At 49.1% G+C, this 127500-nt stretch overlaps 2 protein-coding genes across 2 annotated transcripts; one reads left to right on the top strand and one right to left on the bottom strand.

Moving 5' to 3' along the window:
- The first annotated feature begins 44953 nt into the window (after positions 1 to 44953).
- LOC137313775 (synaptonemal complex protein 3-like) lies at positions 44954 to 78835 on the top strand. Its single transcript, XM_067979567.1, has 8 exons — positions 44954 to 45086; positions 50272 to 50359; positions 57044 to 57078; positions 65789 to 65906; positions 73401 to 73500; positions 74972 to 75070; positions 76579 to 76683; positions 78618 to 78835. The coding sequence occupies exons 1-8, from the start codon at positions 44954 to 44956 to the stop codon at positions 78669 to 78671; spliced, it is 732 nt and encodes a 243-aa protein (XP_067835668.1). The 3' UTR covers positions 78672 to 78835.
- Positions 78836 to 79770: 935 nt separating this feature from the next.
- On the bottom strand, positions 79771 to 121490 carry LOC137313776 (choline/ethanolaminephosphotransferase 1-like). The gene is made up of 6 exons (XM_067979568.1): positions 121249 to 121490; positions 119294 to 119378; positions 93211 to 93342; positions 92168 to 92326; positions 91152 to 91277; positions 79771 to 83509 (listed from the first exon to the last, which is right to left on the bottom strand). Exons 1-6 carry the CDS (start codon positions 121488 to 121490, stop codon positions 83372 to 83374), a joined length of 882 nt encoding a protein of 293 aa, XP_067835669.1. The 3' UTR covers positions 79771 to 83371.
- Positions 121491 to 127500: the final 6010 nt, after the last annotated feature.

The raw sequence follows: 127500 nt of genomic DNA, 5'->3' as shown, positions 1-127500 counted from the left end.
GGGGGAGAGAGAGAGAGAGAGAGTGAGGTACAGCGGGGCGAGAGAGAGAGAGAGAGAGGTACAGGTACAGTGGGGGGAGAGAGAGAGAGTGAGGAACAGCGGGGGGAGAGAGAGAGACAGAGAGAGTGAGGTACAGCGGGGGAGAGAGAAGAGAGACAGAGAGAGAGTGAGGTACAGCGGGGAGAGAGAGAGAGAGAGAGTGAGGTACAGCGGGGGGAGAGAGTGAGAGAGTGAGGTGCAGCGGGGGGAGAGAGTGAGAGAGAGAGTGAGGTACAGCGGGGGGAGAGAGAGAGAGAGTGAGGTACAGCGGGGGGAGAGAGAGAGAGAGTGAGGTACAGCGGGGGGAGAGAGAGAGAGAGTGAGGTACAGCGGGGGGAGAGAGAGAGAGAGTGAGGTACAGCGGGGGGGAGAGAGAGAGAGAGTGAGGTACAGCGGGGGGAGAGAGAGAGAGTGAGGTACAGCGGGGGGAGAGAGAGAGAGTGAGGTACAGCGGGGGGAGAGAGAGAGAGTGAGGTACAGCGGGGGGGAGAGAGAGAGAGAGAGGTACAGCGGGGGGAGAGAGAGAGAGTGAGGTACAGCGGGGGGAGAGAGAGAGAGAGAGAGTGAGGTACAGCGGGGGGAGAGAGAGAGTGAGGTACAGCGGGGGGAGAGAGAGAGTGAGGTACAGCGGGGGGAGAGAGAGAGAGAGAGTGAGGTACAGCGGGGGGAGAGAGAGAGTGAGGTACAGCGGGGGGAGAGAGAGAGAGAGAGAGAGAGTGAGGTACAGCGGGGGGAGAGAGAGAGAGAGAGAGAGAGAGTGAGGTGCAGCGGGGGGAGAGAGAGAGAGAGAGAGAGAGGTACAGCGGGGGAGAGAGAGAGATGTACAGCGGGGGAGAGAGAGAGAGAGAGAGAGGGAGGTACAGCGGGGGGAGAGATGGAGAGAGTGAGGTACAGCGGGGGGAGAGAGAGAGAGAGGTACAGGTGCAGCGGGGGGAGAGAGAGGGAGAGGTACAGCGGGGGGGAGAGAGAGAGAGAGTGAGGTACAGCGGGGGGAGAGAGAGAGAGAGAGAGTGAGGTACAGCGGGGGGAGAGAGAGAGTGAGGTACAGCGGGGGGGGGAGAGAGAGAGAGAGAGTGAGGTACAGCGGGGGGAGAGAGAGAGTGAGGTACAGCGGGGGGGGGAGAGAGAGAGAGAGAGTGAGGTACAGCGGGGGGAGAGAGAGAGAGAGTGAGGTACAGCGGGGGGAGAGAGAGAGTGAGGTACAGCGGGGGGAGAGAGAGAGAGAGAGAGAGAGAGTGAGGTACAGCGGGGGGAGAGAGAGAGAGAGAGAGAGAGAGTGAGGTACAGCGGGGGGAGAGAGAGAGAGAGAGTGAGGTACAGCGGGGGGAGAGAGAGAGAGAGAGAGAGAGAGTGAGGTACAGCGGGGGGAGAGAGAGAGAGAGTGAGGTACAGCGGGGGGAGAGAGAGAGAGAGAGAGTGAGGTACAGCGGGGGGAGAGAGAGAGAGGTACAGCGGGGGGGGAGAGAGAGAGAGAGAGAGGTACAGCGGGGGGAGAGAGAGAGAGAGAGTGAGGTACAGCGGTGGGAGAGAGAGAGAGTGAGAGAGGTACAGGTACAGTGGGGGGAGAGAGAGAGAGTGAGGTACAGCGGGGGGAGAGAGAGAGAGAGAGTGAGGTACAGCGGGGGGAGAGAGAGAGAGAGAGTGAGGTACAGCGGTGGGAGAGAGAGAGAGTGAGAGAGGTACAGGTACAGTGGGGGAGAGAGAGAGAGTGAGGTACAGCGGGGGGAGAGAGAGAGAGAGAGTGAGGTACAGCGGGGGGAGAGAGAGAGAGGTACAGCGGGGGGGGAGAGAGAGAGAGAGAGAGTGAGGTACAGCGGGGGAGAGAGAGAGAGAGAGAGTGAGGTACAGCGGGGGGAGAGAGAGAGAGAGAGTGAGGTACAGCGGGGGGAGAGAGAGAGTGAGGTACAGCGGGGGGAGAGAGAGAGAGAGAGAGAGTGAGGTACAGCGGGGGGAGAGAGAGAGAGAGAGTGTGAGGTGCAGCGGGGGGAGAGAGAGAGAGAGAGTGAGGTACAGCGGGGGGAGAGAGAGAGAGTGAGAGAGGTACAGGTACAGTGGGGGGAGAGAGAGAGAGTGAGGTACAGCGGGGGGAGAGAGAGAGAGAGAGTGAGGTACAGCGGGGGGGAGAGAGAGAGAGGTACAGCGGGGGGGGAGAGAGAGAGAGAGAGAGTGAGGTACAGCGGGGGGAGAGAGAGAGAGAGAGAGTGAGGTACAGCGGGGGGAGAGAGAGAGAGAGGTACAGCGGGGGGAGAGAGAGAGAGAGAGAGAGTGAGGTACAGCGGGGGGAGAGAGAGAGAGAGAGTGTGAGGTGCAGCGGGGGGAGAGAGAGAGAGAGAGAGGTACAGCGGGGGGAGAGAGAGAGATGTACAGCGGGGGGAGAGAGAGAGAGAGAGAGAGGGAGGTACAGCGGGGGGAGAGAGGGAGAGAGTGAGGTACAGCGGGGGGAGAGAGAGAGAGAGAGGTACAGGTACAGCGGGGGGAGAGAGAGAGAGAGAGGTACAGCGGGGGGGAGAGAGAGATAGTGAGGTACAGCGGGGGGGGAGAGAGAGAGAGTGAGGTACAGCGGGGGGAGAGAGAGAGAGAGAGTGAGGTACAGCGGGGGGAGAGAGAGAGAGAGAGAGTGAGGTACAGCGGGGGGAGAGAGAGAGTGAGGTACAGCGGGGGGGGAGAGAGAGAGAGAGAGAGAGAGGTCCAGCGGGGGGAGAGAGAGAGAGAGTGAGGTGCAGCGGGGGGAGAGAGAGAGAGAGTGAGGTGCAGCGGGGGAGAGAGAGAGAGAGAGAGAGTGAGGTACAGCGGGGGGAGAGAGAGAGAGAGAGAGTGAGGTACAGCGGGGGGAGAGAGAGAGAGAGAGTGAGGTACAGCGGGGGGAGAGAGAGAGAGAGAGAGTGAGGTACAGCGGGGGGAGAGAGAGAGAGAGAGAGAGAGTGAGGTACAGCGGGGGGAGAGAGAGAGAGAGCGAGGTACAGCTGGGGGAGAGAGAGAGAGAGAGAGAGTGAGGTACAGCGGGGGGAGAGAGAGAGAGAGAGTGAGGTACAGCGGGGGTAGAGAGAGAGAGGTACAGCGGGGGGGGAGAGAGAGAGAGAGAGAGGTACAGCGGGGGGAGAGAGAGAGAGAGAGAGAGAGTGAGGTACAGCGGGGGGAGAGAGAGAGAGAGAGTGAGGTACAGCGGGGGAGAGAGAGAGAGAGAGAGAGGTACAGGTACAGTGGGGGGAGAGAGAGAGAGCGAGGTACAGCGGGGGGAGAGAGAGAGAGAGAGTGAGGTACAGCGGGGGGAGAGAGAGAGAGGTACAGCGGGGGGGGGAGAGAGAGAGAGAGAGAGGTACAGCGGGGGGAGAGAGAGAGAGAGAGAGAGAGTGAGGTACAGCGGGGGGAGAGAGAGAGAGAGAGAGTGAGGTACAGCGGGGGAGAGAGAGAGAGAGAGAGGTACAGGTACAGTGGGGGGAGAGAGAGAGAGTGAGGAACAGCGGGGGGAGAGAGAGAGACAGAGAGAGTGAGGTACAGCGGGGGGAGAGAGAGAGAGAGACAGAGAGAGAGTGAGGTACAGCGGGGAGAGAGAGAGAGAGAGAGAGTGAGGTACAGCGGGGGGGAGAGAGTGAGAGAGTGAGGTGCAGCGGGGGGAGAGAGTGAGAGAGAGAGTGAGGTACAGCGGGGGGAGAGAGAGAGAGAGTGAGGTACAGCGGGGGGAGAGAGAGAGAGAGTGAGGTACAGCGGGGGGAGAGAGAGAGAGAGTGAGGTACAGCGGGGGAGAGAGAGAGAGTGAGGTACAGCGGGGGGAGAGAGAGAGAGTGAGGTACAGCGGGGGAGAGAGAGAGAGTGAGGTACAGCGGGGGAGAGAGAGAGAGAGAGGTACAGCGGGGGGAGAGAGAGAGAGTGAGGTACAGCGGGGGGAGAGAGAGAGAGAGAGAGTGAGGTACAGCGGGGGGAGAGAGAGAGTGAGGTACAGCGGGGGGAGAGAGAGAGTGAGGTACAGCGGGGGGAGAGAGAGAGTGAGGTACAGCGGGGGGAGAGAGAGAGAGAGAGTGAGGTACAGCGGGGGGAGAGAGAGAGTGAGGTACAGCGGGGGGAGAGAGAGAGAGAGAGAGTGAGGTACAGCGGGGGGAGAGAGAGAGAGAGAGAGAGAGTGAGGTGCAGCGGGGGGAGAGAGAGAGAGAGAGAGAGAGAGGTACAGCGGGGGGAGAGAGAGAGATGTACAGCGGGGGGAGAGAGAGAGAGAGAGAGAGGGAGGTACAGCGGGGGGAGAGATGGAGAGAGTGAGGTACAGCGGGGGGAGAGAGAGAGAGAGGTACAGGTGCAGCGGGGGGAGAGAGAGGGAGAGGTACAGCGGGGGGGAGAGAGAGAGAGAGTGAGGTACAGCGGGGGGAGAGAGAGAGAGAGAGAGTGAGGTACAGCGGGGGGAGAGAGAGAGTGAGGTACAGCGGGGGGGGGAGAGAGAGAGAGAGAGTGAGGTACAGCGGGGGGAGAGAGAGAGTGAGGTACAGCGGGGGGGGAGAGAGAGAGAGAGAGTGAGGTACAGCGGGGGGAGAGAGAGAGAGAGTGAGGTACAGCGGGGGGAGAGAGAGAGTGAGGTACAGCGGGGGGAGAGAGAGAGTGAGGTACAGCGGGGGGAGAGAGAGAGAGAGAGAGAGAGTGAGGTACAGCGGGGGAGAGAGAGAGAGAGAGAGAGAGTGAGGTACAGCGGGGGGAGAGAGAGAGAGAGAGTGAGGTACAGCGGGGGGAGAGAGAGAGAGAGAGAGAGAGAGTGTGAGGTACAGCGGGGGGAGAGAGAGAGAGAGTGAGGTACAGCGGGGGGAGAGAGAGAGAGTGAGGTACAGCGGGGGGAGAGAGAGAGAGGTACAGCGGGGGGAGAGAGAGAGAGGTACAGCGGGGGGGGAGAGAGAGAGAGAGAGAGGTACAGCGGGGGGGGAGAGAGAGAGAGAGAGAGGTACAGCGGGGGGAGAGAGAGAGAGAGAGAGAGAGTGAGGTACAGCGGGGGGAGAGAGAGAGAGAGAGAGAGAGAGTGAGGTACAGCGGGGGGAGAGAGAGAGAGAGAGTGAGGTACAGCGGGGGAGAGAGAGAGAGAGAGTGAGGTACAGCGGGGGGAGAGAGAGAGAGTGAGAGAGGTACAGGTACAGTGGGGGGAGAGAGAGAGAGTGAGGTACAGCGGGGGGAGAGAGAGAGAGAGAGAGTGAGGTACAGCGGGGGGAGAGAGAGAGTGAGGTACAGCGGGAGGGGGAGAGAGAGAGAGAGAGAGAGAGGTCCAGCGGGGGGAGAGAGAGAGAGAGTGAGGTGCAGCGGGGGGGAGAGAGAGAGAGAGTGAGGTACAGCGGGGGGAGAGAGAGAGAGAGAGAGAGTGAGGTACAGCGGGGGGAGAGAGAGAGAGAGAGAGTGAGGTACAGCGGGGGGAGAGAGAGAGAGAGAGTGAGGTACAGCGGGGGGAGAGAGAGAGAGAGAGAGAGTGAGGTACAGCGGGGGGAGAGAGAGAGAGAGAGAGAGAGAGTGAGGTACAGCGGGGGGAGAGAGAGAGAGAGCGAGGTACAGCTGGGGGAGAGAGAGAGAGAGAGAGAGTGAGGTACAGCGGGGGGAGAGAGAGAGAGAGAGAGTGAGGTACAGCGGGGGTAGAGAGAGAGAGGTACAGCGGGGGGGGAGAGAGAGAGAGAGAGAGGTACAGCGGGGGGAGAGAGAGAGAGAGAGAGAGAGTGAGGTACAGCGGGGGGAGAGAGAGAGAGAGAGTGAGGTACAGCGGGGGGAGAGAGAGAGAGAGAGAGAGGTACAGGTACAGTGGGGGGAGAGAGAGAGAGCGAGGTACAGCGGGGGAGAGAGAGAGAGAGAGTGAGGTACAGCGGGGGGAGAGAGAGAGAGGTACAGCGGGGGGGGGAGAGAGAGAGAGAGAGAGGTACAGCGGGGGGAGAGAGAGAGAGAGAGAGAGAGTGAGGTACAGCGGGGGGAGAGAGAGAGAGAGAGAGTGAGGTACAGCGGGGGGAGAGAGAGAGAGAGAGAGGTACAGGTACAGTGGGGGGAGAGAGAGAGAGTGAGGAACAGCGGGGGGAGAGAGAGAGACAGAGAGAGTGAGGTACAGCGGGGGGAGAGAGAGAGAGAGACAGAGAGAGAGTGAGGTACAGCGGGGAGAGAGAGAGAGAGAGAGAGTGAGGTACAGCGGGGGGAGAGAGTGAGAGAGTGAGGTGCAGCGGGGGGAGAGAGTGAGAGAGAGAGTGAGGTACAGCGGGGGGAGAGAGAGAGAGAGTGAGGTACAGCGGGGGGAGAGAGAGAGAGAGTGAGGTACAGCGGGGGGAGAGAGAGAGAGAGTGAGGTACAGCGGGGGGAGAGAGAGAGAGTGAGGTACAGCGGGGGGAGAGAGAGAGAGTGAGGTACAGCGGGGGGAGAGAGAGAGAGTGAGGTACAGCGGGGGGAGAGAGAGAGAGAGAGAGAGGTACAGCGGGGGGAGAGAGAGAGAGTGAGGTACAGCGGGGGGAGAGAGAGAGAGAGAGAGAGTGAGGTACAGCGGGGGGGAGAGAGAGAGTGAGGTACAGCGGGGGGAGAGAGAGAGTGAGGTACAGCGGGGGGAGAGAGAGAGTGAGGTACAGCGGGGGGAGAGAGAGAGTGAGGTACAGCGGGGGGAGAGAGAGAGAGAGAGTGAGGTACAGCGGGGGGAGAGAGAGAGTGAGGTACAGCGGGGGGAGAGAGAGAGAGAGAGAGAGAGTGAGGTACAGCGGGGGGAGAGAGAGAGAGAGAGAGAGAGAGAGTGAGGTGCAGCGGGGGGAGAGAGAGAGAGAGAGAGAGAGAGGTACAGCGGGGGGAGAGAGAGAGAGAGAGAGAGGGAGGTACAGCGGGGGAGAGATGGAGAGAGTGAGGTACAGCGGGGGGAGAGAGAGAGAGAGGTACAGGTGCAGCGGGGGGAGAGAGAGGGAGAGGTACAGCGGGGGGGAGAGAGAGAGAGAGTGAGGTACAGCGGGGGGAGAGAGAGAGAGAGAGAGTGAGGTACAGCGGGGGGAGAGAGAGAGTGAGGTACAGCGGGGGGGGGAGAGAGAGAGAGAGAGTGAGGTACAGCGGGGGGAGAGAGAGAGTGAGGTACAGCGGGGGGGGAGAGAGAGAGAGAGAGTGAGGTACAGCGGGGGGAGAGAGAGAGAGAGTGAGGTACAGCGGGGGGAGAGAGAGAGTGAGGTACAGCGGGGGGAGAGAGAGAGAGAGAGAGAGAGTGAGGTACAGCGGGGGGAGAGAGAGAGAGAGAGTGAGGTACAGCGGGGGGAGAGAGAGAGAGAGAGTGAGGTACAGCGGGGGGAGAGAGAGAGAGAGAGAGAGTGAGGTACAGCGGGGGGAGAGAGAGAGAGAGTGAGGTACAGCGGGGGGAGAGAGAGAGAGTGAGGTACAGCGGGGGGAGAGAGAGAGAGGTACAGCGGGGGAGAGAGAGAGAGGTACAGCGGGGGGGGAGAGAGAGAGAGAGAGAGGTACAGCGGGGGGAGAGAGAGAGAGAGAGAGAGAGTGAGGTACAGCGGGGGGAGAGAGAGAGAGAGAGAGAGAGAGAGAGTGAGGTACAGCGGGGGGAGAGAGAGAGAGAGAGTGAGGTACAGCGGGGGAGAGAGAGAGAGAGAGTGAGGTACAGCGGGGGGAGAGAGAGAGAGTGAGAGAGGTACAGGTACAGTGGGGGGAGAGAGAGAGAGTGAGGTACAGCGGGGGGAGAGAGAGAGAGAGAGTGAGGTACAGCGGGGGAGAGAGAGAGAGGTACAGCGGGGGGGGAGAGAGAGAGAGTGGTACAGCGGGGGGAGAGAGAGAGAGAGAGTGAGGTACAGCGGGGGGAGAGAGAGAGAGAGAGAGAGTGAGGTACAGCGGGGGGAGAGAGAGAGAGAGAGAGGTACAGGTACAGCGGGGGGAGATAGAGAGAGTGAGGTACAGCGTGGAGAGAGAGAGAGAGAGATGTCCATCGGGGGGAGAGAGAGAGAGAGAGAGAGAGTGAGGTACAGCGGGGGGAGAGAGAGAGAGAGTGAGGTACAGCGGGGGGAGAGAGAGAGAGAGAGAGTGAGGTACAGCGGGGGGAGAGAGAGAGAGGTACAGCGGGGGGGGAGAGAGAGAGAGAGAGAGGTACAGCGGGGGGGGGAGAGAGAGAGAGAGAGAGAGGTACAGCGGGGGGAGAGAGAGAGAGAGAGAGAGAGTGAGGTACAGCGGGGGGAGAGAGAGAGAGAGAGAGAGAGTGAGGTACAGCGGGGGGAGAGAGAGAGAGAGAGAGTGAGGTACAGCGGGGGGAGAGAGAGAGAGAGAGAGAGAGAGGTACAGGTACAGTGGGGGGAGAGAGAGAGAGTGAGGTACAGCGGGGGGAGAGAGAGAGAGAGAGTGAGGTACAGCGGGGGGAGAGAGAGAGAGGTACAGCGGGGGGGGAGAGAGAGAGAGAGAGGTACAGCGGGGGGAGAGAGAGAGAGAGAGAGAGTGAGGTACAGCGGGGGGAGAGAGAGAGAGTGAGGTACAGCGGGGGGAGAGAGAGAGAGAGAGAGGTACAGGTACAGCGGGGGGAGATAGAGAGAGTGAGGTACAGCGTGGAGAGAGAGAGAGAGAGATGTCCATCGGGGGGAGAGAGAGAGAGAGAGAGAGTGAGGTGCAGCGGGGAGAGAGAGAGAGAGAGAGAGTGAGGTACAGCGGGGGGAGAGAGAGAGAGAGAGAGTGAGGTACAGCGGGGGGAGAGAGAGAGAGTGAGGTACAGCGGGGGGGAGAGAGTGAGGTACAGCGGGGGGAGAGAGTGAGGTACAGCGGGGGGAGAGAGTGAGGTACAGCGGGGGGAGAGAGAGAGAGTGAGGTACAGCGGGGGAGAGAGAGAGAGTGAGGTACAGCGGGGGGAGAGAGAGAGAGAGAGAGAGTGAGGTACAGCGGGGGGAGAGAGAGAGAGAGAGAGTGAGGTACAGCGGGGGGAGAGAGAGAGTGAGGTACAGCGGGGGGAGAGAGAGAGAGAGTGAGGTACAGCGGGGGGAGAGAGAGAGTGAGGTACAGCGGGGGGAGAGAGAGAGAGAGAGTGAGGTACAGCGGGGGGAGAGAGAGAGAGAGAGAGAGGTACAGGTACAGTGGGGGGAGAGAGAGAGAGTGAGGTACAGCGGGGGGAGAGAGAGAGAGAGAGTGAGGTACAGCGGGGGAGAGAGAGAGAGGAACAGCGGGGGGGGGAGAGAGAGAGAGAGAGAGGTACAGCGGGGGGAGAGAGAGAGAGAGAGAGAGAGTGAGGTACAGCGGGGGGAGAGAGAGAGAGAGAGAGAGAGTGAGGTACAGCGGGGGGAGAGAGAGAGAGAGAGGTACAGGTACAGCGGGGGGAGATAGAGAGAGTGAGGTACAGCGTGGAGAGAGAGAGAGAGAGATGTCCATCGGGGGGAGAGAGAGAGAGAGAGAGAGTGAGGTGCAGCGGGGAGAGAGAGAGAGAGAGAGAGTGAGGTACAGCGGGGGGAGAGAGAGAGAGAGAGTGAGGTACAGCGGGGGGAGAGAGAGAGAGAGTGAGGTACAGCGGGGGGAGAGAGTGAGGTACAGCGGGGGGAGAGAGTGAGGTACAGCGGGGGGAGAGAGTGAGGTACAGCGGGGGGAGAGAGAGAGAGTGAGGTACAGCGGGGGGAGAGAGAGAGAGTGAGGTACAGCGGGGGGAGAGAGAGAGAGAGAGAGTGAGGTACAGCGGGGGGAGAGAGAGAGAGAGAGTGAGGTGCAGCGGGGGGAGAGAGAGAGTGAGGTACAGCGGGGGGAGAGAGAGAGAGAGTGAGGTACAGCGGGGGGAGAGAGAGAGAGAGTGAGGTACAGCGGGGGGAGAGAGAGAGTGAGGTACAGCGGGGGGAGAGATAGAGAGAGAGAGAGAGAGTGAGGTACAGCGGGGGAGAGAGAGAGAGAGAGAGTGAGGGACAGCGGGGGAGAGAGAGAGAGAGAGAGTGAGGTACAGCGGGGGGAGAGAGAGAGAGAGCGAGAGAGAGTGAGGTACAGCGGGGGGAGAGAGAGAGAGAGCGAGAGAGAGTGAGGTACAGCGGGGGGAGAGAGAGAGAGAGAGAGAGTGAGGTACAGCGGGGGGAGAGAGAGAGAGAGAGAGAGAGAGTGAGGTACAGCGGGGGGAGAGAGAGAGAGAGAGAGAGAGAGTGAGGTACAGCGGGGGGAGAGAGAGAGACGTACAGCGGGGGGAGAGAGAGAGAGGTACAGCGGGGGGAGAGAGAGAGAGTGAGGTACAGCGGGGGGAGAGAGAGAGAGTGAGGTACAGCGGGGGAGAGAGAGAGAGAGAGAGAGTGAGGTACAGCGGGGGGTGAGAGAGAGAGAGAGAGTGAGGTACAGCGGGGGGAGAGAGAGAGACGTACAGCGGGGGGAGAGAGAGAGACGTACAGCGGGGGGAGAGAGAGAGAGAGGTACAGCGGGGGGAGAGAGAGAGAGAGAGGGAGGTACAGCGGGGGGAGAGAGAGAGAGAGGGAGAGAGTGAGGTACAGCGGGGGGAGAGAGAGAGAGAGAGAGGTACAGGTACAGCGGGGGGAGAGAGAGAGAGAGAGAGGTACAGCGGGGGGGAGAGAGAGAGAGAGAGGTACAGCGGGGGGAGAGAGAGAGAGAGAGAGAGAGAGTGAGGTACAGCGGGGGGAGAGAGAGAGAGAGAGAGAGTGAGGTACAGCGGGGGAGAGAGAGAGAGAGAGAGAGAGAGTGAGGTACAGCGGGGGGAGAGAGAGAGAGAGAGAGAGAGTGAGGTACAGCGGGGGGAGAGAGAGAGAGAGAGAGTGAGGTACAGCGGGGGGAGAGTGAGAGAGAGAGAGAGAGTGAGGTACAGCGGGGGTGGAGAGAGAGAGAGAGAGAGAGAGAGTGAGGTACAGCGGGGGGAGAGAGAGAGTGAGGTACAGCGGGGGGAGAGAGAGAGAGAGTGAGGTACAGCGGGGGGAGAGAGAGAGAGAGAGAGAGTGAGGTACAGCGGGGGGAGAGAGAGAGAGTGAGGTACAGCGGGGGGAGAGAGAGAGAGAGAGAGAGTGAGGTACAGCGGGGGAGAGAGAGAGTGAGGTACAGCGGGGGAGAGAGAGAGTGAGGTACAGCGGGGGGAGAGAGAGAGTGAGGTACAGCGGGAGGGATTGAGAGAGTGAGGTCCAGCGGGGGGAGAGAGAGAGAGTGAGGTCCAGCGGGGGGAGAGAGAGAGAGAGTGAGGTACAGCGGGGGGAGAGAGAGAGAGAGAGAGAGAGTGAGGTACAGCGGGGGGAGAGAGAGAGTGAGGTACAGCGGGGGAGAGAGAGAGAGAGAGAGTGAGGTTCAGCGGGGGGAGAGAGAGAGTGAGGTACAGCGGGGGGAGAGAGAGAGAGAGAGTGAGGTACAGCGGGGGGAGAGAGAGAGAGAGAGAGAGAGAGAGTGAGGTACAGCGGGGGAGAGAGAGAGAGAGAGAGAGAGTGAGGTACAGCGGGGGGGAGAGGAGAGAGAGAGAGAGAGTGAGTGAGGTACAGCGGGGGGAGAGAGAGAGAGAGAGAGAGAGAGTGAGGTACAGCGGGGGGAGAGAGAGAGAGAGAGAGAGAGTGAGGTACAGCGGGGGGAGAGACAGAGAGAGAGTGAGGTACAGCGGGGGGAGAGAGAGAGAGAGAGAGTGAGGTACAGCGGGGGAGAGAGAGAGAGAGAGAGAGAGTGAGGTTCAGCGGGGGGAGAGAGAGAGAGAGAGAGTGAGGTACAGCGGGGGAGAGAGAGAGAGAGAGAGAGTGAGGTACAGCGGGGGGAGAGAGAGAGAGAGTGAGGTACAGCGGGGGGAGAGAGAGAGAGAGAGAGAGAGTGAGGTACAGCGGGGAGAGAGAGAGAGAGAGTGAGGTACAGCGGGGGGAGAGAGAGAGAGGTACAGCGGGGGAGAGAGAGAGAGGTACAGCGGGGGGAGAGAGAGAGAGAGAGGTACAGCGGGGGGAGAGAGAGAGAGAGAGAGAGAGAGAGAGGTACAGCGGGGGGAGAGAGAGAGAGAGAGAGAGTGAGGTACAGCGGGGGGAGAGAGAGAGAGAGAGAGAGAGTGAGTTACAGCGGGGGGAGAGAGAGAGAGAGTGAGGTACAGCGGGGGGAGAGAGAGTGAGGTACAGCGGGGGGAGAGAGAGGGGTACAGCGGGGGGAGAGAGAGAGATAGAGGTACAGCGGGGGAGAGAGAGAGAGAGGTACAGCGGGGGGAGAGAGAGAGAGAGGTACAGCGGGGGGGGAGAGAGAGAGAGAGAGAGAGAGAGAGTGAGGTACAGCGGGTGGAGAGAGAGAGAGAGAGAGTGAGGTACAGCGGGGGGAGAGAGAGAGAGTGAGGTACAGCGGGGGGAGAGAGAGAGAGAGTGAGGTACAGCGGGGGAGAGAGAGAGAGAGAGAGTGAGGTACAGCGGGCGGAGAGAGAGAGAGAGAGAGAGAGTGAGGTGCAGCGGGGGGAGAGAGAGAGAGAGTGAAGTACAGCGGGGGGAGAGAGAGAGAGAGAGAGTGAGGTACAGCGGGGGGAGAGAGAGAGAGAGAGAGGTACAGCGGGGGGAGAGAGAGAGAGAGAGAGAGAGCGAGGTACAGCGGGGGGAGAGAGAGCGAGGTACAGCGGGGGGAGAGAGAGAGAGGTACAGCGGGGGGAGAGAGAGAGAGGTACAGCGGGGGGAGAGAGAGAGAGGTACAGCGGGGGGAGAGAGAGAGAGGTACAGCGGGGGGAGAGAGAGAGAGAGAGGGAGGTACAGCGGGGGGAGAGAGAGAGAGAGGGAGAGAGTGAGGTCCAGCGGGGGGAGAGAGAGAGAGAGAGAGAGAGGTACAGGTACAGCGGGGGGAGAGAGAGGTACAGCGGGGGGGAGAGAGAGAGAGTGAGGTACAGCGGGGGGAGAGAGAGAGAGAGAGAGAGAGTGAGGTACAGCGGGGGAGAGAGAGAGAGAGAGAGAGTGTGGTACAGCGGGGGAGAGAGAGAGAGAGAGAGAGTGAGGTACAGCGGGGGGAGAGAGAGAGAGAGAGAGTGAGGTACAGCGGGGGGAGAGAGAGAGAGAGTGAGGTAGAGCGGGGGGAGAGAGAGAGAGAGAGAGAGGTACAGCGGGGGGGGAGAGAGAGAGAGAGAGTGAGGTACAGCGGGGGGAGAGAGAGAGAGAGAGAGAGTGAGGTACAGCGGGGGGAGGGAGAGAGAGAGAGAGTGAGGTACAGCGGGGGGAGAGAGAGAGAGAGAGAGAGGTACAGCGGGGGGAGAGAGAGAGAGGTACAGCGGGGGAGAGAGAGAGGGAGGTACAGCGGGGGAGAGAGAGAGAGAGGGAGAGAGTGAGGTACAGCGGGGGGAGAGAGTGAGAGAGAGAGAGGTACAGGTACAGCGGGGGGAGAGAGAGAGAGAGAGGTACAGCGGGGGGGAGAGAGAGAGAGTGAGGTACAGCGGGGGGAGAGAGAGAGAGAGAGAGAGAGTGAGGTACAGCGGGGGGAGAGAGAGAGAGAGAGAGAGAGTGAGGTACAGCGGGGGGGGGGGGGGGGGAGAGTGAGGGACAGCGGGGGGAGAGAGAGAGAGAGAGAGTGAGGTACAGCGGGGGGAGAGAGAGAGTGAGGTACAGCGGGGGGAGAGAGAGAGTGAGGTACAGCGGGGGGAGAGAGAGAGTGAGGTACAGCGGGGGGAGAGAGAGAGTGAGGTACAGCAGGGGGAGAGAGAGAGTGAGGTACAGCGGGGGGAGAGAGAGAGAGAGTGAGGTACAGCGGGGGGAGAGAGAGAGAGAGTGAGGTACAGCGGGGGAGAGAGAGCGAGAGAGTGAGGTACAGCGGGGGGAGAGAGAGAGAGAGAGAGTGAGGTACAGCGGGGGGAGAGAGAGAGAGAGAGAGAGTGTGGTACAGCGGGGGGAGAGAGAGAGAGAGAGAGAGAGTGAGGTACAGCGGGGGGAGAGAGAGAGAGAGAGAGTGAGGTACAGCGGGGGGAGAGAGAGAGAGAGTGAGGTAGAGCGGGGGGAGAGAGAGAGAGAGAGGTACAGCGGGGGGGGAGAGAGAGAGAGAGAGTGAGGTACAGCGGGGGGAGAGAGAGAGAGAGAGAGTGAGGTACAGCGGGGGGAGGGAGAGAGAGAGAGAGTGAGGTACAGCGGGGGAGGGAGAGAGAGAGAGAGTGAGGTACAGCGGGGGGAGAGAGAGAGAGAGAGAGAGAGAGGTACAGCGGGGGGAGAGAGAGAGAGGTACAGCGGGGGGAGAGAGAGAGGGAGGTACAGCGGGGGGAGAGAGAGAGAGAGGGAGAGAGTGAGGTACAGCGGGGGGAGAGAGTGAGAGAGAGAGAGGTACAGGTACAGCGGGGGGAGAGAGAGAGAGAGAGGTACAGCGGGGGGGGAGAGAGAGAGAGTGAGGTACAGCGGGGGGAGAGAGAGAGAGAGAGAGAGAGTGAGGTACAGCGGGGGGAGAGAGAGAGAGAGAGAGAGAGTGAGGTACAGCGGGGGGGGGGGGGGAGAGTGAGGGACAGCGGGGGGAGAGAGAGAGAGAGAGAGTGAGGTACAGCGGGGGGAGAGAGAGAGTGAGGTACAGCGGGGGGAGAGAGAGAGTGAGGTACAGCGGGGGGAGAGAGAGAGTGAGGTACAGCGGGGGGAGAGAGAGAGTGAGGTACAGCAGGGGAGAGAGAGAGTGAGGTACAGCGGGGGGAGAGAGAGAGAGAGTGAGGTACAGCGGGGGGAGAGAGAGAGAGAGTGAGGTACAGCGGGGGAGAGAGAGCGAGAGAGTGAGGGACAGCGGGGGGAGAGAGAGAGAGTGAGGTACAGCGGGGGGAGAGAGAGAGAGTGAGGTACAGCGGGGGGAGAGAGAGAGAGTGAGGTACAGCGGGGGGAGAGAGAGAGAGTGAGGTACAGCGGGGGGAGAGAGAGAGTGAGGTACAGCGGGGGGAGAGAGAGAGAGAGTGAGGTACAGCGTGGATAGAGAGAGAGAGATGTACAGCGGGGAGAGAGAGAGAGAGATGTACATCGGGGGAGAGAGGGAGAGAGTGAGGTACAGCGGGGGGAGAGAGAGAGAGTTAGGTACAGCGGGGGGAGAGAGAGAGAGAGAGAGTGAGGTACAGCGGGGGGAGAGAGAGAGAGAGTGAGGTACAGCGGGGGGAGAGAGAGAGAGAGTGAGGTACAGCGGGGGGAGAGAGAGAGAGAGAGAGAGAGAGAGTGAGGTACAGCGGGGGGAGAGAGAGAGAGAGAGAGAGAGTGAGGTACAGCGGGGGGAGAGAGAGAGAGTGAGGTACAGCGGGGGGAGAGAGAGAGAGAGAGAGAGTGAGGTACAGCGGGGGGAGAGAGAGAGAGAGAGAGAGTGAGTTACAGCGGGGGAGAGAGAGAGAGAGAGAGTGAGGTACAGCGGGGGGAGAGAGAGAGAGAGAGAGTGAGGTACAGCGGGGGGAGAGAGAGAGAGTGAGGTTCAGCGGGGGGAGAGAGAGAGTGAGGTACAGCGGGGGGAGAGAGAGAGAGTGAGGTACAGCGGGGGGAGAGAGAGAGAGAGAGTGAGTGAGGTACAGCGGGGGGAGAGAGAGAGAGAGAGAGAGAGTGAGGTACAGCGGGGGGAGAGAGAGAGAGAGAGTGAGGTACAGCGGGGGGAGAGAGAGAGAGAGAGTGAGGTACAGCGGGGGAGAGACAGAGAGAGAGTGAGGTACAGCGGGGGGGGGAGAGAGAGAGAGAGAGAGAGTGAGGTACAGCGGGGGGAGAGAGAGAGAGAGAGAGTGAGGTACAGCGGGGGGAGAGAGAGAGAGAGAGAGAGTGAGGTTCAGCGGGGGGAGAGAGAGAGAGAGAGAGTGAGGTACAGCGGGGGGAGAGAGAGAGAGAGAGAGAGAGTGAGGTACAGCGGGGGGAGAGAGAGAGAGAGTGAGGTACAGCGGGGGGAGAGAGAGAGAGAGAGAGAGAGTGAGGTACAGCGGGGAGAGAGAGAGAGAGAGAGAGTGAGGTACAGCGGGGGGAGAGAGAGAGAGAGAGTGAGGTACAGCGGGGGGAGAGAGAGAGAGGTACAGCGGGGGGGGAGAGAGAGAGAGAGAGGTACAGCGGGGGGAGAGAGAGAGAGAGAGGTACAGCGGGGGGAGAGAGAGAGAGAGAGAGAGTGAGCTACAGCGGGGGGAGAGAGAGAGAGAGAGAGAGTGAGTTACAGCGGGGGGAGAGAGAGTGAGGTACAGCGGGGGGAGAGAGAGAGAGGTACAGCGGGGGGAGAGAGAGAGAGAGGTACAGCGGGGGGGGGGAGAGAGAGAGAGAGAGAGAGTGAGGTACAGCGGGGGGGGGGGGAGAGAGAGAGAGAGGTACAGCGGGGGGAGAGAGAGAGAGAGGTACAGCGGGGGGAGAGAGAGAGAGAGGTACAGCGGGGGGGGGAGAGAGAGAGAGAGAGAGAGAGTGAGGTACAGCGGGTGGAGAGAGAGAGAGAGAGAGAGAGTGAGGTCCAGCGGGGGGAGAGAGAGAGAGAGTGAGGTACAGCGGGGGGAGAGAGAGAGAGAGTGAGGTACAGCGGGGGGAGAGAGAGAGAGAGTGAGGTACAGCGGGGGGAGAGAGAGAGAGTGAGGTACAGCGGGGGGAGAGAGAGAGAGAGAGAGAGTGAGGTACAGCGGGGGGGAGAGAGAGAGTGAGGTACAGCGGGGGGAGAGAGAGAGAGAGTGAGGTACAGCGGGGGGGGGGAAGAGAGAGAGAGAGTGAGGTACAGCGGGGGGAGAGAGAGAGAGAGAGAGAGAGTGAGGTACAGCGGGGGGAGAGAGAGAGAGAGAGAGTGAGGTACAGCGGGGGGGGAAGAGAGAGAGAGAGAGTGAGGTACAGCGAGGGCAGAGAGAGAGAGAGAGTGAGGTACAGCGGGGGGAGAGAGAGAGAGTGAGGTACAGCGGGGGGAGAGAGAGAGTGAGGTACAGCGGGGGCAGAGAGAGAGAGAGAGAGAGAGTGAGGTACAGCGGGGGGAGAGAGAGAGAGTGAGGTACAGCGGGGGCAGAGAGAGAGAGTGAGCTACAGCGGGGGGAGTGAGAGAGAGTGAGGTACAGCGGGGGAGAGAGAGAGAGAGTGAGGTACAGCGGGGGGAGAGAGAGAGAGAGTGAGGTACAGCGGGGGGAGAGAGAGAGAGAGAGGTACAGCGGGGGGAGAGAGAGAGAGGTACAGCGGGGGGGAGAGAGAGAGAGGTACAGCGGGGGGAGAGAGAGAGAGGTACAGCGGGGGAGAGAGAGAGAGGTACAGCGGGGGGAGAGAGAGAGAGGTACAGCGGGGGGAGAGAGAGAGAGGTACAGCGGGGGGAGAGAGAGAGAGAGAGAGAGTGAGGTACAGCGGGGGGAGAGAGAGAGAGAGAGAGAGTGAGGTACAGTGGGGGGGAGAGAGAGAGATTGAGGTACAGCGGGGGGAGAGAGAGAGAGTGAGGTACAGCGGGGGGAGAGAGAGAGAGAGAGAGAGAGGTACAGCGGGGGGAGAGAGAGAGAGAGAGTGAAGTACAGCGGGGGGAGAGAGAGAGAGAGAGAGTGAGGTACAGCGGGGGGAGAGAGAGAGAGAGAGTGAGGTACAGCGGGGGGAGAGAGAGAGAGAGAGAGGTACAGGTACAGTGGGGGAGAGAGAGAGAGAGAGAGGTACAGCGGGGGAGAGAGAGAGAGAGAGAGTGAGGTGCAGCGGGGGAGAGAGAGAGAGAGAGAGAGAGAGAGTGAGGTACAGCGGGGGAGAGAGAGAGAGAGAGAGAGTGAGGTACAGCGGGGGGAGAGAGAGAGAGAGAGAGAGTGAGGTACAGCGGGGGGAGAGAGAGAGAGAGTGAGGTACAGGGGGGGCGAAAGAGAGAGAGAGAGAGTGAGGTACAGGGGGTGGAGAGAGGGAGGGAGAGAGGAGAGTGAGGTCCAGGGGGGGAGGGAGAGAGAGAGTGAGGTACAGGGGGGGAGAGAGAGAGAGAGAGAGTGAGGTACAGGAGGGGAGAGAGAGAGAGAGTGTGAGGTACAGGGGCGGGGGGGGGGAGAGAGATAGAGAGAGAGAGGTACAAGCGGGGAGAGAGGGAGAGAGAGAGTGAGGTACAGTGGGGGGAGAGAGAGAGAGAGAGAGAGAGAGAGGTACAGCGGGGGGAGAGAGAGAGAGAGAGAGTGAGGTGCAGCGGGGGGAGAGAGAGAGAGAGAGAGAGTGAGGTACAGCGGGGGGAGAGAGAGAGAGAGAGAGAGAGTGAGGTACAGCGGGGGGAGAGAGAGAGAGAGAGTGAGGTACAGCGGGGGGAGAGAGAGAGAGAGAGAGTGAGGTACAGCGGGGGAGAGAGAGAGAGAGTGAGGTACAGGGGGGGCGAAAGAGAGAGAGAGAGAGTGAGGTACAGGGGGTGGAGAGAGGGAGGGAGAGAGAGAGTGAGGTCCAGGGGGGGAGGGAGAGAGAGAGTGAGGTACAGGGGGGGAGAGAGAGAGAGAGAGAGAGTGAGGTACAGGAGGGGGAGAGAGAGAGAGAGTGTGAGGTACAGGGGCGGGGGGGGGGAGAGAGATAGAGAGAGAGAGGTACAAGCGGGGAGAGAGGGAGGGAGAGAGAGAGTGAGGTACAGGGGGGGTGTGAGAGAGAGAGTGAGGGAGTTCAGGGGGGAGAGAGAGAGAGTGAGGGAGGTTCAAGGGGGGAGAGAGAGAGAGAGAAAGAAAGAGAGAGTGGTACAGTGGGGGGCGGGAGAGAGAGTGGTACAGGGGGGGAGAGATAGTGGTGCAGTGGGGGGGAGAGAGAGAGAGAGAGAGAGAGGCACGGGGGGGGGCGAGAGAGAGAGAGGTGCAGGGGGGGGCGAGAGAGAGAGAGGAACGGTGGGGGGGAGAGAGAGAGAGAGAGAGGTACAGGGGGGGAGAGAGAGGGAGGTGCGGGGGGGGGGGGGAGAGAGAGAGAGGTGCGGGGGGGGGGGGGAGAGAGAGGTTCAGGGGGGGAGAGAGAGAGGTTCAGGGGGGGAGAGAGAGAGGTCCAGGGGGGGGAGAGAGATCCGGGGGGGGGGGGGGGAGAGAGAGAGAGATACAGGGGGGAGAGAGAGGTACAGGGGGGGGAGAGAGAGAGAGGTACAGCGGGGGGAGAGAGAGAGAGAGAGAGAGGTACAGGTACAGTGGGGGGTTAGAGAGAGAGAGAGAGAGGTACAGCGGGGGGAGAGGAGAGAGAGAGTGAGGTACAGCGGGGGGAGAGAGAGAGAGAGAGAGAGTGAGGTACAGCGGGGGGAGAGAGAGAGAGAGAGAGTGAGGGACAGCGGGGGGAGAGAGAGAGAGAGTGAGGGACAGCGGGGGGAGAGAGAGAGAGAGAGTGAGGTACAGCGGGGGGAGAGAGAGAGAGAGAGAGGTACAGGTACAGTGGGGGAGAGAGAGAGAGAGAGAGAGAGTGAGGTGCAGCGGGGGAGAGAGAGAGAGAGAGAGAGTGAGGTACAGCGGGGGGAGAGAGAGAGAGAGTGAGGTACAGCGGGGGGAGAGAGAGAGAGAGTGAGGTACAGCGGGGGGAGAGAGAGAGAGAGAGAGAGAGTGAGGTGCAGCGGGGGAGAGAGAGAGAGAGAGAGAGAGTGAGGTACAGCGGGGGGAGAGAGAGAGAGAGTGTGGTACAGCGGGGGGAGAGAGAGAGAGAGAGAGGTACACGGGGGGGGAGAGAGAGAGAGAGAGGTACAGGGGGGGAGAGAGAGAGAGAGAGAGAGAGGTACAGGGGGGGGGAGAGAGAGAGAGAGAGTGAGGTACAGCGGGGGGAGAGAGAGAGAGAGAGAGAGAGGTACAGGTACAGCGGGGGGAGAGAGAGAGAGAGAGAGAGGTACAGGTACAGTGGGGGGAGAGAGAGAGAGAGAGAAGTACAGCGGGGGGAGAGAGAGAGAGAGAGAGAGTGAGGTACAGCGGGGGGAGAGAGAGAGAGAGAGAGGTACAGCGGGGGGAGAGAGAGAGAGAGAGTGAGGTACAGCGGGGGGAGAGAGAGAGAGAGAGAGAGTGAGGGACAGCGGGGGGAGAGAGAGAGAGAGAGTGAGGTACAGCGGGGGGAGAGAGAGAGAGAGAGAGGTACAGGTACAGTGGGGGGAGAGAGAGAGAGAGAGAGAGGTACAGCGGGGGGAGAGAGAGAGAGAGAGAGTGAGGTACAGCGGGGGGAGAGAGAGAGAGAGAGAGAGTGAGGTACAGCGGGGGGAGAGAGAGAGAGAGTGAGGTACAGCGGGGGGAGAGAGAGTGAGGTACAGCGGGGGAGAGAGAGAGAGAGAGAGAGAGTGAGGTACAGCGGGGGGAGAGAGAGAGAGAGAGAGAGAGTGAGGTACAGCGGGGGGAGAGAGAGTGTGGTACAGCGGGGGGAGAGAGGGAGAGAGAGAGAGAGGTACACGGGGGGGAGAGAGAGAGAGAGAGGTACAGGGGGGGAGAGAGAGAGAGAGAGAGAGAGAGAGGTACAGGGGGGGGGAGAGAGAGAGAGAGAGAGGTACAGGGGGGAGAGAGAGAGAGAGAGAGAGAGAGAGGTATGGGGGGGGGGGGAGAGAGAGAGAGAGAGAGAGAGAGGTACAGGGGGGGAGAGAGAGGTACAGGGGGGGAGAGACGAGAGGTACAGGGGGGAGAGAGAGAGAGAGGTACAGGGGGGAGAGAGAGAGAGAGGTACAGGGGGGGAGAGAGAGAGGGAGGTACTGGGGGGGAGAGAGAGAGAGGTACAGGGGGGGAGAGAGAGAGAGGTACAGGGGGGGAGAGAGAGAGAGGTACGGGGGGGGAGAGAGAGAGAGGTACAGGGGGGGAGAGAGAGAGAGAGAGGTACGGGGGGGGAGAGAGAGAGAGAGAGAGAGGTACAGGGGGGGAGAGTGAGAGAGAGAGAGAGGTGCAGGGGGGGAGAGAGAGAGAGAGAGAGAGGTACAGGGGGGGCGAGAGAGAGAGTGTGAGGTAGAGGGGGCGAGAGAGAGTGAGGTACAGGGGGGGAGAGAGAGAGAGAGAGAGAGAGAGATACAGGGGGGGGGGAGAGAGAGAGAGATACAGGGGGGGAGAGAGAGAGGTACAGGGGGGAGAGAGAGGTACAGGGGGGGAGAGAGAGAGGGAGAGAGGTACAGGGGGGAGAGAGGGAGAGAGAGAGAGGTACAGGGGGGGAGAGAGGGAGAGAGAGAGAGGTACAGGGGGGGAGAGAGGGAGAGAGAGAGAGAGAGGGGTATGGGGGAGAGAGAGTGGTACAGGGGGGGCGGGGGTGAGAGAGAGAGTGAGGTACTGGGGGGGGAGAGAGAGAGAGAGAGAGAGTGAGTGTGAGGTACCGGGGGGGAGAGAGAGAGAGAGAGAGAGAGAGTGTGAGGGTGAGGTACCGGGGGGGGAGGGAGAGAGAGAGAGAGAGTGAGGTACCCGGGTGGAGGGAGAGGGAGAGAGAGAGAGAGTGAGGTACCCGGGTGGAGGGAGAGGGAGAGAGGAGAGCGAGTGAGGTACCCGGGTGGAGGGAGAGGGAGAGAGAGAGAGTGAGGTCCCCGGTGGGGGGGGGGGGAAGAGAGAGAGAGAGTGAGGTACAGGGGGGGAGAGAGAGTGAGGTACAGGGGGGGAGAGAGAGTGAGGTACAGGGGGGGAGAGAGAGTGAGGTACAGGGGGGGAGAGAGAGTGAGGTACAGGGTGGGAGAGAGAGTGAGGTACAGGGTGGGAGAGAGAGTGAGGTGCAGGGTGGGAGAGAGAGTGAGGTGCAGGGGGGAGAGTGAGTGAGGTGCAGGGGGGGAGAGTGAGTGAGGTGCAGGGGGGGAGAGTGAGTGAGGTGCAGGGGGGGAGAGTGAGTGAGGTGCAGGGGGGGAGAGTGAGTGAGGTGCAGGGGGGGAGAGAGAGTGAGGTGCAGGGGGGGAGAGAGAGTGAGGTGCAGGGGGGAGAGAGAGAGAGAGAGTGAGGTGCAGGGGGGGAGAGAGAGAGAGAGAGTGAGGTACAGGGAGGGAGAGAGAGAGAGAGGGAGTGAGGTACAGGGGGGAGAGAGAGAGAGAGAGAGAGAGTGAGGTACAGGGGGGGAGAGAGAGTGAGGTACAGGGGGGGAGAGAGAGTGAGGTGCAGGGTGGGAGAGAGAGTGAGGTGCAGGGGGGGGGAGAGTGAGTGAGGTGCAGGGGGGGAGAGTGAGTGAGGTGCAGGGGGGGAGAGTGAGTGAGTGCAGGGGGGGAGAGTGAGTGAGGTGCAGGGGGGGAGAGAGAGTGAGGTGCAGGGGGGGAGAGAGAGTGAGGTGCAGGGGGGGAGAGAGAGTGAGGTGCAGGGGGGGAGAGAGAGTGAGGTGCAGGGGGGGGAGAGAGAGTGAGGTGCAGGGGGGGAGAGAGAGAGTGAGGTACAGGGGGGGAGAGAGAGAGAGAGGTGCAGGGGGGGAGAGAGAGAGAGAGAGGTACGGGGGGGAGAGAGAGAGAGAGAGGTACAGGGGGGGAGAGTGAGAGAGAGAGAGAGGTGCAGGGGGGAGAGAGAGAGAGAGAGAGAGGTACAGGGGGGGCGAGAGAGAGAGTGTGAGGTAGAGGGGGCGAGAGAGAGTGAGGTACAGGGGGGGAGAGAGAGGGAGAGAGAGAGAGAGAGATACAGGGGGGGGGAGAGAGAGAGAGATACAGGGGGGGAGAGAGAGAGGTACAGGGGGGGAGAGAGAGGTACAGGGGGGGAGAGAGAGAGAGGGAGAGAGGTACAGGGGGAGAGAGAGAGAGAGAGAGAGGTACAGGGGGGAGAGAGGGAGAGAGAGAGAGGTACAGGGGGGGAGAGAGGGAGAGAGAGAGAGGTACAGGGGGGGAGAGAGGGAGAGAGAGAGAGAGAGGGGTATGGGGGAGAGAGAGTGGTACAGGGGGGGCGGGGGTGAGAGAGAGAGTGAGGTACTGGGGGGGGGAGAGAGAGAGAGAGAGAGAGAGAGAGAGTGAGTGTGGTACCGGGGGGGAGAGAGAGAGAGAGAGAGAGAGAGTGTGAGGGTGAGGTACCGGGGGGGGAGGGAGAGAGAGAGAGAGAGAGAGAGAGTGAGGTACCCGGGTGGAGGGAGAGGGAGAGAGAGAGCGAGTGAGGTACCCGGGTGGAGGGAGAGGGAGAGAGAGAGAGTGAGGTCCCCGTGGGGGGGGGGGGGGAAGAGAGAGAGAGAGTGAGGTACCAGGGGGAGAGAGAGAGAGAGAGAGAGAGAGAGAGGTACAGGGGGGGAGAGAGAGTGAGGTACAGGGGGGAGAGAGAGTGAGGTACAGGGGGGGAGAGAGAGTGAGGTACAGGGGGGGAGAGAGAGTGAGGTACAGGGGGGGAGAGAGAGTGAGGTACAGGGGGGGGAGAGAGAGTGAGGTACAGGGGGGGAGAGAGAGTGAGGTACAGGGGGGGAGAGAGAGTGAGGTGCAGGGTGGGAGAGAGAGTGAGGTGCAGGGGGGGGAGAGTGAGTGAGGTGCAGGGGGGGAGAGTGAGTGAGGTGCAGGGGGGGAGAGTGAGTGAGGTGCAGGGGGGGAGAGTGAGTGAGGTGCAGGGGGGGGAGAGAGAGTGAGGTGCAGGGGGGGAGAGAGAGTGAGGTGCAGGGGGGGAGAGAGAGAGAGAGAGTGAGGTACAGGGAGGGAGAGAGAGAGAGAGGGAGTGAGGTACAGGGGGGGAGAGAGAGAGAGAGAGAGAGAGTGAGGTACAGGGGGGGAGAGAGAGTGAGGTACAGGGGGGGAGAGAGAGTGAGGTGCAGGGTGGGAGAGAGAGTGAGGTGCAGGGGGGGGGAGAGTGAGTGAGGTGCAGGGGGGGGAGAGTGAGTGAGGTGCAGGGGGGGAGAGTGAGTGAGGTGCAGGGGGGGAGAGTGAGTGAGGTGCAGGGGGGGAGAGAGAGTGAGGTGCAGGGGGGGAGAGAGAGTGAGGTGCAGGGGGGGAGAGAGAGTGAGGTGCAGGGGGGGAGAGAGAGTGAGGTGCAGGGGGGGGAGAGAGAGTGAGGTGCAGGGGGGGGAGAGAGAGAGTGAGGTACAGGGGGGGAGAGAGAGAGAGAGAGAGGTGCAGGGGGGGAGAGAGAGAGAGAGGTGCAGGGGGGGAGAGAGAGAGAGGTGCAGGGGGGGAGAGAGAGAGAGGTGCAGGGGGGGAGAGAGAGTGAGGTGCAGGGGGGGGGGGAGAGAGAGTGAGGTGCAGGGGGGGGGGGGGGGAGAGAGTGAGGTGCAGGGGGGGGGGGAGAGAGAGTGAGGTGCAGGGGGGGGGGGGGGAGAGAGAGTGAGGTGCAGGGGGGGGGGGGGGAGAGAGAGTGAGGTGCAGGGGGGGGGGGGGAGAGAGAGTGAGGTGCAGGGGGGGGGGGGGAGAGAGAGTGAGGTGCAGGGGGGGGGGAAAGAGAGTGAGGTGCAGGGGGGGGGGGGGAGAGAGTGAGGTGCAGGGGCGGGGGAGAGAGTGAGGTGCAGGGGCGGGGGAGAGAGTGAGGTGCAGGGGGGGGAGAGAGAGAGTGAGGTGCAGGGGGGGAGAGAGAGAGAGAGTGAGGTACAGGGGGGGAGAGTGAGGTACAGGGGGGGAGAGAGAGGTACAGGGGGGGAGAGAGAGAGGTACAGGGGGGGAGAGAGAGAGAGGTGCAGGGGGGGAGAGAGAGAGAGAGAGATACAGGGGGGGAGGGAGAGAGAGGTGCAGGGGAGGAGAGAGAGAGAGAGAGAGAGAGGTATAGTGGGGTAGAGAGAGAGAGGTATAGGGGGGGAGAGAGAGAGAGGTACGGGGGGGAGAGAGAGAGAGGTACGGGGGGGAGGAGAGAGAGGTACGGGGGGGGGGGAGAGAGAGGTACGGGGGGGAGGAGAGAGAGGTACGGGGGGGAGAGAGAGAGAGAGAGAGGTTCAGGGGGGGAAGAGAGAGAGAGAGAGAGAGAGAGGGAGAGGTCCAGGGGGGGAGAGAGGGAGAGGTCCAGGGGGGGAGAGAGAGAGAGGTCCAGTGGGGGAGAGAGAGAGGGGTCCAGGGGGGGAGAGAGGGGGAGAGGTCCAGGGGGGGGAGAGAGAGAGAGGTCCAGGGGGGGGGAGAGAGAGAGAGGTCCAGGGGGGGGGGGGAGAGAGAGAGAGGTCCAGGGGGGGAGAGAGAGAGAGGTCCAGGGGGGGAGAGAGAGAGAGAGAGGGGGAGGGAGGGGAGGGAGGGAGAGAGGGGGGAGAGGGAGAGAGAGAGGGGGAGAGGGAGAGAGAGAGGGGGGAGAGGGAGAGAGAGAGGGGGGAGAGGGAGAGAGAGAGGGGGGAGAGGGAGAGAGAGAGGGGGGAGAGGGAGAGAGAGAGGGGGGAGAGGGAGAGAGAGAGGGGGGAGAGGGAGAGAGAGAGGGGGGAGAGGGAGAGAGAGAGGGGGGGAGAGGGAGAGAGAGAGAGGGGAGAGGGAGAGAGAGAGGGGGGAGAGGGAGAGAGAGGGGGGAGAGGGAGGGAGAGAGAGAGAGGGAGGGAGGGAGAGAGAGAGAGGGAGGGAGAGAGAGAGAGGGGGGGAGGGAGAGAGAGAGAGGGGGGAGGGAGAGAGAGAGAGAGGGGGGAGGGAGGAGAGAGAGAGAGAGGGGGGAGGGAGAGAGAGAGAGAGGGGGGAGGGAGAGAGAGAGAGAGGGGGGGAGGGAGAGAGAGAGGGGGGGAGGGAGAGAGAGAGGGGGGGAGGGAGAGAGAGAGGGGGGGAGGGAGAGAGAGAGGGGGGGAGGGAGAGAGAGGGGGGGAGGGAGAGAGAGGGGGGGAGGGAGAGAGAGGGGGGGAGGGAGAGGGTGGGGAGGGAGGGAGAGAGAGAGAGATGGGGGGAGGGGGAGAGAGAGAGAGGGGGGAGGGGGAGAGAGAGAGAGGGGGGGAGGGGGAGAGAGAGAGAGGGGGGGGAGGGGGAGAGAGAGAGGGGGGGAGGGGGAGAGAGAGAGGGGGGGAGGGGATAGAGAGAGAGGGGGGAGGGGGGAGGGGATAGAGAGGGGAGGGGTGAGAGAGGGGAGGGGGAGAGAGAGGGGGGGGGAAGAGAGTGGAACAGAGGTGGGGGGGGGAGAGAGCGATCGAGAGGGGCTGGGGAGAGAGCCATCGAGAGGGGCTGGGGAGAGAGCCATCGAGAGGGGCTGGGGAGAGAGCGATCGAGAGGGGCTGGGGAGAGAGCGATCGAGAGGGGCTGGGGAGGGAGAGATCGAGAGGGGCTGGGGAGATAGAGATCGAGAGGGGCTGGGGAGAGAGAGATCGAGAGGGGCTGGGGAGAGAGAGATCGAGAGGGGCTGGGGAGAGAGAGATCGAGAGGGGCTGGGGAGAGAGAGATCGAGAGGGGCTGGGGAGAGAGAGATCGAGAGGGGCTGGGGAGAGAGCGATCGAGAGGGGCTGGGGAGAGAGCGATCGAGAGGGGCTGGGGAGAGAGCGATCGAGAGGGGCTGGGGAGAGAGCGATCGAGTGGGGCTGGGGAGAGAGCGATCGAGTGGGGCTGGGGAGAGAGCGATCGAGAGGGGCTGGGGAGGGAGAGATCGAGAGGGGCTGGGGAGAGAGCGATCGAGAGGGGCTGGGGAGAGAGCGATCGAGAGGGGCTGGGGAGAGAGCGATCGAGAGGGGCTGGGGAGAGAGCGATCGAGAGGGGCTGGGGAGAGAGCGATCGAGAGGGGCTGGGGAGAGATAGAGGTACAGAGGTGGGGGGGGGGGGGGAAGAGTGGTACAGAGGTGGTGGGGGGAGTGTGGTACAGAGATGGTGGGGGGAGTGTGGTACAGAGGTGGGGGGGTGGGGGGGAGAGAGAGTGAGGTAGAGAGTGGGGGGGGAGAGAGAGTGAGGTAGAGAGTGGAGGGGGAGGGAGAGTGAGGTAGAGAGGGGGGGAGGGAGAGTGAGGTAGAGAGGGGGGGAGGGAGAGTGAGGTAGAGAGGGGGGGAGGGAGAGTGAGGTAGAGAGGGGGGGAGGGAGAGTGAGGTGGAGGGGGGGGGGGAGAGAGTGAGGTGGAGGGGGGGGGAGAGAGTGAGGTGGAGGGGGGGGGGAGAGAGTGAGGTGGAGGGGGGGGGAGAGAGTGAGGTGGAGGGGGGGGGGAGAGAGTGAGGTGGAGGGGGGGGGGAGAGAGTGAGGTGGAGGGGGGGGAGAGAGTGAGGTGGAGGGGGGGGGAGAGAGTGAGGTGGAGGGGGGGGGAGATAGAGTGAGGTGGAGGGGGGGGGAGAGAGTGAGGTGGAGGGGGGGGGAGAGAGTGAGGTGGAGGGGGGGGGGAGAGAGTGAGGTGGAGGGGGGGGGAGAGAGTGAGGTGGAGGGGGGGGGGAGAGAGTGAGGTGGAGGGGGGGGGAGAGAGTGAGGTGGAGGGGGGGGGAGAGAGTGAGGTGGAGGGGGGGGGAGAGAGTGAGGTGGAGGGGGGGGGAGAGAGTGAGGTGGAGGGGGGGGGAGAGAGTGAGGTGGAGGGGGGGGGAGAGAGTGAGGTGGAGGGGGGGGGAGAGAGTGAGGTGGAGGGGGGGGAAGAGAGTGAGGTGGAGGGGGGGGGAAGAGAGTGAGGTGGAGGGGGGGGGAAGAGAGTGAGGTGGAGGGGGGGGGAAGAGAGTGAGGTGGAGGGGGGGGGAGAGAGTGAGGTGGAGGGGGGGGGGGAGAGAGTGAGGTAGAGGGGGGGGGGGAGAGAGTGAGGTAGAGAGTGGGGGGGAGAGAGTGAGGTAGAGAGTGGGGGGGAGAGAGTGAGGTAGAGAGTGGGGGGGAGAGAGTGAGGTAGAGAGTGGGGAGAGAGTGGGGGGGAGAGAGTGAGGTAGAGAGTGGGGGGGAGAGAGTGAGGTAGAGAGGGGGGGCGAGAGTGAGGGAGGTAGAGAGGGGGGGCGAGAGTGAGGGAGGTAGAGAGGGGGGGGGAGAGTGAGGGAGGTAGAGAGGGGGGGGGAGAGGGAGGGAGGGAGGTAGGGAGAGGGGGGGAGAGGGAGGGAGAGGGGGGGAGAGGGGGGGAGAGGGAGGGAGGTAGGTAGAAGGGGGGAGAGGGAGGGAGGTAGGTAGAGGGGGGGAGAGGGAGGGAGGTAGGTAGAAGGGGGGAGAGGGAGGGAGGTAGGTAGAGGGGGGGAGAGGGAGGGAGGTAGGTAGAGGGGGGGAGAGGGAGGGAGGTAGGTAGAGGGGGGGAGAGGGAGGGAGGTAGGTAGAGGGGGGAGAGGGAGGGAGGTAGGTAGAGGGGGGAGAGGGAGGGAGGGAGGTAGGTAGAGGGGGGAGAGGGAGGGAGGGAGGTAGGTAGAGGGGGGAGAGGGAGGGAGGTAGGTAGAGGGGGGAGAGGGAGGGAGGTAGGTAGAGGGGGGAGATGGAGGGAGGTAGGTCGAGGGGGGAGAGGGAGGGAGGGAGGTAGGTAGAGGGGGGAGAGGGAGGGAGGTAGGTAGAGGGGGGAGAGGGAGGGAGGTAGGTAGGTAGAGGGGAGAGGGAGGGAGGTAGGTAGGTAGAGGGGAGAGGGAGGGAGGGAGGTAGGTAGGTAGAGGGGGGGAGAGAATGAGGTAGAGAGGGAGACAGGGAGGGAGAGGGGGGAGAGAGAGTGAGGTAGAGAGGGAGACAGAGAGTGAGGTAGAGGGGGGGAGAGAGAGGGAGGGAGAGAGAGAGAGTGAGGTCGAGGGGGGTGAGAGGGAGAGGGAGAGTGAGGTGGAGAGGTGCAGTGGTAGAGAGAGAGAGAAGTACAGGTACATGGGGGTGGGGAGAGAGCGAGTGACCCGGGGGGGGGGAAGAGGGAGAGAGCGAGGGACGGTGGGGGGAGAGGGAGAGAGCGAGGGACGGGGGGGGGAGAGGGAGAGAGCGAGGGTCGGGGGGGGGGGGGGGAGAGGGAGAGAGCGAGGGACGGGGGGGAAGAGGGAGAGAGCGAGGGACTGGGGGGAGGGAGACAGCGATGGGGGAGAGACATAGACGGAAAGGGAAAGGGAGAGTGAGGTACAGGGGAGAGGGGAGAAGAAAGAGTGAGGTACGGGGGGGTGATAGTGGTTGAGGTATGGGGGGAGAGAGTGTGGGTGCAGTACAGGGGGGAGGGAGGGAGAGAGAGAGAGGCATACGGGGCCAGGGTGAGGGAGGGAGGGACGTACGGGAGGTGAGATCGAGAGACTGACTTACAGGGGAAGTGAGTTGTGTGGGGGTTTGTCGGAGAGAAACTGAGTTACCTGGGAGAGAGGGAGAGTGAGGAACTCCGGGGAGGGGGAGGGAGTGAGGTTCTGGGAGGGATGGAGTCCAATGCTGGACTATGTGACTTTCAGAGGTACAAGTACTGGGGTGAGAGAGAGAGAGAGTCAATGAGGTACTTCGGCAGGGAGTGTAAGTCAGGTAAGGGGCGGCGGGGTGGGGTTGGGTACGCGGGCAGATTGGTTGGAGGTACTTCGAGAGTCAGTCATGTCCTAGTGGGAGGGATACAATTATCTGAGTGTCAGTGCAGGGGATTGAGACGTGTACCTCCGATGGGTAAGAAACCAGGAGGGATTGGAGGGTGGTGAGAGGAGAAGGCATCGAGTCAAACCTTGGCAGGATGGGCTGAGAGTGCACTTGGGGGACAGACAGTGAATTATTACTTGAGGGATATCAGCAGGTGGGAGAGGAAGAGGTGTTAGTCACTGAGAGGGTAGAGAGGGGTAGATATAAGTCAGGAGAGAGGAATTAGATTCAATTACTTGGGCGTGCAGTGTGGTTTATTATAACTTTTAAATGTGATTCATGGAATAACTCGGAGGGCAAAGTTGATAGTCAATTGGAGATACAACTGCTGATCCTTACTGAGATGGAGGGGATATGACAATGAATGTTATGCAGAAAGTATAATCATTTCTTATATCTGGTTTTCTACACGTGCGGTTGATGGAAAGTCTCAAAGAATGAAGGGTTACAAGGTGCTGGCTGACACATTGCTTTAGTAGGTCTTTTTTTTTCCCCTGCGCCACGACTGGTTAGAAACTGCATTACGAGCATTGGGTGCAGTTGTTTTCTTTCCATTAACTTGACCTGCAGTGCATCAGAATTTTTTTATCCTTTTCTGCATTAGTGTTACTATATTGGGATTTTGCTATACAGAAGATTACTTGAGCACTCTAGTTTAGGAGGCCGAATGGTTGATTTAACAGTGCTGAAGAGAAGCCAATGTATTATCTGCTTTGAAATCCAGCAACTTGCAGATAAACTTTGCTGGTGGGGATAGTTCCAGAGTGTGCCATCACCTCAGAATATTCAGACCCAACTGTTTGATCTTCTACAGGGAGGTGGTAAACTTTTTGACTTAAATTGGAGGAACTGCTTCCTTAAATAGAGACTTAAAGATGCTCCATTCCATATGATCTCATACCTAATTTCTTTGTGAGAATGCGACCAAACTATAATCATTGTTATTGATGGAATTCTATTCCTCATGTGCAATTAATACATGCCAATCTCCATATCAAGGAAACCTGTTCTCCAGTTTTTGACAGCAGTTTGGTAACTATCCTTGGTCTCGAGTCTTTGTGCAGTCAGCTTGATATGCCCCATACCATGTTCCCATCTGGTCCCATCACAAGCAAGAAATTAGGGGCGAACACAGTTACCCATTCTTGAGCGAAATCACACCAGACTAAGACCTAGAACAATTGTGAAAAGCTATCCTGTTGTATTGAGACATATTTGCAAAGAAAATGAATTCAGTACCCCTGTGTCTCAAATCACTGTTTATTGCTATCATGAACATGTCTACTGTTACAAGAGAGACTATTTTCTAGTGCCTATGAAAGCTTGAGGGAGGGGATTGTAGACCCAACAGTTGTACCTGTTTTCTAAGAACAAACGTAAGGTCATCCCACTGGATAGCACCGCATCAATGATGGAAGGAAAGCATTGGCTTACCTTAAAGTGTTTATGTATCCTAATTGATGTCTCCAGAGGATTGTCAATAGTTTTTTTGTGAGCAGGAGGAATGTAGACTTGACCTAGCTGGCCGCTTTCTTTTTTTGGTATTGAAAGAATGCTGCATTGTCGGAGGTGCTATCTTTTGAATGAGACATTAAAAATGAGGTCCTATCTGCTAGCTAAGGTGAATGTGAAAAGTTCCAAGGCACTATTAAAAGAGCAGGGAGGTCTGCCAGTGTCTTGGCCAACATTCTTCTGTTAGCCAACACCATCAAAAATGGATTCAGGTTATCTAGTCCTTCATTTGCTTCTTGAGATCTTGCTGAGTGCAGGTTGGCTGCTGCATTTGCCTTCGTAGTAGCAGTGACTGAAATTCAACAATAATCCCTTGGCTGTGAAGTGCTTTAGAGCGTCCTGAGAATAAAGCATTTTATAAATGCAGCTTTTTCCGAGTTGAAGCCTTTTCAGAACTGAAGTTCCCTTCACATTGCCAACTTGAACTTCTATAAAATGCCTCATTTGCCTTCCTCTTTTGCAAATAGTGTTCATTCTTGTCCTGTTCGTGATGACTGACCAGACCAACTAAATTTGCTGATCCAAGTGACTGAACCTCCTGCACAAGTTAAGGGTTCTTAGGCTTTTAACTCCCACCCAGATCTTTGTAGTTTTGCTGGATCTACCTTTCTCTTCAGAAGAATGGGAATGTCAAGACAATATCCCATTTCTAACTAGGACAATGGCACTAAATACATTATTAGTCTCAAGTGACAGTCTAAAACATGCCTTTAGATTTTGATCCACAAGAGGATGCTAGTTGATCAGTGTTTCCAACAGCAGCCTGAACGTTGGACAAATTACACCATGCCCTTCTCTCCACTTTGCCACCAATGCCTGCAATAACAGTGGTGACAAATACATAATTAAAGACATGTGGAGGAAGGGACTTTTTATAACTTGTTTCCTCAAGGTACTTGTAATTTTCAGACAATATATTTGCAAATAAACTGAATAGATAATGCAAGAATGTTTGATCTGAACAAATGAGGAAGAAAACCCCGAGGGGGCAAAATTGGGCCATGTAGCGCCCGTTTTGTACGCGGACACCTAAGTCCCGAAACTGGCGCCCGAGATGCACTTCCGATGTGAAGTGCGCAGGACGCCATCTTGGTAAAAGGTGCGCATGCACAAACCCCAACGACCACCGGCAATATGAAGAGTAAGGAGATTTACTTCTTTATTCATTCATGGGATATGGGCGTCGCTGGCAAGGCCGGCATTTATTGCCCATCCCTAATTGCCCTTGAGAAGGTGGTGGTGAGCCGCCTTCTTGAACCGCTGCAGTCCGTGTGGTGAAGGTTCTCCCACAGTGCTGTTAGGAAGGGAGTTCCAGGATTTTGACCCAGCGACAATGAAGGAACGGCGATATATTTCCAAGTCGGGATGGTGTGTGACTTGGAGGGGAACGTGCAGGTGGTGTTGTTCCCATGTGCCTGCTGCTCTTTTCCTTCGAGGTGGTAGAGGTCGTGGGTTTGGGAGGTGCTGTCGAAGAAGCCATGGCGAGTTGCTGCAATGCACCCTGTGGATGGTACACACTGCAGCCACGGTGCGCCGGTGAAGGGAGTGAATGTTTAGGGTGGTGGATGGGGTGCAAATCAAGCAGGCTACTTTGTCCTGGATGGTGTCGAGCTTCTTGAGTGTTGTTGGAGCTGCACTCATCCAGGCAAGTGTAGAGTATTCCATCACACTCCTGACTTGTGCCTTGTAGATGGTGGAAAGGCTTTGGGGAGTCAGGAGGTGAGTCACTCGCCGCAGAATACCCAGTCTCTGGCCTGCTCTCGTAGCCACAGAATTGATATGGCTGGTCCAGTTAAGTTTCTGGTGAATGGTGACCCCCAGGATGTTGATGGTGGGGAATTCGGCGATGGTAATGCCGTTGAATGTCAAGGGGAGGTGATTAGACCCTCTCTTGTTGGAGATGGTCATTGCCTGGCACTTGTCTGGCACGAATGTTACTTGCCACTTACGACCCCAAGCCTGGATGTTGTCCAGGTCTTGCTGCATGCAGGCTTGGACTGCTTCATTATCTGAGGGGTTGCAAATGGAACTGAACACTGCAATCATCAGCGAACATCCCCATTTCTGACCTTATGATGGAGGGAAGGTCATTGATGAAGCAGCTGAAGATGGTTGGGCCTAGGACACTGCCCTGAGGAACTCCTGCAGCAATGTCCTGGGGCTGAGATGATTGGCCTCCAACAACCACTACCATCTTCCTTTGTGCTCGGTATGACTCCAGCCACTGGAGTGTTTTCCCCCTGATTCCCATTGACTTCAATTTTACTAGGGCTCCTTGGTGCCACACTCGGTCAAATGCTGCCTTGATGTCAAGGGCAGTCACTCTCACCTCACCTCTGGAATTCAGCTCTTTTGTCCATGTTTGGACCAAGGCTGTAATGAGGTCTGGAGCCGAGTGGTCCTGGTGGAACCCAAACTGAGCATCGGTGAGCAGGTTATTGGTGAGTAAGTGCCACTTGATAGCACTGTCAACGACACCTTCCATCACTTTGCTGATGATTGAGAGCAGACTGATGGGGCGGTAATTTGCCGGATTAGATTTGTCCTGCTTTTTGTGGACAGGACATACCTGGGCAATTTTCCACATTGTCGGGTAGTTGCCAGTGTTGTAGCTGTACTGGAACAGCTTGGCTAGAGGCACAGCTAGTTCTGGAGCACAAGTCTTCAGCACTACAGCCGGGATGTTGTCGGGCCCATAGCCTGTGCTGTATCCAGTGCACTCAGCCGTTTCTTGATATCACGTGGAGTGAATCGAATTGGCTGAAGACTGGCTTCTGTGATGGTGGGGATATCGGGAGGAGACCGAGCTGGATCATCTACTCGGCACTTCTGGCTGAAGACAGTTGCAAACGCTTCAGCCCTGTCTTTTGCACTCACGTGCTGGACTCCGCCATCATTGAGAATGGGGATGTTTGCAGAGCCCCCTCCTCCCGTTAGAACATAAGAACATAAGAAATTGGAGCAGGAGTAGGCCAATCGGCCCCTCGAGACTGCTCCGCCATTCAATAAGATCATGGCTGATCTGATCCCAACCACAAATCTAAAGAACACAAGAAGTCGGAGCAGGACCCGGCCACATAGCCACTGGGCCCTCTCCGCCACCCACAGGGCATTGACCGATCCGAACTCAGCTTCATGTCCAATTTCCTGCCCGCTCCCCATAACCCCTAATTCCCTTTACTTCTCGGAAACTGTCTATTTCTGTTTTAAATTTATCTAATGATGTAGCTTCCACAGCTTCCTGGGGCAGCAAATTCCACAGACCGACCACCCTCTGAGTGAAGAAGTTTCTCCTCATCTCAGTTTTGAAAGAGCAGCCCCTTATTCTAAGATTATGCCCCCTAGTTCTAGTTTCACCCATCTTTGGGAACATCCTTACTGCATCCACCCGATCAAGACCCTTCACAATCTTATATGTTTCAATAAGATCGCCTCTCATTCTTCTGAACTCCAATGAGTAGAGTCCCAATCTACTCAACCTCTCCTCATATGTCCGCCCCCTCATCCCCGGGATTAACCGAGTGAACCTTCTTTGTACTGCCTCGAGAGCAAGTATGTCTTTTCTTAAGTATGGAGACCAAAACTGTATGCAGTATTCCAGGTGCGGTCTCACCAATACCTTATATAACTGCAGCAATACCTCCTTGTTTTTATATTCTATCCCCCTAGCAATAAAAGCCAACATTCCGTTGGCTTTCTTGATCATCTGCTGCACCTGCATACCAACTTTTTGATTTTCTTGCACTAGGACCCCCAGATCCCTTTGTACTGCAGTACTTTCCAGTCTCTCGCCATTAAGAAAATAACTTGCTCTCTGATTTTTCCTGCCAAAGTGCATAACCTCACATTTTCCAATACTATATTGCATCTGCCAAATCTCCGCCCACTCACCCAGCCTGTCTATATCCCCTTGCAGGTTTTTTATGTCCTCCTCACTCTCTACTTTCCCTCCCATCTTTGTATCATCTGCAAATTTTGATATGTTGCGCTCGGTCCCCTCCTCCAAATCGTTAATATAGATTGTAAAGAGTTGGGGACCCAGCACCGACCCCTGTGGAACACCACTGGTTACTGGTTGCCAGTCCGAAAATGAACCATTTATCCCAACTCTCTGCTTCCTGTTCGATAACCAATCCTCCACCCATGCCAGAATATTACCCCCAATCCCGTGATTTTTTATCTTAAGTAATAATCTTTTATGTGGCACCTTGTCGAATGCCTTCTGGAAGTCTAAATACACTACGTCCACTGGTTCCCCTTTATCCACCCTATACGTTATATCCTCGAAGAACTCAAGCAAATTTGTCAGACATGACTTCCCCTTCATAAAGCCATGCTGACTTTGTCCTATTAAATTATGCTTATCTAAATGTTCCGTTACTGTCTCCTTAATAATAGACTCCAAAATTTTACCCACCACAGATGTTAAGCTAACTGGCCTATAATTTCCAGCCTTCTGCCTACTACCCTTTTTAAATAACGGTGTTACATTAGCAGTTTTCCAATCTGCCGGGACCTCTCCTGAGTCCAGGGAATTTTGGAAAACTATCACCAAAGCATCCACAATCCCTACTGCCACTTCCCTCAAGACCCTAGGATGGAAGCCATCAGGTCCAGGGGATTTATCCGCCTTGAGTCCCATTATTTTACTGAGTACCATCTCTTGAGTGATTTTAATCGTATTTAGCTCCTCCCCCCCGAGAGTCCCCTGTTTGTCCAGTGTTGGGATATTCTTAGTGTCCTCTACTGTAAAGACTGAAACAAAATATTTGTTCAGCATTTTTGCCATCTCCATGTTTCCCACCATTAATTTCCCGGTCTCATCCTCTAAGGGACCTATGTTTGCCTTAGCCACCCTTTTTCTTTTTATATAACTATAGAAACTCTTGCTATCTGTTTTTATATTTTTTGCTAATTTCTTTTCATAATCTAACTTCCCTTTCTTAATCAATCCTTTAGTTACTTTTTGCTGTCTTTTGAAGAATTCCCAATCTTCTATCCTCCCACTAAGTTTGGCTACCTTATATGTCCTTGTTTTTAGTCGGATACTATCCTTGATTTCTTTACTTAGCCACGGATGGCTGTCATTTCTTTTACACCCTTTTTTCCTCAGTGGAATATATTTATTTTGAAAGTTGTAAAATAACTCCCTAAATGAACACAACTGCTCATGTACCGTCTTACCCTTTAATCTATTTTCCCAGTCCACTTTAATCAATTCCGCTCTCATACCATCATAGTCTCCTTTATTCAAGCTCAGTACGCTTGTTTGAGAATCAACCTTCTCACCCTCTAATTGGATATGGAATTCAACCATGTTGTGGTCGCTCGTTCCAAGGGGATCCTTAACTAGGACATTATTAATTAATCCTGACTCATTACACAGGACCAGGTCCAAGGTTGCCTGCCCCCTTGTAGGATCAGTTACATACTGCTCAAGAAATCCATCCCTGATGCACTCAATGAACTCGTCCTCAAGGCTGCTCTGCCCAATTTGATTTGTCCAGTTAATATGATAATTAAAATCCCCCATAATTATGGCTGTTCCCTTATTACATGCCCCGACTATCTCCTGATTAATACTTCTTCCAGCAGAGTTGCAACTATTAGGAGGCCTATATACTACGCCCACTAATGTTTTTTTTCCCTTATTATTCCTTATCTCCACCCAAACTGTTTCATTATCTTGATGCTTTGTCCCAATATCATTTCTCTGTATTACAGTGATTCCTTCCTTTATTAACATAGCCACCCCACCTCCCCTTCCTTCCTGCCTGTCCTTCCTGATTGTTAAATACCCTGGCATATTTAATTCCCAGTCGTTGTCACCCTGCAGCCATGTTTCTGTAATGGCCACAAGATCATACCCATACGTAGTTATTTGTGCCGTTAACTCGTCCATTTTATTACGAATGCTACGTGCATTCAGATAAAGAACTTTCAAATCTGTTTTGTGACGCTTAGTTCCTGCTTTTTCCTTTTTTAACACTTTACCTATTACTCCATACCTTCTGTCCCTTCCTGTTACGCTTTCCTCTCTCTCCCTGCTCAGGTTCCCAACCCCCTGCCACTTTAGTTTAAACCCTCCCCAACAGCACCAGCAAACACTGGATTTGTTGTTTAATTGTCCACCACCATTCACAACTGGATGTGGCAGGACTGCAGAGCTTTGATCTGATCCGTTGGTTGTGGAATCGCTTAGCTCTGTCTATTGCATGTTGCTTCCGCTATTTAGCATGCATGTAGTCCTGAGTTGTAGCTTCACCAGGTTGGCACCTCATTTTTAGGTACGCCTGGTGCTGCTCCTGGCATGCTCTTCTACACTCCTCATTGAATCAGGATTGATCCCCTGGCTTGTTGGTAATGGTCGAGTGAGGAATATGCCAGGCCATGAGATTACAGATTGTGCTGGAATACAATTCTGCTGCTGCTGATGGCCCACAGCGTCTCATGGATGCTCAGTTTTGAGCTGCTGGATCTGTTCTGAATCTATCCCATTTAGCACGGTTGTAGTGCCACACAACACATTGGATGGTGTCCTCAATGCGAAGACGGGACTTTGTCTCCACGAGGACTGTGCGGTGGTCACTCCTACCAATACTGTCATGGACAGATGCATTTGCGACAGGTAGGTTGGTGAGGACGTGGTCAAGTAAGTTTTTCCCTTGTGTTGGTTAGCTCACCTCCTGCCGCAGGCCCTGTCTGGCAGCTATGTCCTTCAGGACTCGGCCAGTTTGGTCAATAGTGGTGCTACCGAGCCACTCTTGGTGATGGACATTGAAGTCCCCCACCCAGAATACATTCTGGTCCTCCAAGTTGTGCTCAACATGGAGGAATACTGATTCATCAGCTGAGGGAGGGCAGTAGGTGGTAATCAGCAGGAGGGTTCCTTGCCCATGTTTGACCTGATGCCATGAGATTCATAGTCAATGTTGAGGACTCCCAGGGCCACGCCCTCCTGACTGTATATCACCGTACTGCCACCTCTGGTTGGCCTGTCCTACCGGTGGGACAGGACATTGCCAGGGATGGTGATGGAAGAGTCTGGGATGTTGGCTGAAAGGTATGATTCTGTGAGTATGGCTATGTCAGGCCGTTGCTTGACTCGTCTGTGGGACAGCTCTCCCAATTTTGGCACAAGTCCCCAGATGTTATTGAGGAGGACTTTGCAGGGTCGCCTGGGCTTGGTTTGGCCTTTGTCATGTTCCGGTGCCTCGTGGTCCATCTGGTTTTATTCTTATTGTGACTTTTTTTTGCGAGATTTTACAACTGAGTGGCTTGCTCGGCCGTTTCAGAGGGCAATTAAGAATCAACCACATTGCTGTGGGTCTGGAATCACATATAGGCCAGATTGGGTAAGGACGGCAGGTTTCCTTCCCTGAAGGGCATTAGTGAACCAGATGCGTTTTTACGACAATCCGGTAGTTTCATGGCCACCATTACTGATACTAGTATTTTAATTCCAGATTTTTATTTAATTAATTGAATTTAAATTCCCCAGCTGCCGTGGCGGGATTTGAACTCATGACTCTGGATTACTAGTCCAGTAACATAACCACTATGCTACCATACCCATGATTATTACGTGAATCAGTGCGCAATGCTGATTTGAAGCAGCCGATGAAATTTTGGAACTCTACGCTCCAGCAATGCCCAGTCTTAACCTCGCGCAGCTGAACAGGACTTAAACAACATGAAGGACCCCCCCCCCCCCCCCTCCCCAGCGCTACTTAAAGGGATCATGAAGTACTTACCAGGTTAGTTGCTGCATTTTTTATTCTGGCAGCTGGTGCAATTGTATGTGTTTTTGGAAGTTTACTATACTTGGCTAAAGTTTCAATATTCTATGGAGAGGTGTTGCAGTACTTTTGTGGAATTTAAAATATTGTGCTGAAAAAAGTTGCTTTCAGACATGGTAGCCTGCTCGGGCTCCCTCTGGGAATGAAACATGATTGGGAAAATGAAGAGAAGCCACGCAGAGCAGGACAAGCTGCTGGAAGGTGGGGGGGAGGGGGGGTAGAGGACGAGGGCACTCAGCAGGAGGCCAAATCCAAGGAGGGTCTTCAGGGACCAATTCTCTTACCTCAAGTTCAGCAACAACCGGTCCATCAGACGTCTGCGGCTCAATAAAGAGGTCGTAACTGAAATTTGTCAACTGCTGCAGCCACAACTTCAGCCTCAAAGCAGGGCAAGGACAGCCTTTGTTGAGGTAACTGTGGCGCATAATTTTTATGGCTGTGGCTCCTTTCGGGCTGCTGCTGGCGATATAAGCAACATCTTGCAGTTTGCAGTGCACTGGTGTATAAGGGAGGTCACTGAGGCTCTGTAGGCACTCTGAAACGGATTCATCTCATTCCCTTTTGCGAGAGACAAGCAGCAGGAGTGAGCACGAGGGTTTGCTTGCATTGCAGACTTGTGCAGGGTGCTATTGACTGCACGCATACTGCAATGCATGCTCCACACCTGAACTCGGCCATATTCATGAACAGAAAGGGATTGCACTCTCTCAATGTGCAGCTGGTGTGCGTCCACACGCAGTGCATCATGAAGGTTAATGCCCGCTATCCTGGCAGCAATCATGATTCCTTCATCCTGTGGCAGTCCTCTGTGCCACTTATACTTCAATCAGCACGGCAAGTCAAAGGCTGGCTACTGGGCGACAAGGGTTATCTCCTCATGAAATGGCTCATGACTCTGGTCAGGAATGCATGCACACATGCACAGCAGGCCTATAACGAGAGCCATTCTGCCACATGGAACATCATAGAGCACACCATAGGTGTCTTCAAGCAACACCTCCGCTGCCTGGACCGCTCTGGAGGAGCCCTGCAATACTCAGCTGAGTGGATATCAAGATTTGTCATTGTATGCTCCACAACCTCATCATGAGGAACAGTCCTTGCAGCCGCCTATCAGGTGAGAACCTGAGCAAGAAGAGGAAGAGGAGGAGGAGGAAGTGCAGCAGAAAGTGGAGGAAGAGGCAGAGAGGCTACAAGGTAGACAGGCCCTGTCTGCCAGGGCTCTGCGTGATCAGATGATTAATGAGCGATACCAGTAACCTCAACAACACCTCCCCATTCACCAACAGTTCCATATTCTTTACCTTTCCCCTCCCACATGACAATCATCCTCCATATGATTACACATTGCTTCCTCCCTCAGCTCATCGCAGAAATAAAAAACACCACCAAATGCAAATTCAAATCCACATTAACAAAGATGCAAACAAAATGAGATTATTCACCCTTGTGCATTCCCTTGGAGCCTGTCGTTCGTGTGCCTTTACCTTTCCTGGTGCTCCAACGAGGTGCACCCCCAGTGGCTGGAGCATGGGTGGTGGAAGGCTGCTGACCTTTGATTGAGGAGCGTGCAGTTGGCCTTGGAGGATGGCCTCGAGCAGCTCTGGGCCAGGAGGGCCCGGCTTCAGACTGCACCATCTCGGTCTGGGCTGCAGCAGTCTGGCCTGGCTGGGTGACATAGCAAGGGCACTGGCGGAGTGGCAGGGGTGGGAGCAGGAATGCTGTCACCCTGAAAGAGGACAGCAGGTTCCTGGTCCATGGAGCCACTGCCATTCCCCGGGGACAGCACCTCAGCAATCCTGGTGATCTGCTGGAGAAGAGATTGCTGAACTGCTGTGACTCCCTGGAAGCCCCGTTCCACAGTGGAACTTAGAGCCACGATAGCAGCAGTCTGAGTCTGTAATGCAGCAGTCAGACCTTGGATGGCAGCTGTTTGTGCTGCAATGAAATCTGTGACATCAGTTGTCATGGTGGGTTCCATGGGTGTGCTGATGGAGGTGACCACCCATTCCATGTGGGATAGGATGGGCTTCATACTCTGCGCAAAGCCCTGTGCCAAGTTGGATCTGGACTCCTCCATACCCCTTGACATTGTGCTCAGACTTTCTGGCAGACTTTCCAGTGCACCAAGCAGTTGGCCCACCAACTGGTGTGTGCCCACCAGCTGCCTTCTGTACCTTGGCCCATTGAAGTCATTATCTGACTAGTGAGCGACCTCGGCCTCCGGCGAGCTGGCACCTGCGGTATCTGTTTCGCCCTCCCCTATCCCGGCTCCTGCGCACTTGTGCCAGGCATCTCTCCACGTGCAGATCCCTCCTCTAACCTAGCCTCTAAACTATGTGCAGTGTCAGTACTTGAGCTGATGGCTGCACGTGTAAGATCGAGTGACGGTGTGTCGGCATCATCACTGTCGTCTTCCACTGCCTCATCTGACTGTGCAGGTTCCAGTTCTTGGGTATCTGAAATGACAAAGGTACACTGGTTGAGTTGTGGTGCGGGGAGAGGAGAAAGTAAAATGTGTATGCTTACACCGTCTGTAGCACGTGAGTCCGTAAAGATTGGGGGCTGAGGGAGGAGGAGGATTAGATATGCAGAGACCCTCATCATTGATCCCCCTCCAATGCCGCCAGTGGCCACGGCCTCAGCAATGGCCCGTCCAATGATGGACAGCACTGTCTCCTCCATGGGGGTGAGGACGTGTAGGCGTGCCTGTCCTCCCCCAGTTCTTTCCTGCTACCTAGTGTTGTGCGCCATCTTCTCCTGCAAGAAAGAGGGATGTCTGTCAGTGAGTGTCCTGTAAGATGTTTGGGTGATGTGGCTGTCATGGTTGAATAGCTGCCACTGTCCGTGACCTGTGAGTTGTGGGTGTGTGGATTGCAAGAGTGGTAATGTGAGGGTGAGATGCAGCATCTAATTTGCAGGATTGCATAATGATTGAAAGAGTTTGTTGATAGGTGGGTGATGGGGGCTGTAGTGCTTGGAGCAGTGGATGAGGCTAGCGGTGCAGTTGGTAGGATATGCCATGAGACAGTTGAACTCATTCACCATGACCACTTGTGTCAAATCATTGAACTTCTTCTTGCGCTGCATCCACGTGTGTGGCAATTACCTCGTCCGCCACAGCCTCCCACTGCCTCTTCAGCATATGTCTGGAGGGCCTCCTGCCCCCCTGTGTTTATAGGGTGCTCCTCCGTCTGTCCGCCTCTTCCACCAAGGCCTCTAGTGCACCATCTGAGAACCTTGGTGCACGCTGTCTTGCAGACGCAGCCATTCTTCAATATCTTCCAGCACTTCTCAGAGGACTTCCTGCAGCCACAGTGCACCTCCCCTTTAAGAGGTGCAGGCTGCCTTTAAGTAGAGCTAGCCACTCCCAATATCGGGGCTCCCTGCTGGTGCATGCAGCCAGTCAACAGCGTAGGTAGTGTTGGCTGCACACAACTATCATTGAAATTATCAGGCGGCCCGAATGTTGCCTGCTGCCTGCATCGCAACCAACCATCGCACTGCAATCCCTGTGCCCATTTTCGGGGGTTATCCAATATAACCTCTATAGACTGTTGATCCCGCCATTCACTAAGGTCCCAGATGCCCCGTTTCCCTCGTCATGCCATTACCAACTCGCACTTCCAGCAAGTCATGCTGCAAAAAAAATTTGAGCTGTAGAGTGCAGAAAAATTTCGAACTAACGGCACGCTGTGAGATGCCCCGCTCTAGCAAGATCAGGCCCATTGCCATTAAAACTACAGGGTAGTCATATACATGACATAGATTTTTCCAGTAATCCATCGTAGATTATCTTTTGATAATCTTGCAGTGATGATATTACAGTCATTAATACCACATTTAAATGACTCTCGACATAAAAGATGTGGAGTGCATTGGTGGTTGATATTGACATTAATTCTTTCAGTCTAAAAATACACTCAAAAGAGAAGAAAACCTCCAGCTGATGTGTGTATAAAGCATTGCACTTTGTTCTTGGGATTTATGATGTCTGCTGAGCCCCTTGATTAGGTTAGTACTTTGTAATTATTGTCATGCATCTGTTCATTATAAATGTTATTTCCTCCCTTCTGAAGCCATTGACTCCCTTTCTGTGGTTCTGTGCTTGCTGGTCACACCCTGATCACCCTTTGGATCTTATCCAAGTAGCTACTATGCATGTGTTAACTGTGACGGTGACAGTTACTTGCTATTCTACACACTTCAAAGCTTTTGTTCTACATAGATGGTAGATTGGGAACTGGTTAATAATCCTGATGCTGAGGGACAGGCATGAAATAGACTATCCAATGGATAGCTTCAGAGGCATCGCGACTTTCTGAACCTGCCCTTATCTGATGTCCGTGCTCATGCATTTCAAGCAGGGGTCACTGAACAGTGATCAGGAGTGGCTAGTTCCCTAACCCAGGAGGGTTGATACAATTTCCATACATCAGTTCCAGCTTATTTCAGCCAACTCAGCAGAGATGGGATTGAACCTGGGGCCTTCCTGGTTTATATGGCTTAACTACTCTGCCGTAATCTACCTGAGTCATCAGGGGAGTGCATTATTCTGTATTTAATGTATCTTGAAGTGCGTTACAGCCCTTTACTGAGGAGTTTGTGCAATTATATGAGCTATGGGTGGCCTTGTCAATATGGTCATTATTTGGCACAATATACAACTGTAAAATTCTTCAGACATGTTATTTTTCTCCTGGCATATTTGGTTATTGGTGGCACTGCAGATGAATAACAAGACTTGTGTTCATATAGCGCCCTCATGACTCAAAGCACATATGCAAAAAGCATTGCATTGAGTGTTGTGTATGCAGATATAGTGGCCACATTGCACACAGCAAGATCCCATAATTATGGTGAATGGCGAGTTAATCTGTATTTGGTGGTGGTTTAAGGAAGAACATTGACCAGGGAAGTGGGAAAAAGCCTTGCTCGTCTTTAAATAACATCCACTGGAACATGTAAACTGACCTCCGTTTAATATCTCATCCAAAGTTCAGCAGCTCTGACAATGTTTTCACACAGTAATGCATTGGAGTGTCACCTACATTATGTGCTCAAGTTTCATGAGTAGGGCTTGAACCTGGAATCTTTTGATTCGGGCAAGAGTCAACTGAGCCAAGATAACCCTTTCAGGCTAACTAGGTTGTCAGAAACTTCAGTAGTAGAATAGTTGACTAATGGTGCTGAGATGCCCAGGAGGATTGTGTTCTCCACTTGGACTCACATTCAAATTCCTCTACACTCACGGTGGAGAGTTGCGAGATGGAGCAGTTCATTATCTTAAATGGGGGAAGGAAAATCCGGCAGGCAGATAATATGGCAGGGTACTGATAACCTTTGTCAGCAAGGGAAATGGTAAACACAAGGGGGAAAAAGGGCAGCAGAAATGTGGATACCATATAAAAGTATAATTTATTGATTTGATTTAAACTGAAACAGGAGATAGGTCCCGTTAAAAAGCTGTCCTTTTTGAATTGGTTTTAATGCATTTTAGAGGCGCTTTGTCTAAAATTTCTGGTGAGAAATTCCTTTGTAATTAAGAATTGAAATGATTTTGAAAGTGTCACTATATATGCTGCTTCACTGTAATTTTCCTCCGGTTAGTCCACCAATATTCCTAGGAATAAAATGGCAGTTCATATAATTCTTTTGAGAGTGCATCCCATCTACTGTACCAGCAGGATATGAGTTATAATACTTCATCTACTATCATCCATTGTCTTTGGTCCCCGCCACAAACTCCATCCCTCTCCCTGGCCACTGTCTGAGGCTGAACCAGACCGTTCGTAACCTTGGTGTCCTATTTGACCCTGAAATGAGCTTCCAACCACGTATCCGCTCCATCGCCAAGTCTGTGTACTTCCACCTCCGTAGCATCGCCTGTCTCCGCCCCTGCCTCGGCTCATCTGCTGCTGAAACCCTCATCTATCCTCTAGACACAACTAAACCATTGCTCCCATCTTCCACCCTCCGTAAACTTGAGCTCATCCAAAACTCTGCTGCCTGTATTCTAATTCGCACTAAGTCCCATTCACCCATCACCCCCGTGCTCGCTGACTTATATTGGCTCCCAGTCCGGGAATGCCTCGATTTTAAAATTCTCATCCTTGTTTTCAAATCCCTCCATGGCCTCACCCCTCCCTATCTCTGTAACCTCCTCCAGTCCTACAAGCCTTTGAGATCTCTACGTTCCTCCAATTCTTGCCTCTTGCTTATCCCTGATTTTAATCACTCCACCATTGGCAGCCATGCCTTTAGCTGCCTAGGCCCTAAACTCTGGAATTTGCTCCCTAAACCTCTCCACCTCTCTCTCCTCCTTTTAAGATGCTCCTTAAACCCTACCTCTTTGACCAAGCTTTTGGCCTTATGTGGGTTGGTGTCAAGTTTTGTTTGATAATGCTCCTGTGAGGTGCCTTGGGACGTTTTACTACGTTAAAGGTGCTATATAAATGCAAGTTTTGTTGTTGAATTAGCTGAAGAGCATTCAGAGAAAACTTTCTACTTGAAAATTATGCAAAGCTAATGACTAGTTTATTGTTGTCTGGTGACTCTTGGAACTATTTTTGAAAAGTGCCATTGGTAGTTTGGATTTTCTTTCCCATCCATTGTGGAAGTATTGTAAAAGATTTTGAAAATTATGTTGTATCTTTTTACTTGTTCTTAGGTTTGATTGAAATATGGCTCATAAAGCAACAGGGCGAAGAAATCCTATTAAAAACCAGAAGGAGAAAGCAACCTATGATTCATTATATGCATTCAATGAAGAAAATGAGAAAAAGTTGGGGAGCAGCTATGAGACTGAACAGCTAGGTAATGCACAGTTATGAGCCAACTAGGGCACTTTTTTTTTAGAAAAAGAAGTTTTAATTACATTTGTGTTTAATTTTGTTCCAAGTGAGATGTCCAGCAGCATTCATTACTTCCTGAAGCCACTGAGCACGACAGCGTGATAGTTTGGGCTTTCTCCCAACACCTCTGGTTTGTGTTCATAGCAAAAAGACAGTTTCCATAAGCATACTGAGTGTCCTATAATCAACCTATGCACTTATATGGTGCTGCGCGTGGAATAGAGAACCCAAGATTAACAATTGCTCTCTAATTACGAAGATAAGACGTCAAACCAAGGCCTGGTCTGCTGGGTCAGGTGGATCACAAGGCATATTCCAAAGAAGAGCAGGGAGTTCTCCCAGAGTCCTGACCAATATCCTCCTTTAACCAACCCCACCAATACCAGATTAACTGGCTATCCTGTCACCGTTTGACTGCTAGTTTACCGATATAACGGAAGTGGGAGAGGGGCGGGAGGGTGAGAAAGAGGAGAGGGGACAGGGAAGGAGGGAGGAGGAGAGCAGGGAGTTCAGGTGTGGAGAGGAGAAGGGGAGTGAAGGAGGAGGAAAGGGAGGGGGAAGAGAAGAGGAGTAGGGATATGGAAAGGAGAAAATGTGGATATGGGAAGGAGGAGGGTGGGGATGCAGGATTGGGGAAGAAGTGTGAGGGAAATAGGAGGGTTAGGGGAGCAGGAGAGGAGATTATGGGAAGGGAACAGTGGAAGAGGAGCGTAGGGCATAGGAAGGGAGAGGAGGGTGGAGGAAAGGAAGTGGATAGGAGGGTAGGGAATTGGTGTAGAGGAGGGTGGGGAGAAGGAAAAGAGCAGCAGCGTGGGGGAAGGGAGGGTAGAGGAGGGTGGGGCAGAGTTGGGAAGAGGTAGGGGAGGGAGGGGGAGGATGTAGGGTGGGGCAAAGGAAGGAGGGAAGAAAGGGAGAGGGGGAGGGGAGAGACAGTGGTGGGAAGGAAATGAGGTAGGTGGAGACAGGAGGGAGGGAAGGGAGGAGGAGGAGAGAGGAAGGAAGAGGACGGATGGGATGATGAGCTTGGTGGGGAGGATGGGTTTGTTCATCCAAATGATGCTCATTGGGAGTGTATGGGTTGCTCGGCTGAGGGATGTGAGCTCTGATCACCTGGTTGGTGTGGGAGGGGGGAGGTGTGTGGAATCTGAACCCCTTGGGAGGGGGTATTGCCTGGAGTGTGGGTTCCAAACAACTGAATGATGCTCTGTATGGTGCTTGTAGTGGACTGGTGTCCTGGCCAATATTTATCCCTCAACCAACACCTAAAAGCAGATTATCTTGTCATTATCACATTGATGTTTGGGGAATCATGCTGTGCACAATTTGGCTGCTGTGTTTCCTACATTACAACAGTGACTACGCTTCAAAAGTACTTCATTGTCCGTGAAGCGTTTTGGGACGTTCTGAGGTCTTTTTTCTTTCCTCTGGGCTTCGAAAGCCTCGATATTGCTCAATGGGGGGTGTTGATCACTTCTGTGCAAAGTGGTGGGGGGGTGCTGCCAAGTGAAGGGAGGTTCACTCCACTCATCTTTGTTCAGTGGGGGAAGGAAGGGGACCCAGTTGCGGGGGAGGGTGTAGCACGTATCTACTCAGTGGGGGGAAATACAAAGTGAGTTGAGGTGTGTTCACAATATTTCTGCTCTGGGGAGGGGGCATTCAGTGCTGGGATGTGAAAGGATTTCTTTTACTCTGTCTGCTCAATAACGGGGGAAATCTAGTGGGGAGGGGCTTGGGGTCCAGTTAGGGACCCCATGATCGGGAAGGGGGGTGTTTGTGGCTTTATGGTTCAAACCTGGAACATCTGCTAAGTGTGGTGGGGGTTTGAGGATACAAATGAGCCTTCCGTCCTTTGCCAGAATTTCTGTTCAGTGGGTTTATGGTCCTGGTCTGCAATTAATGCTCATGAGAGCAGCTGGGGGGTTAGATTGATGGGATGTTGATATTTGGTCACATCCCAGCTTTGTGGATGGGGGTCGAGAGGGTGAGGTACCTCGCTTCTTGATCGCTCAGCTGAATCAGCAGACTGCTTATAGGTTTCTGTCTGCATTGGTAAGTTACTTTTCTCTGCGGAGGGTGGGGGGAAGCTCTGGTTCCTGCTCAGTGGAGGGACAATTTGTAGTCTAGGGAGGGGGGTACTGATGGCGATTGGGTCTGGTGCTTCGTGGGGCTGTGCTGCACTCTGCCGGCTCGGTTTCCATTTCAACTGTTCATCGCATGGTCCACCAAGAGAGTCATTTAGTAGCTTCTGCACTTTGAGTACACATATTCTTTCACAAAGACCCACAGTTGCGTTTTCAGTGCATATTTTTCCTTTTCAACAAGGCCACCATCACAAAGTTAGTGGACAGATTCTAACAACTTCTGCACATATCCTTTCATTCAGAACTTACCACTATCGAATTCAGATTGCATAGGTTGTTTTACAGTTCTGTTTGTTCGGTTTTCTGGGAGGCCACAATCATGAGTTTTCTTTAGAAAGGAACACCAGTGGATTATTAAGGGCTCAGTTAGATGCTGCCCCATTGTACCCAATTAGTCACATAATGTTATGTCACACATCACCTACAGATGCAGTACCTTTGACATCCTGAGACCACTCTGTATATGGCGCAGCTGGTTAGTGAACTTTTGGGACTGGATTTGAGTGCAACCAAATGATAGAATCAAACTTGCCTTTCTTTTGGCTGTGAGATACCTATGTAAATTGATTTTGGGTGTTCTGTACCCAGTTCCTAGTAGGTGTGAACTACATTGGCAATCTTACTCAAAAGGATGGCTTGTGTTAGGAATTGATAAAAAGTCACATATATGTTGTAGTGGGTGCTCTCCTGAGATTGAAGCTAAGACGGAAGTAAAGGAACTTTATCCTGGATCTGGCTCTGCTACATCAGAGTTGGAAGTGCTTGATGCTGACATTGGGTATCCAAAGTGGGCATGTGCTGCATTACTCAGCACTAGCATGCCTTTATGTGCTCACACTTAAAAGTATATTTGCACAGATAAAAATGTAGATTAGTCCAAGTAACTTAAGTAAATAAGGCATCTTCTGAATAAAGAAAACACTGTGGTCTGTAGCCCAAAGTGGTACAGAAACAGCTGTAAGGAGGGGAACTTGAGGATAGGTAGGAGTGAGTGAAGGAGAGGGATAATTTTATGTGGTGTCATCTTGATTGGAATGTTGTATCACGCACAAATGATTCCATGACACAAGTTATATTTTGTATCAAAGATAACATTCACTGTGTAGATATAAATGGCTCGAGTTCTGCCTAACAACTTTACAGGAATGACATGGCTAGTTGTACCTCCTATCTATATATCTGAAGTAACGAAGCAGCTGTGGGGCCCTGCAGCTCATGTGTTTCTGTACATTTACAATCTTAACACTGCCCACTAATTGTAGTGTATTCCCAAATGGTAAGTAAGCCTTTGTGTACCAGTAACAGGTGCACTAGTTAGGTGTATATTTGAAGTTGTAACTGAAGTATTTACAAAATGAGTTTAACTAGTCTTAGATTGTTAGCTTTTATTCCCCTTGTGTTTCTATTTTTGGCACTGTCCAACATATATATAAAATGTATGTTATACAAAAAAGTTTTTAATTTGAACTATACTTTCTGTCAAATACAGGGAGACAGCAGTGCAGATAACTGAGACTCACTTGGGCATTAACACAATTAGACATCCAATGAACCCACTATCTGCTGGAATATGCTGGATGCAGCGGTTCAAGAAGGTGGCTCACGACCACCTTCTCAAGGGCAATTAGGGATGGGCAATAAATGCTGGCCTTGCCAGTGACTCCCACAACCCATGAATAAATTTTTAAAAAGTACTGTCTGATATGGATTTTTATTGCTGCGCACCAATAGCAATTGGGCAGAATAGCAGATCAGCTTCAGTGAGGCAAATGCTGCCGATCTATAACAAAAGGACTGACTGGCAGGATGTCAGATTTGGATTCAGCTGATCCACAATTTCCAGAGATGCTAGCACCAATAGTCGCACAAAAATACCGAGGGTCTTATGTTAGAAATGACCCAGCAGTCTGCACAATTAGCAGGGAGCCAGCACAGCACGATGGGCCAAATAGACACACAATAGGCATAAGTTAGGAGCGTGATGGAATACTCTCCACTTGCCTGGATGAGTGCAGCTCCAACAACACTCAAGAAGCTCGACACCATCCAGGAGAAAGCAGCCCACTTGATTTGCACCCCATCCACCACCCTAAACATTCACTCCCTTCATCACCGGCGCACAGTGGCTGCAGTGTGTACCATCCGCAGGATGCACTGCAGCAACTCGCCAAGGCTTCTTCGACAGCACCTCCCAAACCCACGCCCTCTACTACCTAGAAGGACAAGAGCAGCAGGCACGTGGGAACAACACCACCTGCACGTTCCCCTCCAAGTCACACACCATCCCGACTTGGAAATATATCGCCGTTCCTTCATCATCACTGGGTCAAAATCCTGGAACTCCCTACCTAACAGCACTGTGGGAGAATCTTCATCACACGGACTGCAGCGGTTCAAGAAGGTGGCTCACCACCACCTTCTCAAGGGCAATTAGGGATGGGCAATAAATGCTGGCCTTGCCAGCGACACCCACATCCCCATGAACAAATTTTTAAAAACTGCTTCTATACTGTAAAACGTCTATGATTTGTGCAGACATCTGGCTGGCACACTCTAGTGTTACAGCAGCTATTGCATGGACTTTATTGGTGTCAGTGATACCTTCTAAAATGCAGCCTGCAGAACTAAAATGGCAAATCCACACTTTTTAAAATTTGTGTTTGAGACTCCACTGAGAAGTTGATAAGGAAATAAATACGTTGCTATCGTACCCAAGAGAGAGGGCCATACCCTTGTTTGTAATCCGGGCCACTAGAGAAAGTACCATGTGTGTTTTATATATAAAATAAGTACATCTGAGGAATAAATCTGCAGAAATTTAAAATTCAAACTATAGATATAATCTTCATTTGTCTTGAGTGAAATTTTCAACCTGATATACTAATAAGAAACAAAAGATTGGCTATTTAAGAATGCCGTCTTGAGATTACATGTCGCCATATTTAGCGTGAAAAGCTTTAGCATTCTGTGCCAGCTGTCTGATCATAGGAATGTTTATATTTGTAGAGGAGGCCACGATGCAGCTTGGGAGGAAACGGCCAGCATCCAGTGCAGTGACTGATCAGGAAGAGGAAATGGATGACATTAATGTTGGGTAAGACAGTCTGAGCAGTAATGTGTAGAGTAGACTAACCATTCATTTTGTATATGATGTGTTATGTGTAGTGCGTGTTTATAGTGGATATGTTGAACTCAAGAATGGGGGGAGGGGAAGAAGCTATAAGTTAACAGAAATTCTCAAAAGGTGTCCATATAGCCATGGAGAGAAAATGCATACACATTTGGCTTTGTATGTCATTTCAGTGGCCTAATGTAGTTGCTATATTTTTCCTCTCTCAGCTCCATCTTTATTAGGAAGTACAATAAGAAGTAATACACGTATGGCGATAGGGTTCTTGCCAGTAATGCTACTGAGGTATTTTTAACCCCCCCCCCCCCCCCCCCCCCCCCCTTTGAAACCTGTACATAATTTCCTGGAAGTGTGAGTGCAGGTAGATAAAGCCATAAAAAAGACCAACAGCAGTTTAGATTTTCTAAATAGGGGCATACAGTACAAGAGTTGAGAAGTAATGATGAATTTATACTAAACATTGGTTAGGCCATTTAGAGTACTTTGTACAGTTTTGAGCACCCCATTATAGAAAGGACATTAAAGCCATAGAGGTCATACGGTGAGGATCACCAGGATAATAAAATGGATAGGAAACTAGTTACAAGGAGATACTGGGACTATTCCCACTGGAGCAGGAAAGGCTAAGAGGACTTAATAATGGTTTTTAAAATTATGAAGGGTTTTGACAAGGTGAGTTGGGAAAGACTATTTCCTCTGTTTGGGGAGCCAGTGACGAGGGGGGTTCATCAATTCACAATTGCCACCATGAGAGAGAGGTTAGAAGAAATATCTTTACTCAGAGGATTATTGGAATATGGAATGCTTTGCCATAGGGAGTAGTTGAGGCAGAGACCTCAACTACTCCCTATGAGTACCTCAAAAGTGCATCTTTTAACTGAAAACTGTACTGATATTTGAAGCCAAAGAAGATGCAGGGAAGAGCCTGGATCAAATGGGATTAGTTTTGGATTGTTCTAGCAAAGAGCCGGTACAGACACGATGGGTCGAAGGCCGCCTTCTGTCCTGTAACCTCTATGGTTCTATGGCTTATAGTTGTGGCATATAGAGTTCTGTGGGAACCTGACAATAAACAGCTTCATAATCACAGTAATTCTGAGTGTTATAATAAACTGGGATTGAGGTAAAATGAGCTTTCACAATTGTGCAAGAGATCCTGGCACTTGGGGACGCTGCAGTCAACTTCTTTTCCTGATGTGTTCTATTAGACTATGGGTTGTGTGCGAGTACTGTGCTCAGTTCGGTTCTAGTATGGTCGTCAGTTGTTAACTATACATACAGTTCATTGAGAGGTATAATTTTGTTTCTCAATTTTTTTTTCTGATTTATAATCCTTTTAAATGTGACTCTCAGCTTGTGCCAAAATAATACCTGACAAGGGAGGACTTTATTGCATGAGTATATGTAGTCTAATCTTGTGTAATATTGCATTGTTTATACACTGCCTTCTCCAAATGGTTGAAACATGCATATTTGGAAAGCTGTTCGGAGATATGCAGCCGTACAGGATTAATGATGTTCAACAGCCAGCACATGGTGCACAGTAATGCTAGCTTCATTCACATAAGCATTTTCCACATTTAACTATTTATAAATAGATGGTAAGTTAACACCACTTATAGCACCTTGTTCAAAAATGATGACTTTAAATATGTATCATGTCTTCTGGCACAGCATGCCTGGCGAGGGCATTCCATTTCGAGTATGCTATTTAGAGGTGTTCCATCGCGTTCAGGCCTCTCATTACTTTTTCTTAAGATAAAAAAATTATTGCTTCTACCCCCAAACTATGTAATGGGGATATTATTTGTACCATAAGCAGCGACTCTTTCCTCAGCTGACTGCTGCTAAACGTCAGTGGATATTGTTGAATTGCAAGATTGCAGCTCATTGTGGGGGATTGTGAAGTAACAGAATTCTGGTAGGCCTGCCATATTTAACTAGAGGGTAGCTTTATCCCTGATTCTAGTTTTCAAATTCCTCCCCTCCTGAAGATATTGACTCCTTACTGTACTTTGGTTCCGTGGCACGAAGCCCCATCTGATACCTCACTCAAGTGGCCTTTATTCACATGAGTGTTGATGGTGAGTATCAACAGGGCCATCAGGGTTGAGGCAGCTCTTAGATTTCCCTCAACGTTCACATGTGCAGTTCCAGCAGTGGCCATGGGATAGATATCAGGAGCAGCAGCCTTGCCTGATTTTATTTTCTCTTTCTTCTCTCCTTTCTTCCCCCACCACTCCCTGAGGAACATAGGAACAGGAGTAGGCCATTCAGCCCCTCGTGCCTGCTCCGCCATTTGATAAGATCATGGCTGATCTGTGATCTAACTCCATATACCTGCCTTTGGCCCATATCCCTTAATACCTTTGGTTGCCAAAAAGCTATCTATCTCACATTTAAATTTAGCAATTGAGCTAGTACCAATTGCCGTTTGCGGAAGAGAGTTCCAAACTTCTACAACCCTTTGTGTGTAGAAATGTTTTCTAATCTCGCTCCTGAAAGGTCTGGCTCTAAGTTTTAGACTATGCCCCCTACTCCTAAAATCCCCAACCAGTAGAAATAGTTTCTCTCTGTCCACCCTATCTGTTCCCCTTAATATCTTTTAAACTTCGATCAGATCACCCCATAACCTTCGAAACTCTAGGGAATACAACCCCAATTTCTGTAATCTCGCCTCGTAACTTAACCCTTAAAGTCTGGGTATCATTCTAGTAAACCTACGCTGCACTCCCTCCAAGGCCAATATGTCCTTCCGAAGGTGCGGTGCCCAGAACTGCTCTCAGTACTCCAGGTGCGGTCTAACCAGGGTTTTGTATAGCTGCAGCATAACTTCTGCCCCCTTGTACTCTAGTCCTCTAGATATAAAGGCCAACATTCCATTTGCCTTCTTGATTATTTTCTGCACCTGTTCATGACACTTCAATGATCTATGTACCTGAACCCCTAAGTCCCTTTGGACATCCACTGTTTTTAACTTTTTACCATTTAGAAAGTACCCTGTTCTATCCTTTTTTGATCCAAAGTGGATGACCTCACATTTGTCTACATTGAATTCCATTTGCCACAGTTTTGCCCATTCACCTAATCTATCAATATCGCGTTGTAATTTTATGTTTTCATCTACACTGCTTACAATGCCACCAATCTTTGTGTCATCGGCAAACTTAGATATGAGACTTTCTATGCCTTCATCTAAGTCGTTAATAAATATTGTGAATAATTGAGGCCCCAAGACAGATCCCTGCGGGACTCCACTAGTCACATCCTGCCAATGTAAGTACCTACCCATTATCCCTACTTTCTGTCGCCTTTCGCTCAGCCAACTTCCTAACCAAGTCCATACTTTTCCCTCGATTCCATGGGCTTCTATCTTAGCTAACAGTCTCTTATGTGGGACCTTATCAAATGCCTTCTGGAAGTCCATATAAATAACATCCATTGACATCCCCCTGTCCACTACTTTAGTCACCTCTTCAAAAAATTCAATCAGGTTTGTCAGGCACGACCTACCTTTTGCAAATCCATGCTGGCTCTCTCTGATTAACTGAAAATTCTCGAGGTGTTCAGTCACCCTATCCTTAATTATGGACTCCAGCATTTTCCCCACAACAGATGTTAGACTAACTAGTCTATAATTCCCCGGTTTCCCTCTCTCTCCTTTCTTAAAAAGCGGAGTGATATGTGCAATTTCCAATATAGATGGACAGTTCCTGAATCTAAAGAACTTTGAAAGATTATAGTTAGGGTATCCGCAATGTGCTCACCTACTTCCTTTAAAATCCTGGGATGGAAACCATCTGGTCCTGGGGATTTGTCACTCTTTAGTGCTATTATTTTCTTCATTATTGTTGCTTTACTTATGTTAATTTTATCGAGTCCCTGTCCCCGATTCAGTGTAAGTTTTCTTGGGATTTCCGGCATGCTATCCTCTTTTTCAACTGTAAATACTGACTCAAAGTGTAAATACTGACGCAAACTAGGGGTGCTGAGGCTAATTGTGGTGCCCCTACTGATACTCCAGCTGAGATCAGCTATCTAAACACAGAGGGAGGATTGATTATAAGATTTGTATGGCTTAGCTACTCGCCCAATAACCTCGCTGAGCCAACAAGGGATCCTGTCCCTTATTCTCATGCTTTTGTGAATTGTGATGGGCTTTGAGTTCTGAGGAGTATATCAGATGAAACCCCAACTTACAGACTAAGATAAACACTTTTCACTGATGATGTTTGAATTTCAGTTTGAAATTATAGTAATCTGAAAATCTCAGCTTCATATAAATTCACATCAGACAAAGAATTTGAGCTGCACTATTGGATGTTTTGCAGGAACTGATGGTGTTTGTTTCTCGGCGAGTGTATTTGCCATCCAGTAAAGTTCATGCACCTGCAGGTGTTTCTCCCCCATTGTTATCCCTTCACAGGTTCTATCTGTACCTCTGAGAAGGCATTGATTAGCTTGCACCTTGTCACTACTGTTGCTGCTCTGTGCCTGGTAGTCAGAAGGCGTGCATCAGTGACCTGGTAAGGACGCCCATCCAGCCATGTCTGCACAGCATTGCTCCCATGAGGAGCGAGCAAAGGATTGATAATGCAGTCTCCCACTCACACTGTGGTACTTTATATCCACGTGCAGCACCACTTATAATCGTTCCATGTTAGGTGATTTGATTATTTATTTCTTTTGCGGTTTAGTAGCACCAAACTGTTTTGTCCTAAGTTTGTTCACTGGACTTATTATAGCTTTTCATAGTGCCACATATACACCAAAGAGGCTCCAGTGCAGTACCAAACCCAGGGCTCAGTACAATTTTTATACGTATATATCAAAGATGCTGCCAGAAATCGTATTTTTTTTATTTGCAGTGTCAAAATTAGCAGTAGCAATCTGTTTAAAGATTTTGCCACTGATTCAGGAGACAAAACTGTAATTAATAATGTACCCATATGAGTACAATAAGCTTTGTACAAAGACCAGGTACACCTGACTCTACCCCCCAAGTACAATATTGTAACTCAGTTCTACTTTTCTCCACTGTGATAGCATCCTTGTGGATTCTAGAATGTAGACCATTTAGTTCCTTAAGTTTGTTTTGCTGACCCTATTTAATATAGATTTTCTGGGCCAAAATGACTGAATGTATCATTTATCCGGTCTTTATAAGTCAAGCTTTATGTGAAGAATTGAGTTAAGTAACCTGCTGTTTCCTGATAATCTGACATTTCAGCCAGCTCAACCCTTAAATGGCCTAAAAGCAGAAACGGCTGCAATTGGACAGCTGTTTTGTAAGCATCCAAAAAGATAGGCTGATTGTTTTGTGTGGGGTCTCTTTATCAGAATGTTCTGACCCACATCTCCACCCAAAACTTGTCAGTCCTCTTTTCAGATGCTGACTGACTGCTCTGTACTACTTCTGTTTTTATTTGAGTTGCAGTTTTAAAAATCTCTCTTTGGTATTTAATTCTATAGTCCTGGAATAACTAAATTATTTCTTGCTGCTTTCTGTGATCCGCCTTTCTTCTGCTCCCAGTTCTTCTAATTATCATTTTAATTATCTTCAGCGTGTATCTTATTAAAGTAATTTGATTGAGTAAGTTATTTTTGACTTCCTTGTTCAGCCTCTGTGGTCTGAGTTTTACTCCTCCTTAAAATGGTTATGAAAAATATATTAATTTTCTACTTCAGTCCTCCCTAGATCTCTTCTCATAGTCCCTGAGTTTACTCTAAAGTCTCAAGCAGTATCCCGCTGCCATCTGTTAGAGAAATGGCAGATTAGCATTTAGGGTGTAGACCCTTGTCTGAACATTCTGATAAAGGGTCTCCGTGCAAAATGAACCTGTCTCAATGTTGACAGCACTGCTGTGTATTTCCTGATTAGAAATATCAGGATCAGAAATGGGGCATTAAAAGGTTGCTTTTGCTAGGACACTGCTACTCTTGGACTTGGTCCAACTCCTCTTGCCAGAATTTAAGCCCACTCTGCTCAGGTTTGCACTAAAACTGGTAAAAGATTCCCAAAGAAAGTAAAAGAAAAGAAAAATGTCTGTATTGAAACCTTTTGCAAAAGAAAACTGAAATTTAGATACCCAGTTGTAAACAGAAAATATCACACTGATGAGACAGCCCTACAGAGCTCGATCATAGCTTGTGAGTTAAGAGGCAAGCCTCATTCATGTGATAAATACTGTGTCCTGTTTCTGCTGTGCATTTCTGCTTCCTGATGAAATGAATTGTACTTGGAGCAGTGCACTGCACTAGGTGACCAGAAGGTACAAATCCCTCAAGCTGCATTTTTAGACTTTGTATCTGATTTTGGACAGTCCTGGTAGAGTAAGGGGAACAGCATCAGAACTGTCATTCAGAAGCTCCCCTTCCCCTGTGCGCCCCTCCTCCCTGATTGCAAAATTTAACGTAACATGTAAACCCATTTATATTTCTGCTGTACGAGCCCTGATACATTCAGAATTCTCCCCCTGAAAAGCATCACTTATTTAGTTTAACTTTAATCCTATAAACGAGTCTGACCATACAACCTATACAGGCTGCTGTTAACTGATGGTGTTAGATCTGAATATGCTCTGCCACTATTAGATGGCCAGTGCAGGTGAATAGACCTGGATTAATTGTTTTTATCTGTGTTTGTAGAGGTGATGTGGCCTCCATGCTTGAACGATTTGGAGGTGAGTGCTTTTATTGTATAAGAACATAAGAAATTGGAGCAGGAGTAGGCCAATCGGCCCCTCGAGCCTGCTCCGCCATTCAATAAGATCATGGCTGATCTGATCCCAACCACAAATCTAAAGAACACAAGAAGTCGGAGCAGGACCCGGCCACATAGCCCCTGGGCCCTCTCCGCCACCCACAGGGCATTGACCGATCCGAACTCAGCTTCATGTCCAATTTCCTGCCCGCTCCCCATAACCCCTAATTCCCTTTACTTCTAGGAAACTGTCTATTTCTGTTTTAAATTTATCTAATGATGTAGCTTCCACAGCTTCCTGGGGCAGCAAATTCCACAGACCGACCACCCTCTGAGTGAAGAAGTTTCTCCTCATCTCAGTTTTGAAAGAGCAGCCCCTTATTCTAAGATTATGCCCCCTAGTTCTAGTTTCACCCATCTTTGGGAACATCCTTACTGCATCCACCCGATCAAGACCCTTCACAATCTTATATGTTTCAATAAGATCGCCTCTCATTCTTCTGAACTCCAATGAGTAGAGTCCCAATCTACTCAACCTCTCCTCATATGTCCGCCCCCTCATCCCCGGGATTAACCGAGTGAACCTTCTTTGTACTGCCTCGAGAGCAAGTATGTCTTTTCTTAAGTATGGAGACCAAAACTGTATGCAGTATTCCAGGTGCGGTCTCACCAATACCTTATATAACTGCAGCAATACCTCCTTGTTTTTATATTCTATCCCCCTAGCAATAAAAGCCAACATTCCGTTGGCTTTCTTGATCACCTGCTGCACCTGCATACCAACTTTTTGATTTTCTTGCACGAGGACCCCCAGATCCCTTTGTACTGCAGTACTTTCCAGTCTCTCGCCATTAAGAAAATAACTTGCTCTCTGATTTTTCCTGCCAAAGTGCATAACCTCACATTTTCCAATATTATATTGCATCTGCCAAATCTCCGCCCACTCACCCAGCCTGTCTATATCCCCTTGCAGGTTTTTTATGTCCTCCTCACTCTCTACTTTCCCTCCCATCTTTGTATCATCTGCAAATTTTGATATGTTGCACTCGGTCCCCTCCTCCAAATCGTTAATATAGATTGTAAAGAGTTGGGGACCCAGCACCGACCCCTGTGGAACACCACTGGTTACTGGTTGCCAGTCCGAAAATGAACCATTTATCCCAACTCTCTGCTTCCTGTTCGATAACCAATCCTCCACCCATGCCAGAATATTACCCCCAATCCCGTGATTTTTTATCTTAAGTAATAATCTTTTATGTGGCACCTTGTCGAATGCCTTCTGGAAGTCTAAATACACTATGTCCACTGGTTCCCCTTTATCCACCCTATACGTTATATCCTCGAAGAACTCAAGCAAATTTGTCAGACATGACTTCCCCTTCATAAAGCCATGCTGACTTTGTCCTATTAAATTATGCTTATCTAAATGTTCCGTTACTGTCTCCTTAATAATAGACTCCAAAATTTTACCCACCACAGATGTTAAGCTAACTGGCCTATAATTTCCAGCCTTCTGCCTACTACCCTTTTTAAATAACGGTGTTACATTAGCAGTTTTCCAATCTGCCGGGACCTCTCCTGAGTCCAGGGAATTTTGGAAAACTATCACCAAAGCATCCACAATCCCTACTGCCACTTCCCTCAAGACCCTAGGATGGAAGCCATCAGGTCCAGGGGATTTATCCGCCTTGAGTCCCATTATTTTACTGAGTACCATCTCCTGAGTGATTTTAATCGTATTTAGCTCCTCCCCCCCGAGAGTCCCCTGTTTGTCCAGTGTTGGGATATTCTTAGTGTCCTCTACTGTAAAGACTGAAACAAAATATTTGTTCAGCATTTTTGCCATCTCCATGTTTCCCACCATTAATTTCCCGGTCTCATCCTCTAAGGGACCTATGTTTGCCTTAGCCACCCTTTTTCTTTTTATATAACTATAGAAACTCTTGCTATCTGTTTTTATATTTTTTGCTAATTTCTTTTCATAATCTAACTTCCCTTTCTTAATCAATCCTTTAGTTACTTTTTGCTGTCTTTTGAAGAATTCCCAATCTTCTATCCTCCCACTAAGTTTGGCTACCTTATATGTCCTTGTTTTTAGTCGGATACTATCCTTGATTTCTTTACTTAGCCACGGATGGCTGTCATTTCTTTTACACCCTTTTTTCCTCAGTGGAATATATTTATTTTGAAAGTTGTAAAATAACTCCCTAAATGAACACAACTGCTCATGTACCGTCTTACCCTTTAATCTATTTTCCCAGTCCACTTTAATCAATTCCGCTCTCATACCATCATAGTCTCCTTTATTCAAGCTCAGTACGCTTGTTTGAGAATCAACCTTCTCACCCTCTAATTGGATATGGAATTCAACCATGTTGTGGTCGCTCGTTCCAAGGGGATCCTTAACTAGGACATTATTAATTAATCCTGACTCATTACACAGGACCAGGTCCAAGGTTGCCTGCCCCCTTGTAGGATCAGTTACATACTGCTCAAGAAATCCATCCCTGATGCACTCAATGAACTCGTCCTCAAGGCTGCTCTGCCCAATTTGATTTGTCCAGTTAATATGATAATTAAAATCCCCCATAATTATGGCTGTTCCCTTATTACATGCCCCGACTATCTCCTGATTAATACTTCTTCCAGCAGAGTTGCAACTATTAGGAGGCCTATATACTACGCCCACTAATGTTTTTTTTCCCTTATTATTCCTTATCTCCACCCAAACTGTTTCATTATCTTGATGCTTTGTCCCAATATCATTTCTCTGTATTACAGTGATTCCTTCCTTTATTAACATAGCCACCCCACCTCCCCTTCCTTCCTGCCTGTCCTTCCTGATTGTTAAATACCCTGGCATATTTAATTCCCAGTCGTTGTCACCCTGCAGCCATGTTTCTGTAATGGCCACAAGATCATACCCATACGTAGTTATTTGTGCCGTTAACTCGTCCATTTTATTACGAATGCTACGTGCATTCAGATAAAGAACTTTCAAATCTGTTTTGTGACGCTTAGTTCCTGCTTTTTCCTTTTTTAACACTTTACCTATTACTCCATACCTTCTGTCCCTTCCTGTTACGCTTTCCTCTCTCTCCCTGCTCAGGTTCCCAACCCCCTGCCACTTTAGTTTAAACCCTCCCCAACAGCACTAGCAAACACTCCTCCTAGGACAGCAGTCCCGGCCCTGCCCAGGTGCAGACCATCCGGTTTGTACTGGTCCCACCTCCCCCAGAACCGTTTCCAGTGTCCCAGGAATTTGAATCCCTCCCCCTTGCACCATTCCTCTAGCCACGTATTCATTTGAAATATCCTCCTATTTCTACTCTGACTAGCACGTGGCACTGGCAGCAATCCTGAGATTACTACCTTTGAGGTCCTATTTTTTAATTTACCTCCTAACTCCCTATATTCTGCTTTTAGGACCTCATCCCCTTTTTTACCTATATCGTTGGTGCCTATGTGCACCACGACAGCTGGCTGTTCGCCCTCCCCCTCCAAAATGTTCTGTAGCCGCTCCGAGACATCCTTGATCCTTGCACCAGGGAGGCAACACACCATCCTGGAGTCTCGGTTGCGGCCGCAGAAACGCCTGTCTATTCCCCTTACAATTGAGTCCCCTATCACTATAGCTCTGCCACTCTTTTTCCTCCCAGCCTGTGCAGCAGAGCTACCCGTGGTGCCAGGAAGTTGGCTGCTGCTGCCTTCCCCTGATAAGTCATCCCCCCCAACAGCATCCAAAGTGGCATATCTGTTTGAGAGGGAGATGGCCACAGGGGACCCCTGCACTACCTGCCTGCATCTCTTACTCTTCCTGGTGGTCACCCATTCACTTCCTGCCTGTATACCCTTTACCTGCGGTGTGACCAACTCGCTAAACGTGCTATCCACGAGTTTCTCTGCATCGCGAATGCTCCACAGTGAGTCCACCCGCAGCTCCAGCTCCGAGATACGATCGGTCAGTAGCTGCAGGTGGACACACTTCCCGCACACATGGTCGGCAGGGACACTGGTAGTGTCCATGACTTCCCACATCTTGCAGGAGGAGCATATCACGGGTGCGAGGTCTGCTGCCATGACTTGCCTTAGCTTAGTTACCCCTTTTAAATAACGTTGAAATTAGAAAATGTTAACTATACTAGGGACCTAGGTTCACTAAAAAAAAACACTATCTGCTATAAAACCTGCAGATCTTCCCTTTCTTATTACTTTACTTACAGTAAAATGGTAGAAATACTCACCTGAACCTACTCACCAATCAGCTGCCTCCCCTGTGCCGCGTCACTTTCTGACTGGTGACGTCACCCTGAACTCTGCCGCTGGTCTCAGAGTCTCGCTCTCAGAGTAAGCTCTGGTCTCGCTCTCTCCCGCCGCTCACCGACTGAACTCTCGCTCTCTCCGCGCTGTTTATATCCCCGCTCTGGTCTCGCTCTCTCCCGCCGCTCACCGACTGGACTCTCGCTCTCTCCGCGCTGTTTATATCTCCGCTCTGGTCTCGCTCTCTCCCGCCACTCACCGACTGGACTCTCGCTCTCTCCGCGCTGTTTATATCTCCGCTCTGGTCTCGCTCTCTCCCGCCGCTCACCGACTGGACTCTCGCTCTCTCCGCGCTGTTTATATCTCCGCTCTGGTCTCGCTCTTTACCGCCGCTCACCGACTGGACTCTCGCTCTCTCTGCGCTGTTTTTATCCCCGCTCTGGTCTCGCTCTCTCCCGCCGCTCACCGCTCTCAGGTCCACTACCGCTCTGCAGGAAAAGCAAGGCAAAGCAGCACCTCCTTCCCCCACTTTACCAAACTCCCACACGTACCGAACTCTCAGCACACTGTGTTGTCCTCACACCGTGCTGTCCGCACTGACAGGCCCCTGTATTTCTACAGTTGCGACTCAGATGAGTCAGGCCTGCCCCACCTTCAGGGACCAATTGAATCTAGCTAACCAATTAACTTGCTACAGCAGCTCTCTGCTGAAGCCAGACAGAAACTTAGAAATTTAAACTTTTAAATTGACCTTAAACAGTTGAAGCAATATGCACTAGATTTAAAGAGATTAACCCTTAAAGAGATTAACCCTTCAACTCCCACACGTACCGAACTCTCAGCACACTATTGTTAGAATATTGTAGCAGAAACGCCTATTAGATAACGTGATCATTAATAAATGTGTTTCGGCTGTAAATGTCAACAGAAGTGTGGTCATGTTTAAATCTAAAATCGTCCGATTCAGAAGAATTAGAAATTCTTTGAGTCATTGCTTGAGCATCTAATATTAAAGAGGGAGTCGCAGTATTTACCTCTTAAAAATTAAAAGGAATTATGCTTGGTTTAATATCGTTAATACTTTTTTTTGTTTTTGCAGTACAGAAGCAGACACCACATACTTGTCAAAAATAACAAGAGATTAGATTTCAGATGGTGCGAATCAAGAACTCCCAGCATTCGCAGAATGCCTGTAAACACTTGTGTATTAAAGCAGCTGTTCTAGAGCAGAGCCAGGGTTTAGCATGTATCAAATGCCAAATCTGCGACATATAATAACCTTCTTTCTTCCCTACCCCCAACCACCATTGGTATAGTTACAGAAGCATCTTGAAGGGGAAAAATACTCAGCACAGCTTACAGGGAGTGTCCTGGTGAACACACCCAACACCTCACCCTGAGAGCATCAAGAAAAGTGCATAAATCTGTATATAGTGTGCCTAATCCAATCTAAATCTCATGATCTTATCCATAGTTGCTATATTCTATCTAAGAGCCACAGTATTGAATTGGATGTATAAGGAACAGTGAGAATTTAAGCATGGAATGAGAAGAGGCCAGTCCTTCCTCAGATGAGGAACAGTCTAGTCTATAAAGTAAAATTTCAAGTTAATTATCCATTGCCACCATTCAGCCCTGGACAGCTGTCCCCCACATCCCTTTCTGCCGCAGCAGCACAGGAACTATCATGCCCTGTGATGTATTTAATCATCTGTCCATATTACCTTCAGTCTATTCTTAACCAGTTATCCAGTTCATTTATGAAAGAGCTCATTGACACATCAGCTTTTGCTGGGAGTCTCTTCCAACTATCCGCTATGTTGGAAAAAAATCTTCTAATCTCTATTCTCGCTTAACTTTCACATCATCTATTATTTTAAACATCCGGGTCAAGTAAAAACCATACCCAGCTGTTGGCTCATTTAACGGGGGTCTGAACTTGCAGCCCACATTCTAACCACTGGAGCCACTCTGGGAAGCCTACTATTTAGAGATGTCACCGGAGGAGGCTGATGCAAGGAGAGTCAGTATGGCAGGCTTGCTCTATGAGCTTTTTCTAAATGTTGGTGACCTTTTTATATCTGCTGTTTTCCAATAAGACCATGGAACAGAAAGTATTCTCCCTAGAGTGATCATCTTGCCTTCAGTTACAGATTTAGGTGAATGCAGTGGAGCCTCACCAGCTACATGTAAAGTTGAAATGCATGTTCCCATTGAACTGCATATATCTCATGCTGCCAATGCTAACAGATTGAGATGTTTTAGGATTTATGTATCAGTGAGGCAACAGCACTAAGAATAAACTTTCCAAAACTCCAGGCCCACACAATTCAACAAGTTGGAAATATAAGCAGAAATAAAACTGAGTTATCAGGGTTTGCAGGGACATATGGCCCACAAGCTACAGTTTAGACCCCATATCCCTAGATTCTCCTTTAAGGGCTGGATATATCTTTGTTGCATGCTCCCCAATGCATCAGTGTCCATTTGAAAGTGTGGTGCTCAAAATTACACAAAAGAGGCATAGAATATAAAAGCCAAAAGATAATGAGCCTATACAAAATGTTATTAGGTTCTCAGAGTATTGGGCTCCATACTGTAGAAAGGATATTGAGGCTTTAGAGAGGGTACAGTGCAGGTTCACTTGGATGCTGCCTGGTATGAGGAAATACAAATAGAAAGAAAGACTTGAAAAATTGGGGCTTTTTCATTAGAACAGCATAGGTTATGGTGAGATATGATAGAAGTGTTTAAAATTATGAAAGGATGGGACGGGGTAGATAGAAGCAGATTGTTTCCAGTAGTTGAGGGGTCTAGAATGATGGGCCAAAGATACAAGATTAGATGTAAGAGATTTAGAACTGAGAGGAGGAGGAGAAACTGGTTTAGAGTTGTAAGGAATTCACTTCCAGGGTTAGTGGTTGAGGCAGAAACTGTCAACATTCAGGATTAGATTGGATAGGTGGATGAAGGAAAAGGATGTGGGAACAGGCTGGGTAAATGCGATTAGGATTGTTTGCTGCGTGGAGGGTAAATGCTGACAAGTATTGGATGAGCGGAATGGCCTGTTTCCAAGTTCTTCTATGGTTATGATCTGGAATGCACTGCCAGAGGGGGTGGTGGAGGCAGATTCAATCATGGCCTTCAAAAGGGAACTGGATAAGTACTTGAAAGGAAAAAAATTGCAGGGCTACGGGGAAAGGATGAGGTAGTGGGATTAGCTGGCTTGCACTTGCATAGAGCCGGCACAGACTCGATGGGTCAAATGGCCTCCTTCCATGCTGTAACCTTTCTATAATTCTAAAGAAGGTCTCCTATTGTAACTCTGAACCAGGGAAATGAGTCATAAAAAATCGAGTAATCTCTATGCTTAGTCGTGAAATGAGCAGAATGCTGATATTGACAGGAGAGTCATTGAGGCATATTCACAAGTGGAGAAACTTTCAGCTAGTGTTGGGGGTTAAACACTAAGGGGTCAAAGTGTAATAGCAAGAATTTAGGAGGCATGGTTAGTAAGTTTGCAGATGACACCAAGATTGGTGGCATTGTGGACAGTGAAGAAGGTTATCTAGGATTGCAACGGGATCTTGATAAATTGGGCCAGTGGGCCGATGAATGGCAGATGGAGTTTAATTTAGATAAATGTGAGGTGATGCATTTTGGTAGATCGAATCGGGCCAGGACCTACTCCATTAATGGTAGGGTGTTGGGGAGAGTTATAGAACAAAGAGATCTAGGAGTACAGGTTCATAGCTCCTTGAAAGTGGAGTCACAGGTGGATAGGGTGGTGAAGAAGGCATTCAGCATGCTTGGTTTCATTGGTCAGAACATTGAATACAGGAGTTGGGATGTCTTGTTGAAGTTGTACAAGACATTACTTAGGCCACACTTGGAATACTGTGTACAGTTCTGGTCACCCTATTATAGAAAGGATATTATTAAACTAGAAAGAGTGCAGAAAAGATTTACTAGGATGCTACCGGGACTTGATGGTTTTACTTATAGGGAGAGGTTGGATAGACTGAGACTTTTTTCCCTGGAGAGTAGGAGGTTTAGGGGTGATCTTATAGAAGTCTATAAAATAATAAGGTAGATAGTCAAAATCTTTTCCCAAAGGTAGGGGAGTCTATAACGAGGGGGCATAGATTTAAGGTGAGAGGGGAGAGATACAAAAGGGTCCAGAGGGGCAATTTTTTCACTCAAAGGGTGGTGAGTGTCTGGAACGAGCTGCCAGAGGCAGTAGTGGAGGCGGGTATAATTTTGTCTTTTAAAAAGCATTTGGACAGTTACATGGGTAAGATGGGTATAGAGGGATATGGGCCAAGTGCAGGCAATTGGGACTAGCTTAGTGGTATAAACTGGGCGACATGGACATGTTATGATTCTAGGTCAGTTTTATGTGTTCTCATTTCCTGTTAATTCCGGTACAGCTGATATTAATAAGGCTATCCTGGCTAAGAAGAAACGTCTGGAGGTGTACACCAAATCTTCATTAAAGACCAGCAACCAAAAGATTGAGCAGATTTGGAAAGTGCAACAAGAAGAAAGGTAATGCAGAGAAAATTTATTTCAGTACCTGTTCATTTATTTCATTCTGCATATTCGTATAAAAAGTGCTAAAGCATGCAAAATGTGGTGTAGAAAAAGGAATTGGCCCATATCTCCTCTTGATGACATATATGTTAAAGACCCATTCTGTGCTGGGATTGTTGTCAATTGTTGCAGTTTTGGGTGTTCTATCTTGCAGTTCTGAACCCGAAGGGACTCTAACCCTAGCCAGAATTTTCTAAGCTTCAGCATAATCATATTGTGTACATTACTGTGCTTTATAACTAATACTTGAATTAGATTTATTTTTTGGTCAGCTAGATATCTGGCATATGCAGAAATTCATCATGTTTAACAGCCTCCAAACCAAACTTAAGAAATCCACAAAAGCAAAGTTTCCATTTACTTCAGACTTGTTTTGTAAGACCATTTACCTAAATTCAAAGAACGTGGTGCAGGTGGGCAACAGCAAGGTTTAGGTCTGCCTCCTTTCCCCAAAGTTTGCGTAAGGAACTGTTGGGAATTAACCATCTATACGAATATTGCTTACCAGCACAGAGCACTGGTGAGCTTTCCACTGCTTGTTGAGCTAGGACCACCTTACCTATTAGAGCACTGGCTAGCAGGCTTACCTGGAGCAGAGTGAGAAGAATCCTGACCCCAGTGATGGATGTACCCCTCCAGGTCGCATCAATGAGCTAGTCAGGCTAGGTTAACCAGGAGTACTTGCTCAAGTAGAGGATTTCCAAGTCTGACACAGACAGATCAACTTGGTTGCCATCTCTTGTCATCAAGCATGGCATCTTGAAGCCAATTCAATCCCAAAGAGACTGCAGTTAACTCTCTGTCCCCTTATCCAAAAAATAAAAGACAGTCACTGGTTGGTGATTTGACAACTCCTTCATCTGAACAGCAGTGTTCCCTCCTAAACTGCACGGGGAAATCACAATTATGGGGTTATCTGAAAAAGATTACAGGTTCTTGATAGATCATCATTCTCAGTAAGCAGCAGTTTTTTCTGTGCTTACCTTTCATTTCCTCTTTTCCCCAAGCACTTGCAGAAATGGCAACGGAGAAATCTGTCATGGTTTAGATGGCCTTGTTTATTGTTTGAGAAGATCGTGGTTTTTACCTATTGTGTGGCCGAGCTGATCTGACTAGCTCACCAAATGAACCTTCCACCTCTGTTCTGGCATTTCTTCCCCTTAGCTTCCATTTGCTAGTTTTCCTATCGGATAACAAACGTTCTTGGAGAAATGTATTCCATTTCCAGGGATAACTTTATTTTGTTCTGATCAAGATGAATATTGTTAGTACAAGGAACATTTGTATTTTGCACACTCAATATCAGTATTATTCTCCATTGTAATGTATGTATTTACTCTGCTCCAACATTGTCCCTAAATCCCAACTTTAGCCCTCAGCAGAATGATTTTGTGCATTGTGTCTGATGGCTACAGTCACGGTAGTATCAGATGCAAGACCTCCCCCTGACTGCACCAGTATGAATTTTCCACATCGACGCTCAGATATCCAATTTAACCAGAATTATGGTAATCTTTGTGCTGTGAATCTCCCCATCCAGTGCTTCCGATATGTCCGATACCACCTTCGGCACCAGTGCTTCCGATATGTCCAATACCACCTTCGGCACCAGTGCTTCCGATATGTCCGATACCACCTTCGGCTCCAGTGCTTCCGATATGTCCGATACCACCTTCGGCACCAGTGCTTCCGATATGTCCGATACCACCTTCGGCACCAGTGCTTCCGATATGTCCGATACCACCTTCGGCACCAGTGCTTCCGATATGTCCGATACCACCTTCGGCACCAGTGCTTCCGATATGTCCGATACCACCTTCGGCACCAGTGCTTCCGATATGTCCGATACCACCTTCGGCACCATTGCTTCCGATATGTCCGATACCACCTTCGGCACCAGTGCTTCCGATATGTCTTCCTTTTTCCTCAACCGAGGATTCCCCTCCTCTGTAGTTGACAGGGCCCTCGACCGTGTCCGTCCTATTTCCCACACTTCTGCCCTCACCCCTTCCCTTCTCTCCCAGAACCATGATAGGGTCCCCCTTGTCCTCACCTTCCACCCCACCAGCCTCCATATTCATTGTATCATCCTCCGCCATTTCCGCCACCTCCAGCGCGATCCCACCACCAAACACATCTTCCCCTCCCCTCCCCTTTCTGCATTCCGAAGGGACCGCTCCCTCCGCGACACCCTGGTCCACTCTTCCCTCACCCCCAACACCCTTTCCACGGCCCCTTCCCGTGCGAGCGCAGGAGATGCAACACCTGCCCCTTCACCTCCTCCCTTCCCACCGTCCAGGGCCCCAAACACTCCTTCCAAGTGAAGCAGCGATTTACTTGTCCTTTCAATTTGGTATACCGTGTAGAATACAGTCTCCTCTACATTAGGGAGACCAAACGCAAACTCTGTGATCACTTGTCTGAACACCTCTGCTCTGTCCACAAGAGCGACCCTGACCTGCCGGTCGTTTGCCGTTTTAATCCCCCGTCCCATTCCTACTCTGACCTCTCTGTCCTCTGCCTCTTACACTGTTCCAGTGAAGCTCAAAGTAAGCTCGAGGAACAGAACCTCATCTTTCGATTAGGCACTTCACAACCTTCTGGACTCAACATTGATTTCAATAACTTCAGATCATAACCACTGCCCCCATTTTTTTGGTCAGCTAGTGCTGGTAATGGTTCTGCTATTGCCATTTACAGCCACTCCTGATCAATCTTTTGTTTCTTAACCTGTCCCATTACCACCTCCCTTGCCTTGCACCATCATCCCTTTTGTCATTTAAACACTCGTGCCCTCCACCCTATCAGAGACCTTCCCTTTTGTTCTTTCCTCCCCTCCCCCCTTTCCCTGGCTCTGTACTTGCTCAAAAACTTTCACTCTTTTAACATCTTCCAGTTCTGACGAAAGGTCTTCGACCTGAAACGTTAACTGTTTCTTTCTCCACAGATGCTGCCTCACTTGCTGAGCTTCTCCAGCATTTTCTGTTTTTATTTCAGATTTCCAGCATCCACAGTATTTTGCTTTTGTTCTACTCCTTGAAGATCCATTGAGGTGATATACCCTGATGTTCTGCTTTAGGAAGGGAGCCTGGAAAAATAATCTCAATTAATCTATGAGGTTATCAATTTTGTCCTTTTACCACTTTATGGAGATTGAAATCCAAGAGTACTAGGAAAGAAATATTTGCATCACGATTCTGCTCCTGGCACAGTCTCTCCCTCTCTCAGGCGTATTGACGCACCTTCACCATGCTTAAGACTGGCTAGACCCTCCAGATATAAATCTTGTACTAGCCCACCTATTGCCATTGAGCGCAGGTCTGCTGCTCCCCCATTCTCCAGTCTGACTCTGCCAGAAGAAGTAAATAGGTCCGGAAGTCCGAGCAGTCGTGCTCTTTCCTATCCATGCCACTGGGCTCATCTGTTCGGATTTATCAGACTCAGAGCCCTGGGAAACATCAGGTGTCAATGCTCGTTGGTAGATCCAGCCACAGGAGTTAGTGAGCTGCTGCCATCTCTGGCTCATCTCTCCTGTTTTGTCCTTGGTCATTTCTGGTTCATCTCCCACCCTCTGTTGTATTTAGTTCTCTCACTTGTCATCTCTGGAGTCTTCATTCTTTTCCCTACTTTATCTATGATCTTAAAAGGGAAAAAGCTGTAGTTAACATCACATGGCAGCCCAAAAATCTCATGACTTTTTAAAACTGTAATGTCTGTTTTTAGTGATTTGTCTCATGATTTTTGCACTCTGGATGGTGTTGGGATTGCCATACTTGACCATCAGATCAATGAGAGCTCAGAGGAAATCAAATCCATCTATGAGCCGAGTCCCTCAAATGGGACGCAACATGAGAGAGCATCCAAGAACTCAGTGTCTCACCAGTCACTGCTGTACGTAAGCCCAAATTCTGGTGCCCGGTCTAGTCTCTGTGCCAAAGCTGCTTTTATACTGAGTTTAGAGGGACGTGCCAGAAACTCCGTTCCCTAGCCACCGATTCCGCCCCTCTTCCTGGCCACTGTCTGAGGCTGATCCAGACCGTTCGCAACCTTGCCGTCCTATTTGACCCTGAGATGAGCTTCCAACCACATATCCACTCCATCACCAAGACCACCTACTTCCACTTACGTAACATCGCCCGTCTCAGCTCATCTGCTGCTTAAACTCTCATCCATGCCTTTGTTTCCTCTAGGCTTGACTATTCCAATGCTCTCCTGGCTGGCCTCCCATCTTCCACCCTCCATAAACTAGAGCTCATCCTAAACTCTGCTGCCTGTATCCTAACTCGCACCAAGTCCCGTTCACCCATCACTCCTGTACTCGCTGACCTATATTGGTTCCTGGTCCGGGAACGCTCAGTTTTAAAATTCTTATCCTTGTTTTCAAATCCCTCCATGGTCTCTCCCCTCCCTATCTCTGTAACCTCCTCCAGGCCTACAACCCTCCGAGATCTCTGCGCTCCTCCAATTCTTGCCTCTTGAGCATCCCCGATTTTAATCACTCTATCTTTGGCGGCCGTGCCTTCAGCTGTCTAGACCCTAAGTTCTGGAATTCCCTCCCTAAACCTCTCTGCCTCTCTACCTCCTTCAAGATGCTCCTTAAACTTACCTCTTTGCCCAAGCTTTTGGTCACCTATCCTAATATCTCCTTATGTGGCTCGGTGTCAAATTTTGTTTGATAATCACTCCTGTGAAGCGCCTTGGGACGTTTTACTACATTAAAAGCGCTCTATAGATGCAAGTTGTTTTTTCTGGTTCTTTTGCCGCTGACAACCCAAAGTAAACTTATGGGATTCACCAAGGCTGGCTGCTGGGACCACTCAGTAAAATAACACTGATTGAAAGATTAAGTGCACAAGACCAGTTCAAATAAAGATATCTACCATACAACCCACTAATATTTGATGTAACTGCTACAATTTGGGTGCATCTCCAGATAGTTCTTCTCATGCCCAACACAATGGACTGATTCCAGTAATGGCAGAGGCAGTGTGCCAGTTACTGTCTGTACTCTGGAACTGTAACTCCAGGTCTCTCTGACTGACAAATACCACACTGACAGGCCATATATCCCAGGTGACAGCTGCAAATCAACCTTAAAATGAATAACATTAGCAGGAGCACAAGTGAAAATAGCAGCAGATAGAAAAATCTCAATGTTTCTCACTTATATGCAGAATTTGCCTCAAAACAATAAAGGATCTCTAAACTCTGGGTCTTGCAAGTACACTTTGGACCAACATTTGTGATGATGATGTTTATACATGAAATTGGATAGTCATGGTGTGTTCCATAACTCCCACTTGAGGACTGCCTGTCAAAGTGGAGATTCACTAAGAAACCACGACACTTGGCCTCAATGATTACTCCTGTTTGCTTTGAACTGGGACAAAGGAAGATTTTGTTTCTTAAAAAAGGAAGTATCTTTCCCAATTAAACACTGTCAACCAAAATAATGTTTAAAGGCACAGAAACTGCCTGACAATTTTCCTGACACAGTTTACCCTTGTGAAACACAGTAACTCTGATGGAGTGATAACCTTTCTGCCTGTAATACTAGTTAAGTGATCTACCTGATCAGGGTCGGGCTGATACTTTAATCACAGCATCTATTTCCTCCAGCACAGAGAAACAACCCTTCTGGAAAGTTTCTCTGAAAGTAATGGTGATATTTTAAACTTCCCACAGTTCCTCAGACTGTGAATTCCCATAAAGGAATGTTAAAAGCCTTTTATGATTTGAAACAAAACAGATCTCTGGTCCTTATTCTTTCTCATCTTCACAAATGACCTTGGATTCAAAAACTAACTGTAAGCTTGTCAAATTTACCGATGACACTAAATTAGGGAGAGCAATAGAGACAAAGGATGCAGTTAAAGATTTGAAAAAGGTTTTAGATTGATTATGGAATTGGGTAGACAAACGGCAAATGAAATATAACACTGAGAAAGTGAAAGTGATATATATATATATATATATATACACACTATTAGATATAAAAATGTATACATCATAAATAAATATCCTTTTCAATGCTCTGGGAATGTGACTAAGCTAATACAATATTAGGAGATGTCGCCAAAACAGTGGAAAAAAAGCAGTTAGGCAAAGCTTCTCAGTGTACGGATCAGACCACATTTAGAGAATTGTGCGAATTGTTAGTTACCATACCAGGAAAGACGATGTAAAGAGAGAGTTAGGATACTTAGAGGGATGAGCTAAATGCCCTTTCCTTATACCTATCTCTCTTACGTTCTTAACAAACGGTAGCAGAAACAGAGTGCCTTGATGAACCTGGCTGACTGCTCCGCTTAAAGCTTTTTCAGAGAAGCCTATTGCACTTTTTTTTCAGTTCCTTCCAGGTACAGCAATGGGGACTCAAACATAATAATTAAGAAATTACTATTCTGAGTAGCCTGGAAGCAAGGATTTCACTCACAGGAACAGCTTCAAAATGGACCAATCTGTCCTGTTTCGGATCATAATAATCTTTACATTCTAGATTTTTGTTTTGATAAATTGTACAGGGATCTCATTTATCTTCTCTTTATGCCAGCTTGACTTCAAAAAGGAAGAGACTGGTATTAATTAGGTGGGCATTCTAGGTTCTCAAGTTCCCTTCTTGACATACAGTGAAGTGTCCTCCTTGCATAAAAGCTTTTGATCAAGGATGTGTCCAGCTTACAGAGGTTACTGCAGAATACTGCAAGAGTTGGGATTTTTATTGTTTTGGAATCTTTTTAAAGTACTGCTGAGAAATCAAGTGTTCCATAAATAAATATATCATTCTGCTGCTTGATCAATTTGTGTTATTTCTGTCTTAATAAAAACCTATTAGTTTTAGCCTGAACTATATGGTCTGCCAGTGTGTGGTTTTCCATCGATGTCGATCGGGAGTACGCAAGAGGGTTCATTGTCAGCCTGAAGGCCGACTGCCTGAGATACTTTGGTTGTAAGAAGAGCTTGGTTCCTTATGGATCTTATATTGAGCAGGAGTACAAAATATTGGGAAGTAGCCCGAATCCTAATATCCACCAGATCTCAATGCAATCAGCAGTACTTTAAAAAGGTTCCAAAACAATAAAAGTATACGATCTGTCCGAAATCCTTTTGAAAGGATCCAGCAGTGCCCGTGAGTTAGTTCCAAGGGTAGTCTATTCCACATATCAACTGCTCAGCACAGCATGTTGTTTTAAAGCTCTGGTCCTGATTGAGATTCATTAATTTTGTGCTTGTTCTCTTGACTTTTTTTCTGCCCTCCTTCTCCTCAAGGTGCTGATTCTTACTTAAGTACCCTGGCCTAGTGGCCATTCCTCATGTATGAGGTGTCAGAGAGTTGTGTCAGTGGTTATGGATGCTGTTTCCAGGATGGGTCACTGAGTAGCCACCTGGAGCATTGACCATGAAGTCCTATCACTTTTTGCTCTACCATGTATCAACTTATTTGTACAGGCAAAAGCTGACTGATGATTACTGTAAGCAGTTTACTGGAATCTTCCAGCAATGGGAGAAAGATATTCAAAAGGCCAAGGACCAAGAAGAGAAGATAGAAGTAAGTGTCTAGACATTGTCTTGTACATTATTATATTATCTTCTGTTTAACCTGCCGATCTGTATATATACAAGACTTCTTCAGGATGTTACTTAGGACTGAATTAAACGTCTGCTTATCGTGACAATAAGAACAATGAAAAGTAGCATTCAGTAATTACAACTATGCATGGTAGTTAACTTCTTTAAGATGGACCTAATGCAGCTTTTATAATTTAACTCCACTTTCTAACAAAGCCGTTCCCTAGTTTCTTCATTCAGTGTCCTCCATGTAGCATAGGAATAAGCCCAGGTTGGCAGTGGGGAGAAATGATGCGGATGCAGGCTGTTTGAGGTGTTGGTGCCATCTTCGGGGACTATTGCTCATATGACACTCATACCACTACATGAAGGCAATTACTTTGCAGTGATGTGTGAAGTAGTGTCTAAAGTTGCTTTGCCAGACCCACTTCAATCCTCGAATCAAAATGAGAATCTAGTGTGAATAGGGAGTGCTCCCAGCAGATGCATCGGTCGAGTGGCCTGGGGAGGAAGCCCCATAATCCTTCTTCAGCATCTGTCAGCAAGGCTGCGCCCACCCGCTTGGCTGGAGTGAGCCAACGTTAGCTGGGCTGGATAATCGATTCCCAGGTAATTGCATCTTCTCCGTCGGTGCAGCTTAAACCAAGGCAGTGTCCTGGGTTCCTGAAGCAGTGGTCAAACAGGCCCACTGCTCACCGATTCCAGCCTTCCTGGGGAAAGTGTAGGCTAAGGAGCCTTTCTCAAGAGATCCGTGTACTGGTTTTGTGTCCAATGTCAGAAAATTCACTTTGCAGCAGATGACTGGATTTGTACAGGTGGCCAAAGCCTCAGCATCGACCCAAGAGGGTAGCTTTACGCTGCTATTCTTTTATGTGGCTCTGCATCTCGGCTTTCCCCTGATCTACAGTGTTGCCTGACCTTCTCTTTTCAGGCAAAAATCTTTTTATAAAGTAAATGAGGTTATCATTGAAGCATACGTGAGATTCTGGGATTAGCAGCAGAAGCTCCATTTGAGCATTACTGCCCCACTCGTGGGTCTGGGATTAAAAAAGACAGTTTTCCATCCTCTGCAGAGGAGGATTTGGCCAGGGTGTGTCACTGAAGGGAGCCCCAGAACTGGGTGTGTCACTGAAGGGAGCCCCAGAACTGGGTGTGTCACTGAAGGGAGCCCCAGAACTGGGTGTGTCACTGAAGGGAGCCCCAGAACTGGGTGTGTCACTGAAGGGAGCCCCAGAACTAGGTGTGTCACTGAAGGGAGCCCCAGAACTGGGTGTGTCACTGAAGGGAGCCCCAGAACTGGGTGTGTCACTGAAGGGAGCCCCAGAACTGGGTGTGTCACTGAAGGGAGCCCCAGAACTGGGTGTGTGACACTACCTGGAAAGAAAGGTAGGGGACCGTTGAAGGGAGATAACCTGCAAAAACTGGCCTATTTCCATTTGTTTCTTCTGCAGAACATGTTTAGGCAGCAACAGAAGCTTTTCCAGCAGATGAGAGTGGTCCAGGGACAAAGATTGAAGAGCATCAAGCAGCTGTTTGACCAGTTCCTGAAGGTAAATCTTGAAAAGGGTTGGTGACCAAGGATTGTTTGCCAAAACACTTTTTTTATAATGCTGCATCAAACTCTGTAACAAAATATGTTGCCCTCACCTCAACAAAGAATCTATCTCCTTTATCTTTAGTTGAAAATTTTAATTTTTTGCTTGTCTATTCTCTTTCCCACCCCCCCGTGTGTGGGGTATGATTTCGTGGGTGCCAGTTCCCCTCTGGACCTTCACCCAAGTGGCCACTGTCACATTTGAGGCCTCAACTGAGATAAGAGAGCTCAATGCAAACCAGGAATGAACTTGGGATTTTCCTGGTCTGTATCATTGGATCCATTTGGATGGCCTGAAACTACTATAGTTATCATCTTGCTGATTGTTCGCAGATTGTGTATGGTCGACACTTCTTTATATAGTGCCTTTAAATTAGCAAAATGTTCCCAAGTATTCACAGTTGGTTAGGCCAAGTAAGAGAATTAGGGGAGGAGGTTGAAGGCAGAGTCAGATGCGTGGTGAGGAGGGCTGAAGCGGGGTGCATAGAGTGTGGGGCAAGATGGCTGTTGATATTGCTAATGGTAGAATATATAGAGAGGGGACCGGACAATAAACTAGAACTGGAAGAGCGGTGGGGGGGGAGCATAAAGGTCACTGAGCCATTGAAGGTCAGCTACATTGAGCTGATCAGTGAAGAGGACTTTGTGCGGGATAGGACGTAGGAGACAGAGTTCTGAATCATTTGGTGTCTGTTCAGAAGGGCAATGGAAAAGTTTAGCCATAAGGTGCTAAAAAGCGTGGGACAGGGGTGTCGGGGGACGAGGTTGCATGGTATGGGGTTGAGTTTGAGCAGGCATCGAGGAAGGGGAATGCAGTCAGACACGGGTGTGAAGTTTCTGGTGGGACCAAGCGGGGGGCTTTGGTCTTTGGTCTTGCTAGCCTAAAGCCGCAGTAGGTGCGGCTCATCCACATCTTGATGTCTGACAGGCAGTCAGACTGCACAGCCACAGTCGTGAAATCATAACTGGTGGTGGGGAGGTAAAGTTGGCATAAATGTGAGAGCTGACCCATGCTTATCACTACTGTCGCTGAGGGGCAGCATATAGATGAAGAATATGCAGCCAAGTAAATTTACTTCCCGATTGTACCAGGTTAGAAATGTAACGTATACAGTTCTGCATGATAACATACCGCTCCGCTTCAGTAAATGGTGTTATTTTGAGCATGCTAACATTGCAAACAATTCCCCTTCCACATAGGGATGAGAGGAGCTGCGGTGATAATGTTGAAAGTCCCAGAATAGATTACTGCTGGGCTGTCAGTGCACCTTGCAGATATTTCCTAACGGATTGGGTAACTGCTGATATATAAATTCATGAAGTTTCCAGTCAATATGGACTGTCAGCTGTTGGCCTGTGGGTGTTGTCCGGCCTGCGTGCACTGCATTATTGATTATTCTGAAGTTGTGCCATATCACGAATAAATGTGCAGATGAATTTTGATGCTCTTAATGTTACTCTTAGAATTTAGAGGAACTGGAGAAGAGCCACACAGAGCAGCAGTCGGCTGTACAGATTGAGCTACGCAAGGAGATGGCCCTCTTTCAGAAAAGGATTTTAATGGATACTGTAAGTAAAATTGTAATATTCTTTGATTTTAAAAGTGAGGTGGCTGTATTCAGATTGTTCAGTGCACACCTTTTTATATAGCTCAATCTGCCCAATTTCCCTATGGAAAACAAATGAAAGTGTGTGCAGAGCCTTAGCTCACTGCAGTTTTCCCCAGCGGTCTGTGCGTGGGTAGGACGTGTACCCGTGCGTGGGTAGGACGTGTACCCGTGCGTGGGTAGGACGTGTACCCGTGCGTGGGTAGGACGTGTACCCGTGCGTGGGTAGGACGTGTACCCGTGCGTGGGTAGGACGTGTACCCGTGCGTGGGTAGGACGTGTACCCGTGCGTGGGTAGGACGTGTACCCGTGCGTGGGTAGGACGTGTACCCGTGTGGGTAGGACGTGTACCCGTGTGGGTAGGACGTGTACCCGTGTGTGGGTAGGACGTGTACCAGTGTGGGTAGGACGTGTACCAGTGTGGGTAGGACGTGTACCCGTGCAAGGAACCACTGCTGGTGTGTGACACTACATTACATTTATACATGAGAAGTGCCCTACTTGGTTTCCAAATGAGAAATGTAAGGAATCTTACAACACCAGGTTATAGTCCAACTGTTTTATTTGAAAATCACAAGCTTTCGGAGGCTTTCTCCTTCGTCAGGTGAGCGACAGGAGAAAGCCTCCGAAAGCTTGTGATTTTCAAATAAAACAGTTGGACTATAACCTGGTGTTGTAAGATTCCTTACATTTGTCATCCCCAGTCCATCACCGGCATCTCCACATCATGGCTCCAAATGAGAACACAGTAATCCTCTTGTGATGTGCCAAAGAACGAATCGTGATGGTTGATCCTATTCAATAGCAAACTTCTCTGGGGAAAAATTGCAAACCTGATATCAAAGCAGCAGGTGCTATAATAATATTTGTCAGAAGGACCTCTGCCTGAACCATTTACGTGCCTCTTTCTCTTCGGGTGCTGATGTACTGCTGCATATTTCCAGTATTTTTTTAAAAAATGTTAAGTTTTTATTCTTCAACAGGGATCTATCCTGGCAATCATGGGGTGTTCCCAATTGGATACTGGATCACGCATTGTTCATAAATATTGGATACTGGGTCACGCGGTGGTCCCAATTGGATGCTGGATCACGCGGTGGTCCCAATTGGATGCTGGATCACGCGGTGTTCCCAATTGCTTCCCCTATTGATAGATGTTTTATTTGGTTTAAACACTACCCACCACCCCCCCCCTCCACTTTTCCCCAATAAAAGCAAGGGTAGAGAAATGTCTTAATACGTCCATGGCATTTTGTGCCAAATGGTTCCAGTCTTGCATCAGGAAATCTCCTTAAAAGAGATCATTCAATATGGTATGTCCTGAAAATTTGGATTTACCACTAAGATACAGCGCAGGCAGGCGACACTGCCTGCTCAATCGGCTCGCTTTCTGCACCGGCATGTAAGCAAGCTACAACATACAACACTTCCTTTAAACTGTCAAAATTAGTCAGGCAAATTTATCACACTTACGGCTGACTGATTTCTTCCAGTTCATTGGATAAAAATTAGAATGAATTGAAAACTCCATCATGTAGGTCAGAACATGGTGTACATATGTGGTAATTCCCAGCTGTCATGTCGTGACATCTCGTTGGGTTACAGCAGCAGGATGGCCAAATTATCACAAGCAGTCTGTACACACAGAATGGTAAACCCTGCAGCTGCTGCTGATTTACAAGGGGCTAAACGACATCATTCACAATAAACGTGAGGGAGAGTTACACTTCCAACACCCAGGCAGCTAATCTAAATAGTTAATATAAAGGGTCAGGGATGTGTACAAGCAGTGAGGGAAATCCTTTTATGGGTAATGTAGTTTAGAATCTTTTAGACAGAGTTTGAATTCTTGTCGATTGTAATGTGCACTCTCACTCTCTCTGCTCCAACGTGCAGCAACAGCAGGAGATGGCCACGGTGCGGAAGTCTCTACAATCCATGCTAATGTGATGTCATTCAGTGGACAGAAACTCTGCCGCCATTCTATTAAACAACTGATTATTTTGTTGTTGCAGCAGCAAACAACTCAGTTTATAGTTGAGATTTTAAAATGCTGGTTGGTTTTAAAACTGCCTTTGTGTTATTGTAGCAGTAAAGATTAAGCTCTTCGGTGCTCGCTCATTGTGTTGAAGTTGTTAACCAGAATAAAACAAACTCACTAATTTAATTCTGCTGCTTTTGTTTGCAATTCTAAACCCTCCCCTGCATATGCATTATAGTGCACAGTTCTGTACAGAAAGATAATTGCACCTGGAATTTCTTATGGACTTCTCTGCTGTCACTAATTTCAGCCTTAATATACATATACACACAGCTTCTGCCTAGCTCTGAAGCTCCAAGAATATTCCTGGTGGTGGTGGTAATGAGCAATGCAGTCATCATATGGTTCTGAAAGTGACAGTCTTGTCAAAATACTTTCTCCATCATCCATCTAAATAGAAAGTCAATCTGAGCTGGGGATGACCTGATCAGAATGGATATCAAGGGGCACAATCGCAATGAAGACAGTTCCTATTTTATCAGTATGATGCTAGGCACTTGCCATGATCAGCACTGAATGTAAAGGCATATCCCAGCTCTCCTGGTTACCAGTACAAGGGTTCATTGTGCACATGGGGGCCTGGCTCTCCAGGTTATTTTGTGAAGGAAATCTCATTTCAGTTTTTAGGAAGCAAACAACCTAAAGCTACATCACTGGCAGGCAGTGTGAATGGGTAACAGTGAAAAGGTTGTTTTAATTCTTGATATGTAGGCAACACAGGTATGGCCACATTTATTGCCCATCTCTAGTTGCAGAGGGCATTGAGTTACCCATGTAGTGTGGGACTGGAATCACATCTAGACCACTACACATAAGGGGCACGTTTCCATTGGATTTTTACAACATTCATGCTCATTTTTGGTACCGAAGACACTCCTGCCCATAGTGGAGTATGAGAAGAGGTCAGAGGCAAAGGAGCTGTGTTAGGGAGCAGCAAGAGATTTCACATTAGCAAATGGATTGGGTGTACATTAAATAATGAACAGAATTTGACCACAACATACACACTTATCATGAATAAAGCAATCTTTATTTACACCAGCACTTAGAATTTTTTTTATTTAAAAAGAACAGAAAATTACAATTAAGCATGAAGAATAAAATCAAGAGGCTCATCAGTTACACTAGAAGGCAAAAAGAAGTGAGAACCATCTGTATGTTCAAACAAGATTTGTGCAAAAAAAAATGGATGAAATTTCCATTATATCCAGTTGCTCCAAGTGAATGGGGCTGGTAGTTTAGAGGGCCTGTTATACAACATCTCATTGGATTATTCCTGCTCCATTTATCAAATTATTCCTGTTACAACACCTTATGCAGAAACAGTTGAGCCCAAGAAAAGGGGTGAGAGAAATGCTTTGGTTCATTTTTTAAAATCATATCTGGCATTTGGAAATGTGGTGAGAGATGGGGCTGTGGCTGGGTTTGTGATGTGAGGAGTGCAGCCTCACCATGAACTAATCAAACAAAGTGAACCCTTTTGTGTTGTACTCAAATTACATAATACACAAGCAGTGACCCAGAGATTCAGAAATGGAGACAAAGATCTCCCCCACCCACCACCAGATATATTTGAAAAAATACAGGACAGCCCTGCACTTTACACAAAGGGTTTATAAAATACTGTCAGGAATCCAGTCATAATACTTGTGTGGCAACTCTTCAATGTTATTGCAAGGTGACATCCCAGTGTAAAGAGTGCTGATGCCATGGACAGTAGTGATTTCAGGCATTTTTAACAGATAACTGGCTTAGTGTGTGCCCAACACCCCTTACTACAATGCAAGATATCAATTCACGTAACAGAAATTCTTAAAGGCCAAAGATGCTGAAGTCATTTACTGTCCTTTAAAATCACTTCAAAAGCTCAGGACCCACTGCATACATGACTATAGTGCACATCCCATCCCCATTCCTCTCAGCCACAGCCCTGTGCTATTCACAATACTGGGAGCAGTATATGCTTTGTAAATGCATGTTTATCAAAATAATCACATATGCAAGAAAAATTAGCCACCCGTTGTTTTGAACCCAGAGGTCTTTACTGGCAAAGCTGAAACCCTCATGGATCGAACTTCACAAGGGAAAGCAGATGAAGAACAAGCCTGTGTTCTCCACAGAGTTAGTGCCTGATAAGAGTTTGCATCATTTTCCAACTAAGCCAAGGCTCCCTGGTATCAAAAGAAATATTAGTAACAAAATTGACATGTTTAGCCCAGAGATGCAATGTACCTTTGATTCTACCCATTGCCAGTTTTCCTTACATGGCATTTCCTTATCAAAAACATAAGAGCAAGTATATGGCACAGCTCCTAATGAACACAAGCAGCTTGTACACAGGGACGGGTTAACTTTATAGCACTGGTCCTCTATGCTATAGGACTACAGGCAAAGATTTGTGCTGGTACAGGGACTGGCCCACTGTTTCTCCCATTAGTTCCCCAGATCTGTAAATTTTAGCACCAAGCTACGATGACAAAAGATTGGGAGCTTTGACTGATGCCACTGAAAAAATACATTTGCTGTGCACCAAGAGTTAGAACTATAGGATCTCTCGTTACAGCAGCAGATTTTTCGTGTGGGGTTCTGCTTTTCTGCAAGTCGTCATCTTTCACAAGACTGACACAGCCAAAAGGAGTGCACCTCAAGGCAGCAATGTGCCAGCGTACAACAGCACAAATCCATCCCAGACACAGGAACGGATCACACTTCATTAACCAAATAAGTGGGAAGTACTCTAGAGTTGAACAAACCCTAAGTTAACAGTGTCAGGTAGTGCGGGCTGCATGTTGTGGGGTGTTTACTGAAAATGAGAAGCAATGTTTCCTGTCTGAAGCTCTCGCCACTTCGATATTTGAAGCCTTTTCAGCAGCTACCAGTGTGTCTATTTCTGACTGGAAAAGCTTGTGCTGTCCCTGAAGACACACTCTGCAGGTTTTAGCATCGGATCGTGGTCCCTCATCTCCATACCAGAGCAGCATGTATCAGAGAGCACAGTAACTCTCAGATGCAAGGCATTAGTATCTGCACAATTGCCATTAACCAGACAGTTGAACACTTCAGTTTGATTACATCCATCTGTGAGGTAAAGGCCGACAGGCACAAAGTCAGACAGATAAAACATTCTCTGCAACGCAGAAGGTCAACTGCAATCTCAACGTTGTGCAGGTCACTTTTTAATACAAGAGTACTGACTCATTACCTACACGCAGAAAGGAGCCCTTCATTGCAGCACAGTGATGTGAAGGATGGTCCTACAAGACTGGTGATAAGCAGGTATATATGGCCAGGTTAGACACTACAGCTCACAGCTTCCAGCTCAGCAGCTAATTTCCTCATTGGCAGAAAGCCACAAGCTTTAGGCACAAGTTGCAGTTACTGCATAGGTTTCCAGTAATATCAGTGTTTAACCCTATTAAGCATTCTACAATCAGTGCATCCACGAGCATTGGTCAAGAGGGAAACACATACTCTTCATTTCAAGGCGAGTGGAGAAAATTTGATTTATTCAAATTCCCCAAAGTGAAAACTGCTCAGTGCAGGTTCTTCAGTGAATGTTACTGGTTCATTCCATTAATGGCAGCACAAGCTTGGAAACTAGTCAGGAAGGTGTGAGCTTAACTTCAAGGGACAAATCTATGGGGCATGGGTCACTAGGTCCTCTATACAACGATTTTTGAAACCAAGCACTATTTTTGTTAAAATTAACAGAAGGTTGTGGTTATTTACTCCTTTACATGGAAGTGTGTAGCAAATAAAGCGCAGCAAGCAAAATGGACACGCAACACGCCAAAATCTGCTTCTTAAAGTGCCAGTCCAGCCCAAACAAGGCCCTTCCCTTTAATTACACACCCCTGTACAGTCTGAACAGTTAACAGCAGCATCTCAGACAGCTCGCAAACAGCTTTCCTGTGTAATCGGGACATATACTGCAAACAGTGCATTACAAAACCTTTTATAATCCACAGGTGCTAGTGCTTCACTCACCCCTTTTGAAATTTAAAAAAAGACCCCATTGGGTTTTAAAGGGCATTGCCCAAACGACCAGGTTTTGTAGTTCCCGTAGCCCACCCACCTCACAGCTACTGCTCCGTGAGGTTCCAGCTTGGCACGAAACACCTTTCCCCCCGTCCCCCTCCTCCCCATCAATGCTCACCTGCAATATGGCTCGTCTGGTTAAGTTGCAGGAACTTCTGTTAAGCTCACTCCCAAACCTCGAGCGCTGTACCAGGCCCGTGGATGGTCAGTAGCTCGATCAAACCAAAAGGGCTCAAGACAAGACAGAACGCACCTCATGAAAGCGACAGTGCGCTGTGTTCTTGTTCAGGTCAATACGGAGCAGACGCATATGTTGCTTCCCGACCTGCCACTGTTAGAGAGACGTGCACGCAGGAGCGAAACAATCCTTCCCACCATGGTCTGCTAGTTTAGGAGTGTTAGCCTTCATTCAGAAACTGAGGTTTAAACAAAACAAAAAAAAAGTGCACACAATGATTGAACCATAAGTTAATAATTTGTTCACTTTTTCTCCCATTTCCATATTTTTCTCTCTATGTACATTCCTCCAATCGTGTCCTGGGGTTTTCACTAATCGAGCAGAGTGGTTAAGTCACTTGTGATGGTTCTGCTCCTGGGAGTTCACTGGTGAGGAGAGGGAGCTGATTTTGAAGATGTTAATGTGAAGGTGGGAGGCTATCTGATTGCAGACACCCACAGAGTAACGGATTAGATCAATGAGAGACCAGACCTGTGGACCAAAGCGGAGAAGAGTCAATGAGGAAACGCGTGCAGTGCCCCTCAGTCACTGGACGCAGCCCTACACAGATCTGTGCCACCACCATTCCAGTCTGATGCCAAGGTGAGAGAAATCCCTCGATCTCAAGCTGCATCTACAATCTCGAGGCAATCAAAACTTTTATAAAGAATGGAGTCCACCCAGTGCAGAGGAATCCCGGAGAACAAGCAGCACCGAGGAATATCCCACCACAGGAAGCAGCATAAGCCCCCGGAATGGAAAATCTAAATGCCGCCCCCCCTTCACATCAGCTTGAATGTTCCCAATAACAAACTCCCTAGAATCAGGAGTGCCTGCTCTTGGATTAGAGATGAGCATTGGTCAAACTACTCACTCGGATCCTGTGGGAGATACAACTACATCTGCACAAAACAGCATCAGCTAACGGCACAGATCCAGACCCCCCCACCAAGGACATAGGATCAGGAGTAAACTGTTCAGCTTCTCCAGCCTGCTCCACCATTCAATTAGATCATGGCTGATCTGCACCTTAACTCTATTTACCTATCATAGCGCCATATCCCGATACCCTTACCCAACAAAAATCTATCGAGCTCAGTCTTAAAAGATCCAGTTGTCCCCGGCATCCACAGCCTTTTGGAGGTTGTGTGGGAGGGGGGGGGGGGGAGGGAGAGGAAGAGAGTTCCAGATGTCCACTAACCTTTTTGAGTGGAAAAGTGCTTCCTGATTTCCCTCCTAAATGGTCTAGCTCTAATTTTAAAATTATTCCCCCTTGTTCTGGATTCCCCTTCCAGAGGGGATAGTTTTTCCTGCATCCACCCTATCAAATCCTTTAAACATTTTAAACACCTCAATTAGATCACCCTTTAATCTTCTATACTCAAGGGAATACAAGTCTAGTCTATGCAACCTATCCTCATAATTTAACCCTTTTAGCCCTGGTATCATTCTGCTGAATCTGCGCTGCACCCCCTCTAAGGTCCATATATCCTTCCTGAGGTGCGGTGCCCAGAACTGAACACATTCTCCAGATGGGGTCTGACCAGAGCTCAGTACAGCTGGAACATAACTTCCTCCCATTTGTATTCCAGCCCTAGAGATAAAGGCCAACATTCCATTCACCTTTTTGATTCATTTTTGTACCTGTGCACTGCTCTTAGTGATGTGTACTTGGACTCCCAAATATCTCTTGCTCCTCCACAGTTCCTAGTTTCTCACCATTTAGAAAATACTTTGATTTCTATTTTAGATCTAAAGTGGATGACCTCACACTTGCCCACACTGAACTCCATTTGCCAGTTTTGCCCACAACCTTAATCTATGTCCCTTTGCAACTTACTGCTCCCATCTGCACTATTTATTGTCCCTCCTAACAAGAGAGTCATCTGTAAATTTGGATATACAATTCTCTATTCCTTCATCCAAGTCAATATATATGAGGGACATCACCCACTTGTCACATGCCATGTATCGGAGTACATTCCCTTTATCCCTACTCTCCGTCTATCCCCCAAATTCCCAAACCAAGTAAAAAGGCTACCTTCATTTTTGCCAATAATCTCTTGCATGGAACCTTATTGAATGCCTTCTGGAAGTCCACATAGACAACATCCATAGACTCTCTCTTGTCTATCTCAGTGACCTCCCCAAAAAATTAAACTAGATTAGTCACACATGACTTACGCTTAAATCCATGCTGGCTGTCTGATCAGTTCATATTTGTTCATGCTCAGTCATTATCTCTAATGACAGATCCTAGTAGCTTCCCCACAACCAGCATTAAACTGACAGGCCTGTAGTTATTTAGTTTCTCTCCCAGCCTTATAATGGAGTGATGTTAAAAAAAATTTCCACTCTAATGACACAATTCCCAAATCAAGAGAGATTGGAAAGATCATAACTATCGCTTTTGCAATTTCCTAATCTACTTCCTTTTAATACCCTGGAGATTTATCTATTTTAAGTCCCATTATTTTCTCCATTACCATTTTGTTACTTATACTGAATCTAGTAAATTCCTCCTTGATTTATTTTCATCCATCACTGGTATTTTATCCTCATCCTCTTATGAAAACAGATACAAAGTACTGGCTTAATAAATCTGCCATTACCTTCTTGTCCATTACAGTATCGTCTGCACCTGTCTTTAATGGGCCCACATCTTTGTTAGTCACTCTTACTTAATATATTCATAAAAACTTTTATTAGCCTTTATATTACTTGCAAGTTTTTTTCCATATTCCTTTTTGCAGCTTGAATATTTTCTTTGTGTCCCTTTGTTGTTTTCTATATTTCTCCCAGTCCTCTGGATCACCACTTTTCTTGCCATTTGTGTAAGTTACTCCCTTTAGTTTTATACGGTGTCTTACCTCACACGTTGACCATGTTTGCTCGACTGTACAACTGAACGTTTGCTCTTATGGGGTATGTATTGTACTAAATGCATCTTGGAATACCTCCCACTGTTTTTCTGTAGGTTTACCTGTTAACAGCTCAGTCCAGTTTAACGTGTTCAGCTCACGTCTCGTTCCTTCAAAGTCAGCCTTACTGCAGTTTAAAACCTTGGCTAGTGTGGGATCTTTCTCCTTCTCGACCTTAATGTCAAACTCTCAGGGATGGGGGACTTCAGTTATGTGGAGAGACTGGAGAAGTTGGGATTGTTCTCCTTTGAGCAGAGAAAGTTAAGAGGCGATTTGATAGAGATTTTCAAAATCATGAACAGTTTTGACAGAGTAAATAAGGTGAAACTGTTTCCAGTGGCAGAAGGGTCGGTAACCAGAGGATTTAAGGTGATTGGCAAAAGAACCAAAGGCAACATGAGGAAGCATTTTTTTTTGTTATAATCTGTAACGCACTGCCTGAAAGGGCGGTGGAAGCAGGTTCAATCATAACTTTCAAAAGCAAATTGGATAAACACTTGAAGGGAATTAATTTACAGGGCTAAGGGGAAGGAACAGGGGAATGGGACTAATTGGACAGCTCTTTCAAAAAGCCAGCACAGGCATGATGGGCCGAATGGCCTCCTTCTGTGCTGTACCATACTATGACTATGATACTATGTTAGTCATTGTTTGCAAGGTGCTCCCTTACTGTCAGATTATTTATTAATTCTGGCTCGTTACTCATTACTAAGTCTAGTATGGCCTGTTCACTTGTAGCTTCTAAAACATATTGTTTCAGAAAACTGGCCTGGATACATTCTAGATATTCACTACTTGTATTACTTGAGCTGTTTTGCATCTCCCAGTCTGTGTGAAAATTAACATCTCCCACTATAACCACTTTGCCTTTGTTACAAGCTTCTCTGATCGTGCCTCCCCCCTTCACCAGGCCCACGGCCCATTCCAGCTCACCTCTCTTCACCAGAGCCCCATTGCAGGTGATTCGCTGGCTACGACTGAATAGATAATAACTTTAGCGGAGGTTTGGCCTGGTGAGCTGGGGAAGGAAGTGGCAGAGGCAGCTGAACGGATGGTCTCAATCTTAGTGACAATTCCTCGCACTTTTCATTGGAGAGGTGATGTCAGGAAGCACTAATTCACACAAAGAGTGGTGGAAATCTGGAACTCTCTTGCCCCAAAAAGCTGAAGGTGAGGGGTCAATTGAAAATGTCAAAACTGAGATTGATAGATTTTTGTTGGATAAGGGTATAAGGGTTATGGAACCAAGGCAGGTCGATGGAGTTAAGATATAGATCAGCCATGATCTAACTGAATGTGGAATAGGCTCGAAGGGCTGAATGGCCGCCTCCTGTTCCTATGAGTGGCTGTGGATCAAGAATCCGGTTAGTGTCATAATATCTACAGATACATAGAATTACACAATGTACAGCACAGAAACGGACCAGTCTATGCCTGTGTTTATGCTCCATACGAGTCCCCTCCCTCCCCCCCCCCCCCCCCCAATCTAAGCCTATCACGATCCCCTTCTATTCCTTTCTCCCTCATGTTTGTTTAGCTTCCCCTTAAATGCATCAATGCTATTTGCCTCAACTACTCCTTGTGAAAGCAAGTTTCACATTCCAACCACTCTCTGGGTAAAGAAGTTTCTCCTGAATTCTTTATTGGATTTATTAGTAACTATCATATAGAATTATAAAATGATACAGCATAGGAGGCCACCATTCGGTCCATCGTGCCTGCTCTTTGAAAGAGCTATTCAATTAGTCCCACTCCTGTCTTCACTAAAGAGGATGCTGCCAATGTCACAGTAAAGGACGAGGTAATAGCGATATTGGATAGAATAAAAATAGAAGGAGGTACTTAAAAGGTTGGCAGTGCTCAAAGTAGAAAAGTCACCCAGTCTGGATGGGATGCATCCTAGGTTACTGAGGAAAGGGTGGAAATTGGCCACAATCTTCCAATCCTCCTTAGATTATGGGGGCTGTGCCAGAGAACTGGAGGATTGCAAATGTTATACCCCTGTTCAAAAAAAGGGGGATAAACCCAGCAATTACAGACCAGTCAGCCTAACATCGGTGGTGGGGAAACGTTTAGAGGCAATGATCCGGGGCAAAATTAATTGGTACTTGGGAAAAGAATGGGCTAATAAATGAAAGTCAGCATGGATTTGTTCAAGGAAAATCATGTTTGAGTTCTTTGATGAAGTAACGGAGGGTTGATGAGGGTAGTGCGGTGGTTGATGTATATATGGACTTTCAAAAGGCATTTGATAAAGTACTACATAATAGACTTGTTAGTAAAATTAATGCCCATGGGATTAAAAAGGACAGTGGCAGCGTGGATACAAAATTGGCTAAGGGACAGACAGCAGAGAGGAGTGGTGAATGGTTATTTTTCAGACTGGAGGGCAGGGGTGTTCCCCAGGGGTCAGTATTAGGACCACTGCTCTTTTTGATATAAATTAACGACCTGGACTTAGGAATAGGAGGGTATAATTTCAAAGTTTGCAGACGACACGAAACTTGGAAATGTAGTAAACAATGAGGAGAATAGTAACAGACTTCAAGAGGACACAAACAGATGAATGGGCAGACACATGGCAGATGAAATTTAACGCAGAGAAGTGTGAAGTGATACATTTTGGTAGGAAGAATGAGGAGAGGCAAAATAAACAAAATGGTACAATTTTAAAGGGAGTGCAGGAACAGAGAGACCGGGGGGTGTATGTAGACAAATCTTTGAAGGTGGCAGGACACGTTAAGAAGGCTGTTAAAGCCAAGGATCCCATATGCTTTTTGATTAATAGAGGCATATAGAGTACGAAAGCGAGGAAGTTATGCTAAACCTTTACAAAACACCGGTTAGGCCTCAGCTGGAGTATTGTGTTCAATTCTGGGCACCACACTTTAGGAAAGAGGTCAAGGCCTTAGAGAGGGTGCAGAGGAGATTTACTAGAATAGTACCAGGGATGAGGGACTTCAGTTATGTGGATAGACTGGAGAAGCCACATAAAAGATTATTGCTCAAGATAAAGAATCACTGGATTGGGGGTAATATTCTAGCATGGGTGGAGGATTGGTTATCGAACAGGAAGCAGAGAGTTGGGATAAATGGTTCATTCTCGGACTGGCAACCAGTAGCCAGTGGTGTTCCGCAGGGGTCGGTGCTGGGTCACCAACTCTTTACAATCTATATTAACGATTTGGAGGAGGGGACCGAGTGTAACATATCAAAGTGTGCAGATGATACAAAGATGGGAGGGAAAGTAGAGAGTGAGGAGGACATAAAAAACCTACAAGGGGATATGGACAGGCTGGGTGAGTGGGCGGAGATTTGGCAGATGCAATACAATATTGGAAAATGTGAGGTTATGCACTTTGGCAGGAAAAATCAGAGAGCAAGTTATTATCTTAATGGCGAGAAACTGGAAAGTACTGCAGTACAAAGGGATCTGGGGGTCCGAGTGCAAGAAAATCAAAAAGTTAGTATGCAGGTGATCAAGAAGGCCAACGGAATGTTGGCTTTTATTGCTAGGGGGATAGAATATAAAAACAGGGAAGTATTGCTGCAGTTATATAAGGTATTGGTGAGACCGCACCTGGAATACTGCATACAGTTTTGGTGTCCATACTTAAGAAAAGACATACTTGCTCTCGAGGCAGTACAAAAAAGGTTCACTCGGTTAATCCCGGGGATGAGGGGGTGGACATATTGAGGAGAGGTTGAGTAGATTGGGACTCTACTCATTGGAGTTCAGAAGAATGAGAGGCGATCTTATTGAAACATATAAGATTGTGAAGGGGCTTGATCGGGTGGATGCGGTAAGGATGTTCCCAAGGATGGGTGAAACTAGAACTAGGGGGCATATTCTTAGAATAAGGGGCTGCTCTTTCAAAACTGAGATGAGGAGAAACTTCTTCACTCAGAGTGTAGTAGGTCTGTGGAATTTGCTGCCCCAGGAAGCTGTGGAAGCTACATCATTAAATAAATTTAAAACAGAAATAGACAGTTTCCTAGAAGTAAAGGGAATTCGGGGTTATGGGGAGCGGGCAGGAAATTGGACATGAATTTAGATTTGAGGTTAGGATCAGATCAGCCATGATCTTATTGAATGGCGGAGCAGGCTCGAGGGGCCGATTGGCCTACTCCTGCTCCTATTTCTTATGTTCTAAGCTGGGATTGTTCTCCTTAGAACAGGAGGTTAAGAGATCAAAATCATGAACGGTTTTGATAAGAGTAAATAAGGAGAAACTATTTCCAGCAGCAGAAGGATCAGTAACCAGAGGACACAGATTTAAGGTGATTGGCAAAAGAGCCAGAGGCGACATGAGGAAATAAAATTTTATGCAGTGAGTTGTGATGATCTGGAATGCGCTGCCTGAAAGGGCGGTGGAAGCAGATTCAGTAGTGACTTTCAAAAGGGAATTGGATAAATACTTGAAGGGAAAATATTTGCAGGGCTACGTGGAAAAAGCAGGGGAATGGGACTAATTAGACAGCTCTACCAAAAAGCTGACACAGGCACGATGGGCCGAATGATACAGCACGGGAGATGGCCATTCTATGATTCACTCCCCTGCTTTTTCCACATAGCCCTGTAAATTTTTTCCCTTCAAATATTTATTCAATTCCCTTTTGAAAGTTATTATTGAACGTGCTTTGACCATCCTCTCGGGCAGTGAATTCCAGATCATAACTCGCTGCAGAAAATTTTTTCCCCCTCACGTCGCCTCTGGTTCTTTTGCCAATTACCTTATATTTATGGCCCCTAGTTCTGGTCTCCCCCACAAGTGGAAACATCTCTACGACTATATCAAACCCCTTCATAATCTTAAAGACCTCTATCAGGTCACCCTTCAGTCCCTTTTCTAGAGAAAAAAGCCCCAGCCTGTTAAATCTTTCCTGATAAGATGATGCCAGAACGGAGGTTATACCTAATAAATCTTTTTTGCACCCTCTCCAGTGCCTCTGTATCCTTTGTAATAATTTTTTGGATACATGTCAGAAAATATCATGGAGCCAGTTTTATATCCACACTGGGAAATGCCTGCCTGCTTTTTGGTAGCAGGAGGTTAGAAAAGTGCAACTGTTGGGAGAAATCTGTTCACAAACTGCCCAGCTAATGATTTGAGCAGATGGCCAGATTTAGAAGCATCTGAAAGTAACACAAATTAAACAGGTTGAGGCAGGACAGGTGAGACAGGTTACTGCCTCTGCAGCTCTCTACTTACCAAAGCAATCCAGAGCACCAAGTACTCATTTATAAAACTGTTGAAGTATTGGTCCAGGAAGAGGAGCCCTGGGCCGATGAAGGCAGTGTCCTGCAAATGCATCTCACTTTTTGTCATATGAGCCACCTGAAATCAGGAGAATCTGTTTACTGCGCCTGGAACGGGTTTAAAATAACACTCTCCAGTTCAAAGATCAGCTGAGCAACACCATTAGATTAATACACACAAACTTGCATTTACATAGCACTTTTCACAACCTCAGGACGTCCCAAAGTGCTTCAGTCAAATAAGTATTTTTGAAGCGTAGTCACTGTTGTAGGAAATGCAGCAATCAATTTGTAAACTGCAAGATCCCACCAACAGCAATAAGATAATGACCAGACGATCTGTTTTAGTGATGTTGGATGAGTGATAAATATTGGCCACGACACCAGGAGAACTCCCCTGCTCTTCATCAAATAGTGCCATGGGATCTTATACATTCACCTGAGGGGGCAGATGGGGCCTCAGTTCAATGTCTCAATCGAAAGACAGCACCTCCAATATTGCAGCTCTCCCTCAGTGCTGCACTGGAGCGTCAGCCTGGATTATGGACTCAAGTCTCTGGAGTGGGACTTGAGCCCACGACCTTCTGACTCAGAGGTGAGAGAACTACCAACTGAGCCACAGCTGACATGTTCAATACACGAGGCAAATCAGGCTCAAATACAGTTTGCATCATAAGATTGCTCATCAAATAATCACAAGGCTAAACTACCACCCACGACCTATTAATGAGATCAGTATTTTTAAAGAGATTTGAGATTGCAGAGTCGAGGATACCCCCTGCCATAAGCCTCTCATGTAGTACCTTATCAGAGGCTCTCTGTCAGGAGGCTTTTCAGTGTTTATTTGGGATGGCACTCACTGAAGGTCAGGGTGTTTGGTGAGGCAAGGTGTGGTCCTGCTGCCAGGACTGAGGAGCTGGGGGTGGTGTGGGTGGAGCTTGGCAACTTCCCACAGTACGGGGTACGTACCACTAATTTATTGGTTATTTTTGCGGAGACGAAGCCAAAAGCGAGAATGTAGAGGCAGGGATTATTCTCAAAGAGCCGGCTGGTGGATTTCTTGTAGATCATCAATGCCAGTGTTATAACTGCCCCTATGTGCAGGAATGGTGACAGCACACTTGTGCCCTGTAAAATACAATGATACACAAGCTGATAAACGCAGTGGCGGTCACTGTACATCCATAATACAATCACCCGCACAGAGAGCTGAGGCCACAGGATCTGCTTCAGTCAGGGGCTCCACTCAGCATATCCAGACACTCCAAGACCCCGGGGGCAGCCCACCACTGGTGAGTGGGCCGTGGCCCAATAAATAGAGTTGGAGCCGGGGAGAATCGACATTAAATCACTTCCAAATCCCCATTAACCTTGCGTTTCCTGCAATCCTTGAATTTCCTCCTTCACACCGGCACCCCCCTTTCTCTCTCCCTCCTCCTTCGTTTGTTTACTTCTGATTTTCTATCCTTTATGTTTCTTCAACTTGGCCAGGGACAGATGACAGTGTTGAGATTCAGCACTCTCTTTCCCTCCCCCCACCCCTCCAGGACCTGAAACAGGGATCCACAACTTTTCAGCCTTGTAGCTAATACTAGAAGTATGTACACAAACCAACCCATCTGTTCCCTCCCTGCTGGGAATATTATACATCAGAATCAGCATGCAGGTATATCTGATCCTTCTGATTAATTTCTCTGGTTCCCCTTTTCCCGATCTCTCTCCAGTCTCTCCCTCTGACTTGATGTCTCGGTCAATCTCTTTCTCTCATACTTCTCTGATCTTGTCATCATCTCCCCATAATAACAGACTCCTTACCACACACAATCTTAATTCACACAGGCCGTCCAAACTGCTTCATCTCCCTATGGTTTGGACAAACCACTGGACAACGGAGTAATGTAGGAGGAGTGAGCTTAAATCTAGGGGTTTATCAAACAGTTGAACCTGCAGCTCAAACATAGCCTCATGCCCGGCCCACTACAGACCTAGCCCGAGCGCAGATGCTCACTTACTGCTATGGTGGAGCCATTTTTGCCAACACCGCCGGTAAAGATGACGGTGAAGTAGTTGGTGCAGGAGAAGATGGCGCCCGCTACCACAAAGAGAGCCGGCACAATTTTAACTTGAATTTCCAATACCGGGATCTGTAGGAGGGAGAAAAAGCAAAGAGGAAATGAGAACAGGAAGCAGCAGAAAATTACCGTACTAATACTGTAGAGGACGAATTCCTGGAATGTATACGAGATGGTTTTCTAGATCAATATGTTGAGGAACCAACTAGGGAACAGGCTATTTTAGATCTAGTATGGTGCAATGAGACAGGGTTAATAACCTTGTTGTAAAGGCGCCCTTAGGGAAGAGTGACTCATATGATAGAATTCATTAAGTTTGAAAGTGACATAGTTCATAGAATCATAGAATCATAGAAGTTACAACATGGAAACAGGCCCTTCGGCCCAACATGTCCATGTCGCCCAGTTTATACCACTAAGCTAGTCCCAATTGCCTGCACTTGGCCCATATCCCTCTATACCCATCTTACCCATGTAACTGTCCAAATGCTTTTTAAAAGACAAAATTGTACCCGCCTCTACTACTGCCTCTGGCAGCTCGTTCCAGACACTCACCACCCTTTGAGTGAAAAAATTGCCCCTCTGGATCCTTTTGTATCTCTCCCCTCTCACCTTAAATCTGTGCCCCCTCGTTATAGACTCCCCTACCTTTGGGAAAAGATTTTGACTATCGACCTTATCTATGCCCCTCATTATTTTATAGACTTCTATAAGATCACCCCTTAACCTCCTACTCTCCAGGGAATAAAGTCCCAGTCTGTCTAACCTCTCCCTGTAAGTCAAACCATCAAGTCCCGGTAGCATCCTAGTAAATCTTTTCTGCACTCTTTCTAGTTTAATAATATCCTTTCTATAATAGGGTGACCAGAACTGTACACAGTACTCCAAGTGTGGCCTCACCAATGCCCTGTACAACTTCAACAAGACATCCCAACTCCTGCATTCAATGTTCTGACCAATGAAACCAAGCATGCTGAATGCCTTCTTCACCACCCTATCCACCTGTGACTCCACTTTCAAGGAGCTATGAATCTGTACTCCTAGATCTCTTTGTTCTATAACTCTCCCCAACGCCCTACCATTAACGGAGTAGGTCCTGGCCCGATTCGATCTACCAAAATGCATCACCTCACATTTATCTAAATTAAACTCCATCTGCCATTCATCGGCCCACTGGCCCAATTTATCAAGATCCCGTTGCAATCCTAGATAACCTTCTTCACTGTCCACAATGCCACCAATCTTGGTGTCATCTGCAAACTTACTAACCATGCCTCCTAAATTCTCATCCAAATCATTAATATAAATAACAAATAACAGCGGACCCAGCACCGATCCCTGAGGCACACCGCTGGTCACAGGCCTCCAGTTTGAAAAACAACCCTCGACAACCACCCTCTGTCTTCTGTCGTCAAGCCAATTTTGTATCCAATTGGCTACCTCACCTTGGATCCCATGAGATTTAACCTTATGTAACAACCTACCATGCGGTACCTTGTCAAATGCTTTGCTGAAGTCCATGTAGACCACGTCTACTGCACAGCCCTCATCTATCTTCTTGGTTACCCCTTCAAAAAACTCAATCAAATTCGTGAGACATGATTTTCCTCTCACAAAACCATGCTGACTGTTCCTAATTAGTCCCTGCCTCTCCAAATGCCTGTAGATTCTGTCCCTCAGAATACCCTCTAACAACTTACCCACTACAGATGTCAGGCTCACTGGTCTGTAGTTCCCAGGCTTTTCCCTGCCGCCCTTCTTAAACAAAGGCACAACATTTGCTACCCTCCAATCTTCAGGCACCTCACCTGTAGCGGTGGATGATTCAAATATCTCTGCTAGGGGACCCGCAATTTCCTCCCTAACCTCCCATAACGTCCTGGGATACATTTCATCAGGTCCCGGAGATTTATCTACCTTGATGCGCGTTAAGACTTCCAGCACCTCCCTCTCTGTAATATGTACACTCCTCAAGACATCACTATTTATTTCCCCAAGTTCCCTAACATCCATGCCTTTCTCAACCGTAAATACCGATGTGAAATATTCATTCAGGATCTCACCCATCTCTTGTGGTTCCGCACATAGATGACCTTGTTGATCCTTAAGAGGCCCTACTCTCTCCCTAGTTACCCTTTTGCCCTTTATGTATTTGTAGAAGCTCTTTGGATTCACCTTTGCCTGATCTGCCAAAGCAATCTCATATCCCCTTTTTGCCCTCCTGATTTCTCTCTTAACTCTACTCCGGCAATCTCTATACTCTTCAAGGGATCCACTTGATCCCAGCTGCCTATGCATGTCATATGCCTCCTTCTTCTTTTTGACTAGTGCCTCAATCTCCCGAGTCATCCAAGGTTCCCTACTTCTACCAGCCTTGCCCTTCACTTTATAAGGAATGTGCTTACACTGAACCCTGGTTAACACACTTTTGAAAGCCTCCCACTTACCAGACGTCCCTTTGCCTGCCAACAGACTCTCCCAATCAACTTCTGAAAGTTCCTGTCTAATACCATCAAAATTGGCCTTTCCCCAATTTAGAATTTTAACTTTTGGGCCAGACCTATCCTTCTCCATAGCTATCTTAAAACTAATGGAATTATGATCACTGGTCCCAAAGTGATCCCTCACTAACACTTCTGTCACCTGCCCTTCCTTATTTCCCAAGAGGAGGTCAAGTTTTGCCCCCTCTCTAGTCGGGCCATCCACATACTGAATGAGAAATTCCTCCTGAATACACTCAACAAATTTCTCTCCATCCAAGCCCCTAATGCTATGGCTGTCCCAGTCAATGTTGGGAAAGTTAAAGTCCCCTACTATTACCACCCTATTTTTCTTGCAGCTGTCTGTAATCTCCTTACATATTTGCTCCTCAATTTCCCGTTGACTATTTGGGGGTCTGTAGTACAATCCTATCAAAGTGATCTCTCCCTTCTTATTTTTCAGTTCTACCCATATGGACTCAGTGGGCGAACCCTCGGATATATCCCCTCTCACTACTGCCGTGATGTTCTCCCTAATCAAGAACGCAACTCCCCCTCCTCTCTTACCTCCTGCTCTATCTTTCCTATAGCATCTGTACCCTGGAACATTGAGCTGCCAGTCCTGCCCCTCCCTTAGCCATGTTTCAGTAATAGCTATAACATCCCAGTCCCATGTACCCATCCATGCCCTGAGTTCATCTGCCTTGCCCATCAGACTTCTTGCATTGAAATAAATGCAGTTTAATCTAGACTTCCCTTGGTCTTTGCCCTGCTTTCTCAGACCATCTGTCCGGTCATGTTCTGTACACTCTCCCTTACTGCCTTTTGTTTCTGTCACCACTTTATTTCCCACTGACTTCCTGCATCGGTTCCCATCCCCCTGCCACATTAGTTTAAACCCTCCCCAACAGCACTAGCAAACACTCCCCCTAGGACATTGGTTCCAGTCCTGCCCAGATGCAGACCGTCCAATTTGTACTGGTCCCACCTCCCCCAGAACCGGTTCCAATGGCCCAGGAATTTGAATCCCTCCCTCTTGCACCATCTCTCAAGCCACGTATTCATCTTAGCTATCCTGTCATTCCTACTCTGACTAGCCCGTGGCACTGGTAGCAATCCTGAGATTACTACCTTTGAGGCGAAACTAGGGTCTTAAATCTAAACAAAGGAAACTACGAAGGTATGAGGCGCAAGTAAGCTGTGGCTGATTGGGGAACTACATTAAAAAGGTGTGACGGTAGACAGGCAATGGCTAGCATTCAAAGAAATAATATATAATTTGCAACAAATATATATTCCTTTAAGGCACAAAAAACCAACAGGAAAAGTGATCCAACCATGGCCAACAAGAGAAATTAAAGATAGTATTAAATCAAAGGAAGAGGCAAATAAAGTTGCCAGAAAAAGCAGTAAGCCTGAGGATTGGGAACATTTTAAGGACCAAGAAATTGATAAAGAGGGAAAATAGAACGAGAGCAAACTAGCGAGAAACATAAAAACGGACTGTAAAAGCTTCTATAGGTATGTAAAAAGGAAAAGACTCGAAGGCAAATGTGGGTCCCTTACAGACAGAGACAGGAGAATTTATAATGGGCAATAAGGAACTGGCAGAGAAATTAAACAAATGCTTTGCATCTGTCTTCATGGAAGACGACACAAAAAACCTCCCAGAAATAATAGAGAACCAAGGGTCTGGCGAGAATGAGGAACAGAGAGAAATTAGTATTCGTAAAAAAATAGTACTGGAGAAATTAGTGGGACGGAAAGTCGATAAATCCCCAGGATCTGATGATCTACATCCCGGGGTTTTGAAAGAGGTGGCTATAGAGATAGTGGATGTATTGGTTGTCATCTTCCAAAATTCTATAGGATTCTGGAACAGTTCCTGCAGATTGGAGAGTGGCAAATGTAACCCCACTATTTAAGAAAGGAGGGAGAGAGAAAAAACAGGGAACTACAGACCAGTTAGCCTGACATCAGTTGTAGGGAAAATGCTGGAGTCTATTATAAAGGATGTGATAACAGGACACTTAGAAAATAATAATAGGATTTGGCAGAATCAACATGGATTTATGAAAGGGAAATCATGTTTGACAAACCTATTGGAGTGCTTTGAGGATGTAACTAGTAGAATAGGATAAGGGGGAACCAGTGGATGTGATGTCATAGAGTCATACAGCACGGATAGAGGCCCTTCGGCCCATCGTGTCCGCGCCGGCCATCAAGCCCTGTCTACTCTAATCCCATATTCCAGCATTTGGTCCGTAGCCTTGTATGCTATGGCATTTCAAGTGCTCATCCAAATGCTTCTTGAATGTTGTGAGGGTTCCTGCCTCCACAACCCTTTCAGGCAGTGAGTTCCAGACTCCAACCACCCTCTGGGTGAAAAAGTTCTTTCTCAAATCCCCTCTAAACCTCCCGCCTTTTACCTTGAATCTATGTCCCCTTGTTATAGTACCCTCAACGAAGGGAAAAAGCTCCTTAGTATCCATCCTATCTGTGCCCCTCATAATTTTGTACACCTCAATCATGTCCCCCCTCAGCCTCCTCTGCTCCAAGGAAAACAAACCCAATCTTCCCAGTCTCTCTTCATAGCTGAAGCGCTCCAGCCCTGGTAACATCCTGGTGAATCTCCTCTGCACCCTCTCCAAAGCGATCACATCCTTCCTGTAGTGTGGCGACCAGAACTGCACACAGTACTCCAGCTGTGGCCTAACCAGTGTTTTATACAGCTCCATCATAACCTCCTTGCTCTTATATTCTATGCCTCGGCTAATAAAGGCAAGTATCCCATATGCCTTCTTTACCACCTTATCTACCTGTTCCGCCGCCTTCAGGGATCTGTGAACTTGCACACCAAGATCCCTCTGACCCTCTGTCTTGCCTAGGGTCCTCCCATTCATTGTGTATTCCCTTGCCTTGTTAGTCCCTCCAAAGTGCATCACCTCGCACTTTTCCGGGTTAAATTCCATTTGCCACTGTTCCGCCCATCTGACCAACCCATCTATATCGTCCTGCAGACTGAGGCTATCCTCCTCGCTATTTACCACCCTACCAATTTTTGTATCATCAGCGAACTTACTGATCATACCTTTTACATTCATATCCAAGTCATTAATGTAGACCACAAACAGCAAGGGACCCAGCACCGATCCCTGTGGTACCCCACTGGCCACAGGCTTCCAGTCACAAAAACAACCTTCGACCATCACCCTCTGCCTTCTGCCACTAAGCCAATTTTGTATCCAAAGTGCCAAGGCACCCTGGATTCCATGGGCTCGTACCTTCTTGACCAATCTCCTGTGGGGGACTTTATCGAAGGCCTTACTGAAATCCATGTATACCACATCCACTGCGTTACCCTCATCCACACGCCTAGTCACCCCCTCAAAAAATTCAATCAAATTAGTCAGACATGATCTTCCCTTGACAAAGCCATGTTGACTATCCCTGATTAATCCTTGCTTCTCCAAGTGGAGACTAATTTTGTCCTTCAGAATTTTTTCCAATAATTTTCCTACCACTGATGTTAGGCTCACTGGCCTGTAGTTCCCCGGTTTTTCCCTACTCCCCTTCTTGAATAATGGTACTACATTAGCGGTTCTCCAGTCCTCTGGCACATCCCCTGTGGCCAGAGAGGTTCTGAATATATGTGTCAGAGCCCCCGCAATCTCCTCCTTTGCCTCACACAGTAGCCTGGGATACATTTCGTCCAGGCCTGGGGATTTATCCATTTTTAGGCCTGCTAAAACCGCCAATACCTCCTCCCGCTCGATGTTAATATGTTCGAGTATATCACAGTCCCCCTGCCGTATTTCTATGTCTACATCGTCCTTCTCCATAGTGAAAACAGATGCAAAAAATTCATTTAGAACCCCTCCTACATCTGCCGGCTCCACACACAGATTGCCATTTTTGTCCCTAATGGGCCCTATTTTTTCCCTAGTCATCCTCTTACCCTTAATATACTTATAAAACATCTTAGGATTTTCCTTTATTTTGCTCGCCAGTGTTATTTCATGGCCCCTCCTTGATCTCCTAATTTCTTTTTTAAGTATCCCCCTGCACTTTTTGTACTCCTCTAGGGCTTCCTCCGTCTTTAGCCTTTTGTATCTGCCAAAAGCCCTCCTTTTTTTCCTAATCCATTCTCGTATATCCCGACATCCAAGGTTCCCTGGAGTTCTTGGAACCACCCTTGACCTTTACGGGAACATGTTGCCATTGTATGGTCTCAATCTCCCTTCTGAAAGACTCCCATTGCTCCGATGCGGATTTTCCTACAAGCAGCTGATCCCAGTCCATTTTGGCCAGATCCTGCCTTATCCTATTAAAATCGGCCTTCCCCCAATTTAGAACCTTTATTTCCGGCCCCTCCCTGTCCTTTTCCATGACCACCTTAAATCTCACCGAATTATGGTCACTGTCACCAAAGTGCTCACCTACTAGCACTTCTTCCACTTGGCCAGCCACATTCCCTAGAATTAGGTCCAGTACCACCCCCTCTCTTTTAGGACTTTCTACATGCTGGCTCAAAAAGCTCTCCTGGATGCACGTTAAGAATTTTGTACCCTCTAAGCCTTTTACACTCTGAGTATCCCAGTTAATATTGGGGAAGTTGAAATCCCCCACTATTTGGATTTGGATTTTCAGAAGGCTTTCAATAAGGTCCCACACAGAGGGTTGGTGAACAAAGTTAGAGTACATGGAATTGGGGGTAATATAGTGGCATGGATTGAGAAATGGTTAACAGACAGGAAACAGAGTGTAGGAATAAATCTGTTTTTTTCAGGTTGGCAGACTGTGACTAGTGGGGTACCACAGGGAACAGTGCTTGGGCCCCAGCTATTCATAATCTGTATCAATGATTTGGATGAGGGAACCAAATGTTATATTTCCAAGTTTGCTGATGACAAAACTAGGTGGGAATGTGAGTTGTGAGGAGGATGTAAAAAGGATTCAAGGGGATATAGACAGGCTAAGTGAGTGGGCAAGAATATGGCAGATGGAATATAATGTGAAAAAATGTGAAGTTACTCACTTTGGAAGGAAAAACAGAAATGCAGAGTATTATTTAAATGGTGAGAGATTGGGAAATGTTGATGTGCAAAGGGACCTGGGTGTCCTTGTACATGAGTCACTGAAAGCTAACATGCAGGTGCAGCAAGCAATTAGGAAGGCAAATGGTATGTTGGCCTTTATTACAAGAGAATTTGAGTACAGGAGTAAAGATGTCTTACTGCAATTATATATGGCTTTGGTGAGACCGCACCTGGAGTATTGTGTACAATTTTGGTCTCCTTATCTAAGAAAAGATATACTTGCCAGAGAGGGAGTGCAACGAAGGTTCACCAGACTGATTCCTGGGATGGCGGGATCGTCGTATGAGGAGAGATTGAGTAGACTAGGTCTATATTCTCTCGAGTTTAGAGGAATGAGAGGTGATTTCATTGAAACATACAAAACATTTACAGGGCTCGACAGGGTAGATGCAGGGAGGATGTTTCCCCTGGCTGGGGAGTCTAGAACCGGGGTCACAGTCTCAGAATAAGGGGAAGGCCATTTAGGACTGAGATGAGGAGAAATTTCTTCATTCAGAGGGTGGCGAAATTTTGGCATTCTCTACCCCAGAGGGCTGTGGAGGCTCAGTCATTGAGTACATTCAAAACAGAGATCGATAGATTTCTAGATATTAAAGGCATCAAGGGATATGGAGATAGTGCAGGAAAATGTTCTTATGTTCAAAGAGCACAAGATAATTACGTTAAAAAGCTAATCAGCCCATAAGAACATAAGAAATAGGAGCAGGAGTAGGCCACACAGCCCCTCGAGCCTGCTCCACCATTCAATCAGATCATGGCTGATCTTCGACCTCAACTCCACTTTCCTGCCCGATCCCCATATCCCTTGATTCCCCCAGAGTCCAAAAATCTATCAATCTCAGCCTTCAATATATTCAATGACTCAGCATCCACAGCCCTCTGGGGCAGAGAATTCCAAAGAGTCACAACCCTCTGTATGAAGAAATTCCTCCTCATCTCAGTCTTAAATGGCTGACCCCCCCCCATATCCTACGATTATGCCCCCTGGTTCTAGGCTCTCCAGCCAGGGGAAACAGCCACTCAGCAGCTACCCTGTCAAGCCCCCTCAGAATCTTACATGTTTCAATGAGATCACCTCTCAATCTTCTAAACTCCAGAGAGTAAAGGCCCATTCTACTCAATCTCTCCTCATAGGACAACCCTCTCATCTCAGGAATCAATCCAGTGAACCTTCGTTGCACCGCCTCCAAGGCAAGTATATCCTTCCTTAGGTAAAAGGAGACCAAAACTGTGCACAGTACTCCAGGTGAGGTCTCACCAGACCCCTGTACAATTGGAGCAAGACTTCCTTACTCTTATATTCCAACCCCCTTGCAACAAAGGCCAACATACCACTTGCCTTTCTAATTGCTTGCTAACTTTGTGTTTCATATACAAGGACACCCAAATCCCTCTGAAGACCAACATTTAACAGTTTCTCACCATTTAAAAAATATTCTGTTTTTCTATTCTTACCAAAGTGAATAACCTCACATTTCCCCACATTATACTCCATCAACCACCTTCTTGCCCACTCACTTAACCTATCGATAGCCCTTTGCAGACTGTTTGCATCCTCCTCTCAGCTTACTTTCCCACCTATTTTTGTATCATCAGCAAACTTGGATACATTACACTCGGTCCCTTCATCTAAATCATTAATATAGATTGTAAATAGCTGAGGCCCAAGCACTGATCCTTGCAGCACCCCACTAGTTACAGCGTGACAACCTGAAAATGACCCATTTATTCCTACCTTGTTTTCTGTCCGTTAACCAATCCTCAATCCATGCTAATATATTACCCCAACTCCATGAGCCCTTATCTTGTGTAACAACCTTTCATGTGGCACCTTATCAAATGCCTTTTGAAAATCCAAATATATGACATCCACTAGTTCCCCTTTATCTATCCTCAAAAAATTAATAAATTTGTCAAATGTGATTTCCTTTCATAAAACCGTGTTGACTCTACCTAATCATATGATTTTCTAAGTGCCCTGTTACCACTTCCTTAATAATGGATTCCAGCATTTTCCCAACGACTGATGTCAGGCTAACTGGCCTGTAGTTCCCTGTTTCTCTCTCCTTCCTTTCTTGAATAGAAGTGTTACATTTGCTACCTTCCAATCCGCTGGGACCGTTCTAGAATTTAGGGAATTCTGGAAGATCAAAACCAATGCATCCACTGTCTCTGCAGCCACCTCTTTTAAAACCCTAAGATGTAGGCCATCAGGTCCAGGGGACTTATCAGCTTTTAGTCCCATTAATTTCTCCAGTATTTTCTCTTTACTAATTAATTACTTTAAGTGCCTCACTCTCATTAGACCCTTATTTCCGGTATGCTTTTTGCATCTTCTACTGTGAAGACTAATACAAAATATTTGTTTAACATCTCTGCCATTTCCTTATTCCCCATTATAATTTCTCCTGTCTCAGTCTCTAAGGGACTCACATTTACTTTCACTAATCTCTTCCTTTTTTAAAAACATACTTGTAGAAGCTCTTACAATCCATTTTTTATATTTGCTAGTTTACTCTCATTCTATTTTCTCCCCCTCAGTTTTTTGGTCATCCTTTGCTGGTTTCTAAAACTCTCCCAATCCTCAGGCTTTTAATCTAATACTATCCTTAACTCCTTTAGTTAGCCACGAATGGATCACTTTTCCCCTGGAGTTTTTATTTCTCAATTCTCAAAGAAAACATACATTCCATTGAGAAATATTTCTTTAAATGTTTGCCATTGCTTATCTACTATCATACCTTTTAATCTAATTTCCTATCTACCTTAGCCAATGCACCCCTCATACCTATATAGTTGGCTTTATTTAAGTTTAGGACACTAGTTTCCGACCTAAGTATGTCACACTCGAACTCAATGTGAAATTCTATCATATGATCACTGTTCCCCAGAGGATCCCTTACTATGAGATTACTAATATTAACCCTGCCTCATTACACAAGACAAGATCTAAATTAGCCTTTTCCCTGGTTGGTTCCATGATGTATTGTTCTAGGAAACTGTCTCAAATGCATTCCATGAATTCATCCTCCAAACTTTGCCAATTTGTCTAGTCTATACAAAGATTTTAAAGTCCCCCACGATTATTGCATTATCTGTAATACAAACTCCTATTATTTCTCGATTAACACTCTGTCCAACAGTATAGCTACTGTCAGGGGGCCTATAGACTACTCCCACCAGTCTTTTCTTGCCCTTTGTTATTTCTTATCCCCACCCAGACTGATTCTACTTCCTGATCTTCTGAGCTAAGACCCTCTCACCACTGTCCTTATGTCATCCTTTATCTGGGCTACACCCCCATTCTGCCTGCCTTTTTGGAACGTCAACTACCCTGGAATATAAAGTTCCGAACTTGCAACCACGTCTCTGATGGCTACTAGATCAAACCCACGTTTATCTATTTGTGCCATTAATTTGTCTATCTTGTTACGAATGTTCCATGCATTCAGTTAAAGCGCCTTTAATTTTAACTTTTTACCATTTTTCCCTGAATTCACCGTATTCGCTGATGCACTATTACCGTTAAACTCTCTGCCCTTCCTGTCACACTCTGCTCATCTTTACCCGAATCACTACACTATGGCCTTGACTTTTTAGATTTATAAATTTCCCCTCACCTGACCCCTCACCCACCCCACCTTTTTTTTTAGTTTAAAGCCCTATCGTGGTCCATTCATCTAAAGATCCTACAGTCCCCATCACAGCATCCAACTGTTTCTTAAATGATTCCAGGGGTTTTGCCTCCACTCTATCTGGAAGTTTATTCCATTCTCCATGTGAAGAATTTCCCAATATCAATCCTAAAATTGCCTTTTACTAGTTTAAACCAGTGTCCTTTTGCCCGACTTTCAGATTAATTTAAAGTAACATTCCAGGTTAGCTTTTTCTATACACTTATCTCCCTCGATAAGCTCACCTTTCAGATGCCTTCTTTCCACGCTAAAAGCCCAAGTTTCTCCAGTTTTCCCTCAGGACTTGGATACGAAGACCCAGTCCTGTACATGGACATCTCCCTGACAGGAGCTTACAAAACTTCATAAAAGGGTCCCTTATATTCAGCCTCAAGGGTACGAGCGGATGCACAGGTGGGAATGCAGTGTGTGGAGGAAGTCCTATATTGAGTTACATCAAAACTACAGCACAAACAGGCCATTTGGCCAAACTGATCTACGTCAGTGTTTATGCTCCACATGAGCCTCCTCCCACCCCTCTTCATCTCACCCTATCAGGATATCCTTCTATTCCTTTCTCCCTCATGTGCTTATCTACTGTCCCCTTAAATGCATTGACGCTATTCACCTAAACCATTCCTTGTGGTAGCACGTTCCAGATTCTAGTCACTCTCTGGATAAAGAAGTTTCTCCTGAATTCTTTATTGGATTTATTATTTATTTGATATTGATGACCTCTACTTTTGGACTCCCCCCACAAGTGGAAACATTTTCTCTACATCTACCCTATCAAACCCTTTTATAATCTTAAAAGACCACTATCAGGTTACCCTTCAGCCTTCTCTTTTCTAAAGAAAAGAGCCCCAGCCTTTCCTAAAAAGTATATCCTCACAGTTCTGGTATTATCCTTGTGAATCTTTTTTTCACCTTCTCCAGTGCCTCTATGTCCTTTCCATAATTATGGAAACCAGGACTGTTCACAGTGCAAGTGCAGTCTAACTAAGGTTCTATACAAGTTTAACATTACTTCTCTGCTTTTCAATTCTATCCCTCTAGAAATGAACCCCAGTGCTTGGTTTGCCTTTTTTTACGGCCTTATTAACCTGTGCCACTACTTTTAGCGACTTCAGTTGATGAATGAAGATGACCCTACAAGGTGTCTCTAGGCATCCTCCACACACCATTGGACAGTGGTGAGGTCGGGGTGTTAGGAGACAGACAGAGGCCCTGATGGGAGAAGAAAAAGCTGAGCTGCCAGGACAGACCGGCTAAAATGCAATAACCAAATAATAGCGTCTGACAAAGGAATGTGGGTTTTACTCAGTCACAACCAGGCAAGTACCTTCAATGGACACTTGTTTCAAAGATGTAACCTGAGTGGATCAGTGAATGGCCCTTAACCAAGCCAAACGACTCCTCACTGGAAGTAGCAGGGGTGCAGGATTAACAGCACCAACCACAGACACTGCCCTAACCAGGATTTTCGGGCCTTAGGTGACCGAGATATGGAGCTGGCTTTGTGCAGCAGCCTGCATGGTGCAATCAATGCTGCAGCTCCAATTGATGAGGTGATGTCAATGTCCAAACCAGCCTACATTATACTGCAGGAGTCTAACCCAGAGATGGCATGAGACGACCAGCCCCAGAGAGTCCAACCCAGCAGAGATGGGCATGAGACCGGCCCCATAAGAGTCCCCTGCAACCTGCAGATAACAGACCCAAGGCCACACTTAGACTCTAGGTTTATCGTCTTCGCTAAAAGCATAAGATCCCCATGCAACAGGTTTGCCGGTGCGGACAAAGATCACCACCCAGCGCTCACCAAGTCCCCAGCAGAATGGCCTGGTGATTTTCCCTAGTTTTCTCCTTAAGAGGATAACTCCTTCTGGCACCACACCCACTCTGGGACCTCTCCAATCCTGGCATGTGGACAGCGATCAAGTGTTGGAACCTCTGGCTGGAGGTAACTCTTCCCCTCCTCCCCCGATCCTCCTCTCCCCCGCCTCCTCCTCCTCCCTGGGGTCAGGAACAGTCAGCACCCCTCACTGTACACACAAACCAAACATCTCAGGTACAAGGCACCTGTCAGGCACCCTGCAGAGGCTCGAAGGGAAAAATCCTCCCTCGTCTAACGACTTATAGGAAGTCCACAACCTGGGGCGGGTGCTCCATCCCTCTCCCTGGCCACTGTCTCAGACTGAATCAGACCGTTCGCAACCTCGGTGTCCTATTTGACCCCGAGATGAGCTTCTGACAACATATCCGCTCTATCACCAAGACCGCCTACTTCCACCTCCATAACATCACCGGTCTCCGCCCCTGCCTCAGCTCATCTGCTGCTGAAACCCTCATGCATTGATACCTCTAGACTCCACTATTCCAATGCTCTCCTGGCCGGCCTCCCACCTTCCATAAACTTGAGCTCAACCAAAACTCTGCTGCCTAGATCCTAATTCGCACCAAGTCCCATTCACCCATCACCTGTGCTCGCTGACCAACATTGGCTCCCGTTCCGGGAGCACCTCTATTTTAAAATTATCATCCTTGTTTTCAAATCCCTCCATGGCCTCACCCCCTCCCTATCTCTGTAACCTCCTCCAGCCCTACAACCCTCTCAGAGATCTCTGCGCTCCTCCAATTCTTACCACTTGCGCACCCCTGATTCCATTGCTCCACCATTGGTGGCCTTACCTTCAGCTGCCTAGGCCCTGAGCCCTGGAATTCTCTCCCTAAACCTCTCCGCCTCTCCTTCTAGACCTAACAAAGCTTTTGGTTACCTGTCCAAATATCTCTGTGGCTCGATGTCAAATTTTGCCTGATGACAGAAACATAGAAAATAGGAGCAGGAGTAGGCCATTCGGCCCTTCGAGCCTGCTTCGCCATTCAATATGATCATGGCTGATCCTCTATCTCAATACCATATTCCCGCTCTCTCCCCATACCCCTTGATGTCTTGTGTCTAGAAATCTATCCAGCTCCTTCTTAAATATATTCAGTGACTTGGCCGCCACAGCCTCTGTGGTAGAGAATTCCACAGGTTCACCACCCTCAGTGAAGAAATTTATCCTCATCTCAGTCCTAAATGTCCTAACCTGTATCCTGAGACTGTGACCCCTCGTTCTGGACTCCCCCCAGCCAGGGGGAACATCCTCCCTGCATCCAGTCTGTCAAGCCCTGTCAGAATTTCATATGTTTCAATGAGATCCCCTCTCATTCTTCTAAACTCGAGTAAATACAGGCCGAGTCGACCCAATCTCTCCTCATACCAGAGCCCTGCCATCCCAGGAATCAGTCTGGTCAACCTTTGCTGCACTCCCTCCACGGAAAGTATATCCTTCCTCAGATAAGGAGACCAAAACTGCACACAATACTCCAGGTGTGGTCTCACCAAGGCCCTGTATAACTGCAGTAAGACATCCTTGCTCCTGTACTCAAATCCTCTTGCAATGAAGGCCAACATACCATTTGCCTTCCTAACTGGTTGCTGCACCTGCATGTTTGCTTTCAGTGACTGGTGTACAAGGACACCCAGGTCCCTTTGTACATCAACATTTCCCAAAGTATCACTATTTAAATAATACTCTGCCTTTCTGTTTTTCCTTCTGAAGTGGATAATTTCACATTTATCTACGTTATACTGCATCTGCCATGTATTTGCCCACTCACTCAACTTGTCCAAATCGCCTTGAAGCCTCTTTGCATCCTCCTCACAACTCACAATCCCACCTAGTTTTGTAACGTCAGCAAACTTGGAAATATTACATTTGGTTCCCTCATCCAAATCATTGATATATATTGTGAATAGCTGGGGCCCAAGCACTGATCCCTGCAGTACCCCACTAGTCACCACCTGCCACCCCAAAAAAGACCCATTTATTCCTACTGTTTCCTGTCTGTCAACCAATTTTCAATCCATGCCGGTATATTACCACCAATCCACGTGCTTTAATTTTGCACACTAACATCTTATGTGGGACTTTATCAAAGGCCTTCTGAAAATCCAAATACACCACATCCAAGTGAGATCGGAGGGGGATAAAGGAGGGCCCGAGAGCGGGAGAGCTGAGCTGAGGGAGATCGGAGGGGAGTAAAGGAGGGCCCGAGAACGGGAGAGCTGAGCTGAGGGAGATCGGAGGCGGGTAAAGGAGGGCCCGAGAGCGGGAGAGCTGAGCTGAGGGAGATCGGAGGCGGGTAAAGGAGGGCCCGAGAGCGGGAGAGCTGAGCTGAGGGAGATCGGAGGCGGGTAAAGGAGGGCCCGAGAGCGGGAGAGCTGAGCTGAGGGAGATCGGAGGCGGGTAAAGGAGGGCCCGAGAGCGGGAGAGCTGAGCTGAGGGAGATCGGAGGCGGGTAAAGGAGGGCCCGAGAGCGGGAGAGCTGAGCTGAGGGAGATCGGAGGCGGGTAAAGGAGGGCCCGAGAGCGGGAGAGCTGAGCTGAGGGAGATCGGAGGCGGGTAAAGGAGGGCCCCGAGAGCGGGAGAGCTGAGCTGAGGGAGATCGGAGGCGGGTAAAGGAGGGCCCCGAGAGCTGAGCTGAGGGAGATCGGAGGCGGGTAAAGGAGGGCCCGAGAGCGGGAGAGCTGAGCTGAGGGAGATCGGAGGCGGGTAAAGGAGGGCCCCGAGAGCGGGAGAGCTGAGCTGAGGGAGATCGGAGGCGGGTAAAGGAGGGCCCCGAGAGCTGAGCTGAGGGAGATCGGAGGGGGGTAAAGGAGGGCCCCGAGAGCGGGAGAGCTGAGCTGAGGGAGATCGGAGGCGGGTAAAGGAGGGCCCGAGAGCGGGAGAGCTGAGCTAAGGGAGATCGGAGGGGGGTAAAGGAGGGCCCGAGAGCGGGAGAGCTGAGCTAAGGGAGATCGGAGGGGGGTAAAGGAGGGCCCGAGAGCGGGAGAGCTGAGCTAAGGGAGATCGGAGGGGGATAAAGGAGGGCCCGAGAGCGGGAGAGCTGAGCTAAGGGAGATCGGAGGGGGGTAAAGGAGGGCCCGAGAGCGGGAGAGCTGAGCTAAGACCAGCGGCAGAGTTCCAGAGGTGACGTCACCAGTGAAAAAGTGACCGAGTCAACTGATTGGTAAGTAGGTTCAGGTGAGTATTTCTACTATTCTAAAGTGCAGCAACTAAAGTAAAAAGTTTGAGGTCTGCAGGTCTGATAGCAAGTAGTGTTTTTTTTTAAGTAAATCAAGGTCTCCAGTGTAGTTAACATTCTCTAAATTAAGAGTAACCTTATTTTGGAGCTGGAGCTGCGGGTGGATTCGCTGTGGAGCATCCGTGATGCTGAGATTATCATGGATAGCACGTTCAGTGAGGTGGTCACACCGCAGGAAGAAAAGAAATGGGTGACCGCCAGGAAGAGTAGAAGGACGAGGCAGGTAGCGCAGGAGTCCCCTGGGGCCATCTCCCTCTCAAACAGGGATACCGCTTTGGATACTGTTGGGAAGATGGCTTATCAGGGGAAAGCAGCAAGAGCCAAGTTCAAGGCACTTGCCTGGATGAGTGCAGGTCCAACAAGAAGCTCCAACAACACAAGAAGCTCAACACCATCCAGGAGAACGCAGCCCCCTTGATTGGCACCCCATCCACCACCCTAAACATTCACTCCCTTCACCACCGGCGCACAGTGGCTGCAGTGTGTACCATCCACAGGATGCACTGCAGCAACTCGCCAAGGCTTCTTCGACAGCACCTCCCAAACCCGCAACCTCCAACACCGAGAAGGACAAGAGCAGCAGGCACATGGGAACACCACCTGCACGTTCCCTTCCAAGTCACACACCATCCCGACTTGGAAATATATCGCCGTTCCTTCATCGTCACTGGGTCAAAATCCTGGAACTCACTTCCTAACAGCACTGTGGGAGAACCTTCACCACAAGGACTGCAGCAGTTCAAGAAGGCAGCTCTCAAGGGCAATTAGGGATGGGCAATAAATGTTGGCCTTGCCAGCGATGCTCACATCCCATGAACGAATAAAAAAAACCACAGATGGCTCTACTGCACAGGAGGGGAGGAAGAAGAGCAGCAGGGCTATAGTGATAGGGGATTCAATTGTAAGGGGAACAGATAGGCATTTCTGCAGTTGCAAACGTGACTCCAGGATGGTATGTTGCCTCCCTGGTGCTAGGGTCAAGGATGTCACGGAGCGGCTGCAGGGCATTCTGGAGGGGGGAGGGTGAACAGCCAGTAGTCGTGGTCCATATCGGTACCAACGACATAGGTTTAAAAAAAAAGGGATGAGGTCCTGCAAGGTGAATTTAAGGAGTTAGGAGATAAATTAAAAAGCAGGACCTCAAAAGGTAGTGATCTCAGGATTACTACCAGTGCCACGTGCTAGTGAGTATAGGAACAGGAGAATAGACCAGATGACTGCATGGCTGCAGGGATGGTGTAGGAAGGAAGGAAGGATTTAGATTCCTGGGACATTGGGACCGGTTCTGGGGAAGGTGGGACCTGTACAAGCGGGACAGGTTACACCGGAGCAGAACCGGGACCAATGTCCTCGCGGGGGTGTTTGCTAGTGCTGTTGGGGAAGGTTTAAAAAAAGTGGAGGGGGATGGAAACCTGAGCAGGGAGACAGAGGAGGGGGAAAGAAGACAGAAAGGGAAGAAGCAATAGTGGAAGGCAGAGAAAACAAGGGCGAAAAACAAATAGGGCCATAGTGCAAAATAAAACTAAGATGATGAGCAATCTTCAAAGTCTAAAGGCATTGTGTCTTAATGCGCGGAGCATTCGCAATAAGCTAGATGAATTAACAGTGCAGATAGGTATTAACGGGTATGATATAGTTGCGATTACGGAGACATGGCTACAGGGTGACCAAGGATGGGAACTGAACATCCAGGGGTATTTAATATTTAGGAAGGACAGGCAAACAGGGAAAGGAGGTGGGGTAGCTTTGTTAGTAAAGGAGGAAATCAATGCAATAGTGAGGAAGGATATTGGCTCGGAAAATCACCATGTGGAATCTGTATGGGTGGAGCTAAGAAACACCAAGGGGCAGAAAACGTTGGTGGGGGTTGTCTGTAGCCCCTCAAACAGTAGTGGAGATGTTGGGGAGGGCATTAAACAGGAAATTAGAGGCATGCAAGAAGGGTACAACTATAATCATGGGTGACTTTAATCTACATATCGATTGGTCAAACCAAATTAGCAATAATACTGTGGGGAAGGAATTCCTGTAGACTGGGAATTGTGCAATGAGAAAGGATTAATTCACAATCTTGTTGTGCAGGGTCCCTTCAGGGAAGAGCGACCATAACATGATAGAATTCCTCATTAAGATGGAGAGTGAAGTAGCTGAATCCGAAACTAGGGTCCTGAATCTAAACAAAGGAAATTACGAAAGTATGAGCTGTGAGTTGGCTATGATAGATTGGGGAACTTTACTAAAAGGGATGACAGTGGATAGACAATGGCTAATATTTAAAGAACGCGTGCAGGAATTACAACAATTATTCATTCCTGTCTGGCGCAAAAATAAAACAGGAAAGATGGCTCATCCGCGGCTTACAAAAGAAATTAGGGATAGTATTAGATCCAAAGAGACATATAAAATTGCCAGAAAACCCAGCAAGCCTGAGGATTGGGAGCAGTTCAGAATTCAGCAAAGGAGGACAAAGAGATTGATTAAGAGGGGAAAAATAGAGTATGAGAGTAAACTAACAGGGAACATAAAAACTGAGTGTAAAAGCATCTATAAATATGTCAAGAGAAAAAGATTAGTGAAGACAAATGAAGGTCCCTTACATTCAGAAATGGGGGAAATTATAATGGGGAACAAAGAAATGGCAGAACAATTAAACACATACTTTGGTTCTGTCTTCACAAAGGAAGACACAAGAAACCTCCCAGAAATGTTAGGGAACCAAGGGTCCAGTGAGAGGGAGGAACTGAAAGAAACCAATATTAGTAAAAAAAAATGCTAGGGAAATTAATGGGGCTAAAGACTGACAAATCCCCAGGGCCTGATAATCTACATCCCAGAGTACTAAAGGAAGTGGCCCTGGAAATAGTGGATGCATTGGTGATCATCTTCCAAAATTCTATAGACTCTGGAACAGTTCTTACAGATTGGAAGGTGGCAAATGTAACCCCACTATTTAAAAAAGGGAGAGAAAAAAAACACGGAATTACAGACCAGTTAGCCTAACGTCAGTAGTGGGGAAAATGCTCGAGTCTATTATAAAGGATGTGATAACAGAACACTTGGAAGGCATTAACAGGATTGGACAAAGTCAGCATGGGTTTATGAAAGGTAAATCATGCTTAACAAATCTACTGGAGTTTTTTTTTTGAGGATGTAACTAGTAGAATAGATAGGAGAGAACCAGTGGATGTGATGTATTTGGATTTTCAGAAGGCTTTTGATAAGGTCCCACACAAGAGGTTAGTGTGCAAAATTAAAGCACATGGGATTGGGGGGAATATACTGGCATGGACTGAGAATTGGTTGACAGACAGGAAACAGAGAGTAGGAATAAACGGGTCTTTTTCCAGGTGGCAGGCAGTGACTAGTGGGGTACCGCAGGGATCAGTGCTTGGGCCCCAGCTAGTCACAATATATATCAATGATTTGGATGAGGGAACGAAATGTAACATTTCTGCGTTTGCAGACGACACAAAGCTGGGGTGGAATGTGAGCTGTTAGGAGGATGCAAAGAGGCTCCAATGTGATTTAGGCAAGTTGGGTGAGTGGGCAAGAACATGGCAGATGCAATATAACATGGATAAATGTGAGGTTATCCACTTTGGTTGTAAAAACAAAAAGGCAGATTATTATCTGAATGATGATAGATTGGGAAAAGGGGAGGTGCAACGAGACCTGGGTGTCCTTGTACACCAGTCGCTGAAAGCGAGCATTCAGGTGCAGCAAGCAGTTAGGAAGGCGAATGGTATGTTGGCCTTCATTGCAGGGGGATTTGAGTACAGGAGCAAGGATGTCTTACTGCAGTTATACAGGGCCTTGGTGAGACCACATCTGGAGTATGCAGTTTTGGTCTCCTTATCGGAGGAAGGATGTCTTTGCCATGGGGGGAGTTGAACAAAGGTTTACCAGACTGATTCCTGGGATGGCAGGACTCTGGTATGAGGAGAGATTGGGTCGACTAGGCCTATATTCACTCGAGTTTAGAAGAATGAGAGGTGATCTCATCAAAACATATAAAATTCTAACAGGACTTTTTTTTATTATTCGTTCATGGGATGTGGGCGTCGCTGGCGAGGCCAGCATTTATTGCTCATCCCTAATTGCCCTCAAGAAGGTGGTGGTGAGCCGCCTTCTTGAACCGCTGCAGTCCGTGTGGTGAAGGTTCTCCCACAGTGCTGTTAGGAAGGGAGTTCCAGGATTTTGACCCAGCGACGATAAAGGAATGGCGATATATTTCCAAGTCTGGATGGTGTGTGACTTGGAGGGGAACGTGCAGGTGGTATTGTTCCCATGTGCCTGCTGCACTTGTCCTTCTAGGTAGGAGAGGTCGCAGGTTTGGGAGGTGCTGTCGAAGAAGCCTTGGTGAGTTGCTGCAGTGCATCCTGTGGATGGTACACACTGCAGCCACGGTACGCCGGTGAAGGGAGTGAATATTTAGGGTGGTGGATGGGGTGCCAATCAAGCGGGCTGCTTTGTCCTGGATGGTGTCGAGCTTCTTGAGTGTTGTTGGAGCTGCACTCATCCAGGCAAGTGGAGAGTATTCCATCACACTCCTGACTTTTGCCTTGTAGATGGTGGGAAGGCTTTGGGGAGTCAGACTCGATGCAGGGAGGATGTTCCCGATGGCTGTCGAGTCCAGAACCAGGGGTCACAGTCTCAGGATACGGGGTATGCCATTTAGAACCGAGATAAGGAGAAATTTCTTCACTCAGAGGGTGGTGAACCTGTGGAATTCTCTCCCACAGAAGGCAGTGGTAGCCAAGTCATTAACTATATTCAAGAAGGAGATAGATATATTTCTTAATGCTGAAGGGATCAAGGGATATGGGGAAAAAGCAGGAACAGGGTAGAGTTAGACAATCAGCCATGATCATTTTGAATGGAGGTGCAGGCCCGAAGGGCCGAATGGCCTACTCTTGCTCCTATTTTCCATGTTTCTATCCACTGGTTCTCCCTTATCTATTCTACGAGTTACATCCTCAAAAAACTCCAGTAGGTTTGTCAAACATGATTTCCCTTTCATAAATCCATGTGACTTTGTCTAACCTCGCTGATATTTTCTAAGTGTCCTGTTATCACATCCTTTATAATAGACTCTAGCATTTTCCCTACTACTGACGTTAGGCTAACCGGTCTGTAGTTCCCTGTTTTCTCTCCCTTTTTTTTTTAAAAAAGGATAGTGGGGTTACATTTGCCACCCTCCAATCTACAGGAACTGTTCCATAATCTAGAGAATTATAAACAATTTTACAACACCAAGTTATAGTCCAGAAAATAAAATTGCTGGACTATAACTTGGTGTTGTAAAATTGTTTATAATTGTCAACCCCAGTCCATCACCGGCATCTCCACACCATAATCTAGAGAGTTTTGGAAGATGACAACTAATGCATCCACTATTTCCATGGCTACCTCTTTTCATACTCTGGGATGCAGATTATCAGGCCCTGGGGATTTATTGGCTTTCAGTCCCATTAATTCCTCCAGCACTATTTTTTTCTATTAATACTAATTTCCTTTAATTCCTCCTTCTCACTAGTCCCTTGGTTCCCTAGCATTTCTGGGAAGTTATTTGTGTCCTCTTCCGTGAAGACAGAACCAAAGTATTTGTTTAATTGCTCTGCCATTTCTTTGTTCCCCCATTATAAATTCTCCCGTTTCTGACTAAGGGACTTACATTTGTCTTCACTGATCTTTTTCTTTTTATATACTTGGAGAAGCTTTTACAGTCCACTTTTATGTTCCTTGCAAGTTTACTCTCACTATTTTTCCCCTCAATCTCTTGGTCCTTTTTTGCTGAATTCTAAACTGCTCCCAATCCTCAGACTTGCTACTTTTTCTGGAAACTTTATATGGCTCCTCTTTGGATCTAATACGATCCTTAATTTCTTTTGTTAGCCACGGTTGGGCCGTTAATCCTTTTGTGTTTTTGCGCCAGAAAGGAATGTATAATTGTTGCAATTCATGCATTCGTTCCTTTAATGTTAGCCATTGCCTATCCACCATCATGCCTTTTAATGAAGCTTCCCAATTCTATCATAGCCAACTCACTCCTCATACCTTCGTAGTTTCCTTTGTTTATATTTAGGACCCTAGTTTCAGATGGGACTACTTCACTTTCCATCTTAAATGAAGAATTCTGTCATATTATGGTCGCTCTTCCCTAAAGGACCCTGCACAACAAGATTATTAATTAACCCCTTCTCACTGCACAATACCCAATCTAGGATAGCCTGTTCCTGGTTGGCTCCTCAATGTACTGGTCTAAAAGACGGTCCTGTTAAGCACCTTGGGACATTTTACTACATTAAAGGCACTATCTAAATGCAAGTAGTTGTTGTTTGAGGTACAGAGAGGGAGACAGACGACATCAACAGAGAGAGAGGAGAGGAGATAGTGCAGTACTGAGGAAGTGTTGCACCGGAGGTGCCGTCTTTTAAATGAGACGTTAAACAGAGACCCCTTCTGCCCTCTCAGGTGAACGTAAAAAATCCCAAAGCAATAATCAAGTATTTATCCTTCAACCAACATTACAAACAGATCATTTATTTCACTGCTGCGTATGGGATCTTGCTGTGCACAAATTGGCTGCCACATTTCCTACATTACAACAGTGACTACGCTTCAAAAGTACTTCATTGGCTGTAACGCGCTTTGGGACGCCCCGAGGTCAAGAAAGTCGCTATATAAATGCAAGTCTTTCTTTCTCCTTACCTCCCTCCGTGCTTCCTTCAGCCTAACCTCAGTGATTGGGGAAACTTTTAGAGACAATAATCCTGGGCAAAATTAATTGGCACTTGGAAAAGTAAAGGCTAATAAATGAAAGTCAGCACGGATTTGTTAAAGGAAAATCATGTTTGACTAACTTGATTGAAGGCTATTAAAAAAAAACATACAGGATCCTGGGCTATATAAATAGAGGCAGAGTGTACAAAAGCAAGGAAGTTATGCTAAACCTTTATAAAACACTGGTTAGGCCTCAGATGGAGTATTGTGTTCAATTCTGGGCCCCACACTTTAGGACGGATGGCCATGGAGGGTGCAGAGGAGATTTACTGGAATGGTACCAGGGATGAGGGACTTCAGTTATGGGGATAGACTGGAGAAGCTGAGGTTGTTCTCCTTGGAACAGAGAAGGTTAAGGGGAGATTTGAATGAGGTGTTCAAAATCATGAACAGTTTTGACAGAGTTAATAAGGAGAAACTGTTTCCAGTGGCAGGAGGGTCGGTAACCAGAGGACACAGATTTAAGGTGATCGGCAAAAGAGCCAGAGGTGGCATAAGGAAACATTTTTTTTAATGCAGCGAGTTGTTATGATCTGGAATCCACTGCCTGAAAGAGTGGAGGAAGCAGATTCAACAGTAACTTTCAAAAGGGAGTCAGATAAATACTTGAAGGGAAATAATTTGCAGTGCCATGGGAAAAGAGCAGGGGAATGGAACTAATTGGATAGCTCTTTCAAAGATTCACCACACGATGGGCCGAATGTTTGAATTGTTGTGTTTCAAAGCCTAAGATACAATTTTTTTGGGCACCCAGGATGCTATGAACCTGCCTGTGAAATGCAGTGTACAGCGACTGAAGCTTGTTTGAAGGTCTATCGATTTCAGTTGGGGGGGGTTGGGGGATCTGCACTTGGAACCTGCAGCAGTTAATATTTCAAAGAGACCAGGACCGGGCTGGGCTGCGATGCCCTCATGGTCAAATAGTCTGCTGCCATTCCACTATCAAAGCTCACATGAACTAACCACCAGGTGGTTGCCCTCCAGTAACTTGCCCGATACCTGCAGAACAGTGTCCCCGCAAGGTGCTGCAAAAAGGGGTGCAGAAATCTCCAGCTGCAAACTGGAAAGTTGTGCTGGTGAAGGGGGCCCTGTGTGTGGGAGAGTTTAATCCAGCAGCACTCAGTGTTAACACCATCTCGATCCCACCTCAGTGGGTGACGTACTAAAGCCCGCACGCCACCGACTCAGGTCTTTGTTCAGCTGTCTTGCACCCTCTCCTAATGGGCTTGGCACAGTGAGGTGAGCAAAGCCTCTTTGACCTTTACAGGTTGAACACCCTTTGACTCAGAGTAAAGCAAGTGAGTTTTCTAATCTGGGCTCCCTGAGCCTTTGGGCTGGGAGCCCACTCACACCACCGGCCCAGCTGGGCTCCACTTGACCTGCAAAATATCTTGGCTCTTCCCCATTCCCATGCGCCAGCAATCAGAGGAGTTGGCACAGTGATCTGACAGTCTGCCACTCAAACTGGCAGTGATCAGAGCGCACAGCATTTAAACAGAGCCAGCCCAAATGTATCACAAACCCCAAGGCACTGGCCTTAAATAAAATGACACAAAATGGAACTGGATGAGTGCCACATAGTGGACCAGGAACCTGGAGGCAAATTTCCATGCATTAGTGAAAGGACGACAGTAAGCCAGGTGGTGGGAGGCAATTGCCACAGCTTGTCAACCTGCAGCTCAGTGTCCCAGTGCATGCTTCCCAGGGGACACAGTGAAGAGGACAGTCTCCACCCCACCCACCTGCTGTTTGCTCCCATCCTTTCCCCAGGTAAAGAGGGGTCAGAGTTCAGTTATTAGATTAATTACCATCGATTCCCAAAATGCAGTTCCTCCACTCGCAGCCAATAAAAACAGGACAATTATGAAGAATTGCACTTCAGTCACATCAATTCTGATTGGGTGAGAAAAGCAGAAATCAGTATTAGAGCCATTCATTGGAAGTTAATCATCCCAAGCAAGGTAACTGCAGCTCTATCATGCACCAGAACCAGGGAGTAACCCACTCCCTCACTCCTCTCCTCACTCAACAACGCTTCAATTTCTCAAGACACCATTCGCAATTCATCAGTGTGAAGTCTCTTTGACCTTTACGAGCTGTACCGGCCCCACCACACAGACCGGGAAGGTGCCGGCATCAATCCCTGGTCTACACTCAGTTAGTCAATCTCAGCTCGGGGTAGCGAGAGGGCCATTGTAATCAGCCTCAGTGCCCTTCAGCTAGGAAAGAGTGCAGGGGGTGGGGGAGGTGTTTCTGCTCCTGGACACCATCCAGTTATCTCTGCTGAAAGGGTGTGGATGCTGGGGGGGGGGGGGGGGGTTAAAATCGGGCTCAGCTCTGGGCACAGAGCTCCCGCTGATTCTCGCCCCATTGTGAAGGATGGTTGGTTGTGCAAGACACTGGAGGGCTGTGGAACAATTAACGCCCCAGGAAGGGGGTAACACTTCCAGCAGAGGAGGGAGAGGGAGAGAGGGAGACATCAAGTACAACGCCTTCGACCATGGTAGAGTGTCTTGTACCCACCAAACCCCATTTCTCCCCCCCCCCCCCCCCCCCCCACAAACCCAGACAGTGTCGGAGCCCCGGGAATTTCAAATGGTGCCTTGCATCACCTCACCAATTTGAAGAATACGGACACACAGCTGCTTTAGTGAAAGCCCTGCATTTCTGCGCTGGAGACCCCACTTCCATTTAAAGGGTTAATTGTCGATGGGGCACAGCCACGTGATGGGAAGCTGGGGACTCGAGGGGGCGAAGGATCGCGGAGTTACTGATTGGCTCGGGTGCGTGATAGAGCGGCTGTCCGATTGGCTACATGCAGTCAGCGAGTCGGCCCCAGAAGGCCTGTGTTTACCGGAATATTCCACAGTGACGGGCCCACAATCACCGTCACAACTTGTGCAACTACAACACAGAGCTGAGCTTCGGTCACATCGAATCTGTCAGTCAGAGAATAATCGTAAAACAATGAAACACAGTAAAGACGACAAAAACAGAGTGAGTATCAAAAACACCTTCAGAGAGTCACTGCGTTCCATGGAACGGGAGGAGGCTTTGGGACAGGCTGGGGTCATAGTGCAGGTCACTGCTCACTCACCCAGGGTCCTAGGTCACCTCTGCTGCTGTGAGGGGTTACACTGGCTGCAGCAAGTAACTTCAAAGGCAGGCGGTGGTGGGATTTAAACTTGAGCTCTTTGTTAAAACAAGCTGGTGTCAGACCACCAGGTGCCTGGATATTGCAGCAAGTTAGCACTTCTGTGTTCGAAGCTCATTCGTGCTTTAATAATGTCAACCACCTAAACATCAGTGTGCAACCCGTGTAAAGAGAGAGACAGAAGAACATGTTCGACACAAGGTGCAGCACTGACCATACATTCAGGGAGCTTCGGTAAAATTGTGGGGATGTGTGGGAATGCACTCGATACCCAAATTTCTGACACCAGGTCTTGGCAGAATGCCACGCTCCCCAGGCCTCATTGAGGAAGCTTGACCAGTCCATGGAACGACAGCTTCAAAACCTTCACACGATCCCAACGTCACTCGTGGATCAAGACAAATTGAGAAGGAATGGGAGAGCTTCACTCTGAGCCTCTGTGCCCTTGGGGGATAGTTCAGGAATGTTGCTGCCCCCCCCCCCCAACAAGGGGCGGGTCCCGCGCTGCCCCCCTCTTCACCCCCCCCCCCCCCCGAGGGGCGGGTCCCGCGCTGCCCCCCCTCTTCACCCCCCCCCCGAGGGGCGGGTCCCGCGCTGCCCCCCTCTTCACCCCCCCCCCCCGAGGGGCGGGTCCCGCGCTGCCCCCCTCTTCACCCCCCCCCCCCCCCCCGAGGGGCGGGTCCCGCACTGCCCCCCTCTTCACCCCCCCCCGAGGGGCGGGTCCCGCGCTGCCCACTCCCCCAACGAGGGGCGGGTCCCGCGCAGCCCACTCCCCCAACGAGGGGCGGGTCCCACACTGCCCCCTCTCTCCCCCCCCCCCAACAAGGGGCAGGTCCCACACTGCCCCCTCTCTCCCCCCCCCCAACGAGGGGCTGGTCCCACACTGCCCCCTCCCCCACCCCCAAGGGGCAGGTCCACACAACCCCCCCCCCCACCTAACGACGGGCACTCGGACTTGAGGCAAAGCATCGGAATGGGATTTATTTCTTCAACTCACGTTTAACGGGTCACTTTCTCGCCCACTGACTCCTGTCAAACAGACAAGAGATTTTTTTACCCTTTGGAGGAGACGGGGACACATTAGAGGGAGTCTGGTGTGTTAACAACAGGAGGACCAGAGAGAGCAAGCACTGACCCCGGGGGGGGGGGGGCGGGGGGCAGGGAAATGTAGAACCTGAGAGCTTTGGTCATGAATCAATATTGGATTGAGCAATATACAAACACCACATATTCCAAAAAGTCCACACGCACACAGCATTTAATAACTCTCCATACACGCACACAGCATTTAATAACTAACTGTGCATCACAGCTGATTGATTTCCATCACTAGGACATGGGGCTGTGTCATTTCTGATTGGGTTGCACATTTGACCCAGATTTGTTTTAACCCCATGGAAAGGAACGTGGACAAGTTCCGAAATGGCACCGACTGATTTACACTTCATGTCCCTGCCCCTGGAGGGGCTCGGTTGTACCAACGCTCCCCATACAGAGCATATGAAGGCAGCAACGAACCCTGACTCAACACAGCCAGGCAGGCAGCTCACAGACATGGCCAGAAAGCAGCATGTCTGTTGATCTGGACTGCAGCCCATCTCTAAGCCTATGTGCGTGTATTTCAGTATCTCCCCCACTCCCCGCCTTATACTCACATCCCGAAGCGCAGGGTCCCAGAGACGTACGTCTGCCAGTGCGCACAGTAGAACATGAAGACCCCAGCGAAGCAGCAGAAGAACATCCAGTCTGGGTTGGTGCCCAGCTGCACAGCGATACAGATTCCCAGGACCACAAAGACTGCGGAACGGAAATGGGCACAGGGTTTATTCTCAACACAGAAACTGCACCGAGCAATCCTGTTGACACCCAACACCCTGGGATTCAATGCACCATCCATACCAGATGTTTAACACCTGCACAATCCCCTCCCCAGTCACTGCTGCTCTCAAAAGATCTGTTAAGGAACGTCGAATACCTCTGATGAAACCAGGTCCCTGTCTGGAAACAATGAAGGGGACATCACCCCTTCCAGCCCATCGTCTCTCAATTCAAGTCAGCCACTGGGGACATGAACCACACGAGAGATTATTAGTAAAATGAGAGCAGACGGAATGGGATGGAGCTTTTTTTGACATGGGTGGATAATTTGTTGGGTGGTAGGAGATCGAGAGTGGGGATAAAGGGAATGTGTTCTGATTGGTGGGGTGTGACAAGTGATGTTCCCCAGGGATCTGTTCTGGGGCCTCAACTTTTCACCATATTAATAACTTGGATGGAAGAAGAGAGAATTATATATCCAAGTTTGCAGATGACACTAAGTTAGGAGGGACAGTAAGTTGTGTAGATGGGAGCAGGAAGTTACAAAGGAATAGGGACAGATTGAGGTAGTGGGCAAAACTGGCAAATGGAATTCAATGTGGGCAGTGTGAGGTCAAGATAAATTGGAGCATTTTCTAACTGGTGAAAAACTAGGGACTGTAGAGGAACAGAGATTTGGGAGTCCAAGTACAGAAATCATTAAAAGCCAGAACACAGGTATAAAAAGCAATCAAAAAGGCTAATGGAATATTGATTTCAAGGGAGCTGGAATGCAAAGGGGAGGAAGTTATGCTTCAGCTGTACAGAGCTCTGGTCAGATCCCATCTGGAGACTGGGATCAGTTCTGGGCACCACACCTCTGGAAGGAAAAAAGACAAACCGATACAAATGGAAACCTCCAAGAAAGGGACACTCAGACAGTTCCAAATAATGTACATTGTAATAGACACAAACTGCACCTTGAAACAAGGGACACTCGTATTTCAAATTACAAACTATGGACAGCCTTTAATGCATCAAATCCATCTATAACTTGAAGCACAGGGTCATGCAGGTAAGTGCGAGGTGGCAGGTGAAAAAAAAAGGCTTGTGTAATGGAGATTCTTCACCCAGCATCCACAGTGGCAGAGATCGAATGCCCCCGGGGCCGAGTGCTCCCACTGCCCCGCCCCAGGGGCAGAGTGGTTTCTCTGCCACTATGGATGCTGGGTAAAGAACACCCCATTCCACAAATGCCGAGAACTGCATCCGGCAACATCATGGCCTGGATTTTATCTGGGAGTCATGGGGGAGATTTCCACACAGGAAATCCAGAAATGGAGGTTTGCCAGACGCCTGTCGGGCAAGAAAGCAGCCAGGGAGCGGATGCCAGGTTAGTCTGACATTGTGGGGGGGGATGGGGCCACACATTGTTGGGGGTGCTGTGGATAGATCTGGGGGGGGGGGGGGGGGGCGTTGGCCCTGAAATCACGCAGGAGGTTGGGGTAGGGAGAGACACGGAGAGAACGGTTTCCCCTCTTCGCCTGCTCATCGGAGGCCTCCTGGTTCTTGGAACTTCTCGCACAACTGGGATCTCCCAGGCACTCCGGCCCTACTGCAGCCACCTTGCCCTGTGCAGATCCCAGGATCAGGACATCCCTCCCTCAATGGGAAAGGACCCCAGGATGGCAATGAAGTGGGAAACCCAACAAACAGAAAATGAACTGAAAGCACATCCTGCTGACAGGGCTCCAGAATGAGGCACAATCCCAGGTGAGGGCAAAAAAAAGGGAACGCTGCAGGAGCCTGATCCAGTTTACTGTACACGGACACCTGATGCAAGTCCCTTGGGTGCCCCCAATTTACAGGTTTCACTGTACTGGCTTTGGATGGGGTACAGCACAGATTCACCAGAATGATTTATAGGGCTAAATTATGAGCTCAGTTTGCAAGACTAGGCTTCTACTCCGTTGAGTATAGAAGATTGAGGGGTGATCTGATCGAGGCATTTAAGATGATTAAGGGATTCGATGGGGTAGAGAGAGAGAGAGAGAGAGAGAGAGAGAGAGAAACTATTTCTCCTGCTGGGGGAAATCCAGAATAAGGGGGCACAATCTTAGAGCTAGGCCGTTCAGAAGCGAAATCAGGAAGCATTTTTGCACACAAAGGGTAGTGGAAATCTGGAATCTCTCTCTCTCTCTCTCTCTCTCTCTCTCTCTCACGCCCCCCCCACCGCGCCCCATCCCCCTGCCTTCCAAGCTGCTCTTGCAGATAAGAACATAAGAAATATGAGTAGGCCATACGGCCCCTCGAGCCTGCTCCGCCATTCAATGAGATCTTCGACCTCAATTCCACTTTCTCGCCCAATCCCCATATCCCTTGATTCCCTTAGTGTCCAATAATCTATCGATCTCAGCCTTGAATATAGTCAATAACTCAGCATCCACAGCCCTCTGGGATAGAGAATTCCAAAGATTCACCACCGAGTGAAGAAATTCTCCCTCACCTCAGTCTGAATGGCCAACCCCTTATCCCGATACTGTGCCCCCGAGTTCTAGACTCTCCAGCCAAGGGAAACAATCTTTCAGCATTTACCCTGTCAATCCCCCTCATAATCTTATGTTTCAATGAGATCACCTCTCATTCTTCTAAACTCCAGAGAGTATAGGCCCATTCTACTCAACTTCTCTTCATAGGACAACCCTCTCATCCCAGGAATTAATCTAGTGAACCTTCACTGCACCACCTCCAAGGCAAGTATATCCTTCCTTAGATAAGGAGACCAAAACTGTACGCAGTACTCCAGGTGAGGTCTCACCAATGCCCTGTACAACTGTAGTAAGACTTCCTTACTCTTGTGCTCCAACCCCCTTGCAATAAAGGCCAATATGCCATTGGCCTTCCTAAATGGCTGCTGTACCTGCATGCTAACTTTGTGTTTCTTGTATGAGGACACCAACATTTAATCGTTTCTCACCATTTAAAAAATATTCTGTTTTTCTATTCTTCCTGCCAAAGTGAATATCCTTACACTTCCCCACATTATATTCCATCTGCCACCTTCTTGCCCACTTAATCATTCTATATCCTTTTGCACACGGTGTCCTCCTCACAGCTTACTTTCCCACCTAGTTTTGTATCATCTGCAAACTTGGATAAATTACACTCAGTCCCATCATCTAATTCATTAATATAGATTGTAAATAGCTGAGGCCCAAGCACCGATCCTTGCAGCACCCCACTAGTTACAGCCTGCCAACCTGAGAATGACCCGTTTATCCCTACTTCGGGATGGGTAATAAATGCTGGCCTTGCCAGCAATGCCCAGATCCCATGAAAGAATAAAAAAACTCTTCTGTCCTTTAACTAAACCTCTATCCATGCTAATATATTATCCCCAACCCCATGAGCCTTTATCTTGTGTAACAACCTTTTATGTGGCACCTTATCAAATGCCTTTTGAAAATCCAAATTATGACATCCACTGGTTCCACTTTATCTACCCTGCTAGTTACATCCTCAAAAGACAAACTTGTCAAATACAATTTCCCCTTCATAAAACCATGTTGACTCTGCCTAATCATATTATGGTTTTTAGGTGCCCTGTTACCACTTCCTTAATAATGGATTCCAGCATTTTCCCGATGACTGATGTCAGGCTAACTGGCCTGTAATTCCCTGTTTTCTCTCTCCCTCCTTTCTTGAATAGTGGGGTAACATTTGCTACCTTCCAATCCACTGGGACCGTTCCAGAATCTAGAGAATTTTGGAAGATCATAACCAATGCATCCACTGTCTCTGCAGCCACCTCCTTTGGAACCCTAGGATGTAGGCCATCAGGTCCAGGGGATTTGTCAGCTTTTAGTCCCATTAGTTTGTCCAGTACTTTTTCTCTAGTGATATTCCTCACTCTCATTTACCCCTTGGTTCCCCACTATTTCTGGTATGCTTTGTGTCTTCCACTGAAGACAGATACAAAATATTTGTTTAATGCACCTGCCATTTCCTGATTCCCCATTATAATTTCTCCTGTCTCAGCCTCCAAGGGACCAACGTTTACTTTCACTAATCTCTTCCTTTTTACGGTACGGTAGCATAGTGGTTATGTTACTGGACGTAATCCAGAGACCCGGGCTAAAATCCGGAGTCATGAGTTCAAATCCTGCCACGGCAGCTGGCGAGTTTAAATTCAATTAATTAAATTTTTTAAAATCTGGAATTAAAATACTAGTGTCAGTAATGGTGGCCATAAAACTGCCGGATTGTCGTAAAAACCCATCTGGTTCACGAATGTCCTTTAGGGAAGGAAACCTGCCGTCCTTACCCGGTTTGGCCTAAAAGTGACTCCAGTCCCACCGCAATGTGGTTGATTCTTAATTGCCCTCTGAAATGGCCTAGCAAGCCACTCAGTTGTACAATCTCGCTACGAAAAGTCAAAATAAGAATAAAACCGGACGGACCACCCGGCATCGGACACGACAACGGCAAACCAAGCCCAGTCGACCCTGCAAGGTCCTCCTTACTAACATCTGGGGACTTGTGCCAAAATTGGGAGAGCTGTCCCACAGACTAGTCAAGTAACAGCCTGACATAACCACACTCACAGAATCATAACTTTCAGCCAACGTCCCAGACTCTTCCATCACCATCCCTGGGTATGTCCTGTCCCACCGGCAGGACAGACCCACCAGAGGTGGTGGTACAGTGATATACAGTCAGGAGGGAGTGGCCCTGGGAGTCCTCAACATTGACTCTGGACCCCATGAAATCTCATGGCATCAGGTCAAACATGGGCAAGGAAACCTCCTGCTGATTACCACCTACCGTCCTCCCTCAGCTGATGAATCAGTCCTCCTCCATGTTGAGCACCACTTGGAGGAAGCACTGAGGGTAGCAAGGGCACAAAATGTACTCTGGGTGGGGGACTTCAATGTCCATCACCAAGAGTGGCTCGGTAGCACCACTGCTGACCGAGTTCTGAAGGACATAGCTGCCAGACTGGGCCTGTGGCAGGTGGTGAGCGAACCAACACGAGGGAAAAACTTACTTGACCTCGTCCTCACCAATCTACCTGTCGCAAATGCATCTGTCCATGACGGTATTGGTAGGAGTGACCACCGCACAGTCCTCGTGGAGATGAAGTCCCATCTTCGCACTGAGGACACCATCCAACGTGTTGTGTGGCACTACCACCGTGCTAAATGGGATAGATTCAGAACAGATCGAGCAGCTCAAAACTGGGCATCCATGAGGCGCTGTGGGCCATCAGCAGCAGCAGAATTGTATTCCAGCACAATCTGTAACCTCGTGGCCCGGCATATTCTTCACTCTACCATTACCAACAAACCAGGAGATCAACCCTGGTTCAATGAGGAGTGTAGAAGAGCATGCCAGGAGCAGCACCAGGCGTACCAAAAAATGAGGTGCCAACCTGGTGAAACTACAACTCAGGACTATATGCATGCTAAACAGCGGAAGCAACATGCTATAGACAGAGCTAAGCGATTCCACAACCAACGGATCAGATCAAAGCTCTGCAGTCCTGCCACATCCAGTCGTGAATGGTGGTGGACAATTAAATAACTAACGGGAGGAGGAGGCTCTGCAAACATCCCCATCCTCAATGATGGCGGAGTCCAGCACCTGAGTGCAAACGACAAGGCTGAAGCGTTTGCAACCATCTTCAGCCAGAAGTGCCAAGTGGATGATCCATCTCGGCCTCCTCCCGATATCCCCACCATCACAGAAGCCAGTCTTCAGCCAATTCGATTCACTCCACGTGATATCAAGAAACGGCTGAGTGCACTGGATACAGCAAAGGCTATGGGCCCGACAACATCCCAGCTGTAGTGCTGAAGACTTGTGCTCCAGAACTAGCTGCGCCTCCAGCCAAGCTGTTCCAGTACAGCTACAACACTGGCATCCACCCGACAATGTGGAAAATTGCCCAGGTATGTCCGTCCACAAAAAGCAGGACAAATCCAATCCGGCCAATTACTGCCCCATCAGTCTACTCTCCATCATCAGCAAAGTGATGGAAGGTGTCATCGACAGTGCTATCAAGCAGCACTTACTCACCAATAACCTGCTCACCGATGCTCAGTTTGGGT

Source organism: Heptranchias perlo, unplaced genomic scaffold, assembly GCF_035084215.1.
Source record: "Heptranchias perlo isolate sHepPer1 unplaced genomic scaffold, sHepPer1.hap1 HAP1_SCAFFOLD_481, whole genome shotgun sequence".
NCBI lineage: Eukaryota > Metazoa > Chordata > Chondrichthyes > Hexanchiformes > Hexanchidae > Heptranchias > Heptranchias perlo.
Note: the sequence above shows the minus strand (reverse complement) of the source record. Positions and strands in the feature narration are given on the sequence as shown.

Coding starts and splice junctions, on each gene's coding strand:
- LOC137313775 (XM_067979567.1), top strand. CDS start 44,954: ATGGCTCATAAAGCAACAGGGCGAAGAAATCCTATTAAAAACCAGAAG. Junction 45,087..50,271: donor CTATGAGACTGAACAGCTAG/GTAATGCACAGT, acceptor TTATATTTGTAG/AGGAGGCCACGATGCAGCTT. Junction 76,684..78,617: donor AAAGGATTTTAATGGATACT/GTAAGTAAAATT, acceptor TCCAACGTGCAG/CAACAGCAGGAGATGGCCAC.
- LOC137313776 (XM_067979568.1), bottom strand. CDS start 121,490: ATGGATGGTGCATTGAATCCCAGGGTGTTGGGTGTCAACAGGATTGCT. Junction 119,379..121,248: donor GGGACCCTGCGCTTCGGGAT/GTGAGTATAAGG, acceptor TCTGACTGACAG/ATTCGATGTGACCGAAGCTC. Junction 93,343..119,293: donor CGTCACTGTGGAATATTCCG/GTAAACACAGGC, acceptor TCCCTCCTACAG/ATCCCGGTATTGGAAATTCA.